This window comes from Arachis hypogaea, chromosome 18 (assembly GCF_003086295.3).
Source record: "Arachis hypogaea cultivar Tifrunner chromosome 18, arahy.Tifrunner.gnm2.J5K5, whole genome shotgun sequence".
NCBI classification, from domain to species: Eukaryota; Viridiplantae; Streptophyta; class Magnoliopsida; order Fabales; family Fabaceae; genus Arachis; species Arachis hypogaea.
The window spans coordinates 116,217,452-116,361,630 of NC_092053.1; the positions used below are offsets into that span (position 1 = coordinate 116,217,452).

The 144,179-nt window shown below is 34.9% G+C and overlaps 5 protein-coding genes, 2 long non-coding RNA genes and 3 other non-coding genes across 12 annotated transcripts; 5 read left to right on the forward strand and 5 right to left on the reverse strand.

Moving 5' to 3' along the window:
* The first annotated feature begins 4,667 nt into the window (after window positions 1–4,667).
* LOC112772040 (uncharacterized) lies at window positions 4,668–9,047 on the forward strand. The gene is made up of 5 exons (XM_025816916.2): window positions 4,668–5,272; window positions 6,389–6,466; window positions 6,999–7,098; window positions 7,660–7,802; window positions 8,701–9,047. The coding sequence occupies exons 1-5, from the start codon at window positions 4,943–4,945 to the stop codon at window positions 8,908–8,910; spliced, it is 861 nt and encodes a 286-aa protein (XP_025672701.1). The 5' UTR covers window positions 4,668–4,942; the 3' UTR covers window positions 8,911–9,047.
* Window positions 9,048–37,057: 28,010 nt separating this feature from the next.
* Window positions 37,058–61,592, forward strand: LOC112773016 (structural maintenance of chromosomes protein 5). Its single transcript, XM_025818055.3, has 31 exons — window positions 37,058–37,419; window positions 37,789–37,857; window positions 38,408–38,585; window positions 38,671–38,824; window positions 40,069–40,142; window positions 41,316–41,465; window positions 41,551–41,655; window positions 41,899–42,044; window positions 43,086–43,197; window positions 43,395–43,553; window positions 47,293–47,417; window positions 47,506–47,650; window positions 47,736–47,801; window positions 49,273–49,401; window positions 49,474–49,572; window positions 49,686–49,851; window positions 49,954–50,099; window positions 50,244–50,307; window positions 53,182–53,306; window positions 53,509–53,586; window positions 54,856–54,928; window positions 55,067–55,170; window positions 56,680–56,796; window positions 56,869–56,946; window positions 59,224–59,323; window positions 59,404–59,458; window positions 60,208–60,256; window positions 60,358–60,445; window positions 60,537–60,609; window positions 61,026–61,129; window positions 61,239–61,592. The coding sequence occupies exons 2-31, from the start codon at window positions 37,817–37,819 to the stop codon at window positions 61,298–61,300; spliced, it is 3,165 nt and encodes a 1,054-aa protein (XP_025673840.1). The 5' UTR covers window positions 37,058–37,419; window positions 37,789–37,816; the 3' UTR covers window positions 61,301–61,592.
* An 8-nt stretch (window positions 61,593–61,600) lies between these two features.
* Window positions 61,601–62,988, forward strand: LOC140181148 (uncharacterized). Its single transcript, XR_011875827.1, has 2 exons — window positions 61,601–62,359; window positions 62,561–62,988. It is a non-coding gene; the product is annotated as an uncharacterized lncRNA (long non-coding RNA).
* A 5,928-nt stretch (window positions 62,989–68,916) lies between these two features.
* LOC112769018 (3-ketoacyl-CoA synthase 5) lies at window positions 68,917–70,635 on the reverse strand. Its single transcript, XM_025813408.3, has one exon. It carries the CDS (start codon window positions 70,447–70,449, stop codon window positions 69,007–69,009), a length of 1,443 nt encoding a protein of 480 aa, XP_025669193.1. The 5' UTR covers window positions 70,450–70,635; the 3' UTR covers window positions 68,917–69,006.
* A 12,640-nt stretch (window positions 70,636–83,275) lies between these two features.
* Window positions 83,276–86,464, forward strand: LOC112772759 (uncharacterized). 3 transcript variants are annotated; one of them, XR_011875829.1, is made up of 3 exons: window positions 83,276–83,498; window positions 84,875–85,119; window positions 85,590–86,464. It is a non-coding gene; the product is annotated as an uncharacterized protein (transcript). The 3 variants fall into 3 exon arrangements; XR_011875828.1 differs by having other exon boundaries at window positions 83,278–83,484; XR_011875830.1 differs by lacking the exon at window positions 83,276–83,498 and adding an exon at window positions 83,741–84,097.
* An 823-nt stretch (window positions 86,465–87,287) lies between these two features.
* On the reverse strand, window positions 87,288–88,559 carry LOC112772328 (uncharacterized). Its single transcript, XR_011875831.1, has 4 exons — window positions 88,418–88,559; window positions 87,865–87,961; window positions 87,624–87,757; window positions 87,288–87,512 (listed from the first exon to the last, which is right to left on the reverse strand). It is a non-coding gene; the product is annotated as an uncharacterized lncRNA (long non-coding RNA).
* A 6,544-nt stretch (window positions 88,560–95,103) lies between these two features.
* LOC112770322 (uncharacterized) lies at window positions 95,104–97,569 on the reverse strand. The gene is made up of 2 exons (XM_025814696.1): window positions 96,556–97,569; window positions 95,104–96,390 (listed from the first exon to the last, which is right to left on the reverse strand). The coding sequence occupies exons 1-2, from the start codon at window positions 97,567–97,569 to the stop codon at window positions 95,104–95,106; spliced, it is 2,301 nt and encodes a 766-aa protein (XP_025670481.1).
* Window positions 97,570–97,952: 383 nt separating this feature from the next.
* Window positions 97,953–98,492, reverse strand: LOC112770323 (uncharacterized). The gene has a single exon (XM_025814697.1). It carries the CDS (start codon window positions 98,490–98,492, stop codon window positions 97,953–97,955), a length of 540 nt encoding a protein of 179 aa, XP_025670482.1.
* Window positions 98,493–115,966: 17,474 nt separating this feature from the next.
* LOC112773832 (small nucleolar RNA R71) lies at window positions 115,967–116,070 on the forward strand. The gene has a single exon (XR_003188359.1). It is a non-coding gene; the product is annotated as a small nucleolar RNA R71 (small nucleolar RNA).
* A 26,654-nt stretch (window positions 116,071–142,724) lies between these two features.
* LOC112774373 (small nucleolar RNA R71) lies at window positions 142,725–142,832 on the reverse strand. Its single transcript, XR_003188866.1, has one exon. It is a non-coding gene; the product is annotated as a small nucleolar RNA R71 (small nucleolar RNA).
* Window positions 142,833–144,179: the final 1,347 nt, after the last annotated feature.

A 144,179-nucleotide genomic window follows, 5' to 3' on the forward strand; every position in this document is an offset into this window, starting at 1 on the left:
TGCTTCGTGACTTATTTTGTGTTGTTGGATGATAAAATTTTTAGGTCAATGCTTAATCTCTATTGCTACTTGCATTCTTTGTGCATTGATACGAACTCACATTATCTTTCATGACCCATTTTTTCTTCCTCATTGTTACAATTCTTGCACCATTGATATGCCATTTGCTTATATTATTTTCTCACTTGCATGTTGTAGCTACCATGTAGTTGAGAACCTCATTATTATTTGGCATCAGCCCCACCTATATTTTATTTGCTTTGATATCTTTGTCTTTTGGGCTTAATCTTCCGTCTTTGTCTCCCCTTTCAGGCTGGCCACCAAGAAGGGAAAGGAAAAACTTTTAAATGAGGCGACAAACAAGTTCATCTGCACAATTCTTTGCAGGAGCTCATCAGTTGTAGCAACCCTATTCCACTTAGCTGGTATTTGCATGCACCGAGGACGGTGCAATCTTTAAGTATAGGGAGGTCGAGATCGACTTCCGTGGGTACCTACTTCTTTCTTCAACACCAATTCTTAATTTTCTTTGTTAGTTAGTTGTTGCATTGTGTGATAGATTGCATGTGTAGTTAGTTACTTGCATTTAGGTACTATTTAGTTGAAGTAGTAATTTCTTTTCCAAGAAACTATTTTAGGACATTTCACTAATTTGAATTAAAATTTTTGTTGAACTTGCTTAAAGAAATTTATTTTGGAACATGGTTTTAGAGCTCGAACACACAAGTCTAGTGAGATTTTTGAACCTATTTGAATGGTTGCAGCTTACTAACCAATATTTTGATTCGGTGTGTGTTGTTCTCTCTAAAATTGTGATATTTGTCTTGCTTAATTCTATATTTTCATTGTTTGATGTATGCATGCACTTATATGATTGAGGCATTTGTTTCATTATAGCTCACATACCCATATGGCCTTAACCTTTCATCATCCTTTGCAAACCAATGTTGAGCCTATTTTAACCCATTTGTTCTTTATTTTAACACATCACTAACTCTAAGCGAAAAATAATGAATGTCCTTAATTTGAATCCTTGGTCAGTTTAGACTAGTGAAAGTGTGCATGATTTAAGTGTGGAAAAACTGGGTTTGGAAACGTTGGTTTGGGAATTGGGTATGTTGTATATTTTTATGAAAATGTGAGAAAGATAGTTGAGCACATATTCTCGCATTCAATACTTTAATCATATGCATTGAGAAAAATAAAAAAAAAAAGAGAAAAGAGAAAAATAGAAAGCAATAAAAGGGGACAAAATGCCCCAAAGTAAATGGTGGTAGCAATGCATATGTATTGTACTAAATTTGGGATGCATGAATATGTGGAAAAGATAGTCAATGAGTAGTTAGATTTTGTATTTTGATTACATGGAATGTCATAAGTTAGGTGGGAAGTTTAGGATAATTAAGGATTCGGATTTTAGTCCACTTAACCAAATACATTCCTACCTTGACCCTAACCCCATTACAACCCTTGAAAAGACCTCTTGATTTGTGTACTTATGCATTAAATTTTTTGTCGATTGGTAGAAGAAGAGCAAGTCTTAGAAAACAGGATTAGTAGAGAACCGAGAGAATCAACCCTCAAACACTAGAGTGATTAGAGTGTATACACTTCCGGTGAGGGTTCGATGCTCGATTTCGTGTTCTCAGCTATGAGCTTTCTTCTTGCAAGTCTATTTGTACTTCATTTTGAGATTTGAATTAGTAGAATCCAGTTCATATTTGTTCTTGAAAGATTTATTTACTTTAAACCAAGTAGGTAGAAGCGTTTAGCATGTAGTTGCACTCATATAGATAAGTTGCATTGCATAAGTCCTACTATTTTCCCTTCACTCTTTTGGTTCCCTTGAGCTTAGCATGAGGACATGCTAACTTTTAAGTGTGGGGAGATTTGATGAACCACTATTTTATGGTTTATTTTGTACTGAATTGAGTGGATTTTGTCAACTATTCTCACACTTATTCATGTAAATTGCATGTTCTTAACTTTTCTTCCGAATTTTGTGCTATGATTGAAAACATGCTTTCTAGGCTTTAAAATTGCTAATTTTTAATCCTCTTTTATTATCATTCGATGCCGTGATATGTGCGTTAAGTGATTTCAGGTTTATCGGGCAGGAATAGCTTAGAGGATGGAAATAAAGTATGCAAAATTTGAAGGAACACAAGAATTTGGAGATTTGAGAAGCTGGTAGCGACGCGCACACGCGTGACCAAGCCATAGTCCAAATGACATGCACTCGTGGATGATGCGTACGCGTCGATGACGCGTACGCGTAGACAGTATAGAATCCAAATAACACACATGCGTGGCTGACGCGTACATGTGACAAGCGGCACGTGATACGTGCGTTAAGTGATTTCAGGGTTAGTAACCGACAGATGAGACTGATCGGCTATAGGACAGACATGCATCATATGCACTTGTATGTTTTGTTTGAGTATGCATTTATTTTGGTTTACCTATTTATTTAATTGTAATTAACTACTACTTGACCTAATTGTTGTATCTGTCTCTATATTGGTGCTTTCCCTTGTCTGTCTTGCTTTTTTTTACTTCTGAGAGATCCATCTGCTTGGTGATGGAGGCGCTGAGGGTTGTTTTACTTGGCGAATTAGAGGTTTGCAAAGAATAGAAAACGAAGAGTTAGATTAGAATCCTTAGATATAGTCACCGTATTTCTGGTTTAGTAAAAACTTTAGGATATGAATATGGGTTGTTGGAGTCTTAGAATGTCTCTGGCTTTCCGGGACATTATTTATTATTTATTATTTATTCTCATTCCAAACATATTATGTTGCTTTTCATATGCAAGATGTGAAGCACCTCGCTGAGCGTGCTGGAAACTCTTTGGGAGCGAAGATTTACTTGGGACATTATGTTTTGTATTTTGTATATGTATACATGTAGTATTCTCTACTTTTGTATAGAATTTATATTTTGTCCCTCCTAGAGGTTGACTTGGAGAAACAGGATTTATATTTTGTCTTTTGATAAACTTTTGGGTTATATATATATATATATATACTTTGGCTGGCCTTTGCTTCGTAGGTCGAGTCTGGAGCTTGTTACATGTACCTTTTTGGAACTCCCTCTAAATATGTACCTTATCTTCTCTGTACGCTGCTATTTCTTCTACTATGCTTAACCGTTTCGAGTGCGATGCGAATTTCAAGTTTCTTTTTGTTCAACTTTTCTTCAAGGCTCCTAGTTAAGCTATTCTTCACTCCCTCATTCACGGCAGTCACTGACTCACTCAAGGCAGACTGCAGCAGTAGCGACGTCCTCTCCATCGTGCATCATGTAGTCGTCAACGGTGTTGTCCAATCATCAACAACGTCACTCCTTCATTTTGTGGCGGTCGTCTTTTCCGGTGAGGTAAGGATCTAGTTTTTTTTATATATATTATGTTAATTGGTTTGTTATAAGAATTTGAGGTTATTATTTTTACTTTATGTTAAATTTTTTGTTCAATTCGTTTGTTTTAAAATTCTAAGTTCAGAGTTCTTGTTGAAATCCATATTAATGACAAATTCGGAAGTCTTATTCAATTTGTTTATTTTGAAATTCTGAGCAACAAATTGAGTAGGGCTGCACATGGATTGGGTAATATCCGCATATCCGTGGTAATTATCCACATCGGATCTGATCCATACTATGGTCGGATCGGATTGCGGATTCGGCAGTGATATCCGCGGATCCGATCCGCAAATCCGCACATCACATATAAATAGCATAGTTTAAGAAAGTAAACCCTAATGTGATATGAATTTTAGTGTGTTATTTTATGAATTTTATGATATTTTGTTTTTAATTTTTTATGTTGTACTTCACTTTAGAATAATTAAACTTAAATCTTGTGTTATTATTTTGTTTTTGTTATTCAAGAGAACTATTATTGATAATATTTTATGTGTAAATAGGCTTAAACAGATAAAAATAAATTTTCTGGATATTTTTTTGTAAAAACAGTCAAAGAGAATCTTAAAATAATTTTTTTTGAATTATGCGGATATACCCGATATCCGATCCGATCCGCAAACCGGCCTAAAAAATACGGATATCGTATCCAATCCGATCCGATGAGTGCAGTGCGGATCAGATAGAATTTCAGACTATATCCGATTCAATCCGTGTGCAGTCCTAAAATTAAGGTTAACATTTTTTTTACTAATTATTTGTTTACATAATTACTTTCAACAAATCAATTTCATATATTGACATTGGTTAATTATATGCTATTTTTTAAAGGTCATAATTCCTCCCTTAAATATATTTAGTTGATAGAATAAAATATTATGAAATGAAAACTTTGAAGATTTATTGCTATTGCACTTTTATTCTTTATTTTTAATATATTTGAATTATTATTATTAAAATATTATTAACTTGTTTATTGATACTACATATTTCTTATATTTACAAAAATTCTCGTTTTTTTATTTTTTTATTTTTATTTTATCAGTTATCTAATTACTAGAATCAAACAAATCTATTCTTAGTCAATTTGGTTTGATTTAGATACACATAAAATATAAAATTAAACCAATCTAAATTAATTATAATTTAATTAATTCTAATTTCATTTCATCCTAAACCTGAACCAACTTGATGCATGAATACCGATATTCTCGAACAATATATTTCCCTGGTTTTCAACCCAAGTCATACTTTGCACCTTATCAAAATTATTAGCGTAAAATACATTTAAGAATCTCTTGATATTTTTAGTTGACCTGACGAAGAAGAGAGTAACGTGTGTGGATACCACCTAACCAACCATCTTAGCATCTTATCAAATCTTGTCCCTTTTATGTTTTTGTACCGTATAATTTCTATATTAAATTATTAATATTACATACTCCCTTAGCACCTTACATTTTTAATTTTTTATTCATTATCATTATTTTAAATTTGAGTTTCCTTTCTTCTTCCATTCTTAATGGCTCTTTACACATGCACCTTCATCTCTCCCTCTCCACCTTCCCTCTCCGCACCAATCCGCCGGAGCCACTCATTACTTCGCCGTCGAGTTTCAAGTCCAAATGCTTCCGTAGGCTCTTCTTCTTCTTCTTCATCTGAACCGAAAACATCATCATCATCACAATCAACACCGATTGCTCCATCTGCTACTACTACAACAACAACTTCGTCCTCAACACCTTTCGTTGAGTCTAGGCCACCTGACCCTGTCTTCAATTACGCATTCGCCAGCCCTAATGGCAACCCTGCTGTTAGGTTTTTTCGATCTACGGAGTCTAACATTGAAAGGGTATTAGTCAATATTCCGATTATCATCTTATTTTTATACCGTTAGAATTTAGAGAATTTAGTATTTAGGCTTTTGAATTAGCCAAGTGTATAAGTTTTGTTGGTTACTTAGTATTGCTGTTGTTTTTACTCATATGCCTTATCAGTATACTATAATCATCCTCAATAATAGTGTCAATGCAAAATATACATCGTTTAAGAGAGTAATTATTCATAATAACTATTAAATATATGAAATAGTTATCCTCAATAATAGTATCAATACAAAATATACATCGTCTAAGAGAGCAATTATTCATGTTATTGGTACTAGCGTATTAGTAGTCAAATAATAAGAAATGTGATATTAGTTTTATCCTTTAATAATCGAGAGGTCATAGTATAAGTATTAGAAATCAGAATAAAGAAATTACAATCTCTGACATATGCTCAGTATATATTGTTATAAAGTACGAGTCATTTTATAAATTAATTTTAGAGTTTTATAATTCTAATACATTTCAATTATCCTTTAGGTGAACGTCTAAAACTGTAAAGTTAATTAAGACGGAGGAGCATTTATTTTGTTTTTAAAATTAACGAGTTTTCTTGCTGATTTTTTATGGAAGTTGCAAGCCAATGATTTCTGTGCTGATATTTACGGTTAAAATTTCTAAGATTTTTTGGTTAGGGGAGAGAGACAAGTGAGAGAGGTAGTTAATTAGTTAACTGTGAGGGGTGATCGTAATTAATGTTGAGCATAGAATTTGGAATAGAGCATTTTAACTTTTTCTTGTGATTCCTATTGAATCTATATAATTTCAATTAAATATGCATAAGTGTTTTCATCCACCGGTACATAAATGTCATAATAGATAATTGATAGCATATTCCATGGATTCATTGCCCAATCTACTATGCAGCGATGCACTTACTTTTAATCAATCCTCACTCTCGCACAATGAGGAAGAAGGGGTTGTCTTTATTTTCTTTTCAAGATTCTTTTTTCTTAATGGAGTTCTTGCTGGTTATGGTTTGGGTTATATGGGGTAGTTTGTTGAAATTAGTTATAAACTAGTACTCGTTATTCATTCTCTTCTCTAATTAGAAGCTTTCTGATTTTCCATTTTTTGAGCAGCTTATATTTGACTTCCGTTTCTTGGCACTATTCGCTGTTGGAGGTTCATTGGCTGGTTCACTATTGTGCTTCCTAAACGTATAGTCTCTGAACACCTTTCATGTAATCACTATTGAGCTCAGCTGTGAGATTATCTCTTTTATTTATGTTATTGGTTTCTCTCATGGAGAACTCTACTTCTTTGTTTACCTATGTACGTTATTCTGATAATTAAATTGGACTAGACAATTAAAATAAGTACCCAAAAGATTCTAGTGCTGGAAAAATGGACCCCAAGGCTGCGTTTGTTTCCTGGTACTGTCTCTGTCGCCCAAAAGTTTCTTGTGTTTACCTCGAATGATTACAGACATTTGACAAAATAGTCATAATTGGATATTATACTTCTTAACAACTATCTTGAAGTAACTCATGGTTAGATCATGTTGTCAAAAGTCTATAATCTTTCGGAGGCCACGAATAACTTTCCAGCTTTTAGGGTACATTTTTTTGTTCGGATACCACTTTGGTAGTCTACCCATTAGATTGTTTAGTTTGTAACATTTGAATATTGTTAGGTTCATATCACGAGTGATCCTACATGTATCTATCTTACTATCTTCTGTCATTTTAGGGTTGTATTTATATTATTGATGCATACAAAGTCTATTGGTCAAGCTGTGTCAAAGGAGTTCACTCTGGAAAGATGGTTCTGCGACTGGTTGAAGCAATTGGTAATTCATCATCTATCAGAATTAACATATACCCTTTTTTCATAGTGACTTATTGGACATACTCTATAGTATTCTGTTACTTGGGACAGGAAATGATTAACTGTGAAAAGAAATTGGGAAAATTTTTACAATTTTATAAACATGATTTAAATATAAATGAGACAAACACTGATATGATTTAGTTGTTGTTATCCTGTTATCCATGCAACCAGGATGCTGCTTTCAGAATCTAAAGCCATGACTTTCAAATCACAATTCACACGGCTACATTACGGTTTTGCAAAGTCACACCTATGTCATGTTTGATAATTATATGAAAATATTCCTTTTCAAACCAAAAAAGAAAAAAAAAAGGAATTAGACATATAGATTTTGTTTGACCTGCACGGTCCCAAATGCTTAAATAGCATATATCATTTTATGTTTTCACTTGTAAACACACCATTTTTTGCTTCAGATCCTGGTCTGGATTGCTTATAAGATTATGTACCCTACTTGGACTGAATCATTCTTTGTTTTTCACTTTTTTGCCATTGAAATGCATGAATCTTGTTGCTGCAGATGTTTATTTGGCTGGTACGGTTATGCTGATATTTGGAATGGGACTGTACGGATTGTTCATAAGCAATACATCTTCACATGAGAAACCTGCTGTGGATCGTGCTCTTGTAGGATCCTCTTTGTTTGGAATGTTTGTTTTGAAGGTATTCTCAACTCTCAAGCCCTCTGATCTGAAACTATAGTAACAACCATGCATTTTCATATATTATGAGCATTAAATTGCAGTATCTATATCAGAAAATTTCACCTAACGCAACTTCTTATTTGTTTTACTCTTACCTGTCAAGCAGAGGCGGATTTAGGGGGGGACTAGTGGCCATGCCCCCCTGAATTTTCGAAACTTAAAATATATTATATGATGTCTAAAACTTTCAATAATTCATCTATTAGTTTAGTGGTTAAAAGGAGGCATTTTATGCCCAAAACATGGGTTCAAATCTCATTTCATGCATTTTAAATTTATTTTTTTGTTCTTTCTAATTTCTGGATTCGCCATTGCTGTCAAGGTTGTTTGTTACCATGATTTAAGTAAAACAAAAACAAACGCCTGCTCAGTTGTGCAACTGTAATTTACCCTGTACAATTCAACGAAATATTGAAATACATATCATATTATCATTATAGAAATCGGAATCCTATGTTTTCTGGCTTGCTCATTGATTGAATCCTAGTCGCCGACTAATATTGTCTCAAGCACTTTGTTTTTTCTCCGCCCGTAGGAACCTATAAGTTGATCACAAAATTTCTCAAGGATCTACTTGACATAATACACTTTCAAGAATAATAAGTTATATTAGCAAAGGATAAAACTGTAAAAAGGTATAATAAGTATTTTTCCGTTCTCCTCTTTATCTATTTTAAACTTGTGAATAAGTACTTCCTTCTCTTTCCTTTTTCCCCTCCAAAGCTTCCTCTTTCATTTTCCTCGCAACTCATGATCGCATCCTAAGCCTTCTGAAAGGTCCATCTTTTAATCAACATTTTTTGTCTGTTTTGATCACTAACAATAATAGCTTGTATTTTCTTCCCCTCTTTTTTCAGGAGAGGCCTAAATGGATGAAAATTAGCTCACTGGACGAACTGAAGACAAAAGTGGGGCACGTTATTGTCATGATTCTTCTGGTAAAAATGTTTGAGAGAAGCAAAATGGTAGCCATTTCCACAGGAATGGATTTACTTAGTTATTCAGTCTGTATTTTCTTATCTTCTGCATCTTTGTATATCCTCCATAACCTCCATAAGGGAGAGTAGAAGAATGTAGATGTTGTAAAATATACTTAATTCTTTGCTGTAGCCTGTAGGTAAAATGGCATGACCTAAGGAATTAATGTTTAACTCGTGTTCATTATACAAAAATAATGAAAAGGAATGCAAGTAATTAATGCATAGCATGTCATTTTCTGAAACTTCTTGAGACTGGCAGATGAAGAAGCAAGCTGGGAAATACATAAAAGTGCAAATGAGATCTGGAGTTAACGGCAGAAGTTATTCTTCAACGACAAGACAGTTTTAGTGAAACTAGAGGAATTAGAGCGAGACAAGGAGTCATACTGGTAGAATACAAGTGTATAAGATAAGGTAAAGAAATTTTTTAAAGAGTAGTTTTTGTAATGCAATGTTAAAAATTAGAAGAATATAAGATAGTTAAACAAAAATCGCATTAAGCAAAATAAAAACAAGAGTATACGAGGGTCTTTATATTTTTGAGAATGAAGAAAGAGGAAAAAAAAAGTATGTAAAATTACAATCCTTTGAGAATGAAGAAAGAGAAAAAAAAAGTATGTAAAATTACAAAGGATTGAGAAATGAAAATGAGAAATTTGGATCAAGTGCATCAAGGAGCAAGAGCCTTATATACAAGAAGGGGGCAATGACCCCCTCCTCTTAAACTTAAACTTAAAATTTTGGCTTTTTCATAAAATTTAACCTAACTCTGTCCTGTCAAAGAAGCTCTAAAACAAATGAAAAATGTAGGACAATAAAAATATATAATATTTAAATTAAAATTTGAAAATATTTAAAAAAAAGATATCAACTGATTAACTAATTTTTTTTTTAAAAATTAATATCAAATAAAATATCAAATGAGTGAAAGAAGAGTATTTGATCTATATCTATAAGAATAAAAGGGATATATAAAATTGTAAAAATTACAAAGAAATCAAGATCATGAGCCATATTATGAAATTATGAGAGGGTGATAAAACGAAAATTGAGACAGAAAATACAAGTGTTAGAGAACTAGTTTAGTCTTATGTTGGGTATATCCACTAAACCATTACTGAAGCTATATACTTGTCAAAGATGATGATGGAGACATACCAAAATAATAAAAAGATCTAAATATGTTATTTATTGATTTGGAAAAACATATATAGGAAACCAACTACCAAGAGAGATTATGAAAGGTTTTGGAAAAAAAGAGAGTACTTATTACATATATTCATGAAATCACGGATACATATGATAGGATTACAACTAATATTAAGATTCAAGATTGTATAATAGAGTAATTTATTATTGGTGTAGGACTGCATCAAGAATCATTTTTAAGTCCATATATTTTCGTTTTAGAAGTGCTTACTGAACATATCAAGAAATTCTTACTATGGTACATGCTTTTTGCTAATGCTATTGTCCTTGTGAGAGAATCAAGAAAAAATCTAAATCAGAAATTAGATATGCAGAGAGAAGGTTTAGAGGTGTATGATTTGCATAGACGTTACCTAGATTATTTTTATTATTAGTTTAATATTGATGGTAATTAATTATAATAGGAGTATATAAGGAGTACATAAGATTTTTCATTTTTTTTATTTTTTCATTCATTGAAAATTATCAAAATGAGAAGAACTAATTTTTCTCCCTCTCTCTCAACTTTCACTCTTCCTCCGTTCGTCAAACCATTAACATCACAACTTGAATAGCTTATGACATGAAATTTTTTTCATGGTGCGGTAAGCGTGGAGAGCAACCAAGTTGTGAATCAAATTAAAAAGTTGTAAATTGCCAATAGTTGCCAATGATGCCGTTTTCTTTCTTTCTCTTATTTTTCCTTCGACATTTTCTTTTCCCCTTTCTTACCTCTTCCTTTAAACTCATCCAATAGAGTTTGATGAGAGGCTATTTCGCAAGATTCTTTCTTGGTGAACATAGCTGTTCTTGATCAACGAGTTAGAAAGAAGAAGATTTGAATCCTTATCACTCTATAATTCATTGATTTCTCAAAATGGCGAACATAGATCCTCGAGTAGTGGTTTTGACAACCAAAGCAATGCCAATCTTCAATCTCAAATTTTGAAGAGCAATACAAGTTCGATTCAAGATCAATCAAACCCTTATTTTCTCCATCGTAGAGAAAATCTAGGTAGTAGAAGTCATGGAGCTACAATGGCATGCTCTCATTGGAACAAGCAATGCTACACAGAAGATGTGTGCTATAAAAAGCATGGGTACTTGATGAATATGATTCTTGACGGTTTAGAATTCACAATTAAAATCTCGTTGCAAGTATAGTTTCTAAACCAACAATAATCCTTTCATACAAAAATTTGTTTGTCACAAGTACAAACCCCTAAATTTATAAACCGAAGTATTGAACCTCGGGTCGTTCTCTCTAGGAATTGCAATAAAGTGTTCTTGTTATTGGTTATGAGGTGTGTTTTTGGGTTTTTGATAAGGAACAAGAAAAGTAAATGGTAAAGGAAATAAACTAACAACTAGAAAGGTCTTGGCAAGGTTTGCTGGTCAAGGATCTCTATCCTAATCACTAACCACAACATGAGAATTGGCAAGGATCAACCCCATTAAGTCATCTTCTAACTAATAAAGGAAAGTCAAATGAGCTATGTCAATCCAAGTCCATAAGTCCTAGTTCTCCACCAATTCAATTAGTGAGATCTAGAGTTAATGGCTCCCAATCGTCAATCACTTGGACATTAGTAACTCAAGAGTTCCTAAGTTACCTTCCCAAGCCAAGAGCATAAAATTCTACTCTAAAATCCTACCAAACATTTTATCAAACACTTAGAAGGCATAAAAGGAAAGCATAGTAAATCAACAATAAGAGCAAAATCTAACAACAACTAAAAGAAGCATTTCATAAAACATATAGAAGGCAATAAAAGTAAACAACATGAATTGCAAGAATTAAAGAGAGATCTAACTAGAATAGCAAGAGATCAACAATAGAAAAAGAAAACAATTATGAAACAACAAAGAACTTACCAATTGCATTGAAGAAGAAATGTAGATCTACAAAAGAAAGTTCATAAACTACAACTAACAATACAAGAAAATTACAAGAGAAAAAGAATTCTACAACTATAAGAGAAAAATTAAAGAAAGAAAAGGAAAATTAGAAGAGATAAGAAGAACTAGATCTAGATCTAAAACCTAATCCTAATTCTAGAGAGAAATGAGAGCTTCTCTCTCTAGAAACTAACTCTAACTACTTCTAAAACTTAAACTATGACTAATGATCAAAAGTCTGTTAATTTCCCTTCAACCCTTGACTTAAATAGCATTAGAAATGAGTTGGATTGAGCTCACAAGGCTTCTAAAATCGCTGGCCACGAGTTGCATTAAGTGAATCATGTGCAACCATCGGTGCGTAAGCATACCATGCACGTGCGCACCCCTATCCGCGATGCAACTATGACAAATCTTATATCATTTCGAAGCTCCGGATGTTAGCTTTCTAACACAACTGAAACCGCATCATTTGGACTCTTGTAACTCAAGTTATGGTCAACTAAGTGCGAAGAGGTCGGCTTGACAGCTTTTGCGATTCCTTCATTTCTTCATGAGTTCTCCATTTTTACATGCTTTTCCTTCATTCCCTTGATCCAATCTTTACCTCCTAAATCTGAAATCACTCAACAAACATATCAAGGCATCTAATGGAATCAAAGGTAAATCAAGATTAAACAATTAAGGGCCTAAAAAGCATGTTTTCACACTTAAGCACAAATTAGGAGACAATCATGAAACCATACTATTTCATTGAATAAATGTGGGTAAAAGGTCATAAAATTCCCTAAATTAAGCACAAGATAAACCCTACTAATGGGATTTATCAACCTCCCCACACTTAAACCAAGCATGTCCTCATGCTTAAACCAAGAAAGAACAAAGGGTATCAACATTTATTCAATGTAACTAATCTAAATGCAAACTACCTATATGCAACTATCTACGTGAATGCAATTGCTTGGTCAAAATAATTCAATTCCCAAGAATACATATATGCACAAGGGCTAAGGGTATTAGCAATCATGCCAAACCACAATTGAATTGGGCTATTAAATATTTTTATAAACTTGCATGAGGAGTGATGATCATAGGTGAAAAACATGTAATTGAGCAATCGAACCCTCACCGGTAGTGTTTGCACTCTATTTGCTCAAGTATTTAGGGTTGATTCACTTAATTCTCCCCTAATCATGCTTTCCAAGATTTGTTTTTCTTCTAACAATCGACATTTATTTCATGCATGCATACAAGTATCATGAGGTCTTTTCATTGGTTGTAATGGGGTTAGGGTCAAGGTAGGATGCATATATGGTTAAGTGAGCTTAACATTTGAATCTTTAATAAGTTTAGACTTCCCACCTAGCCTATGACATCCTATACAATTCAAAAGCTAACATAACTACCCATTCTTCACTTTTTAACATACTCATGCATTTTCTTTTCATTTCACAACACTTATGCATTGATCCTTATTGAGCTTTGCTTTGGGGCATTTTGTCCCCTTTTTATTTCTTTATTTTTTTTCTTTGTTTCTTTCTTTTTCTATTTTTTTCTTTTCTTTTCCATATTATTTTTTTTCTTTTTCTTTTTTTATTTTGTTTTTCTCATTTTTTTTCTTTCTTTCAACAAAGTATATACAAGAGTATCAATGCATATGGTTTTACATTTGATTAACACATGAGCATGTACCCAATTCCCAATATTTTTAACAAAAACACAAAACTACCCTTTTATTCAACCAATGTCCCAAGGTTCTCACACTTGAATGATACACACACACACACTAGCCTAAACTAATCAAAGATCCAAATAAGGATATTTATTGTTTTTCGCTTTGAGGCTTGTAATGTGCTAAAATTATGAACAAGTGAGTTAAGCGTAGGCTCAAATTGGCTAACAATGGAAGGTAAAAGGTAGGCTATTTGGGTGAGTGAGTTACGTGAAATGATGGCATCAATCATATAAATGCATGAGTACACAAAATAATGGACATAAATAATCAAACAAATCAAAGATTATAATCATAGAAAGAGAATAATGCACACAAGAAGGGAAAATAAGTGGTTATAAGATGTAACCACACCATTAGGCTCAAGTCTCACTTGCTTGTGTTCTTAGCTCAAAAACCATGTTCCACAATATATATATATATATATATAATTCAAGCAAGTTTAATGAAAAATTTTCACTCAAATCAATTGAGGTGCCCTATAGATAGAATTCTTAAAAGATTTCATTATTTTGACTAAGCTTATTGTGTGTGTATATATATATATAAATGCAAAATTAAGAAAATACAACAAAAAATCCTAAAAGACCTAAAAGTATGAAATGCAAAAGTGTTCAGATTAGAAACTTGTCACTCAAAATCGTCGATTAGTCGGACGACCTCCCCACACTTAAAAGTTTGCACCGTCCTCGGTGCATGCAAAGAAGAGCAATGTGGATGGGTTGCTATAATTAATGAGCTCCTTCAAAATGTTGTGTGGATGAACTTATTTGTTGCCCCATTTAAAAGCTTTCCCTTTTCCTCCTTTTGGTGGCCAACCTAAAAAGAGCGAAAAAGAAAGAAAATTAAGCCTATAACAAAGATATCAAAGCAAATAGAACATAGGCGGGGGCTAATGCCAAATAAAAGTAGGGTTCTCACTACATGTTAGCTATGCATGTAAGTGAGAGAGCGATATAGGCAAAGGGCATATCAACTAATACTTGATGCAAGAGTAAAGTCAAAGCATAAAGAGCACTCAAAAGCATCAAGATCAAATAAGAATTGACACGAACAAGATTAGTGATAAGCATGAGAGCATTTGGTCCCATCCTAACTCAATGATGATGAAGTACAAAAACAAAGGATAATGAATTAGGACAAACTAAGGCACTAATCTTGTGTGTGGAACAAATATTACAATTAATGCAACAAGTCATGAAGCTCCAAAATAATGCAAGAGAGTCTCAACAATTGAGTAGAAAAGTTCAACACCATTATTAAAATGAGAAATTTAGAAAAAAAAAAGAAAACATGCTATAAAATCAAAATTGAAATATAAAGAATAGAAGTAAACAAATGCGATAAACAAAAGAAAATGGAAGAGGAGAAAAAAACTCTTTTTATTTACCGGCGCGGACGCGTCATGCACGCTTACGCGCCGATGTGCATTTTGGCCGAAGGGCGCGTACGCGCCAGGTGCGCGCACGCGCGGGTTAGGTTGGGCGCAGGGCACAATGTCAGCTCAGGATTGGCCCAATTCTCTGGAACATGTACCAGGAGGGCAGGTGGCGCTATCGGCGCGCACGCACACAGCGTGCGTACACGTGCATTGCGCAATTAACATCAAGGACGCGTACGCGCGGGTTGGTTTGTGCCTTAGGCCCAATGTTCGCACAGTGCAGGCCTAACTCTCGGGTTTTTGGTTGGGGGTGGAATTTTTGCATCCACGCGTACGCATACATGGCACGTCTGCGTGGATGGTCAAAAATGCTTGAGACGCGCGTACGCGCCAGGTGCACGCACGCGCGGGTTGGTGCTCTGTTTTTCAAAATTTTTCCAAGTTCTTGCACCAAACCAAGCCTTCCAAACCTCCAAACAGCTACCAAAACACCCTAAAACCTTATTTAACATATTATACTACTAAATAAACTCAACAAACTAAACAAAACATGGAATTAAACTAATTCTATTAATATGTACAAAAGAGAAAAATGAAAAGAGTTTACCATGGTGGGGTGTCTCCCACCTAGCACTTTTGTTTAGTGTCCTTAAATTGGACTTATGGAGAGCTCCTCTCAAGGTGGCTTGTGCTTGAAGCTATCTTTGAACATCCACCAATGCTTAATCCGCCATTGTGCCCCAAGATTCCTTAGTTGTTGCACCAAGTGTTGATGGAGTTCTTCACAAGCTTGGGGCTCCCAAAATTGATTCTCCTTGTGCGATCCGGGATCCCACACTCTATTTTCACACCCGTCTTGAAGTTGACTATCATCGTTATTAGTCCATCCGGGTGGTAGGCATGATGAATTCTCAATAAAGTGACCAAACATTCTCTTAGACCCAAGCGATCTAGCTCTATACCAACCCTTACTATTAAGCTTTGAACATGTCACCATAACCATCTCCCTCTTGCTCTTAAAGCCACAAATATTTCTAAGTTGACAATCCATCTTAAGCAAACCATACTCAAGGGAAATAATAAAGCTTAAGTATAAGAAATTTACCCACTTGAATGAAATAATGGATGGTGATGGCTTAGGGAGAGATATCTCCAATGTCCTTGCAAGCTCTACTCCCTTGTATTCTTCTTTGTCAATTTCCACCTCTTCATAAACTTCTCCACTTTCAATCCTTTGTTCATCATTTTCATCTAACTCTTCTCCATCACTCAAATCATAAATGGGAGGGTGAGAAAAATCTACCTCGACATTGCTTTCTGTCTCATTGGGAGAAGGTTCTTCAAGTTCAAAGGATTCACCACCAAGATTGGATGCATGATCTTCATCTCCAAGGGAACTTGATTCTTGCTTCATTCCCTCCAAGTCTTCATATGAAATATGCCTTGGAGGTTGTGCACATTCCTCCTCAACATCAAATTCACTCTTCTTGGAGAGGTTCTCTTCAACTCTAGGTTCCCAAGGGAGTTCTGCATCTCCTAAGTCTTCAACCACTTCTTCCTTTTCTTCAATGATCATAGGCTCCTCTAATTGTTCTAACACAAAGTGGCATTCCTCCTTCTTCATCGGAGTTTCGAATCTCTCTTTCATGCTTTTCTCTTCAATTAATTCTCCACATGTGACCATGGGAGTTCTTTGAGTGCTCAAATATTGGGAGGCTAAGGTGCTTACTACCTTGGTCAAGGTAACCACAAATTCTAGTGTCTCCCTTTGCATTTCTCCTTGCCCTTGAAGTATAAGGCTAAGGATTTCATCCATTGAGGATTGGGGTGGATAAGAGGGTTCAATGTCTTGGAGAATTGGTTCATAATAGGAAGGTGGTTCTTCTTGGTAAGGATGTGGTGGTGTGTATTGAGATGGTTCTTGGGAGTAGTAATCTTGGAATGGTGGTTCCATGTAGGGCTCATATGGTTCAAAAGGAGGTTGGTATGGTGGATATAGATTAGGGTCATATGGAGGTGTTTGGTGGAAGGAGGCTTGTGAGTATGGTTGAGGTTCATGTTGAGGATATGGCTCATAGGCATATAGTGGTGGTTCTTGAAATTCACAAGGAGATTCACCATAGCCATTGGGTTGATATGCATCATAGAATGGTTCTTCTTCATAGTGCATTGGTGGAGGTTGTTGCCAAGAGGATTGATCATATGCATATGGCTCCTCCTACCTTTGATTGTCCCATCCTTGATACATATCCTCATTGAAGCTTCCATTGCCTACAACATAGTTAGAACCAAACTCATAGCCAAGGTGAGAATTCATGGTAGCAAGAGAAAATGAAAACAAAATCTAATAAGAAACAAGAAAATTAAATCCTAAAACTAGCAAGAACTAACAAAGAAGCAAAAGGCAAACCTATTTAAAATATTCACATATATACAATAACCAATAACACAACACCATTGCAAATTTCCCGGCAACGGCGCCATTTTGATGAATATGATTCTTGACGGTTTAGAATTCACAATTAAAATCTCGTTGCAAGTATAGTTTCTAAACCAACAATAATCCTTTCATACAAAAATTTGTTTTTCACAAGTACAAATCCCTAAATTTATAAACCGAAGTATTGAACTTCGGGTCGTTCTCCCTAGGAATTGCAATAAAGTGTTCTTGTTATTGGTTATGAGGTGTGTTTTGGGATTTTTGATAAGGAACAAGAAAAGTAAATGGTAAAGGAAATAAACTAACAACTAGAAAGGTCTTGGCAAGGTTTGGTGGTCAAGGATCTCTATCCTAATCACTAACCACAACATGAGAATTGGCAAGGATCAACCCCATTAAGTCATCCTCTAATTAATAAAGGAAAGTCAAATGAGCTATATCAATCCAAGTCCATAAGTCCTAGTTCTCCACCAATTCAATTAGTGAGATCTATAGTTAATGGCTCCCAATCATCAATCACTTGGACATTAGTAACTCAAGAGTTCCTAAGTTACCTTCTCAAGCCAAGAGCATAAAATTCTACTCTAAAATCCTACCAAGCATTTTATCAAATACTTGGAAGGCATAAAAGGAAAGCATAGTAAATCAACAACAAGAGCAAAATCTAACAACAACTAAAAGAAGTATTTCATCAAACATATATAAGGCAATAAAAGTAAACAATATGAATTGTAAGAATTAAAGAGAGATCTAACTAGAATAGCAAGAGATCAACAATAGAAAAAGAAAACAATTATGAAACAACAAAGAACTTACCAGTTGCATTGAAGAAGAAATGTAGATCTACAAAAGAAAGTTCATAAACTACAACTAACAATACAAGGAAATTATAAGAGAAGAAGAATTCTACAACTATAAGAGAACAATTAAGGAAAGAAAAGGAAAATTAGAAGAGATAATAAGAATTAGATCTAGATCTAAAACCTAATCTTAATTCTAGAGAGAAGTGAGAGCTTCTCTCTCTAGAAACTAACTCTAACTACTTCTAAAACTTAAACTATGACTAATGATCAAAAGTCTGTTAATTCCCCTTCAATCCTTGGCTTAAATAGCATCAGAAATGAGTTGGATTGGGCCCACAAGGCTTCTAAAATCGCTGGCCACGAGTTGCATTAAGTGAATCATGTGCAACCATCAGCACATACGCATACCGTACGTGTGCGCGCCTCTATCCGCAATGCAACTATGACAAATCTTATATCATTTTGAAGCCCCAGATGTTATCTTTCCAACGCAACTAGAACATCATCATTTGGACCCCTGTAGCTCAAGTTATGGTCGATTAAGTGCGAAGAGGTCAGCTTGACAGCTTTTGCGATTCCTTAATTTCTTCATGAGTTCTCCATTTTTACATGCTTTTCCTTCATTCCCTTGATCCAATCTTTGCCTCCTAAATCTGAAATCACTCAAAAAGTATATCAAGACATCTAATGAAATCAAAGGTAAATCAAGATTAAACAATTAAGGGCCTAAAAAGCATATTTTCACACTTAAGCACAAATTAGGAGACAATCATGAAACCATGCTATTTCATTGAATAAATGTGGGTAAAAGATTATAAAATCTCCTAAATTAAGCACAAGATAAATCCTACAAATGGGGTTTATCATTACTCCTCATAATGATATACTCAGTGGCAAACAATCCCAGCTTAATTGTCTCCAAGAGAACATTGGAATATCAAGATCTGAGTTCACTCCAGAGCAAATATTTGCCTTGTTAGAGTTGATCAAAGACAAAGGCATGCAACAATAACCTCATATTGCAAACCAAATTTTGACTAATTCCATTCAGACCTTCACTCTAAGTAAAACCATTCCATTATATTTTAATGCAAGAATTATGAGCATTATCACTCCAAAATCTGCATTATGGGTCATTAACTCCGGTGCAACAGATCATGTGACTTTCTACTAAAAAGATTTTACAAGCTTTCAAAATATTACTCCAATCAATATGATGTTACCAAATGGGACCAAAACTGTCAGCACCATCATTGACATAATCACATTCACTAAAAACGTTTTCTCAAAAATATTTTGTACATTCCTTCTTTTGATTTTAAACTGATCTCTGTGTCAAAATTAACCTCAAATTTACATTGCCAACTGTTAATCGATGATAAGTATTGTGAGATACAAGATCGATCCACATCAAAGATGATTGGCATTACTAAGTGTAAAGAAGGGTTATATACAATGAGTAAAAAACCAGAATTCTCTCATTTTTCCCTCCTCTAACTAAGCAAACTTCATTGGTGGCAACTACAACCACTACTCATCCCACAATACCTTCACACACTGAGCACAACAACATTTGGCATCTTAGACTAGGATACATACACATGAATAAACTGATTTTACCAAAGAAATATTATCCTTTTATAGATTGTATTACTTCAAAACTTCCTTGTGACTCATGTCATTTTGTGAAACAAAGAAATTATCTTTTGATCTTAGTACAACTGAAATAAAATATTGTTTTGACTTAGTTCATATGGATATCTGCGGTCCCATTTCTGTCCCTTCCAATAAAAGGACATAGGTACGTTTTGACTGTAGTGGATGGCAAGAGTAGATTCACTTGAATTTTTTTTTATGAAAACCAAATCTGAGGCATCACAATTGGTTATTAATTTTGTGAATTTTGTCAGAGTACAATTTAAAAAACAAATTAAGTGTATAAGGACTAACAATGGGTTAGAATTCACTCTAAAATCTTTTTTGCATCAACTAGCATTTTACACCAAACTTCTTGTGTAGAAATACCAAAGCAAAACGGAATTCTAGAGCAAAAACACTAGCACATTTTAGGTGTTGCTAGAGCACTGTTGTTTCAATTAGGAATTCCACATTATTTTCGACAATACGTAGTTACTCACGCTATTCACCTAATTAATAGGCTGCCCAGCACTAAATTGGATAATGCTAGTGCTTATAAGCATAGTTATCAAAACCGAACCGGCAATCGACCCGGTGAAGTTACTGGGTCACTGGGTTAGTGGTTCAACCGATGGGTCAGTGGTCGAACCGTTTAACCCGGTAATAATTAAATAAATATATAAAATTATAATACAATATTTATTGAAAAATAAAAATTAGTGTTTAATATATTATATTATTTAAATTTAAATAAATTATATATAAATTTTATTAGCTTATTATTTTAATATGATATATATATATATATATATATATATATATATATATATATATATATATATATAATTTATATAAATTATTAGCCTTTAATTTAATGGGTCTAATCTAAAAAAAAAGTTACATATAAATAAAATTAATCTTATAGATATGAACTAGTGTATGGTTGTAGGCTAAGAGCATTTTTATGTGAACTTCGTTATTATATATTTTATTATTAGCTTATAATTATCAAAGAAGAGCGTCTGGCTTAGTGGCAAGGGTGCTAAGGCTTTTGCACAGTGGCCCGCCTGATTTTTAACGGGTTTGACCACCGTTGACCGGGTTAATTGCAGAAGCGGTCTGCATCGTAAATCGAACCGGCCAGATTATCGGTTCACTGGATTTTCGGTCAAATCAGCCGGTCCGGTCCGGTTCTGATAACTATGTTTATAAACTTTTGTATGGTAAGTTACCTAACCTTTCATATTTAAAAGTATTTATTTCTCTTGCATATGCCTCCACATTAACAAATTCAAGAACAAAATTAGACCCAAGAGCTAGAAAAATAGCTTTTCTCGGTTTTAAACTAGGAACAAAGGATTTTCGACTTATTGATTTAAAATCAAAGGAAATTTTCATATCTAGAAATTTAACTTTCTATGAAACTCATTTTCCATTTTCACATTCCACTAGCATTGACATTCCTGCGGAACTCACTTGTACTCCATAATGCATTGATCTTTTTCAATATGATACACCATCCACACATCATTTGCAATCACACACACATACCACACTTACAAAGTCAAATGAACATTTCTCAATCTCAATGGACTCACCAATTTTCTCACACACTATTACACCCATTATCATACCACACACTAACAATGCACATTCATCACAAAACTACAACATCACACATGACTACATCACTAAAAAATCTGAAAGAGTCAAGAAATCGCCTGCTTATTTGAAGGATTACCATTGTATGATAACCCACGCAACTCACTCTAGCAACTTTGCCAACTCTAACTCTTTATATCCTATCTCACAATATTTGTCATAGGATAAACTAATTCCAAAATAAAAGTTATTTTCTCTAGTCATCACCTCAAATTCAGAACCTAGAACTTATGAGGAATCGGCTGCATATGAATGTTAAAGAAAGACAATACAAGCTGAATTGACAGCTCTAGATTAGAACAGAACTTGGTGTCTCACTGAACTCCCAAAAGGTAAGAAGGCTATGGGTTACAAATAGATTTTTTGGGTAAAATTCAATCCTGATGGCACCATAGAAAGGCATAATGCAAGGCTAGTTGCAAAGGGATTCACTCAAGTTCAAGGAGTGGATTATCGTAATACTTTAAGTCCAGTTGTCAAAATGACTACTCTACGAGTAATGTTAGCATTAGCAGCAGCAAAGAACTGGCATTTGAAATAGCTGGACATCAATACTGCCTTCCTTCACGGAGATTCAGACAAGAAAATTTATATGAAGATATCACCCTGTTTGGCTGTGTCACAACCAGGTTTGGTTTGTAAATTGCAAAAGTCTCTATATGGGTTAAGCAAGCTAGCAGACAATGAAACATTAAACTCACTCAGACTCTTGTTGATGCTGGTTATAAGCAGTTTTTTTATGGTCATTCCCTCCTCGTCAAGAAACAATCTGAAACCTTCACTGCCATTCTAATATATGTTGATGACTTGGTTTTAACCGGGGATGGCATTTTTAAATCAATTCCATCAAACGAATTTTGGATGACAAATTCAAAATAAAGAATCTTGGTGATCTCAAGTACTTCTTGGGAATAGAAGTAGCACGCTCCAACTCTGGAATTCATATTTATCAACGGAGGTACGCCATGGACCTTCTCAAGTGGAAGTACGCCATGGAACTTCTCAAGTATTTTGGTTATCTAAATTGCAAGCCTCTCTTCACTCCATTTGATTATAGTCAGAAGCTCTCGAAGGAGTCAGGTACCATTTTAACGGACAACAGTACTTACAAACAGCTCATCGGTCGACTCCTTTACCTCACAAACACTAGACCTGATATTTCTTATGCTGTGGGACGTTTGAGCAAGTTTTTGGACTGTGCAACCACTTCTCACCTGCAGGCTATTTTTTGCATACTCCGATATTTAAAAGGTAGACCTACAATTGGTCTATTTTTTCCTCTACTTCTAATCTACATCTCACTGGATTTGCCAATATTGACTTGCCAATATTGACTAGGCTAGCTGTGCCGATACTCGTCGCTCTGTTTTCAGTTATTGCTTCATGCTTGGGAACTATCTCATTAGCTAGAAGAGTAAGAAGCAAACCATAATTACCAAGTCCTCTGCAAAAGCTGAATATAGGTCTCTTGTTGTTGCCACTTGTGAAGCTAGTTGGTTATCTTTTTTAATGGATTTCATTGGTTTGCCACTTCAAAAGTCTATCACTCTATTCTATGACAACCAATCATCCAATCACGTTACTAATAATCCCATCTTTCATGAAATAACCAAACACATTACGTTGTTCGTGAAAAGTATTTGTATGGTCTCATTCATCTTATGCCAGTTCGTTTCAAAGACCAACTTGCTAATTTTTTTACCAAAACTCTACCTTGCGAGAGGATGTTACTTAGATTATTTTTTATTAGTTTAATATTAAAGGTAATTAATTATAGTAGGAGTACATAAGGAGTACATAAGGTTTTTCATTTTTCTACTTTTTTCATTTATGGGAAATTATTAAAATGAGAAGAACCAATTTTTCTCCCATTCTCTCAACTTTCACTTTTTTCTCTCTCTTCTGGTTCGTCAAATCATTAACATCACGACTTGAATAGTTTAAGACATAAAATTTACATTCTATATTTTTTCAATAGAATATAAATTTGGTTGAAATTTTTTTTAACATAAATTAAGTGTTTTAAGTATTTTGGATATATCATATGGGATAAATGAAAAAATCGAAGAGAATATAAAACATAGAATCCAAGTAAATTAGTTAAAGTGATGGGGTGCGATTTGTTTTATATGCAATAAAAAGATACTATTTTATTGCACTCCTAGTTGACCAATCTATCTATTATATAATCTATTAAAAGAGAGCTCAAAATAGTATTATAATGAATGTATGACATATAAGTTTTTATGTTTCATATAAAATTGTCATATTTATCTATAGCAACAACATAAGAAAAATTATTTATCTTAGATCTACATTTATACTACCATAGAAAATAAGATCTATATAATCAATTTAGCATTAATCTTATAATGTCATATATTAAATTATCTAATTCTGCAAAAACAAAAATTAATTCATATCAATAGTCTAAATTCTAATATTGCATATCCTATTTTGAGAATAAATTTTATTAATTATATATTATCTTTGTTATTTATATATCACTTTTCTTTCAATAATTTTATACTTTTAATATTGTTTAGTTATAATAATAATGTTAAAAATGCATGATGTCATGATTTAAGAATATTATTTTCAATTATTGAAATATTATATTCATATTTGCATTAAATCTAATAAATTTATTCTTGCACTATAATATTTAAGTTTGCTAAACATATGTATTAAGTGATGAACTCTTTTAGATGCTAGAATTTATAATCTCCTTACAATTTTATTTAGATTTGATATTAATTTTAAAATTTTTTATTAAATAATTTCTTATGTATAAAATTAATTAATTTTAATTCTGGGCATTGCCCAAGTTTCAATTTGTTATGATTTATAAAACAGAATTTTGGGCAACAAAGGATAAATATAAACACAAGTTACGTATGGAAAAACACACGTATAGAAGAAATGAAGATGCTGATACGGATGGCAACCAAACACATATAGACAAAAAGATATAAGAGAAAAAAATATAGTGTCTTTTGTTAAAATGATGGTAAAATCGAGTACACTGTTAAGAGTGTACTTGGTTTAGTGTTTGAAGCATCAAACATACTTTTAATTTTCTTAAAAGCTTCATTTTTTTGCAATTTTTAAAAATCAATTTCGAATTGGTCAGTCAAACTGTGAATCGACAAGAAACATGATTTAATTTAAGAAGAAAATCGGCCTATCAAAGAACAAGATAGAAACCGAGAAATTGGTCGAAAAACCAGTGAGTCAAACCAAACCAAAAACTGGACGGTTTTCAAATGAATGAAAGACAAAGAGAAGAAAAGTAAACAAAAAAGGAGCAAATCGGAAATCGATGATGGTGGAGAGATGATAGATCTGGAAGGCCGACTCAACAGTGTGGCAAAGAACGTTAGCGCGACAATGAAACGACGGCGTAGCGGAAGTGTGATGGATTTTGAGTGCTTGAATGCGTGATGCGAGAAAGTGCAATGGATTTGTAACGGCATGGCGGCGGTGTAAGATCCTGAATTTTTGAAAATTAAATAATAAGTTATTTATGATTTATTATATTTACGAAAGATAATATTTTTAGAGATTTTTATATTAATGGGACAATTTCTTATTAATGATTTAAAGTTTTAGTAATTGAAAAATAATAAGAATGTTATTTATATGCTTCAATTTGAAATTTCAGATTTTAAATCTTTTTTATAAATAAAAGAAAATTTATTTATTCATTTCTAATTTTAAATTAGACTATTTAATTAAAAATAAATTGTAAGTTAAAAAATAAATAATATTCTTAAAGTTAATTATATTAGATTAAATTTGATTTTAAATTAATACACTATCCAAATCCTAATTCCTAAATTAAAACCTTAACTTTACCCTAACCAAACCCTAACACACCGACCCACCCACTCTCACTACCCTCCAGGCGCCACTCCCCTTTCCAACACACCCTCACCCAACGGTTGAAAGAAAAGAAAAGAGAAAGAGAGAGTGAACCAGAGGGAGAACGGAGAGGGAAGAAGAGACGAAGGAGGGGAAGAGAACGGCGCCATCGGGGATGGGAGCTGCCGTTGTTGTCGCTGTCGAAGGGAAGAGAGAGAGAGATTGACAGAAGGCTGAACACGTGACAGAGCTTCATCCTCGATGCCCAGCTATCATTGTTCCAAGATCGTCACCGCCATAGCTACTGTCATTGTCGTTGTCCCATCGTCATCGTTGAGCCACCGTCGAGCCACCACAAGGACAACTTGACGCGAGAGAGCGGAGGCGTTGTTGTCGGGAATTGAGACCAGAGGGTGAGAGGCGCGAGGAAGAGAAGGAGCTCGTCCCTGCTGGTGCCGCCTCACCGTCGTTGCCACCTGCGAAGTTGCCAGAGACCGTTGTCGCCATTTTCTGGGTCGAGGTGGTCAAAGCCGCCGCTAATGGAGCTTACCGGAGCTGCTAAGGGGTTGCCGACGCCCCTTTTAGTTCTACTCTTGCTTGGCCGCTGGACGACACTGTTGTCGCTGGAGGTCATCATTGGAGCTGCTGTTACTCTGTTCTTAGTTCCTTTTTGTGCAGTAAGTGATTTTTGGTCCGAAAACCCTTTTAATCGTTGTTCCATTATATGTTGCTGAGGTTTTAGTGGCATTATTGCCATAGGGTTGAGTTCTGGTTATTGCATGTGGCGATTAAAGTTGCCGCTGTTGTTGCAAAAGTAGTATAGAGCTATGGTTGGGCTGCTGCTGTTGCAGGCCAAAAGAATAAGGGTCCTGACGCGGTTTGTGGTTTACAAGTTTTGACTATTCGAGGTAGGAGATTTTCTTAAAACATAATTTTATATTATAAAATTGTTATAAATCAATATTGATGCAAAAATATATATTTGGTCATTATGTGAGTCTTATAGATTGACTGAGTTGTTTTGGATAAATGGTGTGCGAAATTTTACACTCGCACAACTGAACCGGCAAGTGCACCGGGTCGTCTAAGTAATACCTCAGGTGAGTGAGGGTCGAATCCCACGAGAATTGTCGAATTGAGCAATCTGTGGTTATCCTACAGATCTTAGTTAGGTGAATAGAAGGATAGTAGTTGTTTGTTGTAGGCACATAAACAAGCAATAACAATTGAACGTAGAGACAGTAATTAGCAGTAGTTAAGGCTTCGGAGATGCTTCTCTTGAGTCAACACGTCATACTTTCTATTTCAACGATGAATGATTCCTTCAATAGCAAGGCTGTAAGTGATTAAGCCATGAGTTGTGGTCATTAATCTCCTCAGGTCCAAACCAAACATCCGAACAAACTAGATCAATCTGGGAGAGGGTGAAGCGCGCGCAAGTCAATCCCTTTGGTGATCCTACTCAAAATGCCACAGACAAGGTCGAATCTTCCAGATCAGATACTGCTTCTCTTTATGGTTCTAGCCCTTAGAGCCACAGGAACCTCAATTGCCCCTGACTAACGGGGTTATATGTCACATACCCAATTAATCCAGATAATTCTGTTAGAACCCCCGTGATGCATCCTCAAGCTGTAGCTCAATACTATCCGGGTCAGGACTCGTAAGAACTCATGTAGAATCGAGATTCATAAAGATGAAGAACGATAGTGCATCATAGAATAGAATCACACATTGATTGAAATAGAAAAGTACTTGTATTAATCCACAGGAATCAGCAGAGCTCCTAACCTTAACCTAGGAGGTTTAGTTGCTCATACTGTACAAAGGGTTCATACGTTCAAAAGTGGTGAAGATTAAAAGTCTAAAGATTGAACCCCCAAACAATGGTGATCTTTCTTCTATATATACTAATCTAATAATTAAGAATAATAAAAATGAAGTAAACTAAATAAAATGATGCGAAAATCAACTTCTGGACCCACTTGGTGAGTGCTTGGGCTGAACTTGGCTTCTAACTTGAGGGAGTGGGCATCCAACGCCTAATAGGGTGTAGATATGATATTTCCTTGCTCCCTTTGTGGTGTTGAACACGAGTATTGGGCGTTCAATGCTAGCTTCTGTCTCCTTGGGGCATTGAACGCCAGAAAGGGGATAGTTTGGGTGTTCAATGCCCGTTTTAGGCCTTCATTTCCAAAGAAAAGTATAAGCCATTATATATTTCTAGAAGGTTCTGGAAGTTAGCTTTCCAACGCCATTGAGAACGCGTCATTTAAACCTCTGTAGCTTCAGAAACATTCGTTTGAATGCACGGAGGTCAGATCCTAACAGCATCTGCTACGCTTTCCTTGACTCTGAATCCGGCTTTGTCAAAACTTTGCCAAAATCATCCAAAACTCACCTAAAATCATGAGAAAAACATAAAATCTCAAACTAGCATCCAAAAAGTAATTTTTGCATTAAAACCTACTAAAACATAATAAAATAGATTGAAAACAATACAAAAATGACACCAAAAAGCGTATAAAATATCCGCTCATCAGAACACCAAACTTAAACTGTTGCTTGTCCTCAAGCAACCAAAAACAAGTAGGACTAAAGAAGAGAGAGATAACAAGTTTTCAAGTTTTTCAATGAAGCTTAGTTCCAAATGATGAGCGGGGCTAATAACTCTTTACTTTTGAACAGTTTTGGCATTTCACTTTCCTTTGAAACTCAGAAGTAATGGCTTCTTTTGGAACTAGAATCCGGATAATATTATCGATTCTCTTAGGTTAGCTTTTCTTGATTCTTGAACACAGCTTCTTTTGGTGCTTTGCACCTTTGAGCCTAGCCGTGACTCTAAGCGTTTTGTTTTCCTGTATTACCACCGGATACATAAATGCCACAGACACTTAACTAGGGGAACCCTTTGGATTTGACTTTAGCTTTGCTTAAAGTCCCAGCCAGTGGTGTCCAGAGTTATTAAGCATACTCTTTTGCTTTGGATCATGACTTTAACTGCTCAGTCTCAAGCTTTTCACTTGACACCTTCACACCACAAGCATTTAGTTAGGGATAGCAACTCATTTGAGCTTTTGAGGTTGATTTTTAACCCTCCTAACTATTGATGCTCAAAGCCTTGGATCCTTGCTCTTTTGATTTTTCTTTTATGAGCATTCTTTTTCTTTTTCTTTTTCTTTATTATTTTTTTTATTTTTCTTTTTCTGTTGCTTTTTCTTGCTTCAAGGATCAATATTTTTTTATTTTTCAGAGAGTCAATAATATTTTTCTAAATCCTCTGTTCTTTCAAGAATCAATATTCTCAATTCCTACATCAAATATGCACTATTCAGTCATACATTCAGAAAGTAAATGCAAGGCCACCACATCAAAACAATGGGAATAATTCCTGATAAACTTAAAATTCATGCATCTCACTGTTTCTTTTTCAAATAAATTTTCCTTTTAAGCATGGTGGTAATACAATGGGTATTTTATAACACAAATAAAACATAAAATAAAACTGGAAAGAGACTACTTGTGATCATGACTTAGAAAAGAAAACCGACAGTAAACTAAAAGAACAGTGAAAACAGAAATAAAATAGAGAGGTATGATGGGACTCAACAACCTTAGTGGTAGCAACTGCTGCTTCCCCTTGAGAGTTCAATGGAGCGTTTGATCTCCTCTATCTCACGCCCTTGCCTCTGCTGCTCCTTGATAAACCCCAATTTTGTGGTTTATCTTGTGTAGAATTTGGGGGATTTTATCAATATTTTCCACATTTATTCATATAAATCGCATAGTTTTGTGTTTTCTTCCTCATTTCGCTTCATGGTTGAAAATATGCTTCTTTTGCCTTAAAATGATATATTTTAATCCTCTTCTATTACCATTCGATGCCGTGATGTATTTGTTGAGTGAATTTAGGATTTATAGGGCAAGGATAGCTTAGAAGATGGAAGGGAAGCATGCACAAGTGGAAGGAACATGAAAAATTGAGCTTTGCAGAATTGGCTGCGACGCGCACGCGTGGGTGCGAAAGGCTAGGAATGGCGCGCGAGAGTTGACGCATTCGCGTGGATTGGCGAAACTCCCAGCGACGCGTACTCGTCGATCGCGGATTTTGAAACCTCTGGTACAAAAATCAGAGAGTTGTGCAAGTTCTATGCTGCCTTTGTGCTCAACGCACAACTGTTTTCACGCGTGCGCGTCCCTTGACGCGTACGCGTCCTCTCCCCTTTCTGCTACCCACGCCTATGCGTGGGCAACGCTTTCACGTCATTACTCTTTTCTAGTCATCCACGCGGCGCACGCGTCGAGTCCCCGACGCATTTGTCTGCAGTGCGCCCTGTTTTCAATCCTTTCTTTAATCTTCTTCTTTTACTCCTTCCTCCTCTCTTCTCCACTCTTCCTACCACCTTGTCTCCGCCCACTACCAAGGCGACTTCATCCACCGGCAATCCCAATTTCTCCAAAGTACATATTCTCCGGCCGGCCTTGGCTTCACAGGTCGAGTCTAGAGTTTGGTATTTTATTTCCTTTGACATTCCGCTCTTATTATATATCTATAGGTCTTTACGTTTCTTCCTATCCAAGTTTTCCGTTTACGTGAGTGTTGCGCTTTTCGTTTTGGGATTTTTGTTTAAGCTTTCCTTCAAGACTCTTCAATTATTAAATTCTTTCAACTATTATTATGTATATATTTTATTTTAGAGATCGTAATACCACACCATCTTTGTTTTACAGCTTAAGCATAAAACTCTGTGTGGTAGAGTGTTACATTACCAATATTGCAGATTCAACAACCACATTGAGATACCCCCAGTTTAAAGTTAAAGTGCAAAATTTAAAAGAGGCTATAGATTTAACCCCTTTTTTAGGCCATAGAGAATATTCAAATACTTTATCCAATAACAAATAGATTATGATGTATTAAAATAATAAAAAATAAAAAAAATAAAAAAAGAAAGGAGATGAATGTAACAAGAAGAGTAACGAGTAAGAGTTTTATTAGGTAAACAATGTGGTGCGAACAATGTGAATAATGAGCTACACTCCAAGTCTACTAAAACAACAAATATTCCACCTCATTTATCCACCACAATCCTAGCCTCTCACCTTCTACCTTCTCTCCTTTTACTGCTGCCGCTTTACTCCCCTTCCTGTCGCCCCGTCACCAATGCACCTCACTGCCGCCATCGTCGTCTAAAGAAGCAACGCGTACGTCGCACCTTTCTTCTCCCCTGCGCTGCGCCTCCCTTGTGCTCCTTACAACCGACGCTGTTGCACCTTCTTATCCCATGCGTCGCATCGCCGCTGTTCTCCCTGCAAGCGACGTTGTTGTTACGCATCTTCTTCTCCCATCCGTGATGTCGCACCATCGCCGAGTCAGAGGTCTTGTTTTGCTGGTGCTCTAACGCTGCACCTCTGCCCTTGCTTCCATGCCATTGTGTCGTGTCTTCGCCACTTCCATCGCGAACTGCTTTGATTCGTTCATCCAAATGGTATGACTCAAATAAATATCCACATCTTGGTGAAAAGAATCATCCATATATATAGTAAAATGGACATCCTGCAGAACATGTGCATGCAGAATCAAGTAAAATACCAATGCTATATATGCCCAAATAAACATCCACTTTAAAATGAAAAGAACAATTCGCAAACATAGTAAAATGAGCATCCAACTTAGTTAATAAAAAATAAGTAACGAGGCAGCAGTTATGAGGGCATCAGGATTGCGTACAGCAACGATAGCAACGGTACAAAATTGCGAGATAGCAGTTATGGTAAAAATAAAAATAAAAAATATTTAAAATTATGATTAAATTTAAGTAGTTCAAAATTTAATTTTTAAAATTACAATTAACTTTTTTTTTACTTATTATTTACATTGTTAAAAAAAACCCGTTATTTCCTATACTTTTTCAATGAGTAATGATTAATGAGCAATGACTTGCTTCAGCAGACAACCAGCCTATGAGCCTATTGTGTAAGTATGCACCGTTGCACCCTCATAGTATACTTTTTCTTTTGTATTTTTTAAGCAATTTCAACTTTTACTGAATATATTTTTAATTATTTTATGAGTAAATATAAGGTAAAATTAAAAAATTTAAAAATAAAAATATATCTTAAAAATTATTTTTAATAGATAAAAATATTAAGGTTTAATTATTCTATTGGTTCCTATATGTTTGTTAAATTTTTAATTAGGTTCCTATACTTTTTTCTTTTTAATTGGGTCCTTGTATCAATTTTTTTTTAATTAGGTCTTTTTTTATAGTAATTGACTTAATTGTATAGGAACTCAGCTAAAAAAAATTGGTGTTAGGACTCAAATAAAAAAGAAAAAAAAATATAAGGACTCATTTAAAAAAAAAATTTAGCACAAAGACTCAATTAAAAGAAAAAAAAATATAGATACCTAATTAAAAATTCTATAAAATTATAAAAACCAACAAAATAATTAAAGTATTAAACTAAATATTAAATTATTAGTAAATATTTAATATTTATGAATCTTTAATATATATTTTTATCTATTAAAAATACTTTTTAAAATGTACATTGATATTTACGAATCTTAATATATATTTTTGTCTACTACAAATTTTGTGTGTATTTCTATCTATTTACTCTTATTTTATTTAAAATTTGTTATATCGATTATTTTTTTATTATATTTAACTTTCATCATAGATTTATAATTTACCGTACTAATAATCATTTGTTTTTTTTTTTCTTTTTGATTTAAATTTGTAGTACTTGGATATTGTATCTTCTAGCCTTCTAGGTAAACGCAGTGATGATTAATTAATGAATAAGTTTATAGGATGTTAAACTTTTGGACAAAAAAATTAGATTATTGACTAAAAGTGTTGGCTAATAAAAATTAAAATTATTATTTCTTAAACTTTTTTCTTAATTAATTTTATTACTAGATATGACTATCAAATTTTGGCAACACGTAGATAATATAGCTACAGTTAATTATAAGGTTACATTTATATTATTATTTTTTAATTTTAAGAAGTGTTAATCAATCTAAAAAATACTACCAAAGAGTAAAAGCCATATCACCTTTTTTTTTTTTTAATCAACTTCTTAATTGAATATGGGGAGTCTATACCATTTAAACTATTACTCGTTGGAAGTTCAAGCGTTTGTTATTATAGCAGTTTATTAAACATTCACCGAAATTCGGTATATGTTGAAAAATTTTCGACACTTAAATAAAAAAGACTAAGTAAAGAGGTTGAAAGAAATCATAATAAAATTAAAATTTGTGATATTTCTTTCTTCAACTTTTTAGATTTAATTGCAATTTGTATTTTAAAATAGTAGATAAATATGATTTCTAAATTTTTGGGGTTTACTTGCAAGCCCTTAGGTAGCGTTTGTTTTCGGAGACAGGACACGGAGACAACATTTGTTTAAAAAGTGTTTGAAAGTAGAGACATGGATAGTGGATATATTGTTTCCGAGACAGTTTTTTATACTTTTGTGTCCACTCTTTCACGAAGGACAATGATGGACACGGACAATTTTATAAATTTTGTTTTCCTTTTCCCCTTCTTATTTTTCTTATTGCGTTGTTCAGAGATACTTTTTTCTTCCTGTTCTTTCTCTATCTCTTTCTTTTTCAGGTACTCTCTTTTCTGTAGAATTTTTTATTGGGGGGTAGATAATTCTTTTCTTTTTATCGTTTTACTTTAATACCATTTTAATTTTATATTATATTATTTGATTTGTAATAAAAATAATAACAAAAATAATTAATCTTTAAACTTTTAAAAGATAAATATTATCAAAAGTAAAATTGATCTTTTAAAATATTAAAAAATAATTTATAAATTATAATTGATTTTATATAATTTAAAGAAAAATCAATTTTTTATAAAGAAAAATAAGTTTTTAGATAAAAAAATAGTTTTTTTAATAAAAATAAATTTTTATATGCAAAAACTAATTGTTTTTCATATAAAAATGGATTTTTTAAATTAATTTTTTATTTAAAATTAATTTGTCTTATTAACTTAAACAAAATTTGTTATTAATCAAAATCAAATTTATTTTTGTTAATCTTAACCATATGTATTCTTACATATTAATAATAAATTTTAAAATAAAATAATTATATTTATAAATTCTATTTTAATATAAATACTAATATATTTTTTTATTAAAATTTTTTGCCTCTTCAAATATTTTTTTCAAGTTCCGTCTGTACTCCTACATACTATCATTTTTTATTAAATTAATTTGTATTGATGTAGAAAATTTGAAATCACAGGGCTATTTTAGTTATTTCATATAATATTTTAGTCTTATCCATGTGTATCCAAATATAATACTAGACATTACATTAGTGTCTTGTCCATCGTATTCAAACACAATACACAAAAGATAATTTTTAGTGTCTTCGTCCTATTGTCTCCGTTTCAGTGTCATGTTCTGTACTGTCTCTAAAAACAAAGAAATTATTAGTATAAGTACTTTTTCACATTTATTTTAAGTTGTTTTCTATTTCAAGTGGTGTAAAAAATATTAGTATGTAGTTTAATAGTTTAAAGTTCGTCTATAAGTTCAAAAAAAAAAAATTGAAGTACGTTTCTTTTAGGTAAATTTTTATCATTGATTTTATTACTTAATTCATTATATATTCTTAGAGCAATTCTAATAGAATATTTTTGGAGTATCATTTTTGATGTTTATAAGAGATAAATTAATTTAAAATTAAAATTTGTATTAAAATTAAAAGATAAAATAAAATTGGTCTAAATTTAAAAGGATAATATTATCTTAATTAATAACTAATAAAATTTTACTATTTGTATAATTAATTAATTATCTTGATAGAATAACAAAAAATAATATATTTAAATTGAATTGAGACAAAATATTAAAATGAAAAATATTATATTTAGACTCAAATAATTATTTGACATAGGATCTCATAAATATTAATGTGATGTTTTATAAGATCTAAAATAAAATAAAATAAAAATTAAAATTAAAATTAGTATTGGAATTGCTGTTGAGTACATTTGTGCCTATGGACAATTCGACAAACATGTTTTGAGGCGTTTGGTAACAAATACACCTTTTTTAGGTTATATACCTATTTAGTTTCCAATTAGCTACTTAGAAAAATATTATCAATCACGCTAGAGAGTGAATGGAGTATCTGTACAATGTGTATAATAGACTATTTATTTGGTCTAATATGAGTTAAAAATGAACATTCAGAATAAAATATTACTAATTTATCAAATACAATACACCCATATTATCCAGAATAACCATACGGGTACCAGGATAATAAACATCTGATATCATATTGAATCGAACACAATATAACCTATTGTACACATTATACAGATATTCCATTGGCTCCCTATATTTCTCAAATATTATTTAGTCCTTTAGAAAATGAACAAACTTTAATAGTGAATTAATGAAATTTTTAACTTTATGTTTATTCTTTATTGATCATCAAATTTTAATTGGACGCGATATATAATATTAAAGTTTAGATCTCGTTTCGTTATGGAATAATTCGTTAATATATTAGTAGTTTTTATATTTTTAAAATTGAGTCATTTATAGAAATTAATAGGGACATAAAAAATGTTGTATAAAAATTAATTGAGTTATGTTATGTGTACACTAAAATCAGCTATTAAAGTTAGCCATCAATATAAAATATATGTTAGAATATAAATACATATTGAAAATAAATTAAATCATACATGTATTATATACAAATACATTAGTGACTAATTTTAGTGGCTAATTTTAGTATACAAATAGTATTTTTTAAATTTTAATTATCATATATATATATATATATATAATTTTTTTATTTAAATAATTGGTCATCATAACAACTAAACATGTCATTGTAGAAAATCAAACCTACAATAATAGAAAAATTAAACTTGTTTACAGTAGTATAATAAAAAGATTTAAAATTTAAAATATATATTTTTATACATAAATATTTTAGTTAGTAGCTGATTTTTAATGTATATATAATATAATTGTAGTTTCACAATGAGTAAAAATTAGCGATTAAATTTACCAACTCTAGCATCATAATTTGATAATACAAATAAAAAAAAATAAGTCTTAATTACTAAGTCTAGTTTTATTATTTAGAGTAAACTATTAAAATAGTACTTTAAAGATCATATTGCTAACAAAATAATTTAAAAATTGTGAATTAACAAATAATTCTTTAAAACACTTAAAAATGTGACAAAAAATCAAATATTAAATATATTCTCAAAGACTTTAAAATTCAGATAAGTCATTATTTAAATACAAAAATATTAAATATATTAAATATTTTCATGAACCATGAAATTTTTTAAAAGAAATAAAAAAACCTAAAAATTAAATTTTGCTATAATATTTTGTATGTAACATATAAATAATTATCTAAATATTTTACAGAAACTTAAATCAAATAAATAAATTATTATTTAAATACAAAATTCATTTGTCATTTAACAAATGATATTTATGATTATTTTTGTTATAGTTTTAAAGAAAAAATTTCACTATTCTCTCTGGAGAGATGTTAAAATAACACTCTCCTCTCTTTTATTTGTAAAATATATACTCCATTCTCTTATAACTTTAAAAAAACCTCATCTTTAATCTATTTTAAATTTTTTATGTTAACTAATGTTAACTTTATCCATTTTTTAAGAAAAAATAAATTATTTTTTATAAATTTTTTTTGTGATTAAATTTTGTTTACTAAAATATCCTTTAACAAATTATTTGTCTACTGATTAAATTGTATTTTTACTAAAATATTCTTTTAAAATTTTTTTAATAATTAAATTATTTTTTTCTAAGACACTATTCAATAATTTTTTAATTATTAAATTGTGATTTTATCAAAATTTTTATTAACAATTATTTTTACACTTTACTATTAATTTTTTGATATCAATGTATATTCTTTTAACATTAAATTAAAAAAAATCTTATCACTGTTTATATGTATAACAATTAATATTAATAAATAAATTTTTTCATAAAATTATTAAAAATTATTAACAACTTTATCAAAACTTCAAAATAAATCACGATGGATAAATTCTAAATTTTAAAAATTAATATCTCATTCCTTTACATATTTACAAAATAAGTTTCTTAATAATTAAAATATTATTAAAAGGTATCTTAAGAAAAAATAATTTAATTATTAAAAAAATAAAAAATTTTTTGAAAAAAATACAATTTAATCAATAAAAAATAATTTGTTAAAGAATATCTTGATAAATAAAATTTAATGAAAAAATAAAACTTCTGTTAAAGGATATTTTTATAAAAATCAATTTATTTTTTCTTTAAAAATAGATAAAATTAATATTAATTAATATAAAAAATTTAAAATAAATTAAAAAAATATATTTTATAAATAAAAAAATTATTATTTTAACATCTCTTAAAAAATTACCAAAAAAAAGACATCTCTCAAGAAATCTCAGTTTTAAATGATTGAAGAACTTATTTTTCCGTATCATTTAAAATTATATTTACTAGTAGAATAAACTTTTGAATTCTATTTGGATAGTTTATTGAATTATTTATATATATAATCCAAATTTTTTATAATATTCATTTTTTTAATCAAATTAAACAGTTAAACACCTATACGCTAGGCCATACGAGCCCAATCCCCGAGAAATCCGTCAATTTGGCGCCAAACGTGGTTTCAGTCTGTCACACTCAGACACGCATACCTTCTCCCTCACTCTAACCCTCCTCCTTCTTACTTTGTTCAGATAATCCCCAATTCCCAAATCAACCTTAGGGTTTTAAATATCTCTGTTTCGAGTCATCATCATCAAAAGTTCAAAACTCATCTCTCTCTCTTACTGCGACAAACCCAACCCTAACGTCCTAAACCCTTCTTGGAACCCAGCCACCATCCCATCGCCGAACTCTTCTCCTCGGCACCTTCCTTCCTCCCTCGTCGCTGGTAAGCACTGCTGCCTCAATTTATTTTTGGTTATTTTGTTAATTTAATTTATTCTGATTTCTGAGTTGCTGGTTGCTGATTTTTCTTATTCTGAATTGTTGATGCTGCTATGGTGCAATGCTTCACTACATTGTTTATGCTGGAATTTTTCTGATTCTGAGTTGTTGATTCTGGTTGCTGATTGGTCTGATTCTGAGTTGTTGATGGTGCTATGGTGCAATGTTTTCCTGCATTATGCTGGCATTTTTTTTATTCTGAGTTGTTTATGCTATGATTCTAATTCTAAGTTGTTTATGCTGATTTTTCTGATTTTGATTTATTGATTCTGGTTGCTGATTTTTTTGTTGTTGATGGTGCTATGGTGCAAAGAGAAAGATCCAAGTTTTTATCTCCTGCAATGGCTGACCCACCTCCACCCAAGCGCCATAAAATTGTCAGGTTTGTATACTACTTTCGCGGTTCTTAGCATTACTTAATCCAACGATTTTCATGTCGCCCCTTTTAGATTGCTTCCTCGGAAACTCCTCTTTGTAGGAGTTAGGGCTGTGGAGTGTGGTGTTTGTTGTAAGCTTTGTCATTAATCCGTTGGTATGTTAAGTAAACAATGTGGGATTGTTAAAGTTGGGAACTTTGAAAGTGTTAACCGTTTGGGGTGCCTTTTTTTTTTATTTTTTTTTTAAAATTTGTTTAGGGAAACATTTTAGAAATTTTCAAATGAGAGGAGTGAAAACGAACAACATAGAAGTATTACGTTGCATGACCTTGAATCAAAGCTTATTTGGTTTTACAAACATTTTTATTTTATTCCTCAATTTAGAAATAAGAAACTCCAGCTTCAAATCTTCCGTCCAAAGCTGATCATGTGCTATAAAATTTCACATTAAGCTAAAATCGTTTGATATATTTCTTATATACATTTAAAATCAATGTAGTACAACTTGTTATGAATGTTGTGATCAGGGAGCTGATGGTTCAAATTTTGTTTCAGAGGAGATGATGATTATATGCCCGGAAACATTCTTGAGATTGAGCTTTCTAAGTTTATGACCTTTGATCACGTGAAATGCAAACCTGGGCCTCGATTGAATCTTGTAGTTGGACCCAATGGTTCTGGAAAAAGTTCTCTCGTGTGTGCTATTGCACTTGGCCTTTGTGGAGAGCCTCCGGTTGGTTTGTCCTTTTCTGCATTCGAATAGGTTTCTCAAAACTTTATCTTTGAACCATTTTATATGAAATCTTTATTTCTTGCAGTTGCTTGGGCGAGCAACTAGTGTCGGGGCATATGTGAAGCGGGGAGAGGAGTCTGGATCCATTAAGATTACATTGAGAGGGAATAACAAAGATGAGTGTATTGCCATTACTCGCAAAATAAATACTAACAACAAGTCTGAGTGGTTGTTAAATGGTAGGAACCTCAACACTTTCGATACTCTTATTTTTAACTAGATGGTACTCTTTTTTTTTTTTTTTTGACATTAATCATTATGATTTGACTCATTTAAGACCAGTTGATTGAGGTTGTTTTTGACCGATATCTTAAATGTTTTAAAATTTGGTTGAACATGATATCTAAAGACAAAATATGTGTCGTGTTTGTTTTGTCATTCAAATAGTGATAATCACAATATAGAGCCCTAAACCACCTCAAAAGGAAGATTTTCTTGTTTGGCAAATTACTCATTCAATAGAGCACATTGTCTTTGTTTAATACATTTAGTGGACTATACCTAACGGGATAAGGCTTTGTTGTTGGCAAATTACCCATTAGCCTTTTTTTGTTCTAGTGTTTTTGCTCTCAAACCTGGTTTGACTTGAAGCCACATTTTAATGCAACTGCATTGTATAAAAACCAAGTCTTGACATTTTTGTCCTTTTTGTTTCACTGACCCTTTTTCTTTAAAATTTTTATAATTCTTGACGAAGTGATTTTTTGACCTTTATCATCCAAACATGATATCAAATTTACTTTTGATCAAAATCAATTCTACGGAATTACGTTTGTTTAATTTCAAATTTGAATTTGACAGTATGTTTATGCTCGTTATTAGATACTGAGTACAGTGACTACAGTCCATTATTTTCATTTGTACGTTGGTCTGAAGGTGCAGAATTTCATCTTAAAGTAGCATTATCTTCATCAGCACTTTCATTTTCTTATAAATTGTTATGCATTTCAGATTAAAGTCCAGTTTGGGTAAACAGTTTAATTAAGCTCCTTTTGACAAAATAGCTTAAACAATAAATGGCTATATTAAAAGTAGCTTATAAATAAGTATTTTGTGTTTGGATTTTTAGTTCTAAAAGTGCTTATTTTATAGAAATGTGATAAAAAATAGTAGTATTATGAGAGAAGTCATTTTTTTTAACTTCTCTATAAGCTCCTAAATAGCTTCCTAGAAAGCTGCAATTTGGTTTTGAAAATTGTACCAGACATTAATACTACTACTTTTCATAACTCAAAAGCTCAAAAAAGTTACTTTTAAAGCTTCCCAAATGGGCTCTAATTATTCTCCCACAATCCTCTTTGCAAGAATTTAAATTTTGGATTGCCACTGCAGTTGGTGCATCTCAATTTTTATGGGATGCTTAAACAATATGATAACTCAATATGATAACTAACTCTCTGATCTTTCATTGTGTTCATTTCAGGGAATATAGTTCCCAAAAGTAATGTAGCTGAAACTGTTAAAAGGTTTAACATCCAAGTCAGTAACTTGACTCAAGTAAGCACATGATCTGTAACTAAGTCATTTCATTGCATAGATTTCCTTTTCTTACTTTTTGCTTATATTATGTGACATTTTATTGGTTTATCTACTTGGCTTCACTCTAGATTTTCAGTGTTTTGGAGGATGATCCCATGGATTTAATTGGGATCTATTTCTAGAGATGTGGCATATTGAAATGTTTTGGTTCTTAAATAATCTTGTATGGGTAGAAGCATAAGTATTATAGAAGCTCTATGACCTGTGTTTTTGTCCCATCCTTCTTTTATTTTCCCCTCTTTTTTAGGGATGAGGATGCCATCTACTTCTGTAAATTCACCTATTCCATCTAGCCAAAATATTTATCAATTTAAGGGCTAGTGGTAAGGAATATAATAATATGATACTCAATAGCGCTGTTAAATTCTGTTTTTTGTGGGACCTTGTGTCCATATATAGCTGCTTGTATACTCTCTCTCTCTCTCTCTCTCTCTCTCTCTCTCTCATATATATATATATATATATAGAAAAATGATGTAAGAAAAATTTGGTGAGTGCTAGTTGTGTCTCTTTGGATCGTTGTTTACACTGTTAGACTTTTAGTTTTGAACACAGGAAGGAAGCCATTTATTTGTGACGATGTTGCTGTGTATGCCATTTTTAGTATTTGGTGGAGTTAGCTCTTGCGTTTTTTATGACAAACGTTTGGATAAGCAAGTTTATCCTTATGTTGTTTCTTTCTTCCTATGAACAAATCAATATTCCTCCAACTTCATAGTTGTTCTTCAGCAGTAATTTAATTTTGAGTAAGATCACTTGCAATGATCTGTGATGTACCACTAACCCAACCACAGACTCTTCCTTTCCATACAAGCTCAACTATTGAGGGTAAACAATGAGTGTTTGAGATGTTGAAAAATGTGTAGGTGTCTTAAGGCTGATGCTCTCATTTTAAACCTATATTTCTGTTTCTGCCAATATATTTGTTGAATTATTTTCTGTTCTCTTGGTACCTTGTCTTAATAGTGTAATTTTATTCCTTTTGGTATATTAATTTTCGGATATGGGATTTATAGCTTTGTTAATCTGGTTTCGAAGTTTAAATGTATATTTTCTCTCTGTGTAAATTTTTTTCTCCTTTTAATTTTTTATCTTACCTGACAATTTGTTTTGGACTCATGCAATTTGTAGTTTTTACCGCAAGACAGGGTCTGTGAGTTTGCAAAGTTAACTCCAGTGCAGCTCCTGGAAGAAACTGAAAAGGCTGTAGGTGATCCACAACTTCCCGAGCAACATCGTGCACTAGTTCATAAAAGTTATGCATTGAAGAATATTGAAGTGGTAAGTTAATCCTTTGCTTAGGATGGTGCTAATCATCTAAAAGTTTTTTGTGATCTTCAAAATGACTTAGCAAATTCTATTCCAGTCTAAGGAGGGGCATTTAGGTACCTTGAATCTGTTGAAGAAACAAAATGCTGAACTAGAGAAGGATGTTGAGCGTGTCCGTCTAAGAGATGAGATTCTTGCCAAGGTTTGTGCTATGTTTGGTTGATTACCTTCTTTATTAACAATCTGGTTTGCTAAGGGGTTATTGAGCCACTGGTTTTGATGCTTTCTTCTGTTTCTAATACCCTTAATTTTTTTTCCCTTTCCTAATCTAACTTTATTTTAGACCATGTATGATTCTGTTCCCTTGCCAATTATCCTCATATTCTCCTGAAATACAATTTTTAAATAATTTCTTAATATGTTGTACTTTTTTCTTTTCATGAAGGCTGAAACCATGAAAAAGAAATTGCATTGGCTTGAATATGACATGAAGAAGGCTCAATATTGGGAAGCTAAGCAACATGAGAATAATGCGGCAAAGGCAATGGAGGAGTCTGCAAAGTTACTAAATGATCTTAAGGATCCTATTAAGTACGAAAATCTTTATTATTTTTTAATTGCTGGATGAGAAGGTTGCATATTTTGGGATGGGTTGAGGTCAGTGGGCCTCCACTGTATTTCATGAAAGCTCATTGGCTCATCCTTTATGAAGTCTAACTGTCGGCTTGGTGTTGTGTTTCCTAACTGGATTCTTGATAACCTTGATTGAATTTGGTTAAATTTGAAATGAAATACATTAAAAGTGTATTTGAGGGCCTGGAAGAAGGCAAATGAAGTTGTTCCATAAAAATCAGCCATCTGGGAATACAAAATTTGCTGTGAGTTTGACACTGAATTCACCCCACACATAACACATACATCACAGGAGATAGCCTTATGTGGTCTTTGAACCTACAACAGGTCATTGGCATTAATTTTGTTAAGCACAGTTGTCCATATAAAATATTTGATTTTAGAGGGAGCCTTGGAATTTCCCCCCCAACCCCAATTTCTTATAGCACCTGACTACATCATATAATTTTTCTTGTCCTTTGTTGATGTTTTGATGCTTTGTAGGTTGTTTCAGGGTAGAAAATTTTGGGAGTTAAGGAAGATCATTGATAGTAAGGACAGGTTCCTTTTATAAAATAAACAATGGGATATTTGGTTCAATTGGATTCTGTTTACGCTCCAGTATGAGTATACATAAGGGCCTTCCTGTTCATTCTTTTAAAACAGACATTCAAGCGTCAAGAATGACACTCTACCTTTCTATTAAGATTGTTTGATAACATCTATTGTTGAGAAAAATGAGAAAACCAAAGATTCTGCACCTGAAACAAAGGTTTCTATATTTACCACTATCAAAAGGTTACATTAAATATTTTAGCATTTTCCTTGATGTATTTTGAAAGATTCGTTGTTGAGAAATCTCCCAAGTCACTTGTTCATAGGCTTTCACACTTTCATCTCCATCTTAAAGAATAATATTCTCTTAGTTCGGGAAGGGCTGCATGTAGAATGTCTGACCAAATAGCCTTACCATTTGTTGTTAAGATCTGATAATGGATTATGATCCATCATTCATTGCAGCAAACAGAAGGAGGAACAGACTGCACTAGATGCCAAATGGAAAAAGGTTGACAGCCGTATAAAAGAGAACTACAAGAAGCGGTCAGAACTTCTAGATAAAGAGAGCCAACTGGTAATTTTTCACTTTTGTAATCTTACTTTCTTTTCTTCCATCTACTTTGTTGACAGTCTGCACCCAATTATTTTTAACAAAGGCCACTGGAAGAAGTTAGTATTTTCCATGTTGTACTTGTGGGTTTATCCTGTGCCATGTAGCATAAAATTTTGTGTGAATTACAAGGTTTTTTTTTTCTTTAAATTGATTTATAGGATGTGGAGATGCAAAGGAATTACAAGGATATGGAAGATTTGAGAAGACAGGAGGAAACTTGGCAAAAAAAACTTGAAAAAATTAGGGAGGAACTTGCTGCTTCTGAACTTGAACTTGAGAATCTAGGTCCTTCCGAACCTCGTCAACAAGAAGAGCTGGTAAAATATATCATTTGATATTAATAACAATCTATTCTCATCATTTTCTTCCGTTTCATTAAGATCTTCAAATTACAGTTCTTCTTCCTCATCAATCATTTTTTTCTTTTCTTTTCTTACTCTTGGTCTTGTAAGCTTTGGAACCTGTTGCACTTGTTCATCACCACCACTTGAAGGTTTTTTTCTTTTCCTAGATTGTTGCCTAGTATTTGCTCTAGGCTCTCCTAATCCAGATGCCCTATGCACCTTCTCCAATCCTGACCACCATCACCATCACCTTCAAAGACCAAATCATTTTTTGGTCCATCATTGTCATCTTTCTCCTTGTCTACAACATTCCCTCACTACATTCATTAATATCATTGAGTGAAATAGGGTCAATTTCATCCCTAAAATTATATCTTCTATTTAGAGCTTGGTTATATTTAATATAAACCAAGTCATGCATTGTTTTGTTGTCAAGTTTATTCCTCCTCTTAGTATGAAGCTAAGACATCAAGTATAATCAATGTGTAAATAATATATATCCTGCCTAATTGCCTATGAATTAAAATTCTGAGGGTGTTTATTGTAGCTCAAACACACTCCAATTACATTTTCAACCAGTTGCACTACATGTCTAGCTTAAGGTCTTGATGGCTAGCTATTGTAGGTTTGGATTTCATTGTCCATAGGACCTCCACCATTGAGCTACAATTCCACGAGTGCAATGTAAGAAAAGTAGCTAAAAGAGAACAAAAGAAAAACTAAGATTATAAACTAAGAAAATAATGAAGTGGTTTAGTTGTTCTCACTAGGGGCAAAGGTCTTCCTTGATTCTATGGCATAGTTAGATCCAGAAAGATCTAAATCTTGCTTGTAAATTGGTAGTTACTTTACTATCTCTCCTTGCTCTATTGAATCACGCACCAATCTCTTTATGCAACTATATCTACCTTTTGCGATCTCAAGGCAATACTCAATGTTGAGGTTATCGTAGTAGAGTTCCAGGTTCAACAAGTGACCGGATGCATGCAATAGTTTATGGAGCTGCCTGTCCCACTTCTAATCAATAATCTTGAACACTTCACTGTATTTGCTCTCATTGCTGTTGAAGGACTTCTTGATTGCTTCTTTTGCTTTGTCCGTCGCTTCATATACATATAGAGCACATGTTTCCAAAAGGAAATCATTAGAACAATCTTTGTTGCTTCCATCCCTTTAGCCTCCTTAGATAACTTATTTTGTGTTCGTGCGTTGGATGTAAACATTCTTCTAAGGTTCCCCCTCTCTTGGTGAAGTCTTTCCAATGAAAGAAAAGAGGTTGCAAGTCTAGTATTCACATGTCTGATCAATCCCCTCTTGTTTGTGAAGTGTCTCAGCAAACTCAAGGTGCTTGAGTGGGAATAGTTGAAACCAACAAGAAAGATCACCCTCTTCACAATTTTCTTCATCAAAGGCATCCTGACAATGCTTTCAAGTATCAAATCTAAGGAATGGGCAGCAAAAGGTGTCTAATAGAGATGCTTTCTTTTTCCCTTCAACATCTTACCAGCAAGCAAATAATTGGAACTATCGTCTGTTATCACTTGAACGTTTTCTTCCCTAGTATCCTCCACAAGGGAATCAAGCAATTCAAATATCTTCTCACCCACCTTCACAAATTTAGCAGCATCAATAGACTTCATAAACTTTGCCTATAGGAGAGTTTACCAAGTTAATGATCCACCTTTGCTTATGCTCAGTCCATGCATCCGACATAATTGAGCAAATATGCTTCCTCCAAATATCCTTATGATCCTTGAACAAGTTTTTGGCATACTCCACAATGGATGGCACAGTAAGATGGACCAGGAAAATTTGGACCAAAACTGCCAATAGAGTAAGATGAGAGGTTATAAGAATAGAATTATAGAAGGGAGCAGAAGAATGAGTAAGAACAGAGTTGGATGAGAAACAGAGGAGCTGGAGGATATGAAGGTGATACACTTCATGTATGAATTGAATACCCAAATACTGAAAAGTAGAGAAGAAGGTAGCATTAGAGAGGCTACCACTCTCCTAAGGTCCTGCCAAGCCTAAATCTTTTATTTTCCTATTTGTTCCCTTCATTCCTCTTATGTACACTCTCAATCCTCTCTCTTATAATAGAATTCATCGCTCACAAATGCCCTCTCCACTATCTTTTCCAGCTATCTTATTTGTTACATTAGTTGATCCTACTTTATTTTCATTTTCAACTCTCTTTTCTTTCATTCTTCTACTGTAAATAAAAGGCAAATGAGCTATTTTAACACTCTTCTCTAACTAACTTAGCAACTTCTTCCCCCCACCCCACGCAAAATTCTTGTTTTTTTCACTCGAGTACTTAACACAGCTTTATATTGTCTCAAATATCAAGGTGAATTCTAGTAAAGTTTTACATCAAGGAGACATTTAATTGTGTTGCTGTTTTGTATACTCATTATTCGTATCTTTTTTTGCATTGCCTAATAGCTATTTTCCTATGGAACAATTTGTTTAGCATATTTGATGAATATTGGGTGTGCTCTGTATCTCAAGAACAATTTCTATCGACTAGGTTTGTTGGATTTGGTAGTAGAAAGGAGTCAAAATTTCTGTGGCCATGTGCAATTTTCGCCACTATTTGGTTGGAGCGTAATACACACCCCTTTAGTTACAGATTTTTTGACAAGCATGTTTTTTGGGATAGAATTAGATGCGTAGCATCTAGTTGGTGAAAAGCTCATGATCTTTATAGGGACTTTCTTGCTCGAACATGTTGAGAGATTGGAAAGTTATGCTTTATAGATAAATTCTGTTTTTTGCTTTTGTTTTTGCATAAGGGATCCATTATCCCTCAATTTGTATTATCCTTCTACTTTTCTAAATGAAATTCTTCTTTTATCCCAAAAAAAAAAAAAAATTGCTCCAATAGCTAGCCATAACCTAGTTCCTAGAATACAAAACTAGCTTTTAAGTAGTGTGTGGCTAGTTTAACTCCAAAAGCTTATACCAGCTAGGTGTAAGTTTGATATTAAATGTGAGCAGCCATACAGTTATCATTGTCCGCAGTGTAAGCTAGTTTATCTCCAACAGCCTATACCAGCTACCTGTTTGTTTCGGTATGAAATGACAGGAGCTATACAGCTATCATGCAACTGCTGTTTTGCCAGCTTATGATATAATCATGTTTTGTAGTAATTATATGCTCTGTGACCATTCAAACTACTGCATTTTCACTAGTTTAAGCCTACGTAAATACATTGTGCAGCTTTTACATGCTCTCTAAATATTCAAATTCAAACTTTATGTATACTGTGACTTTGTAATCCAACAGATCTTAAAGCTTTCAATGTTTTCAGTTTGAAACTGTTTTTCGTGTGTGCAATACTATTTCACTGGACTTTATCGCTAATGATCTCTTAAAAGCTCATGATCTCTTTAGAGTACTTTATGTCTCAAACATGTTGGGAGATTGGAAAGCTATGCTTCGCCAATCTTTTGTCTATATCTTTTGTTGAGACTTGAGAGGATATCTTGTCCTCCCTTTTCTCGAATTATTCTTTTCCCTGTCTTAGTTGTATTCTTCTTTTATAAAAAGAAATGAAAGAAACTATTTCACTTATAATTGTGTTTATATTTCTGTACTGATATGCAATCATATCACATGAATCAATTTCTTTGGACATTATTTTGTAAGTCTCTGTATGTCTGTACTTGGACTCTTATATCATGGTGGATTTTTTTTTTGTTCCAGCAAAGACTAAGAGCTAAAGCCTCTGATATTGATTATGAAGCTAAGCAAGTGATGAATCCTCGCATATCACAACTAGAGAGGGAAATAAGTTGTAAAGTGACATCCTTGAATGAATGTAAAAAAAGGTAAAAGTCATTAGGTATATGAAATGCTCTACATACACATTTGTTATTAGTGAAAATCTTATGTATCCCTTCTCTCTCAATCTTGCAGGTTGAGCGAAATGAACAATAAAATTACAAAATGTTTGCATGTATTGCAAAAAGCAGGGGCAGACAAAATTTTTGAAGCCTTTAAATGGGTCCAAGAACATCGTAAAATCTTCAATAAGGGGGTTTATGGCCCAGTATTATTAGAGGTACCTATGGTCAACATTTATGCTGTTCAGCTCTTGTAGCTTTTTGACTTTTTATTTAGTCTGTTAATTATGGGTGAAACTACAGGTGAATGTCTCAGATCAAGATCATGCTGCTTATCTAGAGGGTCAAGCTGCGCAATATATTTGGAAGGTAACCATAGATGTTATATGCAAACCTATTGCATTCTCTTTTTATAAAGAATGCGCGTTATATTTAATTATTTATATTAATAGAAATTTAGTTATTTGGTCAAGGAGGCTTATTTATTTTCTGATGACTTGTTAAATTGAGTTTCTTAAGTGTAAGCTATTATGAAATTGCTAGATGGAGTTTAATTTATGTTTTCCCTGTTTGTGGGGAAAATGTTAATAGTGTGTTTTGGGATGCCTTGTTTATTTCAGAGATGCTTCTCGCAGAATGATTTGTTCCTTTTTGTTTTGTCTTGTATTTTCTCTTTTTATGGTTTATTTGGGAGCATAATAGCTTCTTATTTTCTGTTGTAGTAAAATCATGACTTTTAACATGTCCCTCATTGCTAAGAACCACACACACTTGTACATCATCCAATTGGTTACTGAATGCCTTCCCTATGTGATTACCTCTGTATGCATGCCAATGCCAATACTTTTCATTTTGTCCTACTTCAACTATGCATTTTAAAATTTTAATTAGTTATGTTTAAAACAATTATGGTCAGTTGACAGAGAAGAACTATTTACTTCTAACTAGTAACTATACCCATGCATGTATAGAGAAGCTTGAGTGGATCTTGGCAAAATTAAGCAATACACCTTCAATGGATTGATTGCATACTTGCTAACCTTAGGGCCTTATAAATTTGCATTGTAACACTCAAGATAAGTAACCAAGGCATCTACAAGCACGAAGTACTCAACCAGATGAAGAATGTAAATCCTAGATTAATGAAATCAGTGCCTTAGTTGCAACCTATATCATCAACATCTGAACATTATTCCCGTAAGGGTAGCATCAGCAAAGACCATTATGGTAAAGCTCCTTTTAATTCAGATACAAACACACTTAATCATGTTACCAAATTTATGTTTAGGAATAGACGGACCCATTATGTGAATTGAGAGTGATATAAACCTTTAGATTCAAGCCAAGTGGATGAAATGATGGGTGCTTTTGGTGTTATTTATCATGAAAAGGTAGCAATCATGCTTGAGGGGAAGTTTGAAAGTACAGCTATTGACCAGTGATGTGCAGCTGAAAGTGGGTTATTGAAATTTCAATAATGCTATATAAACAATTGGAGCAAGAACTATACAAGAAACTACAAAAAAGCAGAGGGGCATATGTAATGTGTATTTATACATACACCTTTTGTCCTATTGTGTAGTTGTCTTGTATAATTGTCAAAATGAGTTGTTTACATAGCATTATTGCTAAAATTTTCTTTAGCTTCTCTGTTATTTGTGCAGATCTTTCTGTGTAATTTCACATTTTTTGCCCCTTATATCTACCAAGTTCTAAAGATAAGATTTCTGCTAAATTTTGATTGCTATAAGTGCTTCATTTTTGCTCACCTTTCTTTTGGGGCATGGTAGATGAATCATGGAGGCGCTTATAATGCCTGTTTCTCTGTGTTCAAATCCAGTCTTTCATAACACAAGATCCTCGTGATCGGGACCTCTTGGTGCAGCACCTAAAGTTCTTTGATGTTCCAGTTTTAAATTATACCGGTGAAGTTGACCAACAAAGAGAGACTTTCAGAATTACTGAAGATGTAAGTTTGGTGGTTAATTTTTGTTGCACTCCCCATTCTAGCTACCTGAAGTTTTACGATTATTTTAACTAGATGCATGCCCTTGGCATTCACTCCCGGCTGGACCAAGTTTTTGATGCTCCTAGTGCTGTCAAGGAGGTTTTGATTCGCCAGTTTAATTTGGATCATTCTGTATGCCTCCTGTGCTTCCTTCATAAATTAGTACTTCAAATTTATAGACTTCTTAAAATGCTTTAAGCTAATGTTGTATAATTTGCACTTTGTCTACAATTATTCTATTTCAGTATATTGGATCCAAAGATACTGATAAGAGGGCTGACGAGGTTCCAAAATTGGGAATTATAAATTTGTGGACACCGGAAAATCACTACCGGTGGTCTAAGTCTAGATATGGGGGTCATATCTCAGCCATGGTTGAACAAGTGGGAGATCCAAAGTTTATAGTGAATAGTATGCCACTTTGAAACTTGTTAAACAACAGGTGAATGATGTTGGTTAATTTTAATACTGGTCTTTTATTGTCCTCTCCTTTCCCTTCCGTTGTACTACTAGGTTCAAATGCGGGAGAAATTGAGAAGCTGGAATCCCGGGAAAAGGATCTTGAAGGAAGTATTGCTACCTTGGAAGAAGATGCTAAAAGATCTCGAGATAAGCTAAAGGCCTTAATTAATGAATATGCTGATCTTCGTAGAAAGATGGTAGGCCATGGACAATTTATAATTCAATTGCAATGTATTGGTTTCTCTCTAAGCTGGAACTGTTTGTTCTTTGGACACAGTTTGACTGATTGAAATTTTTATGTATTTTTGAAAATAATTATTTTTTCATTATAAAATTTTTAGGAGGAGATTAATAAATTATTTCAACTAGAGAAACAAAAACGTGAAGGTATTCACAACCGTATTGGTAAGTAGAAGTTGTCTGCTAATTTCTTTTTATCAGGTTGCTTGCTTTGTTGGAAGACTTTTTCTTGTTGTCTCTCTTTTATATAGCCTAAAAAGTGAATCTATACATAATTACAACATGTACACAATTAACTACTGTATTGTAATGGATCCTAAGAGATTGTAACTGCCCCTATTCTAATTCTACAAGGCTCCATGTAGTTTATGTACGCTGTGAGAGAGAGGAAGAGGAAGAGAGCGCTGATAGAGGACAGAGACAAGCAGATCCAACATTAGTAGAGCGATTGGTTGAGGAAGAGAGATTGGTGGCTAATGCAGAGGGATGCAGGAGGTGGAGGGTGGTGAGTAGAGGGAGGATGGGAGGGGTTGAAGGAGGCAGAGGCAGAGCTAGGAGGGTGAGTCGGAGTAAGGAAGATGAGGCATAAATGGGAGGAGGTATTGGAAGGGTGAGGCAGAGGAGGAAGAGAAAGGGGGGAAGAATAGGGCTTAGAGTAAAGGGATAAACTTGGTATTTTGAAAACTAGTTAGGGACAATAGTCGAAAAACTATCTCACGGTCTGTCTCATCATCCTAGCTTTGAGATGGTACCCAAATTTTGTGAATTAGTGTCTACCTGTGTGTTGGTAAACCAAATGGTGGACCATGTCCATGTGTTGGGTGAACACACCCACTATCGAAAGATAACCTTATATTCATACATATTTTTCTTTCCCTCAAGCTTTAGCATATAGATCATATGCACCAAGCTTTTTACATGGATAACTTATTCTAGGACCTTTTATTTCTTTGCTTAAGACATAAGCCAAATGATCCTTTGAATTGATGAAACTTGTGGTGATGTCTCCCTTTTGTCTAGCGAAATGATACAGTTAACCTCAATATTTTTGGTCTTCTCATGAAAAACTAGGCTAGAAGTGATGTGTAAAGTCACCTGGTTGCCAGATAAAAAGGTCGTTCATTTAATTGTCTCAAATTGCAGTTCCTTGGGTAAACTGTTTAAGCCATATAAGCTTACCTGAGTTGATCGATATAGCAAAGTATTATTCTTCTCCACTAGACTGTGCAACCACATCCTGCATGACTTTACAAAGAAATAAGTGTGCCACCATTGAGGACACAATAGCTAGAACTGGAATGTCTATCAATCAGACAACTTGTCCAGCATCACAAAATCCAACAATAGCTATGAGATTGTTATCCTCATTGAGAAGACCCTTTAGAATGTGGATCACAGTATCCTGATGATCTTTGCATAATGCATAGTGAGTTCAAAAAGATGTTAGGATGAGTGAGAGTGAGATAATTTAGTTTCCAAACCAGTCTTCTATATCTTCATGGTCAAATATTGGTTTCCCTTGATCTGCTAGAAGCTTAACATTGAGATTTGTAGTTAACTTTGTGAACGCTCCCCCGCAAGCTAAAGCTTACCAACCTTTTAGCTTGTTAAATTTAACCCTTAAAAGTCTAAAGTTACGTCCACTGAAGTCTACCAAGGCAACTCCAAAATGCTGGATAAATCTTAATAACTGGGTGGCTGGAATGACCATCGTCTTGCATGGTTTCTCGGAGTATAACATGATTAGGAAGAAGAGACAGGCATCTACCAGCGGAATTTGAAAACAGAAATTAAGGCTGTAAACTGCTACCAGTAATGATTATGTTTGAAAAGAAGCATTGAATGTAGCGGAAATTTCCTAAGCATGCAAAAAGAGTTCGCAAGAACAACAGTTGGGTGTGCTGAATAGCAAGGAAAACTTGGATATCAAAAGAAGCCATGAAAATGGTCTGAGTGAAAAACATTGTCATTGGTGTGATTTACAATGGGAGACGAAAACATAACCCAATATAGTTTCCACTTGTGCCAGAAGGAGACGACAGGAAAACCAAGGAGGCTTGAAACAAAAGGAGTCTTTTTCTCTTGGAAACAGGAACTCTTATCTTATCCCCTATCTTGTATTATTCTGCTTTTTCTTAATGAAATATTGGATGAACCAAAAAAGGACAGTTTTGGTAAGAGGCAGCAGGGAGGGAATAAAAATGGTGGAAGCTGCAGTCAGAGACATCATCAGTTGTGCTACTTGATGGGGCAGTGTGTGGAGAACTGCCAAAAAAAGAAATGGTGCATGAACGTGCTTGTGAAGCCAGATGACAACAAAACAGTTGTGGTTGGACTATGTTCAATGAGAGGTAACCGGCATTGTGGTTAGTGATTGAAGATGGTGACTGATGATGGTGTTGATTGAGAATTGCGGCTGGTGTCAAATAAAGCAGCGACCCTGGAACAGTATAGACATAGACAGGAAAAAAGATGGATGATGACTACCAGAGTGACAGAGGCACAGGAGGAGAGGTTCCACCAATCGGAAAGACACATGGTTTTCTGAAAAGAATTTTGATGGGATGGAAGTGGGTCCTCCTGGATCGACAGACTAGCGTGTTGGTATGGAAGAAGGAAAGAAAGAGTGCATGAATTCCATGCGTCTTAACTACACAACGGGGAGATTTATATAACTACTATGACTTAAATACATAAATATGAAAATGAATTAAATTAATGCTTGATCTTATATCCGAATTACATGATATCACACAGATTAGTAGTGAGTGACTATTATATTAGGTGTGTGTGATGGTTGGTGTAGTAAAAAATTAGATTCGAAAGGCACTGGGTTTTGGATATCTTTAACTTTTTGTATCTTTTTCTTTCCTCGTCATAGTCTTCTTCTAGACTCATGATATCACACTGATGTCAGCTTGTGTTCCATTATGTACAAGGGTTTCTACCTCTAATGACAAGGTTCCAATGAAAGCTTAAGGCTGTTTCACTATTTCATATTCTTAAATGAATGAATGAATGTCCTTTCTTGGGATTTAGGGAAAAAGAGAGCTGCACTGAAATCATTGGAGGAACCCATTGATAGAGATACTGAGATGGCAAAGCTTGTTGATCAGGCAAATAAACTTCACATTCTGAGATTCCGTAATGCAATGAAATTAAAGGTGATATTCATTTTTTTCCTTTTAATTTCATGTTATTTGCAGGTTAAAATTCTATTATTCTATGTTGTTGGGATTAATTTATGATGTTGGTTCCAACACATTCTAAGTTTTTCTATTTTAATGTCTTTCTCCCACTGAGGATAGACTTAAAATTTTGGATATCAAGTTATTTTGCTGTTGATGCTCCCCAATTTTTTGGCAGCAACTTCTCGTTGAGTGTGTTGCTTACAGAAGAAGCTTTATTGAACAACGGATGTCTTCGATTCAATTTGATGCTGAGGTAATCTGTTGATAAATTTAGTGCTGATGTTGCACTAGAAAACATTTAATGGGCTGTTGCCATGGATTAAGTAGATTTTCATGTTTTTTATTGAGAAGATAGAAATTTTACATAATCAATCACTCACAATCCATTTGGAATTTATTATTTTTTCACTTTCAATTCCTATGGTGTCTCGATTGACAAGAAAGTTAAAATAGTGAAACACCATTAAGTTAAAGCCTGTTGCCTGAAGTTTATTACTTCTGGTGTAAACATATTGCCATTGTCTCATATTTGCCTGTTGCCACTTCTGTGAACTGAGATTTCCATTTTTTTAAAGTAGCGGGTATTGGTTAATGTTGTTTTTCTTTTCTATTTTTTAAAAGCTAATTATTATTAAATTTTAATGATTAATTATTATATCTAAAGCAATAACTAAGCCTTTGATGCTAGTCCATTGAATCAAGAAGTCCGTATGACTATCAAGCTTTGACCAAGCTTTACATTGGTTGTTGGGGCTACCTTACAACAGCCATCGTTTATTCAAGCTTTCAATCAAACATAAAGATTTTGTAATAAACACGACATGTACAGAGTTATTAGGCTGTTATTGACTGTTACTATTCAATGATGGCTTAGTTTGGACTTGCAGACTATACATATGTAACATATGTAGGAGAAATTTTAGTAAAACATCATCCCCAACCGCATTAGAAATCTGACCTATAAACAAGGTAACAAATCATTGAAACTCAAATAAGAATGCTACATTCCAATCACTCTCTTCATGGGCTTTTGGTGTTGAATTAGGCCAACTTAATTCTAATATGGTATTAGGGTCTATCCTATGATTGTTACCAGGCCATTTGCAAATGTCATATCCTGCAAACTATACAGATGTCTAGCATTAGGAGTGTGAGATGTGCCCTAGATTTCATATTTTGTGTTTGGAAGAGCTCTTGTACTTTCTTTCTTTCAACCACTGTTAGCATTCTTCTTGATTGAAATTCCTTTACTGGGGACTAATTTGGCTAAATATGTGGTAATTGTTATGAATGCCACCATTTTGAGTATTTGGTTGGAGTGTAATCCTTGCTGTGGTGGATTTTCTTAGGTTTAGGCTTACGGTCTTTTTCTTGTTCTACAACAAAAGCAACATTACATTTATTATCTCTCCCCCTCCCCCCTTCTCTCTCTCTCTCTCTCTCTCTCTCTCTCTCTCTCTCTCTCACACACACACACACACACACACACACACAGCAACATACTAACATTTTGAATTTATAGATTCGAAAATTGGAGGCAGATTTAAAGCAGCATGAGAGGTCTGCCATTGAAGCAACTATACAATTTCAGAACCGTGAGAAGCTACTATGGTTTTTCTTCTTATCTAGTAATCATATGCGCGCGTGCGCGCGGGCACACACATACACACACACACTCATACTCTCACTTGTGCTTGTGCAGCAAAGCTGATGGCATTTTGTATTTTATTCAGTTAAGAAAGAGACTGAGGCTTGTGAACGGCAGCTGACGGATTCTTTGAATCAAGCTGAATCAATTGCACCATTGACACCTGAGCTACAGAACGAATTTCGTGAGGTTTGTGTCACAGATGAGGAATGCAATGTGCACTTTTTCAAATATGACAATATAATTGATGTTTTGCATTTGAACCATTGCTACTTGTAGTTATTGAACTCTTATTTCGGTCTTAAATTGCCAAATCAAAGGAATATATATCAGAAAGCATGACAACTGAATCTCATTTATTCTGGTAATAATATCCTAAACAAGGAAGTGATCTCCTTATTAGAAGTCTGATCTACAAACAAGATAATAAATCATTGAAGCTTAAATAAGGAAGCAGCAAATAAATATTAATGTCCCATGCCACTCTTCTCTTGACTGAGCTTTTGGGTGTTAATTTCGGCTCACTCAAGTCTACTATGGCATCAAAGTCTATCTTGTGGTTGTTACTAGGTCTCCCACAAATGTCCGATCATGCAAACTTCATGCAACAAGTTTCCAATTTTAGGTGAGGGGTGTTTTTTAGAGTTCCAGATTTCCTAGAAATAAGGCTTAGATAGCCTTTGTAAGATCTTGAGCGTTCCTCATCTCATGAGCTAGCTTTTGGATTTGAATTAGATTCACTTAATTCTAATAACTAACATGGTTGAATGTGAGAGGAGGGAAAGACATAAAAATTCTGTGGGTTTAACCTACATAGCCTAAATAGGGAATCTGTACATTCTGGTTTAACGGCTGTATTGTAACTGATCGTATAATATCCTAATTTATTCTCAGATATTCTATCAAACATTGGATTTCTAAACTTTATGTAATGATACTAAATTTAAACTTGTCCCTTCAAGTTCTGAATAGATGTTAGTCACTCTCAGATTGCACCTTAAATTGGAGAAACAGAGTCTGAAAGTGTGTTTGATCCACCACTTGGAGGTGGCTTAGGGAGTTGATCAAATTTTTACAGTAATTGCAATTGATATATGTATTGAATGAGAGTACTTGACAATGTCTGAGGCAAGTCGGTGTGCCACTGGACAAATCTTGTACACTCCCTGGTGAACCCTAGAAATGGGGGACTGAGCTTTTTGTCTTTCATTAAGCTGCTGTTTGCATTTTGCGATGACCATATTGGCATGTTTTCTATCCGGTGGCAACACCATTAAACATGCCTGGTCATCTTGAATCTTAAAGCTTTGTCTTTGATGATCTGCAACAGGCTCTTAAATTCTTCTTTTGGTTCTTTGGGCTCAACCATGTGCTTTAATAACAATGTAGTGTCCTGGTAATGTTACTGTTCTATAAGCCTGTTGTTCAGTTTTTAGACATTAGCACTCATTTTGGATGCTCTTCTTATCTAGATAGTAGTATTGTTATGATATAGAATATAAAAGTCAGGAGGACATATTCTCTAGATACCACAACCATAAGCTTATTGTATCTGACAACGAAATGCATGCTAGTTGCAGTACACATTCACCATCATGATATTATTTTTTTATTTATTCTAACTGAAGTAGTTTCTATGTAATTTCTTGTTTACCTACCTATTGGGCACCCTGAGAGAATTTGGGTCTTTTTATGCAGATGCCCACTACAATTGAGGATTTAAGTAATGCTATTCAAGAAACAATCTCTGAGGCCCGGGCAATATTTACACTTAATAATAATGCATTGGAGGAGTATGAGTATCGGCGACAAAAGGTACTTGTTCTGTTCTTGCACTTAGCTTTGCAGTATGTTGATGTGCCAAGTGAAGTCACAGATTATTTTCAGATAGAAGAACTTGCAGAGAAAATTGCTGCAGAGGAGGAAGAATATGGAAGGTCTTCTACTGAAATAAAGGAAATTGAGGTAAGTTATATCTTTCTTTCGGCGCTTGATTGTTATGTTGGGACTTGGGAATGCACTATAATTGCAACTACTAAATTGACCTTCTTAAAAATATAATCCAATATTGATATTTGTGACTTAATGGGCATTTGTTTTATTGTCTCGACGTATTCCTGAATATAATTACAGGGCTAAGCTTTCTTCTAGTGTATTTACTAGTTTTATGAAAACGTTATGGGTACTAATCATTGGAATTATATTTCTGTGCCTTCATGGTATACCAGGCCTAAACTCATGCAATGCACGAGATTAAAATGTGCATTTTTTTCCATAAAAATGATACTTTAAAATGAATGAAAAGTCTATTTTATTAAGGTATTTGTAGATTGTGTTGATGTATAATTATTTCAATTAAAATTACATAATATACTAATTGGTTTAGTAGTTTAATGAGTTTTATTTAAAAATAATTGCATCTAAATGTAAATGTTTAAAGAAAGCTTTCATATGTAGCTGAAATTCTTATGAAATTTATAAAATTAAAATATACTAAATTTTTATCTAAAGAATTGAAACTTTGGAATGTAATAAGCATGAATGTGTTAATAATTATAACTTGTAAATAAAGTATTCACATTTTATAAGTTACAACTTTGAACATTTGTGAAAGATAATACAGTTTAGCAAAGGTTTATACATTCATGTTCTCTTCTAGCTAATGTGCGTAATTGAGTTGTACGATAGCTTTTATGTTTACATATAACTTCTTAATTTTCCTTCTCAAATAAAAGAATCATGATCATTCTTATCAAAGAACAACATTATACTTTCGTCTGTCAAAATTTTTGCAATCTTCTGTTGCATTTCAATCTAAACAACTTTTTAAAAGTTTATGCAATGCAATTGATTATAGATTGTATATTTTCATGTAGTATCTTACCTATTCTTCTCAAATTAAGTGAAAGAATAATTGTTATTCTTATCAAAGAATAAAATTATTCCTTCATTTCTCATTAATTTTTTCCAATCTCTTTTTGTATTCAACAAAAAAGCTTTTCCAAAAGAACTATTTGAATTGTCTTTATGGAATTGAGTAGAGCTTTGTATGATTTCTTTTAATTATTAGTTTCCTTCTCCAATAAAAGAGCAATTATAACTCTTATCAAAAGAAGAAAATATATTTTCACTTGCTGTTAAATTTTTGTTGCAATCTCTTTTGTTTATTAAAAAAGCTTTTCAAAAGAATTATTTGGATTATGTTTGTGCAATTGCCTTTGATAAAGAAATATTATGACAATAATCATATTATCATAACCAATTGTATAATTATCAGTTGAGAATGATCTTTTTAATTAGATTTAAGTGGTGTTAATTTCTATTTCTTAAATAAATTGGTTATAACATACATAAAGAATTAGTGTTTTTCTTCAACTAAAGTGCTATGAACAAACAACTTTATAAACAAGTCCACAACCAAGTCATATTATCCTTTAATGAATATCCCAATATACCTCAACTCTTATCTTAGAGCGTCAATTCACACATACATTTATGTGGGTGATTTTTGTTGTGCCAATGAACTATTAAGTTGACTTGGTTACTAAAAATACTTGGTTATATAGCATTAACCACCTTACCCCGGCACGTCTACCACCTTACTCCTCTTCCAACCACCATCACCTCCTCAGTCAACCTCCACTCTTGTCAGTCCATTGTCACATACAGTCCCCATCACCATAACCCATGCCACCTGAGTGACCTCATTAAATCTAAATTTCCATCCCCTTCATAAGGTTTGAACTTACCTCTTATTTGATTTTCCTGTATTATTTCTTCATCCACAGTGTTACCTTCTTAAGATTTACTCATATACCCCTCAACCCTAGCTACATCCTTTTCCTACTCTGGAACATTTTTATCCTCTTCCTCTTGAATGAATTCTGGGCTTAAATAATGATCATTGACAACAGAAACTTTATGCTTGTTAGCCCACAACTACTCCCATTGATTGATTGTATGAAGTGATTAAATGTGGAGTTGAATTAAGCTTTTTGGGAGAATTAGAGAATGTAATCTAATGTAACTTTGGATTGCAACCTTCTTACACCGAACTATGGCATGTCCCCTTTTCATGAATATATTAGTGAGTAGTTTTAATGGATGGACTCTGGATGTTGTTTGATTCTATACCCTTTTCCATGTTTACTGGAATGAAAACTTGCCACTTTTGTTCATGCTTTTGATTCTCTCGAAAATTTTGTCATGGGCAAAGCACCAATATGTTAGTTTTTTCTGCAGGATAAATGGCTTCCAGCACTTCGAAACCTTGTGGCACTGATCAATGAAACTTTTAGCCGTAATTTTCAAGAGATGGCTGTTGCTGGTGAAGTTTCACTAGGTATGTAAGTTGGTAATTAAAATTTAATATTGTTGGGTTTCATTGCCTTTTTATTCTAATGTCATGTTTGAACTTCTTAGATGAGCATGATAAGGAGTATGCCCAATATGGAATTTGTATTAAAGTCAAATTCAGGTGACTACAGTTTGAACATCTAAACCAATTTCTACCTTTACTCTTTATTCTCTTTTCTGTATCTGCTTTCACTTGAAAACCTGATTGTATGGTCTATATTTTTTTCACAGATGTAGCTGAAAACAATAACTAGGGTATTATTATCAATTTAATTTGACCATTTATTTTACACCATGGTAAAATTTGTAATTGGGGCACATACAGGATGTTAGAATTTAGGGGAATCATATAGTTTCCAGTATCCCCTGTATTTATGTTTATTTTTTATGATGAATTTTGTTTAGTATATGCATATGCATAGTTGCATACAAACCAGCTTATGCTATTTAGTTGAAGCAAATGAAATTCATGAAGTTGTTCACTCCTCTCTTTCATAGAGTAAGCTAAGCTAGCGTAAGTTAGTTGAGACGTGTGCTAGCTAGGTGAACTGCCACAGCTGGTGCCTGGTGTAGTAAGTTGTAACTAATGATTTCGGTTTCATAAACTACCCCCTAGACTAGCTTGCTGCAGATATTTAAGGTGCTGTATAAATACGTTTGTACACTTGGTTCATTTTGTTCAATATGTCAGATTCAGAACTGACTCCTCTCGACTCTCTCATTTCTCAAAATATAATATGTAGTTCATCTGTTGTAGGCATATGTACCACTCATGCAACTTAATTTGTTTATGTTGTCAAACTCCATTGCATCCTAGCTATTTTTCTGTTTTTCCCCCCTCTCAGCATGTCTTATCTCCATTATTGACAGACAAAATGGAAAACTTGAAGTTCTTAGTGCTCATCATCAATCTGGAGGGGTATTGTGAAGGGTTTTTTTTCTTTATTAAGTTTTCTTTTTTCATGGTGCTACTATATGAATTCTGAATTCTTCCTTAAACCGACTTTTTTTTATTAATAGGAGCGGTCAGTTTCAACTATCGTATATCTTCTTTCCCTTCAAGATCTTACAAATGTCCCATTTAGAGTTGTTGATGAAATCAACCAGGGTTAGTGACTGAAGTTAATTCTTTATGGATTGATCTTTTACAATGCTCTAGAGACCTTCATTGACAGTTTTACTTTATTTATTTTTATCAGGCATGGACCCAATAAACGAAAGAAAGATGTTTCAGCAACTGGTCAGAGCTGCAAGCAAGCCGAATACACCACAGTGAGTACTAACTGATCTATACTATACTTGATCTAAGTTCCTTTCACTCACTTAGCTTTTACGATATATAAATATGTCGGATCAGTTTGTCTTTTAAAGATTCCTTGAGATTAATAATATCTAGCTGTATCAGATATGATCATAGTAGTTTAGATGCTGATGCTGTACTTCAACAAGTGTGGTATTTTCCAAAATAATACTAACATTAGCAATATTGCAAGTCACCTGGAATTGACTAGTAGCAGAGGGTTTGACCAGTATGCACAAAATGATTGGTTCATACTTCATTACCTATAACATATAGGAAAAAGGACCAAATTTTGCAAGTATACCCTTAGTTCATAACTCTGATATTGGGAAATTATGGTTTATCTTTGCAGAATTTTAAATAATTTCTTTCATTAAATGTTATGTAGGTGTTTCTTGCTTACCCCCAAATTGCTACCAGACCTGCAATATAGTGAAGCATGCACTATATTGAACGTGTTTAATGGCCCTTGGATTCCCCAACCCTCAAAGCGTAACCTCTCAACCATTGGATTTATTATTATTATTATTATTATTATTATTATTATTATTATTATTATTTGGCTCACAGCTCGTTATCTTTTTATTTGATTTTATTTTAGTATGGGAGGAAGGTGAACGATGGAGTATTGTCACCGGTCTCTTGGGGGAAACCCATTGTTGAAGTAAAACTTAATGGTATATTCACCAAGCAGGTCTATGTGAGCTTTTTGGAATGTGCTTTGTTTTAACTTCCGTATATATTTTGCGCAGTAACTAAATACACTGCATTTGAATGGTCCTTTTTTTTGGTTGTTAAGCTGTAATGTAACCGCTATTGTGAAACACTTGATCCTTATGCCATTATGATAACGTATTTATTCCCATCATAGCAAACTAGGGTATGGCAGCGCGGGATGAGTAGTTAATGTACTTTATGCGTAGTTTGCTTACAAAAAGATTTATATTTTCTGAAAGAGTTAAATTTCGTCATTATTCCCATCATAGCAAATACGGCAGCGGAAAAGCTTAATGTGCACCTTGTTTTAATATAGAAAAATTAAGGTAAACAAAATTTTGCCAATAATCTCGTTTTCTCTCTGGTCTGCTCCCTCCTCTTCCTCAATATTTGCCTGCATTCTCTCCAACTCTTCCTTTATTTTTCTGGGAAAAAATTACTATTTTTATCCACGAAAATTGAAAATGTTGACATGTCTATCTATAAAAAAAGAAAATTATCATTTGTATTTATGAAACATGAATTTTTGCTAACAAAACTATTTAAATCTAAAAAAATTATTTGAAATTTTTAAATTATCCTTTAATATAACTCATCTCTAACTTTTCCTTTTAATCCACACTATCATTTTTCCAATTCTAAATTCTATCACGACCCAAATTCTAACTCGCCACCACTCTTATTTTTAACTACCACCATCACTCAAAACGGTACAAGAGGTGCAAACAATAATTTCTTGTACCTAAGGCCACACGATCTTCAAGCTATCCACACTATTAACCTTATTGTTCCTCCTTTTTGAAGTCCACAATTTATCAAACACAACACCTACAAAGAAGAACACGAACAAACCAGCAACGTTGCAGTTAATTGGCGGCGGCGGAAATGGGTGAATTACTCCTAATTGCATTATGAGCTTATCAAGAAGAGGATCCTCCTGGAAATTTGTGAAGTTGGAACCCGACTGAACATGCTGCGATTGTTGCGACCCTTGGTGTTGATAGGGTAAGAAACTAACGACAATGGTGAAAGCTAGGGTTTTGAATTTGGAAATGGAGAAGGAATTAGACACCACCAACAACACTATGCTGTTTTTCACCCACTCAAGCTTCCTCTATCTCATTCTACTGATTTAATTTCACATTTTCATTGATCTATTTACTTTAGTTTGTATTCATGATTGAATTCCTAATTTCTATGATGCAGCACAAAATATTATGGTACACTTGTAGAACACCTGAAGTTCAAAATCACAAAGACTTGCCTCTAGAGATGGCAGCGGCCGTTGTGGTTAGGCAGTGGTGGCAGCCAAGCCTCACCTCTCCGCTGTAGCATCGTTTTGCACTAATCAGTCCAGGAAGCTTGCGGATTTTAGATGACTAGTGATGGTGGTAGTTAGGAATAGTGGTGGTGAAGAAGAGTTTGGGTAGTGGTGGGATTTAAGATTAGAAAAGTGGTGGTGAAGATAAGGGTAATTTAGGGTTTTTAGGTAATTTTTTAGTGTTTGGATAATTTTGTTGTGCGAAACTCATTTTTTATGGGTATAAATGGTAATTTCCTTCTTCTATAGGTAAATATGTCAGCATTTTCAACTTTCATGGGTAGAAATGGTAATTTACTCTTACCCTAATAAACTAACTAGCACTACTGAATTGTTTTTTTTTTTTTTTCTTAATATAAAACCTGTGGGGTTTTTGGAAAATTTCATGGATACAAAGGTTTTTTCAACTTTGCACCAAACGGGTGGCCATAACTTTGTCTTTCAACCTACAAATATCTAGAAGTTGATTATCCGTCCCCAATACCGCATACTTATGTGGCTCTATTAATTACCATGGGAAAGGAACTCTAAAGTCTAAACACAAATGATGGCAACCGGGTGAGAGTATAAAGTAATTGAGTCTTGAGCGGATTGATTTTCTTCGCGAGAAGCCCTCCTGACATGCTGTGTTTGGACGAGGTTTGGTCAGATATTCCAAAGTTCTCTGTACACCATCAATCATTCTTCGGAAGAAACATGATTGGAATTTATGTTCATAGGAAGTTTAGAATGGTTTATCTTCCATGGATAGACATACATGCACACACGTAGTAGAACGAAAAAAATTTATTACATTTTCCCCTTTTTATAATTGAAATATAGTATTTTGATCTTTTATATTTGTTATTATTTCACATATGCTGTTATATAATATCAAGGGTAAATTGCCTAACTAAATTGTGTAGGAGAAAACTGTAAGTAAATGTTCTTATTTCAATTTGGTTATATTTTTGTCTCATTTTTCTTTTATGTAAATCATTGCAAAATATCATAATTTACAATTTTCATTTAAATGTTGTACTTTGCCACTATTTATTAGGTGGTATCTTTTTACCGTCGCCTCCAACGATTTAGTAGGAAAATACGTTACAGTTTACGATGATTAAGTACGGCACATGGATAAATCACCACTCTGCCATGCATAAATTACCAACCACAATCATAATAATTTTTATAATTGTACTATGATATTATAAAATATGATTACTTTTTAAATTATTTAATTAATAAATTAAAATAATAAAATAATAATTTAAAATAATAATAAATAATTTAAAATTTTATTTTTTTGAATTTTATATTTTAAAAAGATTAAATAATTTTTTCAGTGTTAATACAATTAAATATTTTTTTTCTATTTATATCATTAAATAATTATTTAAAAATTCATCTTTCATACGATTACAAAGTCAACTCTTTATGATGTTCATAATAGAAAATTTTTTTTTCAACTGATGCAGTTGCTACGGACAAAACTAAAATCAACTTCAAAAGAAAAAATAATAATGGATAAATAATATTTTTTTGAGTCTTAGCCAATTTCAAAAAGAGCACCAATCCTATTTAAGCCCAAGAATTGATTATCAAGTGCCAAAAGTTGAGTGGACAAAAATTTTAATAGAAAGAATTGAGTTAACTGGATCAACTTCTTATCAAATACAAAGAATGAGTATCTTGGATTCAGACAAGCTACACAAAGAAGTAATTCAGTATTCACATTTGTAAAATGATTATTGAGTTCTTGAAGTTGTCTATCAACTACTTGATAGAATATCTCAATGAAAAAATGATGCAAATTTGAGATCTTTTGATCTTTGTGTGTTGATCTTCCTTATGACAGAAATATATCATCCATTTTTTAAACAGTAATATGTTTGTCACAAAACAGTAAGACTTCGTCGAGTAAAAGAGACCAACCATCATTTCTTATATTTTGCAACCATTGCTTAGACACTTTAACCAATGCCATATTATTTATAATATCTTGATCATTCCTTTGTAATGCTTGAGATAACTCTTTAGTAACTCCCAAGATATTTTTGATCAAATGCAAGTTGAAAATGAATTCAAAGGATTGAATGACATTCAATAAATGACATGCTTCAACTCTTTGTTCTGAATTATTTTTATCTTCTTCAACATATTCAAGAATATTGACCACGGAAAAAAAAAATCTAAGTATAATTTTATAGTGTGAACCCCATCTAGTATCTCTGCTCTTTTTAAAGCTATTTCTTGATTTAAACTAAGTCCACTAGAAATTTTTCTACTTTTTAATGCTTCAATTACTAAGCATATCTCTTCGTTTACACAAAACTTCAACAATATTACACAAATTGGTTAACAATTAAAAAGCAAACCATTTCAACTTGGTTTTTTTGCAACTGTTATATAAGCTAACTAAAGTTGGTGGGTAAAACATAGTTCCATAAAAATTTAAAAGTACAATATAAAATTATAAATATAAAACATAAACCAAACAATAAAAAAAATACACAATAATATAACTTCAAATTAAGAATATAGATAGTCAAAAGAAATCCAAAAAAGTAAATGTTGCACTTGCACAATACAACTGCAGTGACAGTGAGCCACCAATGCGCAAACCACCAATTAATTGTAGTGAATCTCAAAAATGACTACTCCACAACATTGTACCTTATCTTATAGCATCTTTCAATAAGAAGATCCACTATAAACGTCATTCAAATTAATTTTCAGCAGCAACAAAATGTAATATCCTAATTCAATTATTCATCAATATACACAAACATAAATAATCCAATTATTCGAACAACATCAAATTCACAAGTTTCACATAATCACAATTTACAGTTTCACACGATCTTTATCAAACTCAAATTCTTATTTCTAAATAAGATAAAATCAAATCCTTACTAGAGAGGCGAGAGAGTCGAAGACGCAGAGGCAGAGCGGCAGAGATGACGACAGAGTGGCGAGACACTTAGAGACGATAAGTCGATGACGAACAGACTGAGTGGCGAGAGATGATGATGGAGTGGGCCGTGGGCGAGAGTGCGAGACCATTAGAAACGATGACGGGGCAACGAGCTAACGACTGGCGAGAGAAAAAGTGAAAGCAGAAATAAGGAGCAGGCGAGCAGGGCAGGTTAGGAGCTAGCGACTGGTGGGAGACAAAGTGAACGCAAAACAAGGAGTAGGCGAGGTTAGGAGACAGCGAGCCAGCAACGTCGGCGACACCGCGACAATAACGCAGGCAAATCAGGAAGTGGGCGACGAGCTGCGCAGTTATGCGGGGCTGACACAGACAAAAATTGAAAAGGAGAAAAAGGAGAAGGGTTAGAAATTTCAGTTTTGGGTGTGGAGTCAAAATTATTTTAAGAATGTGGCAACTAATCTTTTTGATCGAGAAGTATTTAATAATCTTTCAAATTTTACTGTGCCCCCATTTAGCAGTGAATGAATCCGTCCCTGGTTAATAGTTTTGGAGTCTAACCATTTAGTAGAGAATATGGATCTATAAATAATATATTGCATTTTTATAAAGTTTAAAATTTTTTATGGTATTTAGTTACATAACAAGTACAATAAAAATTTTAGGGCAAAACACTAAAATAAGCAAGGGGAAGAAATTTTTACGCAAATCTGCCAAACCAAAATCTGGTTCATGAATCAACTAATGCATGTTTATATGTAATTCGAATTAATTAGATTCGAACTTGATCTACAGATAATTCGAATAATGTTACTTCGAATTATACACAAAACTTACACACACTAATTCGAATCAACCTAATTCGAATTACACACATACAATAATTCGAATCAGGTTGATTCGAATTACACCCTCATTTATTAAAAAATTAATAATTTATACAATACTCTTCTGCCCATTCTTGATAACTCATGAATATTTTTTAATAAATTTATTTTAACTATACCACAAAAAAATATTTTATTCTATGAAAAATAATTTTAAAAACTGATTAAAAAATGTTAGGAGTACTATAAAAATTTATAATGTTCTAATGACTTAGGTAAATACATGCATGTACACAAATTTTAAATAAAATACTCTACATAGTCAATAATAATTTAGAAATAAAAAAAATTATTTTATTCCATCCAAAACAATTAAAAAATATATTTTATTCTATACAAAATAATTTTAAAAAATGGCTTAAAAAATGTTATGAGTACTATAAAAGTTTGTAATATTCTAGTAATTTAGGTAAATACATGATAAAAATATATTTTCTTTAATTTCTAAATTATTATCGACTATGTAGAGTATTTCTTTAATGTCCTAAGTCATTACAAATTTTTATAGTACTCCTAACATCTTTTAAGCCATTTTTTAAATTATTTTGTATAGAATAAAATATTTTTTGTGGTATGATTAAAATAAATTTATTAAAAAATATTGATGAGCTATCAAGAATGGACAGGAGAGTATTGTATAGAATTCGAATTGCTCACCATATAATTCAAATCAGAGTGATTGAACTTTCCATGCGTAATTCGAATCATGTAATATCTCACCATATAATTTAAAAAAATTTATTAAAAAATATTCATGAGCTATTAAAAATGGACAAAAGAGTATTGTATGATATTCGAATTGATAGCTCATTAATATTTTAAAGAAGTCTCGTAATTAAATATTTTGTTAGTTTTTTTTAATGCATGAAATAAAATATATATTTTTTAATTTTAAATTATTTTTTTAATAAATTTTTTAATAAATTAATAATTTTTTTAATAAATGAGGGTGTAATTCGAATCAACTTGATTCGAATTATTGTATATGTGTAATTCGAATCAGGTTAATTCGAATTAGTGTGTGTATGAGTTTTGTGTATAATTCGAAGCAACATGATTCGAATTATGTGTAGATCAAGTTCGAATTTAGTTGATTCGAACTACATATAAACATGCATTGGTTGATTCATGAAATAATTTTTTGTTTGGCGAATTTGTGTAATTTTTTGCTCCCCTTGGTTTAATACAGTGATTTGTCCAAAATTTTATAAAGTTTATGGAAGTGCTTACCATGGTTATAAAATATATTCACAATAAAAATTTAAAATTTTATAAAACTAAATATTTAATTATGTTGTTTATTTTCAAAAGAAATTAAAACTTTATAAACTTTATTGGCAACCTAATATTATACACAATTGTCGATTCGACTAAATTAAAGTATTTACAGAAAACGAAATAGGTATATATTTTGAGACAATACATAAAACCAAGGTGAATTTGAGTTTAGACGTGAGGTCCAAACTTCTTTGGATGAAGGATCAGATTTGTTCGTCGAGATGGTGGATTATTTTGACATTCTCGCCAGGACGGTAATGAAGAGTACCTGTAAAGGATTTTGATATTTAAATTAACAAAAGTTTTAAGTAGAATTAAGTGAATTGAAACTGAGAAATCAATGAGTTTAATAGGATATTTATAGAAGTAGGTGACTGCAGTAATTAGAATAATTTCTTCTTCAATATTTAGAAGTTATCCCATGTTGATGAGATAGTGGTTAAGTTGTGAATTTTATCTGAAATAATTAACGGATGACAAAGTTTTACTTGTTATGTAAATTGGGTTGGACATGAGTTAGGACTTATGACATTCGTGCTCTAAGTAAATCGGATAGGTTAACTTATATGACTTTTTGGACTAATCTGATTGAATTTATTGAGCTTCTATAGATCTTTTAAAAAATTAGACTAATTTATCTAGACTATAATTTTAATTGGCAACTACTCAAATGAAGATACTAAAAATATCTTTTTATGAAGATTCTTGTGTTAAAAGTGTATTTTGTTTGTTTAGCCACACTTTAAAAAAAATAACATTTTTGTAACACATCAAAATCAAACCATACATTTCATCATCTAATGGTAAAAAAGAAGCATTTTCATATGAAGACAATAATAAAATCTTTATGGTAGTATCCACCATTTTAATTTTGGGCCATGATATGTATAATATACATGTATCTCATTTATACAAAATAAGTAACAAATTTATTTTTATACTCATTATATTCTGAAAGAAAATTTACAGTGTTCACAATGATTTAGTACTATGACCAACTGCTATTAAATCGACGTTGGATGAAGCGATTTATTTATGAGGCTTAAATGGTTATAACATGCAATAATGTGAGAATTCAAGTGCAATCGACTTCACAAGTTGATAACCGAGAGCTGAAATAGAATAAATATGTAACTAAAAACGATTTAAGACCTTCGTGTAATATTAAATCTCATTTATTTAATTTGCGTATTTTACTTATTAATATTAGAGACAGGACCTTTTATCGGAGAGACAGAACGTGATAACTTTAATTAATTAACAAAGGGTAGTGTTGAATACAATCTGCCCATGGACCATTCTTGGGTTCACCAGATAGAAGCGTAACAGACTTGAGAAGCACGGTAGTGCACTTGGGACCACTCCCCATACCAAGCAACCAAACAGTGTCACCTTTTTTAACCCTTTGTTTGGCTTCCAGGTACGCAAGTTCATACCACAACGACGAAGAAGACTGGTTCCCGAACCTGTGCATTGTGGCCAATGCAGGTTCAATATCTCTTTCAGAAAGCCTCAGCGCTTTTCCCGTTTCCCTTATAACGCTCATGCCCGTACAAGGCAAGCAAATATGTTGTATCACGCTCATGAAATTCGGAACGTAAATCCCTTTGCCTTTGGAATCCTTCTTCAAGATCCTCAACTTAAAGAGGGACACAACATACCGAAGCGTTTCCGAGAGAGGCAACACTTGATAACCAAGAGCGGTTATGTTTGAACGAAGGGCTTCTCGAGCCACGTGAAGCACGTTCTTCCTTACGCTAAATCCGCGTTTTCCGACGGAATCTTCTTCCAATATAGCAGAAAGATAACCGTCGTCTAGGAAGGCGCTTTGGGTTCTTAGTGTCCTAAGAACCCTGTATTTTGCATTTTTCTTTAACTGATTCTTGTTGGAGAGAAGAATGGCTGCGCTTCCCATCCGGAAGATGCAGTTGAGGATCAACTTGGGTATCTCGTTGCCGGTATACCAACCTGTTGACAGAATCTCTGTGCTTAGAACCATGGCGGTTGAGTTCTTGTGTACTCTCAGAAGTCTCTGAGCCATGTCTATGCCGAGTGCACTTGCACTGCAACCCGAACCAGAGATGTGGAAGCTCTTGATGTCGCTTCTCATGGAGTACTTGTTGATGACAATGGAGGACAGAGAAGGAGAGGGACAAAAGCAGCTGCAGTTAACTATGAGTATGTCTATGTCAATTGGTGAAACATTGGTTTTTGCGAAGAGGTCGTCAATGATGGGGAAGAGAAGCTTGTGAACCTCTCTAATGGCTTCGTTCTGGTCTGTTTTTGGAGGGATGAAGTGTAATGGAGAGGGAAGGTAAGTATTTTCGCTTTGTCCAGAAGCTTGGAGGGCTTTGGCCATGAAAGTTAAGCTTTTTGGTTCAAAGAGTTTAAACTGTGAAGCGTTCTCAATGAATGCCGCAAATGGCACTCTGCAATGGTTAGGAGGTTTAAGGCATGAGAAGTCAACAATGTAAACGGGAGAAGGCCTTGAGAGAAGCCACTTCAATAGGAAACAGATAAGTAGAAAACATAGAGGCAGAAAATGGAGCTTGGGTTCCAGTTTTTGGAGGATTAGAAACAGTTCAGAAGATGCAACAAAAAAGAGGGTACAAGACCACATGATGTGTGAGAGTTTTGAGAGGAGAAGCTTTGATAAGAGAGAAGCATGGCTTTGCTCGGAAATAGGTTCCATTGTTGCGCCAAATTGAGCTTATAGGTGCGCTCTACACAAGTAAAAGCTAAAAATAAATAGAAGTGTAGAATTACATAAATGATAACAGATCAGACAGAGAGAGAATAGAGAAGAGAGCGTGTATGTATGAGGTATTATGAATTGTATTGATTGATCTCAGTTACTTAACACACTAATGCAAAGCTTTATATGTTAGAAATTTTATAAAACCAGTAATTTACATACTCTAGCAAATTGTCAATAAATTCTTTAATTTAATTTAAAACTTCTAATTCTTTAATTATAAAGTTAAATAAAATTAAAATGTGTTTATTTTATTGTTATATGATCAAAATTGGAGATCCAAACTTTATAAAGTTTATGAACAATCGTGTTCTTTCCATAAAAAAAAGACCAACAACCAATATAATTAATTAATAATTACAATACCACCTAAACTAATTTCTACATTAACAAATTGGACTACAATTAGAATAAAAATTCTAATATTTTTTCACTTGGTCCAACATTTATTACGTATAGTCTGTAATTACATACTATACTTAAACAATTAAGACAAATTACACAAATCATAGTGATAGGTTCTCATTAATTGAGTATTACCTTCTATGTATTACAATGTAACATCTCTTAATCGAATAAACTCTTTATGTGGTATTTCTGTAGGAATAAGCCCAATGCTTATTCTAGTTCCTTCACTGAATTTTGTTTGTCATTCTCAATCATGTATACACATATATACTAACCAAATGAAAAACAAACAATAATAAGAATTTCATATCTAAATATGTCATATAATATAACATAAGTCATATAAGTGACATTACAGAACATAAACCCATACTAGTAACATGATCCTTAAACAATCCTTGTGGTATGTCTTTTGTCAAAGGATCAGCTATCATCTGTTTAGTACTAATATATTTTATTTGTATCTCATTAGACCTAACTCGGTCTTTAATGACTAAGTATTTAATATCGATGTACTTACTTCGACTACTACTTCTATTATTTTTATCCATAAATATAGCAGCTAAATTGTCACAATATATTCCCAATGGCCTAGAGATACAATCCATAATCTTAAACCCAGAAATCAAATTCTTTAACCAAACACCTTGTGATGTAGCCTCAAAATAAGTAATAAACTCGGCTTCCATGGTAGAAGTAGCTATAAGTTATTGTTTTGCACTCTTTCAAGATACTGCTCCATCAGCAAGCATAAAAATGTATTCTGACGTTGACTTCCTAGAATCAACATATCTCGCCAAATATGAATCTGAGTATCTAATAATTTTTAAATTATCAGTTCGTCTATATGTAAGCATGAAGTCCTTGGTCCCTTGAAGATACCTTAAGACCTTCTTTGTAGCTCTCCAATAGATAATTCCTGGATTACTTTGATATCTTTCTAACATGCTAACAGCAAAAGTAATGTCATGTCTTGTACAGACCTGAACATACATTAGGCTTCCAACGGCTGAAGCATAAGGAATATTTTGCATTTGTTTCTTTTCAAGTTCATTTTTGGGACATTGATCTAAGTAGAAATTGTCATCTTTCACAATAGGTGCAACACTTGGTGAACAATTTTGCATTTTAAACCTCTCAAGAACTTTATTAATATAGGCTTCTTAAGATAAACCTAAAATTCCTTTATGTTTATCTCTATGAATCTTTATGCTAAGGACATAAGATACATCATCCATATCTTTCATATCAAAATGTCTAGAGAAAAATTGTTTCACTTCATATAACAACCTTAAATCATTTATTGCAAGCAAAATATCATCTACATATAAGATGAGAAATATGATCTTACTCCTACTAACCTTGTAATATATATATATATATATATATATATATATATATATATTGATAAGAAATATTCTCAATGAACCCAAATGAAGAAATCACATTGTGAAACTTCAAATACCACTATTGAAAAGCCTGCTTAAGACTATATATATTGCTCTCTTAAGCTTGCAAACTAACTCCTTACCAACACTTGAGATAAACCCTTCAGGTTGTCTTATATAGACCTCTTCTTCCAAATCTCCATTAAGGAAGACCGTTTTGACATCATTTGATGTAATTCTATGTCAAAGTGTGCTACTAATGCCATAATGATGCGGAAAGTGTCTTTCTTTGAAACAGGAGAAAATGTTTTTCTATAGTCAACTCCTTCCCTTTGAGTAAATCCTTTGGCAACAAATCGAGCATTGTAATGCTCAATATTGCCTGATGAATCCTTCTTGGTTTTAAAGACCCATTTACTGCCAATGGCCTTTTCTCCATCAAGCAATTCTACAAGATTCTAAACTTGGTTATCCGCCATAGAATTCATTTCATCCTTCATAGCATCTAGCCATAAATTGAAATTACGACTTTCAATTGCTTGTGAAAATATCGTTGGGTCATTTTCATCACAAACATCATAGTCAGACTCAGCAAGATACACTACATAGTCACTAGAAATTACATGCCTTCTTATTCTTGTTGATCTTCTTAATGTTGCATCATCAACCTCTTGTAAAGGTAGTGGCATAATAGGTTCTCCTTCTTCTTGAAGTTACTCTTGAGCAATATGTTCTTGAACAACATTTTCATTATGAAGAGTTTGATCCTTCACTATATGATCTACTTGAACATTATTTTCCTGATGTAAAACATCAGTAATAGGTTGTTCTACATTAACCCTATCTGTATTGGCATTGTATTTGAACAATCACTCTTGTACATGGAGAGGTTTGACAAGCATTATCATTCTCAACAACTTTAAGAAGATGATTTCTCCAACTTTTCACATCATGTTCTAAAAACCTTGCATTTCTAGATTCAACTATTTTACTTGAATGGGAGAGATAATAAAATCTGTAACTCTTGGACTTTTTTGTATAGCCGATAAAATAGGCACTTATTGTCCTTGAGTCCAACTTCCTTTTTTGCGGATTATAAACCCAAACTTCAGCAGGACAACTCCAAATACGTATATGATTCAAACTAGGTTTCCAACATTTTCATAGCTCAAATGGCGTTTTAAAAACTGCTTTTGTTGAAATTCTATTTAATATATACGCGACTGCCTTAAGGGCTTCACTCTACAAGAATAAAGGAAGATTGGAGTTGCTAAGCATACTCCTCACTATATCCAGCAAAGTCCTATTTCTTCTTTCAGCTACACCATTTTGATTTGGTGTACCAGACATGGTGTATTTTGCCACAATACCATGCTCTTGAAGATACTTTGCAAATGGACCAGGTGCTTGTCCACTTCCAGTATATTGATGCGTGAGCATCTTTCCTATTTTTTCATAGTGAATTTGCATTTAAATTTTTGAGTTTAATCAAGAATTAATTATCTTTTAGCCACTATGGATGCTACTTTGAGTCTTGTGCAAAATTCTATTTATTTTAGGTAACATTCAGCTGGATTTGATAGAGTTTCTGCAGAAGAAGAGATGAAGGCGAATGATGCTGTCAACCCTGACCTCTCTGCACTCAAACCTGAATAACTCGAGCTACAAATGTCCAATGGACGTGATTTTAGTGGCGTTGGAAAGCTAACTTCCAGAGCTTTCCAACGATATATAATAGTCCATATTTCTTCTCCGAACTCACTGCCAAGGCTGTGCCTAACTTGAGATTTCTCAAGTTAGGCGCAAGACACAACAACAATACGCGAGATTGGTCCTGCCCACTTCAAGTTAGGCGCAGCTTCACTCAACTAAACTCCAATTCATGCTGCCAAGCCCAAGTTAGGCGTGGATCTTAGTGAAGCCAAGTGGTCCCCATCCATCAATTGAAGATTTGCTGATTGCTATAATTAATTCTAATTTAAATTCAAATTTTAAAAATAGGAAAAGATATTATTTTTTAGTTTTAGAAGATAGATTTTAAATTTATTAGGATTAGATATAAATAGGGGGATTCCAGCTCTACATTATATCACCCCCAAACACAACATTATTCCATTCCAATTTACAATCCTTATTTTCTACTTTGAACCATGAGCAACTAATCCTCCATTGTTAAGGTTAGGAGCTCTGTCTATTTCTATGGATTAATTTTATTGCTTTTTCTCTTTTAATTCATGTATGGATTTATAATTTAAGGATTGTTTTCGCTCTTTATCTTATGAATTTGGGTGGAACGGAAGTATGACCCTCTTTCTATTTGAGTTCTTGTATAACTTGGAAAAGCTCTTTACTTGAACAACAGCTTGAAAACATATTCTCCTAAATTTTAATTATCTGGATTTAACGGGATACGTGACATATAATCCTTTTATTTTTGGGTAATTAGAGTTTTTGTGGCATATAAACTGGAATTTGATCATGTAGCTTCTAATTGGAATTAATTGACCAAGGAATTGGCAGTTAATGAATTTTAGAGGAGACTAGAAAGGTCTAAGGAATTAGGGTCTAGTCACATATAGTTTGCCATAAATTAAATCCTACATAATTAAAATAGTTAGTAAGAAAAGTAAATCTGGAAAAATAGATAACTCTGAAGCCTTAACTGCTTTCTCCATATTTTATTCCTCACCTATTCACTTGCCTGTCTTCAACTTTGAATTTACTTTTTAATGCTTTTGAACTTCCAAACACTATTTTCTGTTTGTCTAACTAAGCCTATCAAACACTATTGTTGCTTAATCCATCAATCCTCGTGGGATCGACCCTTACTCACGTAAGGTATTACTTGGTACGATCCGATGCACTTGTTGGTTAGTTTGTGGTTAGAAATTCCGCACCATATATCTTCCGTAGAATTCTCCACCTCTATCTGATCTTACGATCTTAATTTGCTTTTCGCATTGTTTCTCTACTTCAGCTTTATAAACTTTAAAATTGGTCAATGCCTCATATTTATTATGAAGCATATAGAGATACATATATCATGAATAATCATCAATAAAAGAGATGAAGTATTTCTGACCACTTAAGGACATATCAGGACAACATATGTTAGTGTGAATTATTTCTAATATGTCAGAACTCCTCTTAGCATCTTTTTGAGATTTTTTGGTTTACTTCCCCTTAATTCATTCCACACAAGTATCAAAATCAGTAAAGTCTAGAGGTTCAAGAACCCCATCACTTACTAATTTTTTCATTCTCTCAATGGAGATGTGTCCCAACCTTCGGTGTCACAACATAGAAGATTTTTCATTCATACCATTACCATGCATAACCATAAAACCGATGGAATATTATTAGCTAAATGGACTTTAAATAAATTACCAATTAAAGTAACACGTCCAATAATATTAGAATTTTTAATAATGTCAACAGAATCATCATAAAAATTTATACATAATTTTTGTTTTACAAGCTTATATAAAAAGAAATCAAATTTTTAGAAAAATCTGGAATATAAATTTTTTTTTCTAAATCTAAAATACAACCAGTACTTAATACAAGCCTAAATATTCCAACAGCTTCCACACATGAACAGTGAACACATTCGATTACCTATATAGATGCTCTGTTCACTTCCTATCGGTTTCCTTTTCCTTATGAAATCTTGCATGGTATTTGAAATATGAATTTTAGCACCAGAACCAATTCGCCAAGTGTCATGACATATTTCAACAAAATTAGATTCAAAACACACTGAAGGAATCAGATCACAAAGGTTAGTACCTTTCTTTTTAAGCCAACTTTAAATTTTGGGCACTCCTTCTTCATGTGTCATTTCTTTTTACAAAAGAAACACCGTGCACCTTCTTTCTTCATAGGATGGGATGCAATACCCCTTCCTTTATTCTTATGAGCTTACTTTTTACCACCCTCATTTGTCACTAATAGTGCACTTTCACAAAGTTTCTGAATTAGCCTTTCTTCCTCTTGCACATACATCACCAGTAATTCGTTAATGGACCATTTTTTCTCATGTATGATATAGAAAATCTTAAATGGTCCGTATTGGGTAGGAAAATAATTCAGAATAAGATGCATCAGAAATGAGTCAGAAATCTCAACCTCTAAAGCTTTCAGTTGTGCTGCAATGTCTCTCAACCTCATGATATGTTCATGCATACCTCTTACACCGGTAAGTCTCATGGATGACAATTGTGCCATTAGGGTGCTTACAAGTGCCTTACTAGAAGACTCAAACTATTTATCAATAGCCTTCATGTAATCCTTGACATTCCCGTAATCAGGAATTGAACCTCGGATACTAGCTGAGATACGAGACTTAATGAACATCATACTTAAATGGTTGGATTTCTCGCACCGTTCATATAATGCTACCTCGGCTCAAGAACTAGCATCAGTAGGTGCCGGAGGCTCTTCCCTACGAAGAGTATAGTCAAAGTCTACACACCCTAAGTGAAAGAGAACCTTATCTTTCCATTCTTTATAGTTGTCACCACTTAACAAATGAACTTCAGATATAGTTTCAGATATCATTACTGCTGCAAATAATAAATCATGCTAACATTACTCAACTTTAAATAGGCATATTAAAATCCATAACATATGATAATACATGCCAATGCAAGTCATATCAAAATAAATATGAATCATAGTGTCATTAAAATCTACCCGTGGACAAAGATTTTAACACACATAATATTCACTATATTAACTAAAGTATTAAAACTAGAAAATAAAATACTACTTCTTAATGCCTGTAGGCTAATTCAGAAGTAAAAAATATTCTCTATTTTAATCTAATTATATGTGAATAACATAATAAATTTCTGTGGGTAAGTTCATTATATAATTCACAACAATTACAAATATATCATATTAATATTTATATGATTTTTTTAAATATAATTATTATCAAGAATGCTGTGGCTACTCCTTAATAAATTATATATTAATCACAATATGATATGCAACAGAAGAATTTATATTGCATGCAAATATAATCATCAAATAAATAAACTCAGTGACATGAATATTATCAAAGTGAAGATGATCTAATAGATAAATATGTTGGTAATATTTAGAAGATCTAAGTTCAAACCTCACTCCTAACAAATTTTGCAATTTTATAGCAATTCAAATGAACTCCAACGTAAAAATTAAAAGAAGTGGGCCAAGAAACTAACAAAACTATATGTAAACATAGTAGAAAAAAACCACTAAAACATAAAGTAACACACACTATATATACCAGTTCTTCTTCACTTTTTCGTTCTTGTTAAACAGCGTTTCCCATTTCATTTTTTTTAATTTAAAAATGAGAAAACCTATGGGAATCATGGAAATCATGCCATTATAAAGAACAACTACTACACAAATTTTGGAGAATTTCTTTTAGGAGTATGTTCTATTATTTCATCTTCTTATGGTGCGTCAATTTCAATTTCAATGATTTTTCTTACTTATTCCAAAATTCATACTATGCATTTTTTTTAAACAATTAATCAAAATAATACACAGTAATTAAATTTTGAAATGGCAAGGCAGAGATAATTTTACTCTAATACTACATGTTAGATATTTTATTTATAAAATTAATAATTTACGTACCTCCAGCATTGCTAATAAATTCTTTGATTTAATTTAGAACTTCCGATTCTTGAATCATGAAGTTACTCTTGAGCAATATGTTCTTAAACAACATTTTCATTATGAAGATTTTGATCTTCCACCATATGATTTACTTGAACATTATCTTTATGATGTTGAATATCAGTAATAGGTTGTTCTACATTAACCCTATTTGTATGGGTATTGAATTTGAACAATCACTCTTGTATATGAAGAGGTTTGATAACATTATCATTATATAGCTGCATGCACCGACTCTATATAACTAGGTCAATTCGTTGGTACAAGTTAGTGTCTTAGTGTCTAGTTTTTGTTTAATTTATTTTTTATAATAAATTTTAAATATTTAAAAGTGATTTATTTTTATATTTTTTAAATTAAATATTAATTTTTAATTTTTTTACAAGTTTAACTCCACTTTTTAAGCATTATGGTAATTATTGTATAATTAATATATCAATTCTATTAAGTAATCAACTAGGACCAACTAATAAAAAAAATCACAAAAAATTAAAAAATATCTAAAACGTAATAAAAAAATATTCAAAATATAACAAAAAGAAATATCTAAAATTATTGTAAAAAATTATTCAAACTTTTAAAATTACACTAAAGAAGAATGCATCACCTTCGAATACAGAAACATCTAAAACTTGACAAAAGAGAGCATCTAAAATTATTAAAAAAAATCTAAAATCAAAGTGAGACATCCAAAATTATTAGAAAAAGAACATCCAAAAATTAAAAAAAATATCTAAAATTATTAAAAAAATTTAAAATCTAAAACGAAAAAACATAAGAAAAAAAACCAAAAGAAAATAAATCCAAAATTATTGTAAAAAATTATCCAAAATTCTTTCAATTATAATAAAGAAGAACGCATCACTTTCGGATATAGAAACATCTAAAACCTAACAAAAAAGAGAGAAACCCAAAATTATTTTTAAAAAATTTAAAACTTAACAAAATAAGACATCCAAAATTAAGAAATATCTAAAACTTGTAACTAAAATCGTTCAAATTTAAGAAGAAGAATGAGAAGGTTCGGAGGGAAGGGTGCAGCGTCATGAAACGACAAGTTGCAGGGAAGGCACGCGCATTGTGGCGAGAGAAGGTGGGGGGAGCGAGCGGCGTCGCAGGACGAGGTGTTACATGGATAGGCGCGGTGTCGCAGTGATTAGGGTTGGAGAGGAAGGGATGCGGTGCCGTGGAGAAAAGAGCTGTGGGGGAGGACGTAACGGTACGCAAGGGGCAATAATGAACCTTGAGAGCGTTTGAGAGAAATCGCAGTCGTGGGAGAGAAGAATTGAAGAGAACGCGTTAGGGGTTAAGGTTTGATAGCGCGTATTTTTTTATTATAATATTAATTTTGAGAATTTTAAAATAAAATTATTCAAATGGATTACATATAGAAAGATTTGGATCTTCTAAATTTTGAATTTTATTTTAGAGGATAAAGTGTGATCTCTCACAATTTATTTATAGATAAGACTAAAAAAAATATAAAAAAAAATCATTCAAAAATAAAAAATTACATTTTTTTAAGTAAAAATTTAAAATTTAAAAAATCCAAATTTTATATGGGATGGTTTACATATATTTTTTCCTAACTCGTCTAACAATGCAACTTAAACACTGATTCCTAGTACACCTAACTTCAGGTGGCTACTGTCTACCTATTTTAATTCCTTACTCTCATTTAAAACTTCCTCTTTCATCATATTAAGAATATCATAGTTTGGCCCTCCTATGGTAATGCACATGCATGTTCAGTGATATACGGGCTATCCTTTATTAATGAGAAAAAAAAATTTATATGATGGTTGGAAAAAAAAAAATAGAATATGGTTGAAAGTAATTATTATTCCCGCATTTTAGGTGAGATTTGTTCATTGGAGCCTACAACATTTTACCCCAGGGATGCTAACCTGCTATGAATTGGGACAAGATATTTAATTTTGTCCTGAAATTATTTAACTTGTTTGAACAGTTAAAACTGAAAAGAATAAAGGATATATGAATAATTATTATATTTTTAATATGTACTATTGTACTAAGAGTTTTTTTTTTTGAATGTATAAATTAAACATTTGGGATCAAATCCTTCTAAAATGAAAAAATAAGAATATAATCACTCTTTTAATTAAAATAGAAAGAGTTATACACGATATGAAGTTATAAATTTAATAGTAATTAATCTTTTATTTTATTATTTTATCAATTTTTTTATTTTATAGTTTTTTTTCTTTCGCAAAGGTTTTTTCTTTTTGTTTTTGCTTTATGTTAAATTTTTTCTTTTGTGTAATAAAAGTCAAATTCTAAGTTTTTTTATATTATAAAAATTTTAATATTATATCATAAAATTACATATTTTAAAAATTAAAATTAATAAAAAATATATAAATAATTATATATTTAACAAATTTGATGACATTACTCAGATTCATCGATATAATGATGTCTACGACTAAGGATAACCCTTTTTTTGAATTTTTATAATTGAGGACTTAATTCAACTTAAAAAATTGTGAGCACCATGTTCAATCACTTAGCTTATTCATATCTTTCTTTCTTTCTTTTTTTTCCTTCCTTTTTAATAATCGGAAATGCTTGATTTTTTCTTTTAAAAATTAAAGAAGCTAGTCAGCTACAGAAAGAGGTCGTCTAATACAATCTGGACAACCAAAAAAATAAGAAAAAGTATAAGTAGACAATGAAAATATTAAATAATGTGAATAATAGATATATCGGATGTTCATTTTACTAGATGTACGAATGGTTATTCTAATATTAAAATTTAAGTGGGTAATTTAGAAGTATAATGTGTTTTTATTTGATTGGTGGTTGTTCATGTTATTCAAAAAAATCATTGATTACCTAGCATAACCCAAAAAATAATCTAAAAAACAAGCTTATTAACTACCATAACTCAAAAACAAAGAATTTAAACAACAAATAACAAGCAAACCCAATTATTTAGTAGATAATGTATGATTGTTTAGTGTGTGAAGTTTGCAATGCTCTGCAGTTTTGGATATGGTCCAATCCAGTAAGAATTTCAATATAGATTATATATCTCAAAATAATGTGAACCTCTTAAGAGGGGAAAAAAACCCTCTCAAACTTACATTTAGAGAAATTATATATTGACTAAATGTATGTTTAGCAGTATAGGACTCTTTTCCTTAATTATAACAAGTTTATAAAGGGTTAAAGATATATGAATAGTTTTGAATTTAATATATATCATACTATGAAGTATAGACATTTTATTGAGTTATTATGTTCGCATGTTAGACATATTTTGGATATAACACTCATTGACATTCGTCCGACACACGTGTGTATCTGCTATGTCCAACTATGTCTTAATAAAAGATAAAAAATTATTCTTCGGACACGTTTGTACACATTAAATATCATCATGTGTCAATGTATCCAACTTTATTCTTATTCTTAAAATAAATTTAGAAATAGTATATATTTTATTTGTTAAAATAAAAAATATTTTAAATACTTTATATAATTAAAATAAAACATTAAAAATAATTAAAAATTAATTTATGTTTTAATATCAATAAAATATCAAAATATCATTACGATTTATTTAAAGAATATTTTATATTTTAATATATATATATATATATATATATCATCGTGTCTTATAAAATTTTAAAATTTGTATATCATCATATTCCGTATTATATTGTATTCCATATCTATGTAAGTGTCTGTGCATCATAGATATCATATAAAGTTGGTAAGTAAAGCAAAACTTTATTATATGTATAAATCATGTGTGTATGCTGGGGATAATAAGTTAAAATTATTTATTTAATTCAATATTTATAATTATATATTATTATATTTAATATTATTTAATTATCCTAGTAGTAATTAAACTAATAAATATAAAATAAGATAAATAGTAATTAAAGAATATAAATAAAGTTATTTTAAATTATTTTAATCAGATTTTTCATTATCTCTTAGTGTAATATGTAAAACAAAACATTTAATTTGACTGATTTGGACCATAAATTTTTTTTACATTATTAATTAATATATTATTAAACTAATTAAATAATTTCTTTCAAAAAGTACAGGTATAAAAGTGACTATAAGCTAAGACAAATTAAATAACATTTAAATTTTAAGGACAAATAGAACGAAACTTTGAACATGCAGTCAGTGGTGACTGTCTTTAATTTCAATTGGCCTACAAATTAAATAGGCCGATATCAATTCAACATGATGGGGTCTTATCACCATAAATAGGCACGTTGAACACACCAATAATATGATAATAGCAATTACAAAAGCCTCAATTATCTTTCCTTATATAGGAAGTCCTTTTTTTTTTTTGGTTGAAAAAGAAGAAATTAAAAAACTCAACATAATTAAGTGGACTAACAATAGAACAAATAAAAAAAATATAAGAAAAAATATTAATCTCAAAATTATTTTTAATATTATCATCAATAATTAAAAAATTTATTATTATTATTATTATGTGCTTCTATTCAATTTTAAAAATATTTTTTATTGTGTCTGGAACATATCATAATCTGTCAAAGTCATAACTATGTACACTATACTTCCTAAGTAAAATTATATCTAAAAAATAAGTGGTGAATACTGAATATATTCAACTTCTTTCTTACACAATACACAAATCTTATTTTTATGGTTTACTATTTCTATTCTATTCAGTCTTTTTTTTGTATTCACTCTGTAAATTAAAATAAATCAAACAAAGTGAAACTAATTCTTTCTAAATAATTCTAATAAAACTATAATTTATTGCCTTTTTAAAAATTATTTTTGCCTATAACACCTACACAAATAAATTAAGGTGTTTGCTACGGTACGATCATAAATTCATACGTACCAATACGTTTAATATATGGACAAATAACAATAAGCAATGTGAAATTTATTTTCCACGTCGACATTTAATTTTTTTAAAAGAAAATATATATTATATCACTAATTTTACTAAAATATCCTTATAATTTAATAAAAATAAAAATAATATTTTTTATTTAATTTTTTAAAAGACTTAAATATCCTTTTTTAAATAATTATCTTTTTAAATTAATTAAATTAAATTAAATTGTTTAATTTTATAATTTTAAAATTTAAAAAACAAAAACAAAAACACATTTAATTATTTATCTATACTAAAAAAATTATTTCAATCTTATTAACAACTTTCATAAACTTTAATCATTCATTCATACCAAAAAAATAAATAAATTTAAAAAATACAAAAAAAATATCACTTTGTTCTTTCTTTTCCTGGGTTTCTCCCAGAACCTTCGTATCTCTTCTCTGTCTCCCTCTCTTCTCTTCGCACTCTCTCTTCTCTCCAGTAAAGAAGACGAAGAAGCTTCCTCCACGGCGCCCTGTCACCACAGCATTCGTTGCGCGCCTCATCCAGCTGAGGAGAACGTTGTCGTGTCAGAGGGCGTCGCCGTCTTCCTCGTTCATCATCACCGTCGTGAGCCTCTCCCTTCCGGTAACATCCTCTCTGTAAGAAAGACTTTGACTTCAGAATTTGTGGCATGCTTGTGTTGGCCCTCTTGTCTCTTTACAAATAATAGAATTTGTGGCATGCTTGTGTTGGCCCTCTTGTCTCTACAAATAATTTTGCATCGTTTGAGCTAAAAAAGACAAATACAATGCATAATATGAACTAAAGTGTGTGATTGCATTATTATTATTCTTGTTTCTGAACAATCTAATTGACAAGGATGTATTTGGATATAAAGGTTGAATCTTAAGACACTGATGCCTAATTGGTGGTTAAAAACATGGAAGATGTTTTGTTTATTCTTTAAATTTGTTAACATCAATCAATTTCAAATAATCAAATATTGTTGACGATTTTATGATGTATGTGTAACAAGTTTCAGGTTCTAGTTCATGTGATTTTCCATGTTTATATAGTCTTTTAAACACTTTAATTTCTCTCGTTGTTGGATTAAGCAGAAAAGAAAAGAAAAAGCATTCCCAAATTTGATGTGTTCTTGTTGCCTTTGAAGAAGGGGGTGGTGTAACTAGAAATTGAAACCATTACATTATGGATTTGGATACCTATAGACAAACTTCCTATGATGGTCTTGGCTTTGGTTAGATCTCTGATTCATTCTTTTTATTTATTGAGTGTGTAGAGGCTGAAAAAGGAAAAACTTTAAACCCTATCAATGCCAAACTTAACTACTCAAGGATGGCAGATAAGAAGAGCTCAGTTACTAGTTTTGACTTTCAATTATTATAGGCTGCAACAAACAGCTTTAGCAAAATTAAATGGCTTTGTTGTCTAAATCCAACACGAAGTTTAGGTCTTGTGAGGGATTGTACATAAGTTGTGGTGGGTTTGGTTATTTGGATAGTGGTTTTGCTACTTTCTGTATCTATAATCTAATATTACTGCAGCCATATGCAAGACTTGCTAGCTCACCTTTGCAATTGTGTATTCACAGAGCCTCTTAAGTCCTTCTAATAGATATTGATCAGCTGTTTGGAGAAGGTCTTGAGCTATATCTAGAGTGATTTCAGTCGATCGTGTATATAAATCTGGTCATCGATCAAATAAAAAGAATATTAGTTGCTCAAAAACTACTAGAAAGTTTATATAAAAGATATGGCTGCAGAATTTATTAGACCTCATCATCAGCTCAAAAATTTCCCATATAATATTTAGAATCTCAATATCCTTTGCATCCTTCTCCTGACATGAATAGAACATTTGTATATTAGTGCCAGAAATCTAATAATCTATCTCACTTACTGCTTGAAATTGCAATACAAGTTTTATCAATTATATAAATTCTAAAAAAACAAATATTGCAGTACAAGTTATTAGAAGGTTGAAAGAATATAACAGCCGATATTGGTGATTTTAGGAATATTATGGGGTGTGAGTGGTGCACTGGTGAAGGCTAAGTTCAAGAATGGTGGAAGTGGTGCCGAGTTATGGTTCGCTTGCATGGTTTGACCTGTAGGCATGTGGATTCGATGGTTCTTAGCTCGGCTCAACCGTCGTGGATTAGGAAGGGCAGGGTTGTTTAAATGGATGCCATTTGGAACTCTTATTGCCAATGTATCAGCTGCTTGTGTAATGGCTGCACTTTCCACCGTAAAGGAAGCAGTAAGTTTCTTTTGTGCTGCTCTGTCTCCCAGTACTCCAATATTTGCTGCATTTGCTAATCTCTAACCTAATAATAGTAATAGGATTGCAATTAAATTAGATACCATTGAGAAATTGTTACAATTGTGTCTAGATACATTAATTTATGAATGTACAAAAAAAGGTTAGTACAACCATCAAAAGTACTGTGTTAAACATACAAGAAATAGCAAATTAGAATCATTTGTACATCAATATATTCCTGATGTAAAGATTTTATTGTTACAAATCCAAATCTTCAACAACCTCTAAAGGTGGATTCATATGAGTCATTCACAAAAAAGTTGTAGTGTGATTGATGTGATATCTGATGGCTGGTACGAAGTCTATAAAGGGTTTGTGATATAAAGTTTAGCTTTAGATAAAGAGAAACCAATTTCACATTGCAAAAATAAAAGAAAAACTCATTTTTCTCATTACAAATTTTGTAGGTCAATACCAAAGATTGTGACACTATTGTAATCGGAACACAGTTAGGTCTCTTGGGGTGTTTGAGTACTGCCTCAACTTTTGCAGCTGAGTTCAATGCAATGAAAGAAAGCAATCATCCTTGGAGAGCCTATGTGTATGCCATTATCACAATGTGTGTCTCATTTGTCCTTGTAATCTTGATCTACTATGTACCTGTTTGGGCAACGGGATATGACACTAGCACATAACAATTGGGGCATAACAGAAGGCAATATCTACTTTTGACCTTTGGACAGTGTGTTTATTGGTGGAAAAGTCCAAGTTTGACCACAAGATCCTTCTTAATTTTAGAAGCAATGAAATTTTTCTACAAGGAAGGACTCGAGTATGGAGAAGTTGAGTGATGCACTTTACCACTTTTCTTTTAGGCTCAATAATTTCTATAGAACTGTATGCTGATAGGACTTTGATTAATGTTTGATCAGCTCTCAAATTTTTAATTAATTTAGATGAGCCATATCATAAGGAGAAAAAAGATGACAATGATACATATATCATTTCTGCAAAGGAAACTATGGTCTATGGCTAAATGAGTCTCCAAGGTCTAATACAGTTGCTGCCAGAGATGATAAGTTTATCATTAGAAAGAAAATATGCTATTAGAAAAGAGGAAAAGGGTGACAAGAAATTGAAGCATATATTGACAAACTTGCCAATTAGTGATGCTCTTAGAGCTAGATTTACAAAACCTTGGCCTTGCTTATTATCTTCATAAGTGTACTTCTAATTAAAGTAATAGACAGTGATAAAAGCAACAGTCCTTTTCTATCGTTGATTGCTTTCTAAATCAAATGTATGGATTTGTATATGAAGACTTCTTTTTGTTTTCTTTCAACTCTCTCTCTCCTCTCTTTTACAAAATTATCTCATCTCTAAATTTATTTTATTTAATTAGAAAAGGAAAAATAAATATTTAAAATTGATCGGGAGATAGGTGTATACTATACTTGAGCAGAGGGTCTTTGACATGTAAAGCTATCATTTGTATATTTTATTCACGACACCTAGAAGATATGAATTATTGAATGGTGATAAACGTTTATGAACAAATATTAAGATGTTAATATGAATGTATTTTACATAATTAATTAATTCAGATGAGAAAGCAATGATGAAAGCACACAGTCAATTATGTTAAAAAAATCACGGATAAATCAAATAAGAATTTTAAAATGTATCGATATCCTGATGTTTCAATGATTTTTAATCATTGATCTTAATTATAAAAAATATATATCATTATATAATTAAGATGCTGGCTTTTCATTGTATTTTCTCTGTTTTTCTTTATGCAGAGTGTAAAGTAAAAAAAGAACCTTGTTAATTATGTGGTTATAGTTCAATTCCTTTGTTATTTTATTAAATAGAAAAGAAAAATTTGTTCCTAGATCGCCCTTTTGAATTGGCTTCTTGCCAGCCCTCATCTGATGATGTCTCCTCCTGGTGAATAGATTCACTTGACACTGGTGGACTATACATAGGGACATTATTGCCATTTTCGTTCATAACTTCATAATCCACCATGCCAGATCTTTCTTTTGTTTTGTTTTCTGCCGTACCAGTAGCATATTCCAAGCCATTATAGACAACACCCACATTGCTTGGTGCATCTTCACGTTGAAGGTTTTGTTCACTTATTGGTAGAAGTATCTAAAAGATTAGAGATATAAACGACAACTTGCATAATGAGGCAATACAATAGAAAATTTTACAAAACAAAGGTAGCAGCAGTTTATAATAATAAAGCAATTAATGTCAAATATATAAGGTAACACCATGTAAAAATTTGGCAGAGAACCTTCCCACGCTGCTGTTTTCTCTGAGCTTGTTCATTTCCATTAGAATCAAGCTCGGGACTTATAAAATCCAGAAGATCTGACACACTGCATTAAAAGAGTCACAGTTTTTTGGTGCCCTGAATACAACAATCAACAGAAATTCTTCATGGCATAGGCATCTAAACCATTTTGAAGAGGAGAGTCATTGTAACCTACTTCAAAGCGAGCTCGTATTGTTGCATACGATAGTAAAAGACAGAAAGGTCCCCATAGCTTTTTATTGTGTCAGGATGATCAAGCCCAAGCTCCCTCTCATTTATATCGACCACCTTTTGCTGATATATTGTGGCCTAAATAAGCAAAACTCGAACAAGTTCATTGGCAACAATAATGATGGATAGACTCTACTTTCTACACTACATGAGAAGCAAATATAACAGAATCTTCACATGATTACCATAAGTTGCTTGGTAAAGAACCACATCTAAAAGATTATAGGCACTTGCAGTAATTCGATGATAGGTACATCAAACAGCCATCATCTTCACCAATGCCTGCAATTAAATAGACAAGTGTGTATAGAAAATAACAGATCATGCTTATGGCAGATAACAAACAAGATGATAATAGTCAAACCACAAGATGATAACCCAAAATAATGCTTTAAATTGCAAGTTCCAACATTAATTTGAGATGACCTAAAGCATAGCTGGTGCAAGAGAGGTAAATTTATTAAGCATAAGATGATGATAGTCAAACCACATTATTAGGTCATGATTAATAAAATTTATACAAGGCATAAATAGGTGGGAAGATAATTCATGGCAGCAACAATGCCAGGAATATTTTTCTGAACACAAATAAAAAAAAAAAGAAGCAAAAAACATATTTAGGAATGGCATTAAGCAAAAGAAGAACTCATTGCAAGATGGAGTGTTGGGAACAAACTGTGCCATTCCTCCAAACTCAAACTACACATACAAGTTTCAAACCAAGGATCAGATTGGCACCTTTTCCTACTTTCCATCAACTGCATTTCACAAAGCCGCTGGAGGATTTGGAGGACTCAATATCTATCACAGATCTGTCATCCCAATCCCTTATCCAAACCCTGCTGGTGATTTCACTTTGCTCATTGGTGATTGGTTCAAGACCAACCACAAGGTAATTAACCAACCAGGATTATTACATTTTGCTCCATTCTTGATGAATCATAAAGAAATTGAATGTTAGTCTTCTTGATTGCAGACATTAAGGCAGACTTTGGATTAAAGCAAGAATTGACAAAATTAACAACAACGAATATAAAATCACAGAAATTAAAGTAAATCCCATTAATTACAGAAATCACTACAGTGCTATAATAATTAAAAGAAATCACAGAGGGGGAGTTACCGAAAGGGAGAGGCTGATGACGGTGATGAAGAACGAGAAAGATGGCGATGCTCTCTGGAACGAGGAAGACGGCGACGCTCTCTGACGCGACGACGTTCTACTCGGCTGGGTGAGGCGCGCGACGAATACTGCGGTGACCTTGGCAGGGCGCCGTGGAGGAAAAGAAGGAAGAGGATGGAGAAGGGAGCTGTCGAAGAAAATCCGGAGCCGAGTGTAAAGGAGAAGAGACAAAGAAGAGACTATGGCAGTGAGTCTGAGATTTGAAGGTTGGGTGACCCAGGAACATTTTGATATTTTTTTAGTACGGTTTAAATTTGTTTTATTTTTTTTTTGTATGAATGATTAACTAGGGTTCATGGAAAATGTCAATAAAATTGAAATAATTTCTTTTAGTATAGATAAATAATTAAATGTGTTTTTGTTTTTGTTTTTTAAATTATTTAAATTTTGACACAGTAAAATTAAATCATTTGATTAATTTAAAAGTGTAATTTGTTGTCTAACATAAATAAAAGGGTATTTAAGTCTTTTAAAAAATTAAATAAAAAATATTTTTTTATTTTTATTAAATTATAAGGATATTTTAGTAAAATTAGTGATATAATATATATTTTCTTTTAAAAAAATTAAATGCCGACGTGGAAAATAAATTCCACATGGCTTATTGTTATTTGTCCATATATTAAACGTATCGGTACGTATGAATTTATGATCGTACCGTAGCAAACACCATAAATTAATACTAAAAATATTTTGTCTATCAAACTTTCACACAAAACACCTGCATAATTGGATTGATTGATCTCAGTTACTTAACACACTGATGCAAAGCTTTATATAGCTGCATGCACGATTCTATATAACTAGCATATCTAACAGTGCAACTTAAACACTGATTACTATTACACCTAACTTCAGGTGGCTACTGTCTGCCTATTTTAATTTTAATTCCTTACTCTCATTTTAAACTTCCTCTTTCGTCATATTAACATAGTATGGCCCTCCATTTTGGTAATGCACATGTTCAGTGATACATGGGTTATCCTTTATTAATGGAAAAAAAAAATAGAATATGGTTGAAAAAAAATAGAATATGGTTGGAAGTAATTATTATTCCCGCATTTAGGTGAGATTGTTCATTGGAGCCTACAACATTTAACCCGTGCTATGAAACCCTTCAGAATATCATAAATTGGGGCAGGATATTTAATTTTAAAATGAAATTACTTAGTTTGTTTGAAAAGTTAAAACTGATATAAAAAAAAATGGAAAGGTATACGAATAATTATATCTTTAATATATACTATTATACTAAGTTTTTTTTTTCGTGTTTGTATGAATTAAACATGTGAGCTCTTTTAAAATAGAAAGTTGGTAAAATAAGAATATAATTACTTTTTTAATTAAAATAATAGAATTTATATATAATATAAAATTATAAATTTAATAGTGACTAATCTTTATTTTATTATAGTTCGGTAGCTCGTGTATCGGACGGGTCGGAATGATGCTTCAGTTGGTGAAATGAGGTGTCGTCTGGCTCCGAGTTACTGGGTTGGAGGTGGAGTAGCCGACGTTCCGAGATCTTTGTGTAGAAAAGGGGGGTGTCACCTGCAAAGACACTCCGACGCTCTAGTCAGTCAGGTGTGCAGGCGAAAAAGGCATAAAGTGATGTGTGTCGTACCTCGGGGGAGGGGTAGGACCCTCCCCATATATACCGTGTCAGAAGTGGGTCCCACAAGGGCAGACCCACCTTCCTCGAAGCTTCCCCCTACAGCTGTAGCAGAGCTGTCAATGACGCGTGTCCGGGCCGGCGGTTGGGCGCCTCGCACCCGACCGTTCGGGTCGGATGGGCTACGGGTCGGGTCGGCCCGAGTGATGTTGGGCCAGGCCGTAACAGTGCCCCCAACGCGTTAGCAATGGTCGTGAGCATCGTTGGTGGTGCGTTATGTCTTCTTTCGTGTGTTGTTGCTAGGTCGGCCGCTCGTGGAGTGAACGTGTCTCTTGTGCGCGTATCCGTTCGTTGCGGGGGATAGCCGTTCGTCGCCTCGTTCTTCGCGTTGGGCATTTAATGCTCATAATAGGTTATTTCAAACCCTGTGAGTAAAGACTCTTTTACCCTTACCTTTTGCTCTTCAAGTCAGTTTCTTAACTCCCCTTCCCTCTCAGTTCTGCACTTTATTTTCTCCTCAGTGCCTAACCTCTCTCCACTTATCTTCTTCCCTCTCAAATTTCCTATCACGATTCTTGCATCCTTGGCGCCTTCACTCCTTCTTACTTCCTTTCAAGTTATTGCAATAAAATCAATTCTGGTAAGCGTTCGCCCTTCGCTTTCTGTTTCATGTTCGTTTTATTTTCATTGCCCATGTTCCTGTGTGCATGCTGCTCTTCTGGCTGAATTTGTGTGTTGAATGATATAATGTTAAATAGGTGTGTTAGGGGGTTACCATTCTAGGGCGTTAGTTTTAGGCTTTACTGAGGATTTGTTTCAGCTATGCTTGATTTCAGTTACTGAATAGGCTAAACGTAGTTTCTGGACTTTTCCCGAGCTCCCGACCTCGTAGACTAACCGAGTGGTGCCCCACTGTAGGTATGCCTCGTATCGTCTCACGAGCTTCCAACTCAGGCGCGGGTTACGACTGGTATGCTTGGGAGACCTCGGACGTGAAGGACTCCCCGAACCAGATGGGTGAGGAGGAGCTTACGGAGTTCCGTAAAGCCGAGTACTTATGCGGCGGAACCGACGAGGAGGCCAACTACGACGTTTTCTTTTCCGCTCCCAACGAGCAGTTGTACGAGATCAACCTTCACTCCCCCCAAATTGCCGACTGGATATGGTTCTATAAGGCAATGTTTACCCAACTAGGGGGTCCTTTTTCTTCTTTTCAAATGGCGCTCCTAAACTGGATCTCCGTGGCGCCGTCACAGTTGCATCCAAACAGTTGGGCTTCCATTCGCTGTTTCGAGATGGTGTGTGACTACTTGGAGCTGCCGGTGTCTGTTGATGTTTTTCTTTATCTATTCAACCTCACGAATCCTTTTAAAGAAGGGAAAGTGAGGAAGGGGTTCATGTCCTTCCGATCTTCCTAGGGTCGTAGGATTTTTGGTTTGTTCGAGGACTCTTACTATGGGTTCAAGGACAAGTACTTTAAAGTTCACCCAGTCAAGGGTCGCCACCCCTTCTGGTTGTCGTTAGAAGGGCAGCGCCTCATCCCGACGTATTGGAGTTTCGGGGCGGGGTCCAATACCATTATCAAGGTGACCTACAAAGGGATGTCTCCTGTGGACAAAAAGATTGCCGACGTGTTGTTGGCTGTCTTTGGGAGAAACCATGTGAACCTCCATCTCCTTATGGGCGACCGGGAGGTCGCTAGAAATTATGTTTGTGAGTAGCTTTAACTTTGTATTTCTCACATTATTGTTTCCTTGATTTGTTACGCCGACTTCACGACTAACCTATTTATTTATTTGCTGCAGTAGGAATGTCTGCCGAGGTGACAGGCCTTGAGAGTTTGTACAAGATCTTTTTGGAGGAAAGCGATGAAGAGAAGGCTGACGGGAAGTCGGAGACCCCTCCTGAGAATAAGGAGGATCCGGCGGTGCCTTCACCCCGTGACACCGAGATGTCGGACAAAAATTCTGATGGGGCGCGCGTCTCTCCTATTCATGAGGAGGCGGCCGGTACTGGGGATTCGACCTCCGCCCAACAAGTCGAGGAGGATGACTTGAAGGTTATCCTCAATCCCAAGAGGCAGAAGCCATCCTCCAGCACTGAAGGAGTCCTCACCGTGATGGAGAGGAACTTCGACGCCGGGACCTTCATAGACTCCCAGCTGCTTTCCGGCACGGAGGAACACTTCCATGGTTCCGACCTTGCGAGACAGGCGAGGTGGATGTACCGTACCCTCCTCCGCGGCTGCCATAGCTCGGAAGGCCGAGTTTAAGCTGTCGGGGATGCAGTCACTGCATAGGAAGCTCGAGTCTGCTGCTAAGGCCAATAATCAATTCAAGACTCAAGTTGAAACACTTCGTGAGTAGCTGTCCAAGGCGGAGGAAAAGCTTAAAGCTGCCGAGGAGAAGGCCGCGTCTGTCGAGGAAAAATTGAAGACCTCTGATGCTACCGTCTCCCGTCTAACTGAGCGGGAGATGACTTTGGAGAGCCAGCTCAATGCCGCGCAAGGTCGGGTGGTCGCTTTGGAGAAGGAACGTGATGTGGCCGTCTCGTCGGCTAAGACCGCTCAAGCTGAAGCTGAAGAGTTTAAGAAGAAGCATAAAGAGACCGTGAAGCAGGAAAAGAGCGCAACCCTGATGACTGAAGAGGCCCTTAAGGCTCAAGTGAAAATTGTGGCTCCTGACTTCGACATGTCGGCAATCGGGGTTTTCAAAACAATCAAAGATGGCAAGATTGTTGATATGCCGAAGAAATAATGAACTTTGTAGATTTGTTGTAGTTTTGTTGTAGAACTTGTCGCGCAGTTTGATGAACTTTGTAGGACTTATATCTAAACTACTTTGATAGCCGCCAGGTCGGCTTATAATTACCGTCCTTTTCTCGCTTACTCAGCAGCACGTTCTCGTTTTATTTTGTTACCGTTTTGTTGGTGTTGGCTTGTCGCTTGCGTTTGCTTACCGTTGTGTTGGTAATTTAACGAAGCCAAGTCGTGGCTTTACTATTGCTATAGCCATTTGTTATCGTGTTGGTTTTGTTGGTTCCCGGGGTGATCAGTCCCGGGATACCGTGTCATCATGAAAATTTCGTTGTCGCGGGACGTATAAGAGGGGAAAAGTAAACTTAACAAGTGAACATTAATCGACAGTTGAACAAGTCTATTGCAATGATAAGTTCTTAACAAAATTAAATCGTTTGATGGTAAATTATTTGAGCTCGTCAAATCGCCTACTCGGCATGTTTAAACTAAGAGTAAAATCTTCTTAAGTTACCTGTGTTCCAGGTTCTCGGGACTTCCTTGCCATCGAGCCTTTCCAATTTGTAGGCACCCTTGCCGATCACTTCTTTAACCCTGTAGGGGCCTTCCCAGTTTGCCGCTAGCTTGCCTTCCCCTTGAGTCGGCAGCCCAATGTCGTTGCGCCGCAGGACGAGGTCATTTTGTTCAAATTCTCCCCTGCGTACTTTGGCGTTGTAGCGCAGGGCCATTCTTTGCTTTAGCGCCACCGCTGACAAATGGGCCATCTCCCTAGCCTCATCTACTAAGTCCTTCTCTACAGCTTCCTCCACTCCCTGCAGAAGTAATCTTGGGCTCGGCTCGCCGACCTCCACGGTTATCATGGCATCCACCCTGTATGTCAGGCGGAAAGGGGTTTTTCCTATGGACGATTGCTCGGTCGTTCGGTAAGACCAGAGAACTGAGGCGAGTTCGTTAGCCCATACGCCCTTTTTCTTATCAAGCCGCTTCTTGAGGCCTAGCAAGATGACCTTGTTCGCAGCCTCAACTTAGCCATTCGTCTGGGGATGCTCTACAGACGAGAACTTTTGCTTTATGCCCAAACCGGCGAGGAACTCCACGAACTTCTTGTCGGTGAACTACGTCCCGTTATCAGAGATAACGACTTCTGGGATGCCGAATCGGGTTATCACCTGTCTCCACATAAACTTTTGACAATTGGATGATGATATACTGGCCAGTGGCTCGGCCTCTATCCACTTGGTGTAGTAGTCGATAGCAACAACGAGATACTTGACTTGGCCTGGACCGATCGGGAAAGGCCCCAAGAGGTCGACTCTCCACTGTGAGAAAGGTCGGGAGGACGTCAACAGGCTCAGCTCGGAAGCCGGTGCCTTATGAAAGCTGGCGTTTTTATGGCACTTGACGCATTTTCTTACGAATTCTTTGGAATCCTTCATCATTGATGGCCAGTAATAACCAGCTCTGATGAGCTTTCTTGCTAGGGCTTTTCCCCCGATGTGATGACCACAGCACCCCTCATGGACCTCTCTAAGCACATAGTCCGTTTGGTCAGGGAGTAAACACTTCAACAAAGGTTGACTCAGTCCCTTTTTAAACAACTGTCCTTGTATGGTCGAGTATTTGGCCGCCTCCCTTCTCAACGCTTTGGCCGCCTTTTCGTCGTCAGGGAGCTTGCCACTTTCTAGAAAGTCAGTTATCGGGTCCATCCAGGAGGGATTTATCTTTGTCAAGTGGAGGGTGACTGCTGGTTCCTTTACCAAACTCTGAATAAGAGACCGGTTGTCAGCCCCTGGTTTTGTGCTCGCTAGCTTGGACAGGAGGTCCGCCCATGTGTTCCTTTCTCTCGAAACGTGTTGGATCGTGACCTCCTCGAATTATTTGCTCAACTCTTTGACATTCTCTAGATACTTCTGTAACAAGGAGTCTCTAGCCTGGTAGGTCCCGTTGACTTGAGAAGTGACGACCTGCGAGTCGCTGCATACCTCTAGCCTGCTAGCGCCGACTTCCCGTGCTAAGATTAAGCCGCCCAGAAGGGCCTCGTACTCCGCTTGATTGTTTGATACCGAGAACTCGAACTTGATCGACTGTTCATATATGACTCCAGCGGGACTCTCCAGGATGATCCTGGCACCACCGAATGTCTGCTTGGAGGCCCTGTCTACGTGGAGCCTCCACCGTATGTCCGTTGCCTCGGCTGGGTCCCCTGTTACTTCCACCAAGAAATCGGCCATGGCATGCGCCTTAATCGCATTCCTGGGCTCATATTGCAAGTCGTATTGGGACAACTCGATGGCCCAAGTCATCATTCTTCCTGCCAGGTCGGGTTTCTGGAGTATCTGGCGGATTCCCTGATCCGTCCTCACGACTACTTGATGACCTTGGAAGTACTGTCGTAATCTACGGGAAGAGGTTAGGAGTGCAAGTGCCAACTTCTCTAATTTGCTATATCTCAACTCTGCTCCTTGCAGTACTTTACTCACGAAGTAGATTGGTTTTTGAACCTTCCCTTCTTCCCGCACCAAAACCACTGCCATCGCTTCATCCGTTATGGCTAGATACAGGTAGAGTGGCTCTCCGACCTTGGGTTTCCCGAGAACGGGTGGTGTTGCGAGGATCTCTTTGAAATGCTTGAATGCTTCCTCACACGTCGGGGTCCATTCAAACGCTATCCCCTTTTTCATAAGGTTGAAAAAGGGTAGCACCCTTGCAGCCGACACTCCGAGGAACCGCGAAAGCGCTGTGAGCCTCCCAGTCAGCCTTTGGACGTCTTTAATGCATCCCGGGCTCTTCATCTGGAGTATCGCTTCACATTTTGCTGGATTGGCCTCTACCCCTCTTTGGGTTATCATGAACCCCAAGAACTTTTCTGCTTCCATAGCGAAGGCACATTTAAGTGGGTTGAGCCTCATGTCGTGTTGTCGGAGGGAGGCGAATATGTTTTCCAGATCTCCTACGAGGTTGTTAGGTCGGGTGGTTTTTACTAAGATGTCATCAACGTATACTTCCACCATTTTTCCTATGAGGTCGCTGAATATCTTATTCATCAACCTTTGGTAGGTGGCCCCTGCATTCTTCAGTCCGAATGGCATTACCCTGTAGCAGTAGGTTCTCCCGGGCGTTATGAACGCTGTCTTCTCCTCGTCTGACCAGTGCATCAGTATCTGATTGTAGCCAGAATAAGCATCCATAAAGCTCAGATACCGATATCCCGCCCCCGCGTCGACGAGCGCATCAATGTTGGGTAGGGGGTAGCAGTCCTTGGGGCATGCTTTGTTGAGATCGGAGTAATCTACACACATCCTCCATTTTCTATTGTGCTTTCTCACTGGAACTAGATTCGACAGCCAGGTCGAGTAGTTGAGCTCCCGTATAAATACTGCTTCGAGGAGGCTAGCTGTCTGCCTGGCCACCTCCTCTGCTCTTTCTTGTGACATCTTCCTTCTCCTCTGAGCCACCGGTTTGGCCTTCGCCTTGACGGCCAAGTGGTGTGACATGAGTTGGGGGTCTATCCCCAGCATGTCGGCTGGCGTCCAATCAAACAGGTCGCTGTTAGCCCTGATCATTTTCATTAGAGGTTCCTTCAGGTCATATGGGAGGTTTTTGTTCACAAAGGTGAATTTCTCCTCCGTGTTACCGACTCTGAACCTCTCCAAGTTCCCTTCCGGTTCGGGTCTCGGCTTGTCACTGACTCTAGTGTCCAAGTCGGTGAGGAACACTCCCGATACCTCTTTAGATTTCTTCCTTAAGGAGAAGCTGGCATTGTCGCAAGCGACTGCCATTTCCAAGTCTCCTTTTATGGATCCCACGGATCCATTATCAGCGATGAACTTCATTACCAATATCTTTGTGCTGATCACTGCCCCGAGGTCGTTGATAGTCTTCATCTCTAGGATGACGTTGTAGGCCGTGGAGTCTCGTAGAACCACGAACTCAGCCATTACTGATCTTCGCCCATGTCCTGATCCTACAGATATTGGTAGGGAGATTATCCCGTCTGGCTTGATGAAGTGGTTGCCCAAGCCTACGACATCGTGCTGGTGAGTCTTTAAATCGGCATCCCGTAGGCCCAAGGCATCGAACACTTTGCGAAACATGATATTCGAGTCAGTCCCGGTGTCCACAAGGATCCGTTTGATGAGGCCGGTTTCCACTCTGGCCGTGATGACCATGGGAGGATTTTTCGCGTCCTCATCGAACCATTGGTCCTCTGGACCGAATGAGATAGGTGGGACTCTCTTGGAGCTTCTCACAGAAGATGAAGAAACTGCCAGGACTTTGGCGTCTTTCTTGTGTGCCGACCTCGACCTTGGAGGTGCGTCTCTTGCTGTTACCACGTTCATTATGGTAAGGCCGTGCTCGTTGTCCTCTGGCTCGTGACGTCGCTTCACCGTGCAGTCTTGTCCTCTCCCTCGCGGTCACGATCTCGCCTCCTTGGCTCCCTGATGAGATGGGAGAATTCGGCCAGTTTTCCGTCCCGGATCGCTTGTTCTAGCGCGTCCTTCAGGTCGAAGCAATCCTGTGTCTTGTGTCCATAGCCCTTGTGATAATCACAATAGAGGCTATTGTTCCTCCCAGTTCGGTCCTTCGACAAAATTTCCTTTTCGGCTATCTGCTGATAAACTTCTATGATGGGGACGGTGAGGGGGGTGTAATTGGTGAACTTCCCGAATTGAGGGAACGACCTGGGCGTCTTGCCCGGACCACCGTCTTTGGTGTGCTCCTTCTACCTTTCTCCACCACCGTGTTGCCGAGGTTGGTTATAGGAGGGCTGCCGCTTGTTGGCAGTCACGACTTGACTGACTTCTTCATCATTGATATATTCCCTGGCTACGCTTTGGATCTCCTGCATCGTCCACACCGGCTTCGTGGTAAGATGCTTCCTGAAGTCCTTGTTCAGGAGCCCATTCGTCAAACACAGACTGACTATCGAGTCAGTTAGCCCGTCGATCTCCAAACATTCGTCGTTGAACCGGTCTAGATATTTTCTGGTCGGCTCGCCGGACCTCTGAGTCACTCCGAGTAAATTGATCGGGTGTTTTGCCTTTGCGATTCTGGTAGTAAATTGGGCTAGGAAAGCGCGGCTAATGTCCAAAAACCTGGCCATCGAGCCCTGCGGGAGGCTATTAAACCACCGTATTGCAGGTCCCGCCATAATGACCGGTAAAGCGCGGCACCTTACCTCGTCTCCCACTCCCTCCAGGTTCATCCTGGCCTCGAAGGCTATAAGGTGCTCCTGCGGGTCTTGGGTTCCATCGTACCTCATGTCCATCAGCTTGTCAAAGTGCTTCGGCAGTCGGACCTCGAGGATGGAACGATGAAACGGGGTTGCGCCCAGTATCACTGGTCTCCGTGTTCTCCTTGGTCTTCCCTCGCCGTCTTCTAGTCGGCCGTCTTTCCGGTCTCGCTCTGTGGCGTGTCTCCTTTCCTGCCTGGTGTAAATGATGGGGTCGCGGCGTCTTCTTGGGTGTCCTTCCTCCCAGACGCTCTCGGGCTCAGATCTTGGGCTAGGCGTTCACCGGGAGTGAGGAGAACGGGAGTAGCTTGATTTGGGAGTTTGTTGACGATGTTCCTGATCTACCAGCTGGCGCTCCAGGTTCTGCATCCTGTGACACAGTTCCTGCATTATTCTGGCGTTGTTGTTATCTGTTCCCCCAAAGGGGCGTTGGTACACAAAATTGTGATTACACTTTTCACAACTCCGTACAACTAACCAGTAAGTGCACTGGGTCGTCTAAGTAATACCTTACGTGAGTAAGGGTCGATCCCACGGAGATTGTCGGCTTGAAGCAAGCTAAGGTCATCCTTGTAAATCTCAGTTAGGCGAATTAAAATGGTTTTGAGGTATTGATAATTAAAATATAATTAAAACAGAAAATAAGATAGAAATACTTATGTAATTCATTGGTGGGAATTTCAGATAAGCATATGGAGATACTTTGTTGCTTCTGAACCTCTGCTTTCCTATTGCCTTCTTCCAACCATGTGTTACCTCCTTCCATGGCAAGCTGTATGATCCTCTCGGATGAAAACAATTCCAGATGCGCTGTCACCGCACGGCTAATCATCTGTCAGTTCCCGCTAGCGTCGGAATAAGACCATTGTCCTTTTGCGCACTGTCACTTGCGCCCCACATTCGCAGGTTTGAAGCTTGTCACAGTCATCCCTTTCCAGATCCTACTTGGGGTACCACAGACAAGGTTTAGACTTTCCGAATCTCAAGAATGGCTGCCAATAATTCTAGCCTATACCACGAAGGTTCTAATCTTAGATTAGTAATCCAAGAGATACGCACTCAAGCTATTGCAGATAGAATGGACGTGGTTGTCAGGCACACGCTCATAGGTGAGAATGATGATGAGTGTCACAAATCATCACATTCATGAGGTTGAAGTGCGAGTGGATATCTTAGAGAAGAAGTAGGCGTGAATTGAAGAGAAAAACAATAGTACTTGTATTAATTCATGAAGAACAGCAGAGCTCCACACCTTAATCTATGGGGTGTAGAAACTCCACTGTAGAAAATACATAAGTCAAAAAGGTCTAGGCATGACCGAATGGCTAGCCTCTCAAAGAGGGTTCAATCATCAAAACATGATCAAAAGATAGATAGATCCAAGATGAAAATACAATAGTAAAAGGTCCTATTTATAATGAACTAATGGCCTAGGGTTTACAGAAATAAGTAAATGATGCAGAAATCTACTTTCGGGGCCCGCTTGGTGTGTGCTTGGGCTGAGCATTGAAGCTTTCATGTGCATAGGCTATTTTTGGAGTTAAACGCCAGCTTTGGTGCCAGTTTGGGCGTTTAACTCCAATTCTGGTGCCAGTTTGGGCGTTTTACGCCAGAATTCTTTGGGCTGACTTTGAACGTCAGTTTGGGCCATCAAATCTCAAGAAAAGTATGAACTATTATACATTGCTGAAATCCCAGAATGTCTACTTTCCAACGCAATTGAGAGCGCACCAATTGGGCTTCTGTAGCTCCAGAAAATCCACTTCGAGTGCAGGGAGGTCAGAATCCAACAGCATCTGCAGTCCTTTTTCAGCCTCTGAATCAGATTTTTGCTCAGGTCCCTCAATTTTAGCCAGAAAATATCTGAAATCACAGAAAAACACACAAACTCATAGTAAAGTCCAAAAATGTGATTTTTATTTAAAAACTAATAATAATATAATAAAAACTAACTAAATCATACTAAAAACTACTTAAAAACAATGCTAAAAAGCGTATAAATTATCCGCTCATCACAACACCAAACTTAAATTGTTGCTTGTCCCCAAGCAACTAAAAACAAAATAGGATAAAAAGAAGAGAATATACAATAAATTTTGAAAACATCTATGAAGATCAGTCTTAATTAGATGAGCAGGGCTATTAGCTTTTTGCTTCTGAACAGTTTTGGCATCTAACTTTATCCTTTGAAGTTCAGAATGATTGGCATCTATAGGAACTCAGAGTTCAGATAGTGTTATTGATTCTCCTAGTTCAGTATGTTGATTCTTGAACACAGTTACTTTATAAGTCTTGGTCGTGACCCTAAGCATTTTGTTTTTCAGTATTACCACCAGATACATAAATGCCACAGACACATAATTGGGTGAACCTTTTCAGATTGTGACTCAGCTTTGCTAGAGTCCCCAATTAGAGGTGTCTAGAGCTCTTAACCACACTCTTTTTGCTTTGGACCACGACTTTAACCGCTCAGTCTCAAGCTTTTCACTTGACACCTTCACGCCACAAGCACATTGTTAGGGACAGCTTGGCTTAGCCGCTTAGGCCATGATTTTATTCCTTTAGGCCCTCCTATCCATTAATGCTCAAAGCCTTGGATCCTTTTTACCCTTGCCTTTTGGTTTAAAGGGCTATTGGCTTTTTCTGCTTGCTTTTTCTTTTTCTTTTCTTTTTATTATTATTTTTTCTGCAAGCTTTTCTATTCACTACTTTTTCTTGCTTCAAGAATCAATTTTATGATTTTTTAGATTATCAATAACATTTCTCCTTTTTCACCATTCTTTTAAGAGCCAACAATTTTAACATTCATAGACAACAAATTCAAAAATATGCACTGTTCAAGCATTATTCAGAAAAACAAAAAGTATTGCCACCACATCAAAATAATTAAACTATTTTAAAATTCAAAATTCATGTACTTCTTTTTCTTTTTTAGAAAAAATTTTCATTTAAGAAATGTGATGGATTCATAGGACATTCATAGCTTTAAGGCATAGACACTAGATACTAATGATCATGTAATAAAGACAAAAACATAGATAGAACATAAAGCATAGGAAACGAAAAACAGAAAATAAAAAACAAGGAAATTAAAGAACGGGTCCACCTTAGAGATGTCGGCTTGTTCTTCCTCTTGAAGATCCAATGGAACACTTGAGCTCTTCTCTGTCTCTTCCTTGCCTTTGTTGCTCTTCTCTCATGGCTATTTGATCCGCTCTAATTTCATGGAGAATAATGGAGTGCTCTTGGTGCTCCATTTTTAGTTGCTCCATATTGGAACTCAAATCTCCTAAGGAGGTGTTGATTTGCTCCCAATAGTTGTGTGGAGGAAAATGCATCCCTTGAGGCATCTCAGGGATTTCTTGATGAGGGACTTCCTCATGTTCTTGTTGAGGTCCATAAGTGGGCTCTCTCATTTGCTCCATCCTCTTTTTAGTGATGGACTTGTCCTCTTCAATGAGGATGTCTTCTTCTATGACAACTCCAGCTAAATTGCATAGGTGACAGATGAGATGAGGGAAGGCTAACCTTGCCAAAGTGGAGGTTTTGTCAGCTACTTTGTAGAGTTCTAGGGATATGATGTCATGAACTTCTACTTCCTCTCCAATCATGATGCTATGGATCATGATAGCCCGGTCTATTGTAACTTCAGACTGGTTGCTAGTAGGAATGATAGAGCGTTGGATGAACTCCAACCATCCCCTAGCCACAGGTTTGAGGTCAAGCCTTCTTAATTGAACCGGCTTGCCTTTGGAATCTCTTTTCCACTGAGCTCCTTCCACACATATGTCCATGAGGGCTTGATCCAACCTTTGATCAAAGTTGACCCTTCTAGTATAGGGGCATGCATCTCCTTGCATCATTGGCAAGTTGAATGCCAACCTTACAATTTTTGGACTGAAATCTAAGTATTTTTCCCGAACCATTGTAAGCCAATTCTTTGGGTTCGGGTTCACACTTTGATCATGGTTTTTGGTGACCCATGCATTAGCATAGAACTCTTGAACCATTAAGATTCTGACTTGTTGAATGGGGTTGGTGAGAACTTTCCAACCTCTTTTTCGAATCTCATGTCGGATCTCTGGATACTCATTCCTTTTGAGCATGAAAGGGACCTCAAGGATCACCTTCTTCTTGGCCACAACTTCATAGAAGTGGTCTTGATGGACCTTTGAGATGAATCTCTCCATCTCCCATGACTTGGAGGTGGAAGCTTTTGCCTTCCCTTTCCTCTTTCTAGAGGTTTCTCCGGCCTTAGGTGCCATAAATGGTTATGGAAAAACAAAAAGCAATGCTTTTACCACACCAACCTTAGAAGGTTTGCTCGTCCTCGAGCAAAAGAAGAAAGAAGGAAGTAGAAAAAGAAGAAAATGAAAGAGATGGAAAGGTGTGAGTGGTTCAGCCAAGGGGGGAAAATTGTTTATGATGTGTGAAAATGAAGGAGGGATGAGAGGTTTATATAAGAGTGGAAAGAGAGGTAGGGTTCGTGTATTAGGGGTTGGGTTTGGGAGGTAAAGGATTTGAATTTGAATTGTGAGGTGATTGGGGAAGAGAAATGGAGGTGATTGCTAAGGGGTATTTGGGGAAGGGTGTTATGGGAAGGTGTGAAGAAGAGAGAGAGAGAGAGTTGAGGTAGGTAGGGATCCTGTAGGGTCCATAGATCCTGAGGTGTCAAGGATTTCTCATCCCTGCACCATTTTGGTGTGTAAACGCCCCTTGGAGTGCCAGTCCTGGCGTTAAATGCCAGGTTGCTGCCCATTTCTGGCGTTTATCGCTAGCTTTTCTTCCCTTTTTGGCGTTAAACGCCAACTTGTTGCCCTTTTCTGGCGTTAAACGCCAGTCTGGTGCCCTTTTCTGGCGTTAAACGCCAGTAAGCTCCTCCTCCAGGGTGTGCTATTTTTTATTTTGCTTTGATTTTTGCAATTGTTTTTTTGACTCTACATGATCATCAACCTAAGGAAAACATAAAATAACAATAGAAATTTAACATAGATGGTATGCAAAATCGTGATTGTTCATTCCTTGGTAACGGCGTCAAAAACTTCATGCGCACGTTCATAATTTTAGTTCTTTGTCACAACTTCGCACAGCTAACCACCAAGTGCACTGGTTCGTCCAAGTAATAAATCTTACGTGAGTAAGGGTCGATCCCACGGAGATTGTCGGCTTGAAGCAAGCTATGGTCACCTTGTAAATCTCAGTCAGGCAGATTCAAATGGTTATAGAGTTTTAATAATTAAAATATAAATAAAACGTAAAATAAAGATAGAGATACTTATGTAATTCATTGGTGAGAATTTCAGATAAGCGTATAGAGATGCTTAGTTCCTTCTGAATCTCCACTTTCCTACTGCTTTCATCCAATCCTTCATACTCCTTTCCAAGGCAAGCTTTATGTAGGGCATCACCGTTGTCAATGGCTACATCCCGTCCTCTCAGTGAAAATGGTCCAAAATGCGCTGTTACCACACGGCTAATCATCTGTCGGTTCTCGATCATGCTGGAATAGGATTCAGTAATTCTTTTGCGTCTGTCACTACACCCAGCACTCGTGAGTTTGAAGCTCATCACAGCCATCCCTTTCTAGATCCTACTCGGAATACCACAGACAAGGTTTAGACTTTTTAGATCTCAATAATGGCCACCAATAATTCTAGCCTATACCACGAAGACTCTGATCATAGATCAGGAGGCTAAGAGATATGCATTCAAGCTTGTTTGCATGTAGAACGGAAGTGTTTGTCAGGCACGCGTTCATAAGTGAGAATGGTGATGAGCGTCACATAATCATCACATTCATCATGTTCTTGTGTGCGAATGAATATCTTAGAGAATAAATAGACTTGAATTGAATAGAAAAAAAAAAATAGTACTTTGCATTAATTCATGAGGAACAGCAGAGCTCCACACCTTAAACTATGGTGTGTAGAAACTCTACCGTTGAAAATACATAAGAATAAGGTCTAGGCATGGCCGAATGGCCAGCCTCCCCAAATGGCATATGAATTCAAAAATAGGAAAAAAGACCGATCCCTAATCAAGGATGATCAAAAGCTTCCTAACACGATAGTAAAAAGTTATATTTATACTAAACTAGTTACTAGGGTTACAGAAATAAGTAAATGATGCAGAAATCCACTTCCGGGCCCATTTGGTGTGTACTTGGGCTGAGTATTGAAGTTTTCATGTGTAGAGGTCTTCTTGGAGTTAAACGCCAGTTTGTAACCTATTTCTGGCATTTAACTCTGCTTTGCAACCTGTTTCTGGCGTTGAACTCTAGAATAGGGCAGAAAGCTGGCGTTGAACGCCAGTTTGCATCGTCTAAACTCAAGAAAAGTATGAACTATTATATATTGCTGGAAAGCCCTGGATGTCTACTTTCCAACGCAATTGAGAGCGCACCATTTGAACTTCTGTAGCTCCAGAAAATCCACTTTTAGTGCAGGGAGGTCAGAATCCAACAACATCTGCAATCCTTCTTCAGCCTCTGAATCTGATTTTTGCTCAAGTCCCTCAATTTCAGCCAGAAATTACCTGAAATCATAGAAAAACACACAAACTCATAGTAAAGTCCAGAAATGTGAATTTTATTTAAAAACTAATAAAAATATACTAAAAACTAACTAAATCATACTAAAAACTATGTAAAAACAATGCCAAAAAGCATATAAATTATCCGTTCATCACAGCACCAAACTTAAATTGTTGCTTTTCCCCAAGAAACTGAAATCAAATAGGATAAAAAGAAGAGAATATACTATAAATTCCAAAATATCAATGAAACTTAGCTCCAATCAGATGAGCGGGACTAGTAGCTTTTTGCCTCTTGAATAGTTTTGGCATCTCACTTTATCCATTGAAGTTCAGAATGATTGGCATCTATAGGAACTTAGAATTTAGATAGTGTTATTGATTCTCCTAGTTTAGTATGTTGATTCTTGAACACAGCTACTTTATGAGTCTTGGCCGTGGCCCTAAGCAATTTGTTTTCCAGTATTACCACCGGATACATAAATGCCACAGACACATAACTGGGTGAACCTTTTCAGATTGTGACTCAGCTTTGCTAGAGTCCCCAATTAGAGGTGTCCAGGGTTCTTAAGCACACTCTGTTTTTTCTTTGGACCTCGACTTTAACCGCTCAGTCTCAAGTTTTAACTTGACACCTTTACGCCACAAGCACATAGTTAGGGACAGCTTGGTTTAGCCGCTTAGGCCAGGATTTGATTCCTTTAGGCCCTCCTATCTATTAATGCTCAAATCCTTGGATCCTTTTTACCCTATTTTTTTGGTTTTAAGGGCTATTGGCTTTTTTCTCTTGCCTTTTGGTTTAAAGAACTTTTGGCTTTTTCTGCTTGTTTTTTCTTTTTCTTTCTCTCTTTTTTTTCTTTTTTTTTTCGCCATTTTTCTTTTCTTTTTTTTTCTGCAAGCTTTTGTATTCACTACTTTTTCTTGCTTCAAGAATCAATTTTATGATTTTTCAGATCATCAAATAACATTTCTCCTTTTTCATTATTCTTCAAGAGCCAACAATTTTAACATTCATAAACAACAATATCAAAAGACATATGCACTGTTCAAGCATTCATTCAGAAAACAAAAAATATTGTCACCACGTCAAAATAATTAAACTAATTTCAAGGATGAATTCGAAATTCATGTACTTCTTGTTCTTTTGTAATTAAAGCATTTTTCATTTAAGAGAGGTGATGGATTCATAGGACATTCATAGCTTTAAGACATAGACACTTAAATACTAATGATCATATAGCAAAGACACAAATATAAATAAAACATAAGGCTCAAAAACCAAAAAACAGGAAAATAAGAACAAGGAGATTAAGGAACGGATCCACCTTAGTGAGGGTGGCGTCTTCTTCCTCTTGAAGAACCAATAGTGTTCTTGAGCTCCTCTATGTCTCTTCCTTGTCTTTGTTGTTCCTCCCTCATAGCTCTTTGATCTTCTCTAATCTCATGGAGAATAATGGAGTGCTCTTGGTGCTCCATCCTTAGTTGTCCCATGTTGGAGCTTAATTCTCCTAGGGAAGTGTTGATTTGCTCCCAATAGTTTTGTGGAGGGAAGTGTATCCCTTGAGGCATCTTAGGAATTTCATGGTGAGGAATTTTCTCATGCTCTTGTTGAGGTCCATGATCTCTTGTTTGCTCCATCCTTTTCTTAGTGATGGGCTTGTCCTCATCAATGAGGATATCTCCCTCTATGTCAATTTCAGCCGAATTGCAGAGGTGGCAAATGAGGTGAAGAAAGGCCAACCTTGCCAAAGTGGAGGACTTGTCAGCCACCTTGTAGAGTTCTTGAGGTATAATCTCATGAACTTCCACTTCCTCCCCAATAATGATACTGTGGATCATGATGGCCCGGTCTATAGTAACTTCAGACCGGTTGCTAGTAGGAATAATTGAGCGTTGAATGAACTCCAACCATCCTCTACCTACAGGCTTAAGGTCCAGTTTTCTCAATTGAACCGGCTTGCCTCTTGAGTCAACTTTTCATTGAGCTCCTTCCACTCATATGTCCGTGAGGACTTGGTCTAACCTTTGATCAAAGTTGACCCTTCTAGTGTAGGGGCGTGCGTTTTCTTGCATTATTGGCAAGTTGAACGCCAACCTTACATTCTCCAGACTAAAATCTAAGTATTTCCCCCGAATCATTGTAAGCCAATTCTTTGGATTCGGGTTCACACTTTGATCATGATTCCTAGTGATCTATGCGTTTGCATAGAACTCTTAAATCATTAAGATCCCAACTTGTTGAATGGGATTGGTGAGAACTTCCCAACCTCTTCTTCGGATCTCATGTCGAATCTCCGGATACTCATTCTTTTTGAGCTTGAAAGGAACCTCAGGGGTCACTTTCTTCTTGGCCACAACTTCATAGAAGTGGTCTTGATGGATCTTTGAGATGAATCTCTCCATCTCCCATGACTCAGAGGTGGAAGCAATTGCCTTCCCTTTTCTCTTTTTTGAGGTTTCTCTGGCCTTAGGTGCCATTAATGGTTATAGAAAAATAAAAAGCAATGCTTTTACCACACCAAATTTAAAATGTTTGCTCGTCCTCGAGCAAAAGAAGAAAGAAAGAAGGAGAAGAAGAAGAAAAATGGAGGAGAGGGAGAGAGGTGTGTATTCGGCCAAGGGGAAGAAGAAAGGGTTGTGTTGTGTGAATATGAAGAAGGAATGAGGGGTTTATATAGGAGTGGGGGGGTTTAGGGTTCGGTCATGCGGTTGGGTTTGGGTGGGAAATGAATTTTAATTTTGGAGGTAGGTAGGGTTTATGGGGAAGAGGTATGGAGGTGATTGGTGAAGGGTAGGTGGGGAAGAGTGTTATGAAAAGGTGTGAGAGAGGTGGGGTAGGTGGGGATCCTGTGGGGTCCACAGATCCTGTGGGGGATCTTGTGGGTCCACAGATCCTGAGGGGTCAAGGACTTAGCATCCCTGCTCCAATTAGGCGTGCGAAATGCCCTTTGTATGCAATACTGGCGTTTAACGCCAGACTGCTGCCTGTTTTTGGCGTTAAACACCCAAATGTAGCCTATTTTTGGCGTTTAACGCCAAGTTGATGCTTGTTTCTGGCGTTAAAATACCAGCTTGGTGCTTGTTTCTAGCGTTAAACGCCAGACAGATGCTTGTTTCTGGCGTTTAAATGCCAAAATATTCTTCCTCCAGGGTGTGCTATTTTTAATGTTGTTTTTCATTCTATTTTTGATTTTCCAGTAGTTTTTGTGACTTCACATGATCATCAACCTAAAGAAAACATAAAATAGCAATAGAAAATAAATAGATATAATTAAATAACATTGGGTTGCCTCCCAACAAGTGCTTCTTTAATGTCAATAGCTTGACAGTGAGCTCTCATGGAGCCTCACAGATATTCAGAGCATTGTTGGGACCTCCCAACACCAAACTTAGAGTTTGAATATGGGGGTTCAACACCAAACTTAGAGTTTGGTTGTGGCCTCCCAACACCAAACTTAGAGTTTGACTGTGGGGGCTTTGGTTGACTCTGCAGTGAGAGAAGCTTTTCATGCTTCCTCTCCATGGTTACAGAAGGAGATCATTGAGTTTTAAACACAAGGTTGTTCGCATTTAGTTGAAGGACCAATTCTCCTCTGTCCACATCAATCACAGCTCTTGCTATGGCTAGGAAGGATCTTCCAAGGATGATGGATTCATCCTCATCCTTCCCAGTGTCTAGGATTATGAAATCAGCAGGGATGTAAAGGCCTTCAACCTTTACTAGCACGTCCTCTACTAGTCCATAAGCCTGTTTCATGGATTTGTCTGCCATCTCTAATGAGAATTTGGCAGCCTGTACCTCAAAGATTCCTAGGTTCTCCATTACAGAGAGTGGCATTAAGTTTATGCCTGACCCCAGATCGCACAGAGCCTTCTCAAAGGTCATGGTGCCTATGTTACAGGGAATTAGGAATTTACCAGGATCCTATTTCTTTTGAGGTAATTTCTGTCTATCCAATGCATTCAGTTCATTAGTGAGCAAGGGAGATTCATCTTCCCAAGTCTCATTACCAAATAATTTGGCATTCAGCTTCATGATTGCACCAAGGTATTTAGCAACTTACTCTTCAGTAATGTCTTCATCCTCTTCAGAGGATGAATACTCATCAGAGCTCATGAAGGGCAAAAGGAGGTTCAATAGAATCTCTATGGTCTCTAGATGAGCCTCAGATTCCTTTGGTTCCCCAAAGGAAAACTCCTTATAGGTCAATGGACGTCCCAGGAGGTCTTCCTCACTAGGATTCACGTCCTTCTCCTCCTCTCTGGGTTCGGCCACACCAAGTAAGGTAATGGCCTTGCACTCTCTTTTTGGATTCTCTTCTGTTTGCTTGGGAGAGTACTAGGAGGAGTTTCAGTGACCCTTTTACTCAGCTGGCCCACTTGTGCCTCCAGATTTCTAATGGAGGACCTTGTTTCATTCATAAAACTTAGAGTGGCCTTAGATAGATCAGAGACTATAATTGCTAGGCTAGATAGACTCTGCTCAGAATTCTCTATCTGTTGCTGAGTGGATGATGGAAAAGGCTTGCTATTGCTAAACCTGTTTCTTCCATCATTATTAAAGCCTTGTTGAAGTTTTTGTTGATCCTTCCATGAGAAATTTGGATGATTTCTCCATGAGGGATTATAGGTATTTCCATAGGGTTCCCCCATGTAATTCACCTCTGTTATTGCAGGGTTCTCAGGATCATAAGCTTCTTCTTCAGAAGATGCCTCTTGAGTACTGTTGGATGCAGCTTGCAATCCATTCAGACTCTGAGAAATCATATTGACTTACTGAGTCAATATTTTGTTCTGAGCCAATATGGTATTCAGCGTATCAATTTCAAGAACTCCCTTCCTCTGAGGCGTCCCATTACTCACAGAATTCCTTTCAGAAGTGTACATGAACTGGTTATTTGCAACCATGTCAATGAGTTCCTGAGCTTCTGCGGGCGTTTTCTTTAGGTGAATGGATCCACCTGCAGAATGGTCCAATGACATCTTAGATAATTCAGACAGACCATCATAGAATATATCCAGGATGGTCTATTCTGAAAGCATGTCAGAAGGATACTTTTTGGTCAGTTGCTTGTATCTCTCCCAAGCTTCATAGAGGGATTCACCTTCTTTCTACTTGAAGGTTTGAACATCCACTCTAAACTTGCTAAGCTTTTGAGAAGGAAAGAACTTGGCTAAGAAAGTCGTGACCAGCTTATCCCAAGAGTTCAGGCTATCTTTAGGTTGAGAGTCCAACCATATTCTAGCTCTGTCTCTTACAGCAAACGGGAAAAGCATAAGCCTGTAGACCTCGGGATCAACCCCATTGGTCTTAACAGTATCACAGATATACAAGAATTCAATTAAGAACTAAAAAGGATCTTCTGATGGAAGTCCATGAAACTTACAATTCTGTTGCATCAGAGAAACTAATTGAGGCTTTAGCTCAAAATTGTTTGCTCCAATGGCAGGGATTGAGATGCTTCTTCCATGAAAGTTGGAATTTGGTGCAGTGAAGTCACCAAGCATCTTCCTTGCATCTCCACCATTATTATTATTTTTGGCTATGTCTCCTTCTTTTTCAAAAATGTCAGTAAGATTTTCTCCAGAGAGTTGTGCTTTAGCTTCCCTTAGCTTCCTCTTCAGAGTCCTTTCAGGTTCAGGATCAGCTTCAACAAGAATGTTCTTATCCTTGTTCCTGCTCATATGAAAAAGAAGAGAACAGAAAATAATAGCAATCCTCTTTGCCACAGTAGAGAGGTTCCTTTACGTGAGTAGAAGAGAAGAAAAAGAATTCGAACACAGAAGGAAGGAGAGGGTTCAAATTTTTAAGAAGAAGAGAAGTGTTAGTAGATAAATAAATAATTAGAAGGAGATGAGAGAATTCGAAAATTAAATAAATTAAAAATAAAAATTAAAGTTAAAATTCGAAAATTTTAAGAAGAAAAACGAAATTAAATTAAATTAAAATTTAAAATAATTAGTTAATTAAAAAGGAATTTTGAAAAAAAAGGTTACTGATTTTCGAAAATTGGAGAGAGAAAAGTAGTTAGGAGTTTTGAAAAAGATATGATTGAAATAGAAAACTTTTTAAAATCAAACAAAAAGTCAAGTAGTTAATTGAAAAAGATTTGAAAATCAATTATTTGAAAAGATGGGAAGTTAGAAAGGATTTTGAAATTGATTTTGAAAAAGATATGATTGAAAATTTATTTTGAAAAAGATTTGAAAAAGAAATTTAAAAAGATTTGATTTTGAAAATTAAAGTTGATTACTTGACTAACAAGAAACAAAAAGATATGATTTTAAAATTTAAAGATTGAACCTTTCTTACTAGGCAAGTAACAAACTTAAAATTTTTGAATCAATCACATTAATTGTTAGCATTAATTTATGAAATAGAAATAAGAAAAATATTTTGAAAAATAAATTTTGAAAATTTTGAAATTATGAAAGAAAAAATGAAAAAGTTTTGATTTTTGAAAAAGATTTGAAAAAGATAGAATTTTTAAATTGAAAATTTGATTTGACTCATAAGAAACAATTAAATTTAAAAACTTTTTGACTAAATCAAACCAAATTTTCGAAAATTTATGAGAGAATAAGGGAAAGATATTTTTTTATTTTTGAATTTTTAATGAAAAAAGAGAAAAACAACCAAAAGACTCAAAACCTGAAAATTATGAATCAAAACACATGATGCATGCAAGAACACTTTGAATGTCAAGATGAACACCAAGAACTCTTTGAATGTCAAGATGAACACCAAGAAATTATTTTTGAAAATTTTTAAGAAAAGAAAGACATGCAAGACACCAAACATAGAAATTTTCAAACTTTAGACACTAACAAATTGAGAATACATATGAAAAACATGAAAAGATACAAAACAAGAAAAATTTAAAGATCAAACAAAGAAATTCATCAAGAACAACTTGAAGATCATGAAGAAGACATGCATGAGTTTTCGAAAATTTTAAGAAAAATTAAAAAGATGCAATTGACACCAAACTTAAGAATTGACACTATACTCAAACAAGAAACATCAAATTATTTTTTGTTTTTATGATTTTATTAAATTTATTTTTTGTAATTTTTTGAAAATTAATTGGAAAAAGAAAAATAAAGATTTCAAAATTTCTAGAGAATTCCAGGAATCATGCAATATTAGTCTAAAGCTCCTGTCCAGGAATTAGACATGGCTTACTAGCCAGCCAAGCTTTCAGTGAAAGCTCCGGTGTAAAACACTAGACATGGCCAATGGCCAGCCAAGCTTTAGCAGATCATTACATACAAAAGCTAAATTGCTTAGAAAGACAAAGAAGCTCTTCTCTAATGATAGTTGAATCCTCGGTCCAAAGGATTAGACATGGCTTAACAGCCAGCCAGGATTCAACATATCACCATGAAACTCTAGAATTCATTCTTAAAAATTCTGAAAAACATAGAATAATTAAAAAAAAATTCTAATTTTTTGAAAATTTTTCGAAAATAAAAAGAATAAAAACAAAAACTTAAAATTAAAATAAAATTACCTAATCTGAGCAACAAGATGAACCGTCAGTTGTCCAAACTCGAACAATCCCCGGCAACGGCGCCAAAAACTTGGTATGCAAAATCGTGATCGTTCATTCCTTGGTAACGGCGTCAAAAACTTCATGCGCACGTTCATAATTTTAGTTCTTTGTCACAACTTCGCACAGCTAACCAGCAAGTGCACTGGTTTGTCCAAGTAATAAACCTTACGTGAGTAAGGGTCGATCCCACGGAGATTGTCGGCTTGAAGCAAGCTATGGTCACCTTGTAAATCTCAGTCAGGCGGATTCAAATGGTTATAGAGTTTTAATAATTAAAATATAAATAAAACGTAAAATAAAGATAGAGATACTTATGTAATTCATTGGTGAGAATTTCAGATAAGCGTATAGAGATGCTTAGTTCCTTCTGAATCTCTGCTTTCCTACTGCTTTCATCCAATCCTTCATACTCCTTTCCATGGCAAGCTTTATGTAGGGCATCACCGTTGTCAATGGCTACATCCCGTCCTCTCAGTGAAAATGGTCCAAAATGCGCTGTCATCGCATGGCTAATCATCTGTCGGTTCTCGATCATGCTAGAATAGGATTCAGTAATCCTTTTGTGTCTGTCACTACGGCCAGTACTCGCAAGTTTGAAGCTCGTCACAGCTATCCCTTCCCAGATCCTACTCGGAATACCACAGACAAGGTTTAGACTTTCCGGATCTCAAGAATGGCTGCCAATAATTCTAGCCTATACCACGAAGACTCTGATCATAGATCAGGAGACTAAGAGATATGCATTCAAGCTTGTTTGCATGTAGAACGGAAGTGTTTGTTAGGCACGCGTTCATAAGTGAGAATGGTGATGAGCGTCACATAATCATCACATTCATCATGTTCTTGTGTGTGAATGAATATCTTAGAGAAGTAATAGGCTTGAATTGAATAGAAAAAAACAATAGTACTTTGCATTAATTCATGAGGAACAGCAGAGCTCCACACCTTAATCTATGGTGTGTAGAAACTCTACCATTGAAAATACATAAGAACAAGGTCTAGGCATGGCCGAATGGCCTGCCTCCCCAAATGGCATATGAATTCGAAAATAGGAAAAAGACCGATCCCTGATCAAGGATGATCAAAAGATTCCTAACACGATAGTAAAAAGTTCTATTTATACTAAACTAGTTACTAGGGTTACAGAAATAAGTAAATGATGCAGAAATCTACTTCCGGGCCCACTTGGTGTGTGCTTGGGCTGAGCATTGAAGATTTTACGTGTAGAGGTCTTCTTGGAGTTAAACTCCAGTTTGTAACCTGTTTCTGGCGTTTAACTCTGCTTTGCAACCTGTTTCTGGCGTTGAACTCTAGAATAGGGCAGAAAGCTGGCGTTGAACGCCAGTTTGTGTCATCTAAACTCGGGCAAAGCTGGAAAGCCCTGGATATCTACTTTTCAACGCAATTGAGAGCGCGCCATTTGGACTCCTGTAGCTCCAGAAAATCCACTTTGAGTGCAGGGAGGTCAGAATCCAACAGCATCTGCAGTCCTTTTTCAGCCTCTGAATTTGATTTTTGCTCAAGTCCCTCAATTTCAGCCAGAAATTATCTGAAATCACAGAAAAATACACAAACTCATAGTAAAGTCCAGAAATGTAAATTTTTATTTAAAAACTAATAAAAATATACTAAAAACTAACTAAATCATACTAAAAACTATGTAAAAACAATGCCAAAAAGCGTATAAATTATCTGCTCATCAATAGATAAGTAAAAATTGGGTTGCCTCCTAAGAAGCGCTTCTTTAATGTCAGTAGCTTGACAGTGGGCTCTCATAGAGCCTCACAGATACTCAGATCATGATGATGGCCTCCCAACACCAAACTTAGAGTTTGAATGTGGGGGTTCTGTTTGACTCTGTGTTGAGAGAAGCTTTTCATGCTTCTTCTCCATGTGTACAGAAAGAGATTCTTTAGCTTTAAACACGAGGTAGTCCTCATTCACTTGAAGGACTAACTCTCCTCTGTCAACATCAATCACAGCTTTTGCTGTGGCTAGGAAGGGTCTGCCAAGGATGATAGATTCATCCTTACTCTTCCTAGTGTCCAGGATTATGAAGTCAGCAGGGATGTAAAGGCCTTCAACCTTTACCAAGACATTCTCTACAAGTCCATAAGCCTGTTTTCTTGAATTGTCTGCCATCTCTAGTGAGATTCTTGTAGCTTGCACCTCAAGGATCCCTAGTTTCTCCATTACAGAGAGGGGCATGAGGTTTATACTTGACCCTAGGTCACACAGAGCCTTCTCAAAGGTCATGGTGCCTATGGTACATGGTATTAAGAATTTTCCAGGATCCGGTTTCTTCTGAGGTAATGTCTGCCTAATCAAGTTGTTCAGTTCATTGATGAGCAAGAGGGTTCATCCTCCCAAGTCTCATTACCAAATAACTAGGCATTCAGCTTCATGATTGCTCCCAGGTACTTAGCAACTTGCTCTTCAGTAATATCTTCATCCTCTTCAGAGGATGAATACTCATCAGAGCTCATGAATGGCAGAAGTAGGTTCAATGGAATCTCTATGGTCTCTGTATGAGCCTCAGATTCCCTTGGTTCCTCAAAGGGGAACTTCTTTTCGTTCAGAGGACATCCCATGAGATTTTTCTCACTGGGAATTACGTCCTCCTTACTCTCTCCAGGTTCGGTCATGTTAGTCATGGCTATGGCCTTGCACTCTCTCTTGGGATTTTCTTTTGTATTGCTTGGGAGGGTGCTAAGAGGAGTTTCAGTAATTCTCTTACTCAGCTGACCCACTTGTGCCTCCAAATTTCTAATAGGGGATCTTGTTTCAGTCATGAAACTGAGAATGGTCTTAGATAGATCAGAGACTACAGTTGCTAAGTCAGAGTGGCTCTGCTTAGAATTCTCTGTCTGTTGCTGAGGAGATGATGGAAAAGGTTTGCTATTGCTAAACCTATTTCTTCCACCATTATTGTTGTTGAAGCCTTGTTGAGGCTTCTGTTGGTCTTTCCATGAGAGATTTGGATGATTTCTCCATGAAGGATTATAGGTGTTTCTATAGGATTCTCCCATGTAATTCACCTCTTCCATTCCAGGGTTCTCAGGATCATAAGCTTCTTCTTCAGAGGAAGCCTCCTTAGTACTGCCTGATGCAGCTTGCATTCCAGACAGACTTTGAGAAATCTCATTGACTTGATGAGTCAATATTTTATTCTGAGCCAGTATGGCATTCAAAGTATCAATTTCCAGAACTCCTTTCTTCTGAGTTGTCCCATTGTTCACAGGATTTCTTTCAGAAATGTACATGAACTGGTTATTTGCAACCATTTCAATGAGTTCCTGGGCTTCTTCAGGTGTCTTCTTCAGATGAAGAGATCCACCAGCAGAGTTGTCCAATGACATCTTGGACAGTTCAAACAGACCATCATAGAATATGCATATGATGCTCCATTCTGAAAGCATGCCAGAAGGACACCTTCTGATCAACTGCTTGTATCTTTCCCAAGCTTCATAGAGGGATTCACCTTCCTTCTGTCTGAAGGTCTGGACTTCCACTCTAAGCTTACTCAATTTTTGAGGTGGAAAAAACTTTGCCAAGAAGGCATTGACCAGCTTTTCCCAAGAGTTCAGGCTTTCTTTAGGTTGTGAGTCCAACCATGTCCTAGCTTTGTCTCTTACAGCAAAGGGAAAAAGCATAAGTCTGTAGACCTCAGGATTAACCCCATTGGTCTTAACAGTGTCACATATTTGCAAGAATTCAGCTAAAAACTGATGAGGATCTTCCAATGGAAGTCCATGAAACTTGTAATTCTGCTGCATTAGAGAAACTAATTGAGGCTTAAGCTCAAAGTTGTTAGCTACAATTGCAGGAATTGAGATGCTTCTTCCACAGAAGTCAAAAGGGGGTGCAATAAAGTCACCAAGCATCTTTCTTGCATTATTGGCATTGTTGTTATTTTTGGCTGCCATGTCTTCTTCTTTTTCGAAAATTTCTGTTAGGTCCTCTCCAGAGAGTTGTGCTTTAGCTTCTCTTAGCTTCCTCTTCAAGGTCCTTTCAGGTTCAGGATCAGCTTCAACAATAATGCCCTTGTCCTTGTTCCTGCTCATAAGAAAGAAAAGAGAACAAGAAAGTATGGAATTCTCTATGTCACAGAATAGAGATTCTTTGAGGTGTCAGAGGAAAACACAAACAGAGGGATGAGGTAGGTAGAAATTCGAACATATGAAGAAGGAGAGAGAGAGTTCGAATTGCTAATTGAGGAGGAGTGTTAGTCCTTAAATAAAAAGAGGTGAGAATGGGAAAAATTTTCGAAAACAAATTTTTAAATAAAACTAAAAATTTTAAAATAATTAAAAAGAGTTTTGAAAAAGTGGTTGATGGTTTTTCGAAAATTAAAAGTGAGAAAGTGGTTAGGTGATTTTGAAGAAGATTTTGAAATCAGTAATAAAAAAGATATGATTGAAAATTATTTTGAAAAAGATATGGTTGAGAAGATATGATTGAGAAGATATGATTTAAAAAACGATTTAAAAAGAAATTTTTTGAATTAATGATATGATTGAGAAGATATGATTGGAAATTTTTTTTAAATTAATGACTTGGCTAACAAGAAATTTAAGAGATATGATTCTAAAATTCAAATATTGAACCTTTTTTAACAAGGAAGTAACAAACTTGAAATTTTTTTGAATCAAATCATTAATTGATAGCCAGGATTTTCGAAAATAGTGAGAGAAAAATGAAAAAAGATTTGATTTTGAAAAAGATATGATTTGAAAAAGATATTATTTTGAAAAATTATGAAAATTTGAAAAAGATTTGAAAACTTACCTCCCTTATGTTGTCCTGGCGTTAAACGCCAGAATGGATACCATTCTGGCGTTTAACGCCCAAAATACTACCCTTTTGGGCGTTTAACGCCCAGCCAGGTACCCTGGCTAGCGTTTAAATGCCAGTTTTCCTTCCTCACTGGGCGTTTTGAACGCTCAGCTTTTTTCTCTGTGATTCCTCTGCTGTATGTTCTGAATCTTCAATTCTCTGAATTATTGACTTGAAAAAACATAATTTTGAAAATTTTTTGAATTTTTAATGATGAGAGAGAGAGCAACAACAAAATGAAACTAATCATGAATAACTAAGATCAAATAAACAATGCATGCAAGAACACGTTGAATGTCAAGATGAACATCAACACATATTTTTAAGAAAAGAATGATATGTAAGACACCAAACTTAGAAATTTTCATTCTATAGACACTAATAATTCAAAATGCATATGAAAAACAAGAAAAGACACCAAACAAGAGAATTTAAAGATCAGACCCAAGAAAATCATCAAGAACAACTTGAAGATCAATGAAGAACATAATGCATATATTTTAGAAAAATGCAAGAAAATTACAAATATACAAGACACCAAACTTAAAATGTGACACTAGACTCAAACAAGAAACACAAATTATTTTTTATTTTCATGGTTTTAAATTTTTTTTGTATTTTTTTTCGAAAATTATTTTGAAAAGGAAAATAAAGAAATTCAAAATTTTTAATACGAATTCCAGGAATCATGCAATGTTAGTCTAAAGCTTCAGTTTAAAAAGATTAGACATGGCTAGCCAAGCTTCAGCAGGACATTACATACAACAGCCAAATTGAATGGAATCAACTAGCTCCTGTGATGATAAAAGCATCATCTGAAACTCTAGAATTCATTCTTAAAAATTCTGAAGTCATAGAATAATTTATTTTTTGAAATTTTTTTTCGAAAATAAAAGCTTAAAATAAAATAAAATTACCTAATCTGAGCAACAAGATGAACCGTCAGTTGTCCAAACTTGAACAATCTCCGGTAACAGTGCCAAAAACTTGGTGCATGAAATTGTGATTACACTTTTCACAACTCCGCACAACTAACCATCAAGTGCACTGGGTCGTCCAAGTAATACCTTACGTGAGTAAGGGTCGATCCCACGGAGATTGTCGGCTTGAAGCAACCTATGGTCATCCTTGTAAATCTCAGTCAGGCGAATTAAAATGGTTTTGAGGTATTGATAATTAAAATATAAACAGAAAATAAGATAGAAATACTTATGTAATTCATTGGTGGGAATTTCAGATAAGCATATGGAGATGCTTTGTTGCTTCTGAACCTCTGCTTTCCTATTGCCTTCTTCCAACCATGCGTTACCTCCTTCCATGGCAAGCTGTATGATCCTCTCGGATGAAAACAATTCCACATGCGCTGTCACCGCACGGCTAATCATCTGTCGGTTCCCGCTAGCATCGGAATAGGACCATTGTCCTTTTGCGCATTGTCACTTGCGCCCCACATTCGCAGGTTTGAAGCTCGTCACAGTCATCCCTTCGCAGATCCTACTCGGAATACCACATACAAAGTTTAGACTTTCCGGATCTCAGGAATGGCTGCCAATAATTCTAGCCTATATCACGAATGTTGTAATCTTAGATTAGAAACCCAAGAGATACGCACTCAAGCTATTGCAGATAGAACGGACGTGGTTATCAGGCACGCGCTCATAGGTGAGAATGATGATGGGTGTCACGGATCATCACATTCATCAGGTTGAAGTGCGAGTGGATATCTTAGAGAAGAAGTAGGCGTGAATTGAAGAGAAAAATAATAGTACTTGTATTAATTCATGAAGAACAGCAGAGCTCCACACCTTAATCTATGGGGTGTAGAAACTCCACCGTAGAAAATACATAAGTGAAAAAGGTCTAGGCATGGCCGAATGGCCAGCCTCCCAAAGAGGATTCAATCATCAAAACATGATTAAAAGATTGATAGATCCAAGATGAAAATACAATAGTAAAAGGTCCTATTTATAATGAACTAATGGCCTAGGGTTTACAGAAATAAGTAAATGATGCAGAAATCCACTTCCGGGGTCCACTTGGTGTGTGTTTGGGCTGAGCATTGAATCTTTCACATGCATAGGCTATTTTTGGAGTTAAACGCCAGCTTTGGTGCCAGTTTGGGCGTTTAACTCCAATTCTGGTGCCAGTTTGGGCGTTTTACGCCAGAATTCCTTGGGCTGACTTTGAACGTCAGTTTGGGCCATCAAATCTTGGGCAAAGTATGGACTATTATATATTGCTGGAAAGCCCAGAATGTCTAATTTCCAACGCAATTGAGAGCGCGCCAATTGGGCCCCTATAGCTCCAAAAAATCTACTTCAAGTGCAGGGAGGTCAGAATCCAACAGCATCTGCAGTCCTTTTTCAGCCTCTGAATCAGATTTTTGCTCAGGTCCCTCAATTTCAGCAAGAAAATACCTGAAATCACAGAAAAACATACAAACTCATACTGAAGTCCAAAAATGTGATTTTTATTTAAAAACTAATAAAAATATAATAAAAACTAACTAAATCATACTAAAAACTACCTAAAAACAATGCTAAAAAGCGTATAAATTATCCGCTCATCAGGCATCTTTCTTGTGATCGAGAAGACGGCTCGGTTCGTCGTGGAGGGGACCTCGTGCGCTCCCGGGAGGAAGCCACAGAGGCCTCCCCTCTGTGCTCGGCCCCGCGGCCTGGTTCTCCAAGACCCAGTACAACGTCCATTCAGGCGACCCCCACAGACGATCCAATGTTCGGTAGCTCGTGTACCGGACGGGTCTGGATGATGCTTCGGTTGGTGAAATGAGGTGTCGCCTGGCTCTGGGTTACTGGGTTGGAGGTGGAGTAGTCGACGTTCCGAACTCTTTGTGTAGAAAAGGGGGGTGTCACCTGCAAAGACACTCCGACGCTCTAGTCAGTCAGGTGTGCAGGCGAAAAAGGCATAAAGTGATGTGTGTCGTACCTCGGGAGAGGGATAGGACCCTCCCCATATATACCGTGTCAGAAGTGGGTCCCACAAGGGCAGACCCACCTTCCTCGAAGCTTCCCCCTACAGCTGTAGCAGAGCTGTCAAGGACGCGTGTCCGGGCCGGCAGTTGGGCGCCTCGCACCCGACCGTTCGGGTCGGATGGACTACGGGTCGGGTCGGCCCGAGTGATGTTGGGCCAGGCCGTAACAATTATTTTATTAATTTTTTATTTTAAAAGATTCTTTTGTAAAGATTTTTTTTTTGCTTTATATTATTTTTCTTTTGTGTAATGAAGATCAAATTCTAAATAAGATAATTTTAAATTATTATTTTTCTAGTATTACTTACCAGTTCTATTAGAAAGACAACGAAAAATCTGAACAACGTGAATAACGGGCTAATTTTTTGGCCCAGCAAAGATTAAAAAAAAACCACCCAAATCAAATAACAAAAAAATTTTTTACTTTACCTTTTCAAATTTTAACCATCCGCTATTACTCCTGATTTTAAAATTTTAAATTTTAAATGGCTGATTTTCAAATTTTAAAATCTGTTAATAATTATTTAAATAATTAGAAATCTGAATTTTAATTGCCCCCGTCGGTCCTTCCCTCACTAGCCAGCTTCAACGTCGTCGAGCTTTTTCTCCATCAAGTCGTCAGTTTTGAATGAAAATAACATACCTAATAAAATGAACATCTAGAAAATTTTATTGTATCTACATAAATCTAATCCAAATTAAATGAACATCCACTTTGAAATGAAAATAACCGTCTATATACTTAGTAAAATGAACATCCACATCCAAAAAAAAAATTTAATTTTTATTAAACAAAGGAAAAAATGTAAAAGGGCATATAACCACCTTATGATTTGATGTAACCATAAAATTGGAAAAACAAAAAACAGAAAAAATTTGAATAGATAAAAGAGACATGAGTGAGAATTAAAAGTAAGTAATTTATTTGATATATTATTGCCTTTAAGCACGTGTGTGGTATATCTAACATACTCACACGGTTACTTCAAACAGCGGCATTGTTGAGTTTTTGGTGGCGTATGCGAAGCCCGCGGCGGCATCAGTTGGAATCCACGGCGGCATCGGCACGGCCGACTGGGAGGGGTGGTTGTAACGGCGCAAGTGAGGCTACGACAGCGAGAAGAGGACCGGAGATTGAGACAAAAAAACAGCTAAATTTTATTTTATGTAGCATTCATTAATTATTACAACAATTAATAAATATTAAATAAGATAAATTATAGCTATTTTTAACTAATTTTCTTTAGTTATCAAATATTTTTATAAAACTAATTAACAATCTAATTTTTAATTAAAATTTAATTTTCTTTTTTACTTCATGGTTCACGTTATTCAAATTTATTATTGTTTTCTATACTTTCTCGTTACTTATCGATGTGACATTAGGAACAAGCACGGGAGGCCTTGTAACTACAATCTTAACTCCTCTAAATAAATATAACTGTCCACTTTTTGTTACTAAAGATATCAAACCATTTTACTTGAAACATTGCTCAAGAATTTTCCTATAACATAAGTAATAATTCGCTTTTCAAATATATCCTTTCATCTTTCTTTTTAACACATATAGTTACCTTTTATCTTAAGGGTATTATTACACATTTACACATAAAACTAATCAAGTTTCATTCTTTTTATATAAATATGTAATTAAGTGGTATTATATATAGTATTTGTTTGGAAGTCATTAAATTGATAAAAATAGATTTTTTTAATAAAAAAATATTTTTTTATTTTTTAGTGTGTTTATCAAATTTCTAATAGTAAAAATAAAAACACTAGAAAAAAAATATCATTTTTGAAAAGTTACAATTTACATCTTTTTTTAAAATTCACGTAATAAACGAAAAAAAAGTACTTTTATGTTATTTTATTCAAACATAATTGATAGATAAAAAAAAATTATTTTACATGAGATATCCAAATATAAAATTACTTTTATTTTTGTAAATTTTTTTTTAAAAATATCATTAAAAAAAAGATATTTTCCGAAAATGACGCCCAAACAAGCCCATATAAATAAAGTTAGTTTATATTTATGTATTTATTATTTTAAAATAAATAATTACTTTTATCAACCTAAAAATTTTGGATTGAATGTCAATAAATATAAAAATGTACACTAAAAATTCATTAAAATAGAGCTCCACATATTCAAAAAATTATACAAATCCATATTATTTAATTTCTTATAGTGGGCCTAGCTATGTTGAACAACGAACATTACCGGCTGGCAAAGGTAATAAAATCATTGTGGGGACCAAAGGATGATGGGAAATACTTGCATAAAGTGCTCATGGAGAAGCTTGGAATACCAATCTTGTCATTCCCACCTTTAATATGAAGTCGTTGCAACCAATTACATTCTCAATCTTACAATGTTCCTTTCCTTTTCTATTTTTCTCCTTAGAAATTAAAAGAATGAAATTTAACTCATTACATTATGTATGGATATTTATTTCATTGATATTAAATTTTGATGTAACTCATCTCTGCTTTCAAAGACTATTTGATATTATAATTTATCGTAGCAAAGCAAGCCAAGCACACTCATTCAATTTTTTATTTTGCTCGCCATTAATATCATACTAGTTGCCAGCAAGGCGAGTTTGCACTGAAAAATTAATATTAAATAATTAAATGACAGATAATAATGATAATAATAATTAAAAATAATTTAAATTACATTTAGTTAGATTTATATGTGTTATATAAAATAATATAATAAATAATTTTAGTTATAATTTTTTGCATTTTTATATTAATTTTATAAACCATTTAAAATCAAAGTAAAATTTCTTAATGATCAATGAAATAAAATTGAATTTTTTATATTTTATTTAGATCTCAAAAAAAAAAATCAAATACTTAAAACTTGTAAAAAGACCAATTCTTTTCTAATAGAAGTATAAATTCTCTATCTTATTATTAAATATTATTTGAACATATTTTTATTAAGATATAATATAAGTAAAAGAAAAGGAAAAAAATCAAGGAAAAAAACATATAGGTTTGAATAAAGGAGAGTTCTATGGTGTGGATGGGATTAAACATCCATACCTGTGGATATTATGTGGACATCTTGTTCGGTGAACACGTTTTCGTTGTCCATGCTCACAGGTTCGGCTGATGGGAAAGTATGTCAAGAAGTAACAGTGGTTTTGCAGATGTACTACACAATGTAGAAAAATTAATAAATGTAATGAAATGCTAATTATTTTTTGACAAGTTGGGACTTATGAAAAAGTTGTATTTTTTTTTTGTATATGTGGCCATGAAAAATAATATTTTATTTTTCTGTTTTATTAGTAACATACATCACATATTTATTTATTTATTTTTTTAGGTTAAATATCAAAACAATACACTGCATTCTTTTATTTTCTTTATCCATTTAACAATATACAATTCCTTCCATTATACGAGAATACCATGACAAAAAAAAAGTTAGAGAAACTTTGCTACATTTTCTGGAAATTAAAAAATCAGATTACCCAAACAAATCCAAAAACATATTAGCCCATTTTTTTTAATGCTATCTTTGACTTGTTTTTAACTACAAAAAAATTTATTTCTGTACAGTTACATAAAAATGGTGACCCAAGTCCAACATCCAGTAATGACCACATACACAAAAAAAATACAACTTATCCATTAATTTTAACTTGCCAAAAAATAATTAATATCTTATTACATTTATTAATTTTTTTATATTGTGCAGTGTATATACAAAATCACTGTTACTTCCTGACATACTTTTTCCATCCGTCGAACCTGTAAACATGGACAACCAAAACATATTCATTAAACAAAATGTTCACATAATATTCATAAGTATGGATGTTTAATCCCATCCATACTATAAAACTCCCCTTGAATAAATACTAACTCTAGATTGGATGTTGTCAAAGAATAAAGTTAATGACCATATAATGTCAACGTTTCTTCAAAAAAGAGTTTACTTCAGTTATGATTATGTGTATATTGAAAAAAGTAATATAAAATGCGAGTTGGTGGTCTTTTTTTTTCTAAAATTCTAAATGAGATAAATTATTATAATTTTCTACTATATAAATTAGTTCTAAAGAGAGAATCCAGTTGCGTTGCTAAGAAATATAGACGAGTCAAATGATTTATGTATTGAAATTAGCCTACTGTGAGAAGAGAGAAAAATTGTGTAATAGAGTGTATAACTTTTGCGGATTTTTTATTCTAATAAATAAATTAATTATAATAATTATTAAAATAAATAATTTAAAAAATATTTATCGAAATAAATATCTCTCTTATCTTGTTTATACTATAAACGAGATAATTTTGCAATGTAAATCAGATAAGAGGAGTGAACACAAAATGTGTATATCTTGTTTACAGCGTAAACAAGATACATAGATTTTTAAAAAAAAAAATTTAAAAATAATAAAAAATATTAATATTATTAATAATTCAAATGCAATTAGTACATACAAAGGTTGGTAGAAGAGATTAAAATGGATATGTTTGATCAATTAGTACTCAAAAAGATTGATGGATAGTGGGAAGCGAATTGAAACGGTTATCTCTCAGCACTAATTCCATCAACTTTTTTGAGTACTAATTGATCAAATATATCCATTTTAATCTCTTCTACCAACCTTTTTATGTACTAATTGTATGCTAAAAATTTGGATTATTGATAATATTAATATTTTTTATTATTTTATTTTTTTTTTAAAAAATACATGTATCTCGTTTACACAGATATATATCTTGTTTACAATGTAACGAGATATGTGTATATCTCGTTTACACACGTTAGATACATACAAAATTATCTCGTTTATAATGTAAACGAAATAAGAAAGGGATATTTATTTCGGTAAATATTTTTTAAATTATTTATTTCGATAATTATTATAGTTTATTTATTTATTAAAATAAAAAATCCTAACTTTTGCAGGTAATAAAATTAAAAAATTATTTTGATTCAAAGAATGAATCTTATTCCCAACGAGATATTATCTGTAAATTTTAAAAAAGACAGTTTTTATTTATCCTGATAATAAAAAAGTCTCAAGAACAAACATGATTTAGAATTAGAATTTATTATCTTCGAAATTTTTTTTTACTCAGATAATTTTATGTTGTATTATCATGGATAAATAGCAATGATGAATTTCAACTTTTATTGCAAAATTATGATCGCCTTCTAAAAAATTGTATTATAAACAAGGTATACCGATAAATCTTTTAGAATTTAACACGAAATAGTTTTAACCTTTAATTTTTTTCCTCATCAATTATAATACATACTATTGTCAAAAATAGAATTATTTGTATTTATAGGTTTAATGAAAAAAATACTTATGCTTTTTAAAATGAGTAATGCTACAAATTTAAATTTTTTTATGAACTAAATCTAATTAAATTAAATAATAAAACTTAAAATAATATTAGTCATAACTAATTGTTATTATGTTAGACTAACTTAATTAAATTAAATTAACAAAAAAACTTAAATATGTAACATTATTTTTTTAAATTCATTCCTCTATTTTTAATTTAGCACTTAGTTACATATGAAATATTGTATATTTCTCTTATTTATGTGTAAGCGTTTTATTATATACAATATATAATAATGCTATACAATTTTATTTTGATTATTTCTATATTTTGCTCCTATAATTGATTTACGAAAAGAATTGCTAAAAAATTTTAGATTAACTATTTACAAAGTTAAATTTTTTAGAATAATTAATTAAAGCAATTTGAATAAAAAATTAATACTTAAATTAGATGCATATCACTTGAGTGTATATATGTATAAAGTGCTACCCGTCACATGTTTTAAACTTGTTGGATGTTAAAGTTCGATGATGTAAAAAATTTACAACATTTAGTGCTTTTTTTGAATGCCATGACACCACACTATACAAGGTAATTTATATATACAGATAGGGGTGTCCATCGTATCCGCAGATCCGCGGTAAATATCCGCATCCGATCCGAAAATTGCGGATACGATCCGATCCACAAATTGATCGGATCGGATCCGATCCGCACTCTTTGCGGATTGGATCGCCGATATCTGCTCTACATCTGCGTATCCGATCCGCGGATCCGCAGATCCGCACTATAATAATTAAAATATATATATATATGTTTGGTATTATATTTACTTGTTTGTATGTTTTAGTTAGTAATTATTATTCATATATTGTATTATTTTATTTTTGTTATTTAGAGAGAGTTCGATTAAAAATAATTTAGGAATAAATAAGTTTAAAACTATGAAAGAAATATTTTTATCGAATTCTTTTACATAGAAATATGATTAAAAAGAGAACGTTTAATTATGCGGATATATTCGATATCCGATCCGATCCGATCCGCAAATGTACGGATCGGATCGGATCCGACACTAAAAAGTGCGGATATCATATCCGATCCGATCCGATGAAAATTGTGCGGATCGGATCGAATTTTCGCCCATATTCGATACGATCTGATCCGCGGACACCCCTATATACAGATGGCTCTTACCTTAGAGCATCTCCAACGGGCAAATATTTGGAACCCTCCTACTGTGTTATCAAAGAGAAAAGAGAAATGGGACGTTGGAGAGGAACTCACTTGAGTTCCTTCACGCAATTCAAAACGAGAGAGTCCCTCTAAATGGGGACTCCCATTAACCAATACACAATTGCCAAATGGCAAGTAAAATAAAAAATAAATAATTATATTATATAATTAAATAATAATTAATTTAATAATAATTATAATGACTAATTATATTAAATATTGATATTTTTATTTAATTAATAATTTATATTAATTAAGTAATTAAATTATAATTAATTTATTAATAATTATAATAATTAAATAATTAAATTTCTATTTAATTAATAATTTATATTAATTATTTATATCATAATTAATATTAAATATTATTTATATTTATATTGTTATATTAATTTAGCCGTTGCAAAACTAGCCGTTGTAAAAATAGCCGTTAGAAACTAGCCATTACTATGTTACCGTTATTATTAATAAATTAATATTTTGTTACTCTATATATACCATTTAGATACACTTTTATTCTCACACTCTCTACTACTCTTCTTCATCTTCCAAGTTTACAAAATCATAATTCTGCTACTATTATTTTTTGTTCGAAAAAATGGATCCAAACTAACTCTACTCTTTCTTCAATTACTTACAAAACTTTCCTCAAATTTCAAATACCCAACAATCTCAAACCTCAAACTCTCAAGTTCCAAACCAAAACTTCACACTACCAAATACATTTCAAAATGTAAATCCACAAAATCTTTCTAATTTCAATTTTCAAGCTCCTTGTAATAATCAATTTCCTATATTCCAACCGCAAAATCAAAATTCACAAACACCCCATTTTCCATTTTCATCCATATTCAACCCCTCTATCGGAAATGTTACTCCAACTTCCTTGCCATTTCCAACTCAATTAAGTGCATCAAGACATAACTCATCTGGTGTTGGTGGCTCTTCTAACCCATCCTCTCAAACTCCTATACAATCTAGTCCAAATTCGCAATATTCAGATTTTGCCAACCCTCGTGGATTAGATGCTATCGACCTCAATGATGATGATATTGAAGATCAGAGGCAAGATAGTATTCAACATTGGCATTGGAAAGAGGATGAGATGCTGATCAGTGCATGGTTAAATATTTCAACTGACCCTGTAGTTGGTACCGATCAAAAGGGGAAAACATTTTGGAGTCGAATTCATAGCTACTGTGTAGAATTTTTCTCCGACATGACAAGGGGGGTAGTTACATGTAAGAAACGATGGTATAAGATCAACAAGGTTGTTGCACAATTTGCTGGTTGCTACGATCAAGCTACTCGAAACATAAGGAGTGGTTCGAACGCTGATGATATAAAGGAGTTGGCTTATAAACTTTATTCCACACATTATGGTCAAAAATTCACTTTTGAGAGGCATTGGAACATGCTTCGGTTGGAGCAAAAATGGAGAAGCCAACTACCTACACAGAGTGGCGGCTCAAAGAGAACCAAGGTTAGTGCAACTGGAGCATACTCATCCTCATCAAACCCAGAAACACCGTTGGCTGACGAACCCGGTGTGGAATCTCCCGTTCGCCCACAAGGATCAAAGAAGAGCAAGCGAAAAGGTAAGGAAAAAGCACAGATGTCTGAAGATTTTAGCGAAAGAAAATCATCGGTTGTCAAAAAATTATCTCTCATGGAAGATATTAAGAATGTTAGAGAAAAGGAACTAATGGAAAGGGAAAAAGAAAGAGAAGAGGAGAAGGAACATAGAGCAAAAATGATGGCAATCAAAGAGAAGGAGTAACAAATTCAAACGGCGATGAAAGAACAAGAATTACAAGCTCAAGCGGCAATGAAAGAACAAGAATTACAAACTCAGAGGTATATTAAAGAAATGGAGATAAAAACAAAAGAAAGGAAAATGGAAAGGATGGCCAAGGAAAGGGAAAGGGAGATGGATATGCAAATACTTAATGCTGACACGTCTACAATGAGTGAAAAACGACGAGCTCTTCATGAGATTGCATGTGAGAAAATAATCACCAAGTGGTTTACTTAATGGTTCCTTATATTCGTAGAGTTATGTAGTATGTTCTTATTTTTATTGCGTATTACTGGTATGTGATGTAGTTTGTTTTATTTATTTCTGATGTAAGTTTTTAAATTAGTCAATATTATTGTGCCGTTATTGTTCATGAAAGTGACCGTTGCAAAACTAGCCGTTAAGTAGCCGTTGCAAAACTAGCCGTTGCAAAACTAGCCGTTGCAGAGCTAGCCGTTGCAAAACTAGCCGTTGCAAAACTAGCCGTTAAGGTACTTACTGCAGACACACTTATAAATATCAACTATCAATGACTCCGCAACTCCACTTCAACTCTACTTTCTCACCTCGAAATGTAAGACCCAGAACTTTTGAAAAGTCTTATTATGATCAAGTCTCAAATCATATAGTTATTTACAGCCTTAATTTCAGAAATTATTTTAGTAATGATAATTAAGGCAAGTTTTGATTTATTGGATTTGAGATAAGTTATGATTATTATCCAATTTTACAATTATTGGATTATTTTTTATATTCAGAGTATAAAGTTGATAGTTATGAAATAATAAGGATTTTATATGATTTGGATTAGATAAGTAATATTTTAAAATATTACTATTGCTATTTTGGAGAAGAAATTAAGTATATTATTTCTAATTATTTGATTTGGGCATTTTATTGAAAATAATTTGTGAAATTGGTGAGCAAATGGTATTTTCTATATATAATTAGTATTGGATTTAATTTGGATTTCAATTACTATATTATTCCCGATTTTAAGTGAAATTACCAAATTGCCCTTAACCCTAAGTTTAAAAAAATGAAACCCTAAACCTCCAACCCAGCAGCCGAAACCCTACCTGCCTTCCCTTTCACCCACGGACAGCAACACCCATGGTTTCCCCTTCCACAACTGAAAGTAGCAGAATCAAAGAGGGAAAGGGAGATTGAGCTGCAGCGAGAGCGGGAGGAGGGAGCTCATCGCTGCCATCGCGCCTCACCGCGCCGCGCCGCCGTAGCAGTCCATGCTGCCAGGGTCACCGTCGCACCACCATGTTGCCACCGATTTGACGCCGTCGAAGTTTCCTGCGTCGCCACTATTCGTGCAGAAGAGGGTTTGAGGGGAAGCAGCTGTCGCACGCGAGCCAGAGGAGCTCATCCTCGCCGATCTGTCACTGTCGGGGTCACCGCACTGTCGTCCTTGCCAGCTCCGAACGAGAAGCACGATAGGGCTCCGTTTCTGTTTCCCTGGTCCGCCGTGAGTGAGCGACGTTGGGAGAGAGGAGTCCCTGTGGAGCCACGAGCTGCGTCGGTCGCCACCACGTCGCGTCGGAGAGGAAGGTTGAGACTGAGCGCCGCTGGGAGAGAGGACGACGCGAGCTGGAGGTCCGGTCGTTGCTGTGCTATGGAGCAGACTGAACCGCGCCGTGCTGTTGGGGTTCTCACCGTCGCCGGAAAAGGATTCAGGCCGCCGCAGGTGTCGCGGTCGGAAGAGGAAGCTGTGCCCTGTGTTTTGACCGCCGGGAGTGGTTCTGTGACTTCCGGGATCATCGCCGGAGCTCCGAGCTGAGCCTCTGCCACTTGAGACCCTGCTGCCATCGCCGAAAAAGGTTGCCGGTAAGGGTTTTAATTGTGGTTTCTGTCCTTTTTGAATTCCGGGAATACTATAGTCACTGCGTGTTGGTTTCAGTTGGCGCGATCGGAAATTGTCGTCGCTGCCGCTTGAGGTGGCTGCCGGGCTGCCGTTGAACCGGTTTGAGAGACCGCCGCTGTTCGGTTCAGCCGTTCCTTCTTCGTTTCGGTAAGTAAGTATGTTTCGGAAAGCCTCACGTTAGTATTTCGTCGCGTTTGGTTAATGAATATGAATCTTGATAACGTGGGACCGAGTCCTGATTATTGTATGTTGCGATTAGTGTTGCTATGGTTATTGTGAACGTGGCTGGGAGCTGAGGTTTTGGTTGCCGTCAGTTCGGGTTGAGGCGGAAATGGACTTGATGAGGCGTTTGGATTATGGAACTGCGTTTTGAGGTAGGGGCGCTTTCCGAAAACTATAGTTTATTATTGGAATTATTACATATGGGTACTGATGTGAGATATTGTGTATGTGGTGATTGGATCTGCCTTATGTATCAATTGATTGACTCAAATAACTATGGATGTTGGCTTGGATGAATTGTTGTGTGGCTTGTGAAATATAATGTTTGAAGTTGATTCTTTAAATATTTGAAATGAGTTTAATCCGTTGAGGATTGGTTTGAATTGAGTCAATTAATTTGATGATGTGAAAGATAGAATGCTCTTGAAATTCAGCCTGGGTTGCTTTAATTGCTCTGGTTTTGATAAATGATTTATTGCTGAACCGATTCTTTAAAGCTTTATAAATGAGTTAAATCGGTTGATATTGAGTTGATTTTTGAAATGGTTTCCTTGAGGTATGCCATTGAGGCGACTGTTGGATTTAGCTTGCTTTTGAATTGATTTCTGGTTTTGAGCTGTTGAAAAGGAATGAGAAACAGTTTAGTTGGGACCCGAACCGGGTGGCAAAAGTCCAAGTTTTAGGGGAGGTGCTGTCGAAATTTCTATAAAATCCGAGTCTTTATTGAAATGTTGTCTGGAAAATGATGAGTTAAAGACTTCTACTATTTTATTTGAATTATCAAGAAAAGGATGATTCATGCTTTCGAAATGAGTTAGTAAAGAGGGAATTGTGATTTAGTCTTGCTTCTTAAGAAAGGCATTGTATCTCTTTCAAGAGAAAGTTATTTAGATGAAACTTGTGTTTTAAAGCTGTTTGAATGCGAAAAGGGTTTATGCCTTTGGATTTGACTTGGGGGTTTCAATTAAAGGAGTTTCAATGACTTTGAAAGAACCTGAATGTCTATTGACAAGTTTTATTTTGAAATGTTTTGAGAAAGGTTTTAAGTACTCTTTGAACTCTGAACTTTTGCAAGACTAAAACAATTTTGAACAGTTGAAATGCTTTAGAATTTATCATGGGGGTTGAAGCTGGTTTTGCCTAAGTAAAGGAAATGGCTTTGAAAGAAGTAAATGATTACGTGACTCGGTTTGGCTTAGATCCTATTTTATTACTCAAATCGGAAAGCCAAAGTTTTAATGATTTTAAATGAATTTGGCGAAATGAGTTATGTTATTCTCCCCTAAAGACTTGGGACTCTGCCGAGAAACTTTTGTTATAAAATCCCATTGTTGGATGGGTGATTTTGAATATCTCAAAGAGGCTTTTAACTTGCCATGATTATGGAAGTTTTGGAAAGAGGATGCCGAAAATGGCATTGTTTTAAAAGGGGAATTTACCTTGAGTAAAAGTGGCTTATGAGCCTGAGATGATTTGAGAAATGAGATCTTTAAAGCCAATGTTGAAAAGAGTTGAAACTTGATTTCAAAGTGAAATGAATTGAGAAAATGATTTATGGCTTAAATGCCGATTTCATAAATCTGATGATTTTGAATGGTGGAAGTGCTGTTTTATTATGAGCCGGAATGGCTATGTATGATTATGAATATTGACTGGTTCTGGATTGAACCGTGAGCCGGAATGGCTGTGTATGATTATCAATATTGGCTGGTTCTGGACTGAACCGTAAGCCGGATGGCTGAGATGGATGTTGATCCATGGATGAGAATGAATGCATGTATATGCTGAATTATTGATAATTGTGATTTTTGCACTTCCACTATTGGAGATGAGGGTTTTCCTGGGTAGTAGCAATGGCTAGCCACCATGTGCTCCAGGTTGAGACTCGAAGCTCTGTTAACCCAATGTCGTAAGTGTGGCCGGGCACTGTGAAAGGCCCGGATGAGCTCGCCCCCATAAATATTCACCAGTGATGGTGATGGATAAATATTCACCAGTGAGGGTGATGGATATGGATCATGATTATGATCAAGTTTATGATGAGTATAACTCGAGTTGGGGATGCACGACAGAGGGACAGTCCAATGGTTAGCTACCAGGACTTGTCGGGTTGGCTCTATAACCGACAGATGATATCATCAGCCACTAGGGACAGGCATGCATCATATGCATTTGTGTGACATTGGTTGGGTGTGCATATTATACTTGGTTTGCCTATGTGATTAATTGCTAACTGTTCTACTTGTAATAACTGTTTGTTTGTGCTTGAACTTCCTATCTGTGTTTGCATCAGGGACTCTGTTGGATTGTGGTGATTGGTTGTTGGTTGGATTGTTTGGGCCTAGGGCTGTGGTCTGAAAGAGATGAATTGATGGTTAATTTCGGTTTTGTGTTTCTGGTTTGGAATAAAATTATGAAAGGCTATTTTGGTTCTGCATAGATAAACCGTTTTGAAAGGCTTTTGAGTTTTTGAGCATTGAATGGTTCCTCTTTCAGAAAAGATTTTCGACTTTACTTTTACTGTAAATCGTTGTTTTTGAAAAGAGGCATAAGACGGTTATTAATCACTGGTGCGATTATCTTCACGTATCCTATTACAGTAATTCCCAAAAACCCTCTACTGAGAACCCTTTCGAGGATGATGTTCTCACCCCCCTACATTTTTCCCCTTTCAGGATACGGGCGCAGAAGTTACGAAGAGTTTATCTAGTTGTTGTTGAGATGCTCTGTATTGCTTTAGATTATTATTCTTGTACCCTCGCCTTTATCTTGATATAATCTGTAAGAGGGATAGGGATTGTATTGGATTATGTTTGTAATATTATTTATATATATTTATGTATATATATGAATGTACTCTTTATGAGTTTTTGTAAGTTGTATGGTATTTATGGATGTACGTTATCGGACGATATTATTTTGGGAGCGGTTTTGCGGTTAAAAGTTTCAAACAGGCTCATATTTTAGTATTAAATATTATAAGTGTCGTTGTAATATCCGAGCTATCAGAGTTGCACAGCCGGAAGCATTGCCTTTGGTAGTCAGGGTGTTACATTATGGTATCAGAGCAGTTCTTCCTGTAGAGCCTGAGGAATGGACTGATTATGCTTCAATTGCATACTCTGAGTGTTTGTCATGTATTAGGTCTTGTCGAATGACGAGAATTAGAGCCTTATGCACATGACGATCTATTGATTTAACGCTGTTAGTCTTGCATTGCATAATTCCTGATATTAAGTTTGGCTGGCTTAATACTAGTGAATTATGTATATGAAAGCACTGATGGGTTATCATAGATGAAATACGAGTTGAGTAAAGCGAATCGCGGGCTTTGGGAACGTTAAAAACCATTTCTCGAGGCTATTCAGTTGTGTGTCTTGAATTTTATTCGAGTCGATCTGTTCTTTTTTACCCTAACCTGAAGTTCTTGTTTGCTAATCCTTTCGAAAAGTAATTTGATGTTCCACTCTATTTCTCTATTCATATGCATTCTTGTTTGATCTTAATTGCATATGCTTGTTTGGAATCCTTGTTGCATCTATTTTCCTCTGTTTGAGTTCTTCTTGATTCAAGTATTCTTTGATATAGCCTTGAACTTGTCTTAATGTGCTGTGACTTTTAACTTCGGGTTCTGAGTCCATTCTTTGAGAAATTGTTGATTCAGTTTTTCTCTTACTTGACAGTGATCACAGCCAATTTTGAGATTTTATAAATTGCTGTTGATTAGATATATACTTTTCTATATATGAGACTTTGGAATTATTTATACAGTTTAGCAACTCTCTATTTTAATACCTTGCTTGTGTTTTTACCGGTTCACGGAATTGCACTTACTTTAAAAGTAAATTGACTTTCTAGCAATTTTAATATAGTTCCAATGCACATCTTCAATTGATCATGTATTTGGAGTATTTTTCAAAATTCTGGGAAGAAAGGGGATTTTTCGCTTTTATCCCGGTTGAGTTTCGTTTGGTAAACTTCACTTAATTTATTTTGATTTGAGTTTGGTTTATCATACTACATGGTTTATGCCATGGTTGTTCTTTTGAAAGTGTTGGACTCATAGCTTTTTCATATGAACAGGCTAAATTCTCTATTTAACCTTTCATCCCTATGAATGTCATACTTTACTTTATTTTTGAGTAATCTTTTACATTTTGTGAACATTACCATTGATCTTGGTTTGTCCTCTCTTGTGAATCTCATCCTTATGAGGGTCAGTTTAATTCGTTTCAAGTTAGTGCATTGTTTATTCTCCCATTATCTCTACAAGAGTTTTTAGTCAAAGATTTATCATTGAGAAATCACAAATGATTGAGTTGTCTTTTCTTATGACTTTTTCTTTTGGATCAATTGAAAGCTTGTTTGATGACTCATGCCTAGTGAATCTTGTTTGGACTACTTTGGTTTAAGATCTTTTCTAGTATGGCTTGACTCCTTTTTAGTACATCTTAAAGTTCTTGAATGTCCTTCTGAGATGGTGATTTCAAGAACACTTTTGGAGTCTTGTTCTGAACTTTTTAAAGAAGTTTTTAATTCTCTTTGAAGAAATATTAAACGGAATTTACTTTCTGTTGCTTGATTGAGATTGAAAATCATTGTTCAATTTTGATGAAGTTAATTTAAAAATCGGCATGCGCTATTTTAAATGAGGCCTTGGAGAGCTTCCTTGTTTAGTGAAAATCGGTTCGTTTGTAACACATCACTTATTTCCTTTACCAAATTGTAAGCAAATTTTTACTTCTGAGTTTCTTTTCTAAAAAGAGTTTAACTCCCTCTTTCGTACTGGCTATAAATGTTATACACGCTTGTTTGAATATGAAATTTTGAGAATTTTGAACAAGCGTTTGATTACTTTCGAGTTTTTATGAACTGCTTTTGGGTAAGTTGTGCATCTAAATATCTTTCTAAAATATTTGAGGAAATATTTTAGCTCTTAGCCAAAGTTGTGTGTATTTTGTTTTTGAACTCTACAAAATCTACTTCAACATGAAATTGTATTGAAGTAAAGCCACATTTATGCTTTTGCTACTCTCTTGAAGGATGTTTGCTACTCAACTTTTCTTCTAGACTGCGAAGTGGTTTTTTTTGCAAGTTTTAGACTCTTTCATGAACAAAGTATTCAGAGTATTTTAATCGTGCTCTTGAGTTCTGTGAGCTTTGTCTTGGGTTTGAAATATTCTCTTCTGTAAACCTCATGCTTCCTCGACTTAGCTTGAGTTTGTTTCAAACTGATGCGCTGGTTTTCTTCGTATTGATCCTGTTGAACTTCTTTGACCCAAGGGTTATCTTTGATGTTGTCAATTGATTTATTTCTAGCAAACTTCATTGCTTGAGCGTCTTTGTTTATCTGGGAATTGGATACATTCTCTTAAATCTATGAGCATTATCCTTGATATTGTTCCTCCTTGCTAGAATCTTGTATCCTTCTGAGTAGACTCGAGAATTGTTTTGATATCACGTGTGACTTGTAAACGTAATAACGCGATGCGTTAGTTCTTTAAGACGTGATATGTGTATACGGAATTTGAAGCGGTAGGTGTACAACGTTAAGAGTTGTGTGTGTTTTGTTCCTTGCGAACGGGTTTGCGGTCGTTAGGCTTATGATCGGTTATGGGGATTGTAAAGAGCTTGATGGAGTTGGAAAGTTGAAACTTAGAGGTTAATATGAGATTAGTGTGCGGATGTTAAGCACGTAATTTTAGCCCCATTCTGTTTTATAGCCTTTGATGCTTTGCCCTACTATCACATGATTGACTCATGTTATCTTTTGCTTTGAGCCTACCTAGTAACGTTTGCCTTGCAATCACACTCCTATCTTTGCACCCTTATGCATATGACAATCAAAGTATTTGAAAATCGTATATATGATTATATTTTGAGATATTTTTGCTTCTTCCTTAAATGTGTTCAAGGGTGAACTGTTATGGAACTTCTTTCGTTTTGTATCAATTTTTGAGGGCGAAAATTTTTATAAGGTGGGTAGGATGTAAGACCCAGAAATTTTGAAAAGTCTTATTATGATCAAGTCTCAAATCATATAGTTATTTACAGCCTTAATTTCAGAAATTATTTTAGTAATGATAATTAAGGCAAGTTTTGATTTATTGGATTTGAGATAAGTTATGATTATTATCCAATTTTACAATTATTGGATTATTTTCTATATTCAGAGTATAAAGTTGATAGTTATGAAATAATAAGGATTTTATATGATTTGGATTAGATAAGTAATATTTTAAAATATTACTATTGCTATTTTGGAAAAATGAAGAAATTAAGTATATTATTTCTAATTATTTGATTTGGGCATTTTATTGAAAATAATTTGTGAAATTGGTGAGCAAATGGTATTTTCTATATATAATTAGTATTGGATTTAATTTGGATTTCAATTACTATATTATTCCCGATTTTAAGTGAAATTACCAAATTGCCCTTAACCCTAAGTTTAAAAAAATGAAACCCTAAAGCCTCCAACCCAGCAGCCGAAACCCTACCTGCCTTCCCTTTCACCCACGGACAGCAACACCCATGGTTTCCCCTTCCACGACTGAAAGTAGCAGAATCAAAGAGGGAAAGGGAGATTGAGCTGCAGCGAGAGCGGGAGGAGGGAGCTCATCGTTGCCATCGCGCCTCACCGCGCCGCGCCGCCGTAGCAGTCCATGCTGACAGGGTCACCGTCGCACCAACATGTTGCCACCGATTTGACGCCGTCGAAGTTTCCTGCGTCGCCACTATTCGTGCAGAAGAGGGTTTGAGGGGAAGCAGCTGTCGCGCGCGAGCCAGAGGAGCTCATCCTCGCCGATCTGTTGCCGTCGGGGTCACCGCGCTGTCGTCCTTGCCAGCTTCGAACGAGAAGCACGATGGGGCTCCGTTTCTGTTTCCCTGGTCCACCGTGAGTGAGCGACGTTGGGAGAGAGGAGTCCCTGTGGAGCCACGAGCTGCGTCGGTCGCCACCACGTCGCGTCGGAGAGGAAGGTTGAGACTGAGCGCCGCTGGGAGAGAGGACGACGCGAGCTGGAGGTCCGGTCGTCGCTGTGCTATGGAGCAGACTGAACCGCGCCGTGCTGTTGGGGTTCTCACCGTCGCCGGAAAAGGATTCAGGCCACCGCAGGTGTCGCGGTCGGAAGAGGAAGCTGTGCCCTGTGTTTTGACCGCCGGGAGTGGTTCTGTGACTTCCGGGATCACCGTCGGAGCTCCGGGCTGAGCCTCTGCCACTTGAGACCCTGCTGTCGTCGCCGAAAAAGGTTGCCGGTAAGGGTTTTAATTGTGGTTTCTGTCCTTTTGGAATTCCGGAAATACTATAGTCACTGCGTGTTGGTTTCAGTTGGCGCGATCGGAAATTGTCGTCGCTGCCGCTTGAGGTGGCTGCCGGGCTGCCGCCGAACCGGTTTGAGAGACCGCCGCTGTTCGGTTCAGCCGTTCCTTCTTCGTTTCGGTAAGTAAGTATGTTTCGAAAAGCCTCACGTTAGTATTTCGTTGCGTTTGGTTAATGAATATGAATCTTGATAACGTGGGACCGAGTCATGATTATTGTATGTTGCGATTAGTATTGCTATGGTTATTGTGAACGTGGCTGGGAGCTGAGGTTTTGGTTGCCGTCAGTTCGGGTTGAGGCGGAAATGGACTTGATGAGGCGTTTGGATTATGGAACTGCGTTTTGAGGTAGGGGCACTTTCCAAAAACTATAGTTTATTATTGGAATTATTACATATGGGTACTGATGTGAGATATTGTGTATGTTGTGATTGGATCTGTGATGAGCGGATAATTTATACGCTTTTTGACATTGTTTTTAGTAGAATCTAGTTACTTTTAGGGATGTTTTCATTAGTTTTTATGTTAAATTCACATTTCTGGAATTTACTATGAGTTTGTGTGTTTTTCTGTGATTTCAGGTATTTTCTGATTGAAATTGAGGGACTTGAGCAAAAATCAGACTCAGAGGTTGAAGAAGGACTGCTGATGCTGCTGGATTCTGACCTCCCTGCACTCAAAGTGGATTTTATGGAGCTACAGAACTCGAAATGGCGCGCTCCCAATTGCTTTAGAAAGTAGACATCCAGGGCTTTCCAGAAATGTATAATAGTCCATACTTTGGCCAAGAATAGACGATACAAACTGGCGTTCAACGCCAGCTTTCTGCCCAAATCTAGCGTCCAGCGCCAGAAAAGGAGCCAAAACCAGAGTTGAACGCCCAAACTGGCACAAAAGCTGGCGTTCAACTCCAAGGAGGACCTCTACACGTGCAACACTCAAAGCTCAGCCCAAGCACACACCAAGTGGGCCCCGGAAGTGGATTTATGCATCAATTACTTACTTCTGTAAACCCTAGTAGCTAGTTTATTATAAATAGGACATTTCACTATTGTATTTGATATCCAGAGTTTTATCTTCGGATCATAGTAGTCTTGGTTACTCCGGTTCCCCCTCTGGGGCCGAGACCAATGAAATCCATTATCACTTATGTATTTTCAACGGTAGAGTTTCTGCACTCCATAGATTAAGGTGTGGAGCTCTGCTGTTCCTCAAAGATTAATGCAAAGTACTACTGTTTTCTATTCAATTCATCTTATTTAGCTTCTAAGATATTCATTCGCTCTTCAACCTGAATGTGATGAACGTGACAATCATCATCATTCCCTATGAACGCGTGCTTGACAACCACTTCCGTTCTACCTTCGACTGAATGAGTGTCTCTTAGATATCTTAATCAGAATCTTCGTGGTGTAAGCTAGAATGATGGCGGCATTCGAGAGATTCTGGAAGGTCTAAACCTTGTCTGTGGTATTCCAAGTAGGATTCAATGAATGAATGACTGTGACGAGCTCCAAACTCGCGATTGCCGGGCGTTAGTGACAGACGCAAAAGGAGGGTGAATCCTATTCCAGCATGATCGAGAACCGACATATGATTAGCCGTGCTGTGACAGAGCATGTGAGCATATTTTTCACTGAGAGGAGGGGATGTAGCCACTGACAACGGTGATGCCCTTGCATAAAGCCAGCCATGGAAAGGAGTAAGATTGATTGGATGAAGATAGCAGAAAAGCAGAGGTTTAGAGGAATGAGAAGCATCTCTATTCGCTTATCTGAAATTCTCACCAGTGATTTACATAAGTATTTCTATCCCTATTTATTATTTATTATTCGAAAACACCATTATCAATTTATATCTGCCTAACTGAGATTTGCAAGGTGACCATAGCTTGCTTCATACCAACAATCTCCGTGGGATTCGACCCTTACTCACGTAAGGTATTACTTGGACGACCCAGTGCACTTGCTGGTTAGTTGTATCGAAGTTGTGAACCATGGTATTGGCACCATGTTCTTGGCGCCACTGCCAGGGAAAGAAAGAGCCGTGAATTTTATATAATTAAAGTGTAATCACGATTACGCGTACCAAGTTGCTCACGTTGCCAGGGATTGTTCGAGCCTGGACATCACAATTTCGTGCACCAAGTTTTTGGCGCCGTTGCCGGGGATTGTTCGAGTTTGGACAACTAACGGTTCATCTTGTTGCTCAGATTAGGTAATTTTCTTTTTATTTTATTTTCAAAAATTTTTCAAAAATATTTCTAAAATTTTCTCATCTGTTTTCGAAAAAAATAACAATGTTTTCAAAAAAATTTTTATTCAAAATTTTTAAGAATGAATTCCAGTGTTTCATGAAGCATGTTGAAGCCTGGCTGGCTGTAAAGCCATGTCTAATTCCTTTGGGAATGAGTATATCAGGCATATCATGTCTGAATTACATGCTGACGCTTGGCTGGCCATTGGCCATGTCTAGTGTTTTGGACCGGAGCTTTCATTGAAGGCTTGGCTGGCTAGTGAGCCATGTCTAATTCCTGGACTGAAGCTTTAGACTAAGAATGCAAGATTCCTGGAATTCATGTTAAAAATTTTGGAATCCTTATTTTTTCTTTTTCAATTAATTTTTCGAAAAAAATCCAAAAAAAAATTAGAAAATCATAAAAATCAAAAACAATTTTTGTGTTTCTTGTTTGAGTCATGAGTCATGTCATAAGTTTGGTGTCAATTGCATGTGCATCTTGCATTTTTCGAAAATTTCATGCATTCATAGTGTTCTTCATGATCTTCAAGTTGTTCTTGGTAAGTCTTCTTGTTTGATCTTGATGATTTTTTGTTTTGTGTCTTTTCATGTTTATCATATGCATTTTTGAATTCTTAGTGTCTAAGCATTAAAGAATTCTAAGTTTGGTGTCTTGCATGTTTTATTTGCATTAAAAATTTTTCAAAATTGTGTCTATGATGTTCATCTTGACATTCATAGTGTTCTTGGTGTTCATCTTGACATTCATAGCATTCTTGCATGCATCACATGTTTTGATCTAAAAATTTCATGCATTGCATTATTTTACTTATTTTTTCTCTCTCATCATAAAAATTCAAAAATAAAAAAAAATATATCTTTCCCTTTTTCTCTCATCAAATTCGAAAATTTGAGTTAACTTTTTCAAAAATTTTTAAAATCAAATTGTTTCTCATGAGTCAAATCAAATTTTCAATTTGAAAATCTTATCTTTTTCAAAATCTTTTTCAAAAATCAAATCTTTTTCAAAATTCTTAGTTATTTTCGAAAATTCCAAAAATATTTTTCAAAAATCTTTTTCTTATTTTTATACCAAATTTTCGAAAATAACAATAACAATTAATGTTTTGATTCAAAAATTTCAAGTTTGTTACTTGCTTGTTAAGAAAGATTCAAACTTTGAGTTCTAGAATCATATCTTGTGATTTCTTATGAATCAAGTCATTAATTGTGATTTTAAAAAATCAAATCTTTTTCAAAAACTAATTCCTATCATATCTTTTCAAAAATATCTTATTATCTTATCTTTTTCAAAAATATGATTTCAAAATATCTTTTCTAACCTCCTAACTTCTTATCTTTTCAAAATTTGTTTCAACTAACTAACTAACTTTTTGTTTGTTTCTTAGCTTTTTCAAAACTACCTAATTAACTCTCTCTCTCTCATTTTCGAAAATATCTTCCCCCTTTTTCAAAATTTCTTTTTAATTTATTAATTATTTTAATTTTTAAATCTTAATTTTCGAAAATTACTAACATTTTTCAAAAACTATTTTCAAAAATCACTAACTCTTTTTCAAAAATTATTTTCGAAAATTCCTTCTCTCTCATCTTATTCTATTTATTTATTCATCTACTAACATCTCATCTCACATCTCTGCCATCCTCACAGTTGTGTTTCTTTCTTTACATCACATTCTTTCTCCCCCTTTTCTTCCACTTACAAAGGGATCCCTATACTGTAGTATAAAGGATCTCTATTATTATTATTATTTTTCTGTGCCCTCTTCTTTGTCATATGAGCAGGAGCAAGGATAAGAACATTCTTGTGGAAGCAGATCCAGAACCTGAAAGGACTCAGAAAAGGAAACTAAGAGAAGCTAAAATACAACAATCCAGAGATAACCTTTCAGAAATTTTCGAACAGGAAGAGGACATGGCAGCCGAAAATAATAATAATGTAAGGAAGATGCTTGGTTACTTTACTGCACCTAATTCCAATTTACATGGAAGAAGCATCTCCATTCCTGCCATTGGAGCAAACAACTTTGAGCTGAAACCTCAATTAGTTTCTCTGATGCAGCAGAACTGCAAGTTTCATGGACTTCCATCTGAAGATCCTTTTCAGTTCTTAACTGAATTCTTGCAGATATGTGATACTGTTAAGACTAATGGAGTAGATCCTGAAGTCTACAGGCTCATGCTTTTCCCTTTTGCTGTAAGAGACAGAGCTAGATTATGGTTGGATTCTTAACCCAAAGACAGCCTGAACTCTTGGGATAAGCTGGTCACGACTTTCTTAGCCAAGTACTTTCCTTCTCAAAAGCTGAGCAAGCTTAGAGCTGATGTTCAAACCTTCAGACAGAAAGAGGGTGAATCCCTCTATGAAGCTTGGGAAAGATACAAACAGTTGACCAAAAAGTGTCCCTCTGACATGCTTTCAGAATGGACCATCCTGGATATATTCTATGATGGTTTATTTGAGCTATCAAAGATGTCACTGGACACTTCTGCAGGTGGATCCATTCACCTAAAGAAAACGCCTGCAGAAGCTCAAGAACTCATTGACATGGTTGCTAATAACCAGTTCATGTACACTTCTGAAAGGAATCCTGTGAGTAATGGGACGCCTATGAAGAAGGGAATTCTTGAAGTTGATACTCTGAATGCCATATTGGCTCAGAATAAAATATTGACTCAGCAGGTCAATATGATTTCTCAGAGTCTGAATGGAATGCAAGCTGCATCCAACAGTACTCAAGAGGCTTCTCCTGAAGAAGAAGCTTATGATCCTGAGAACCCTGCAATAGCAGAGGTAAATTATTTAGGTGAACCTTATGGAAACACCTATAACTCATCATGGAGAAATCATCCAAATTTCTCATGGAAGGATCAAAAGCCTCAACAAGGCTTTAATAATGGTGGAAGAAACAGGTTTAACAATAATAAACCTTTTCCATCATCCACTCAGCAACAGACAGAGAAATCTGAACAAAATGCTTCTAATTTAGCAAATCTAGTCTCTGATCTATCCAAGGCCACTGTGAGCTTCATGAATGAAACAAGGTCTTCCATTAGAAATTTGGAAGCACAAGTGGGCCAGCTGAGTAAAAGGATCACTGAAATCCCTCCTAGTACTCTCCCAAGCAATACAGAAGAGAATCCAAAAGGAGAGTGCAAGGCCATTGACATAAGCAAAATGGCCGAACCCAAAGAGGGAGAGGAGGACGTGAATCCCAAGGAGGAAGACCTCCTGGGACGTCCAGTGATCAATAAGGAGCTTCCCTCTGAGGAACCAAAGGACTCTGAGGCTTATCTAGAGACCATAGAGATTCCATTGAACCTCCTTATGCCCTTCATGAGCTCTGATGAGTATTCCTCTTCTGAAGAGAATGAGGATGTTACTGAAGAGCAAACTGCCAAGTTTCTTGGTGCAATCATGAAGCTGAATGCCAAACTATTTGGCATTGATACTTGGGAAGTTGAACCTCCCTTGTTCATCAATGAACTAAGTGATCTGGATCAACTGACATTGCCTCAGAAGAGACAGGATCCTGGAAAGCTCATAATACCCTGTACCATAGGCACCATGATCTTTAAGGCTCTGTGTGACCTTGGTTCAGGAATAAACCTCATGCCCCTCTCTGTAATAGAGAAACTGGGAATCTATGGGGTGCAAACTGCTAAAATCTAATTAGAGATGACAGATAATTCCAGAAAACAGGCTTATGGACAAGTAGAAGACGTGTTAGTAAAGGTTGAGGGCCTTTACATCCCTGCTGATTTC

What these genes read in the sequence shown, in the direction of transcription:
- LOC112772040 (XM_025816916.2), top strand. Translation starts at nt 4,943, where the DNA reads ATGGCTCTTTACACATGCACCTTCATCTCTCCCTCTCCACCTTCCCTC. An exon ending in CGGAGTCTAACATTGAAAGG is followed by an intron (nt 5,273 to 6,388) that starts GTATTAGTCAAT and finishes TTTTTTGAGCAG; the next exon opens with CTTATATTTGACTTCCGTTT. An exon ending in GCGACTGGTTGAAGCAATTG is followed by an intron (nt 7,099 to 7,659) that starts GTAATTCATCAT and finishes TTGTTGCTGCAG; the next exon opens with ATGTTTATTTGGCTGGTACG.
- LOC112773016 (XM_025818055.3), top strand. Translation starts at nt 37,817, where the DNA reads ATGGCTGACCCACCTCCACCCAAGCGCCATAAAATTGTCAG. An exon ending in GCCTTTGTGGAGAGCCTCCG is followed by an intron (nt 38,586 to 38,670) that starts GTTGGTTTGTCC and finishes TATTTCTTGCAG; the next exon opens with TTGCTTGGGCGAGCAACTAG. An exon ending in TGCTGGTGAAGTTTCACTAG is followed by an intron (nt 59,324 to 59,403) that starts GTATGTAAGTTG and finishes TGAACTTCTTAG; the next exon opens with ATGAGCATGATAAGGAGTAT.
- LOC112769018 (XM_025813408.3), bottom strand. Translation starts at nt 70,449, where the DNA reads ATGGAACCTATTTCCGAGCAAAGCCATGCTTCTCTCTTATCAAAGCTT.
- LOC112770322 (XM_025814696.1), bottom strand. Translation starts at nt 97,569, where the DNA reads ATGAACGTGGTAACAGCAAGAGACGCACCTCCAAGGTCGAGGTCGGCA. An exon ending in GGCTGTCGAATCTAGTTCCA is followed by an intron (nt 96,391 to 96,555) that starts GTGAGAAAGCAC and finishes GGCTACAATCAG; the next exon opens with ATACTGATGCACTGGTCAGA.
- LOC112770323 (XM_025814697.1), bottom strand. Translation starts at nt 98,492, where the DNA reads ATGAGGTACGATGGAACCCAAGACCCGCAGGAGCACCTTATAGCCTTC.